Source organism: Cricetulus griseus, chromosome 3 (genome assembly GCF_003668045.3).
Source record: "Cricetulus griseus strain 17A/GY chromosome 3, alternate assembly CriGri-PICRH-1.0, whole genome shotgun sequence".
Taxonomy (NCBI): Eukaryota; Metazoa; Chordata; class Mammalia; order Rodentia; family Cricetidae; genus Cricetulus; species Cricetulus griseus.
This window is the reverse complement of record NC_048596.1, coordinates 266,700,169-266,844,347: the sequence shown is the minus strand read 5'-3', so window position 1 is coordinate 266,844,347 and position 144,179 is coordinate 266,700,169. Positions and strand designations below refer to the sequence as shown.

The window sequence follows — 144,179 nt, the reverse complement described above, 5'->3', positions numbered from 1 at the left end:
GCTCCACCAAACCTCAGACTGAAGTCTCTCCTCAGTATGACTGGAGAATCCTGAAACTTCAATGTCTCCTATCCTCAATGTGGCTAAAGAATGAATCCCTGATACTAACTACTGAAGACCCTGTTCCTATGTTTTATACCCCTCTAGTGCTGGGATTAAAGGTGTGTATCACCACTGCCTGATCCCTATAGCTTGAGGCTGACTTTGCTTTGTGAATCCTCAAGAAAACTAGTAAATCATAAATAATATATCATCACACCAGCACTTGGGAGGTGGAGTCATGAGGATCAGATGTTTAAGGTCACCCTTAACTATATAGCAAGTTTGAGGCCAGTCTGGGCTGGGGTGGGCTATATGAGCCCCTTGTGCCAAAAAAGAAAGAAAGAGGGAAAATGTATTCTTTTCCCTGCTGTCATCTTCTTCCTGTCTCTTTCCTCTGTGGTGGTTAAGCCAATCACAACTATTTTCCATGTGTCTTTCTCCTTAGGCATAGAGTTAGTCAACAATATGGGATAGATCACATAGTAACGCCTAACTCTAGACTGACAGGGATGATTTCTTTAAAGCAGAGTAAATAGATTAGGGATCTCGGGTGTACTCAGACAGCATTATTCAAGCAGATTCAATGACAAAACCCAAAGCAGAAGATTAAAATGCATTAATTCACAAAATTAAAGAGATTACTGGTATATTTTTCTCAGACTCAATAAATATTTTTACAAAGCAATGACTCTCAACCCTATCACAGTAATGTTCATTTTTATGACAAACATTTTGTAAGATACTTCTTTACTATCCTGAAATGGAATTAATAGAAAATATAGCCACATGTGTGTGTGTGTGTGTGTGCGCGCGCGCGCGTACTCTCAAAGTACAAATAAAGCATTTTAACCATAATATAGAGGAATATAAAAGAAAGCAAATTGTAATACAATGATTATTAGTTTCTTGTGTTGTTGCTGTGACAAAGCACCTGCCAAAAACAATTTAAGGAAGAGTACATTTTTAGTCAAGGTTGACAGTGCAGTTCATCATAGCTGGAATGGCATGGTGCATGAGGCATATTGTCACATTGTCACATTGCTTCTGCAATCAGGAAGCAGCAGGGGATGAATGCTGGTGCCCAGTTGATTTCTCCTTTCTTCTCTTTTTCTTTAATCCAAGACTCTAGTGTGAGGGATGGTGCCACTTTACAACACAAATACCTGCACACACACACATGCCTGAGTGCTTCCAAACCCAGTCACCTTAACAATGAAGATGAACCATTGCATTGTGTATGTTTTAATTTATAACTGTTCTCAAAGAGCAATATTAAAAGAGAAGAAATCTTCTTATCCATGAAGGAGACATTACTCAGTAGATCAGTGGTTCTCAACAACCCATGACCCTTTGGGGGGGTCAAACGACCCTTTTACAGGGGTCACCTAAGACCATCAGAAAACACAGATATTTATTATGATTCATGACAGTATCAAAATTAGTTGAAAAGTAGCAATGAAAATAGTTTTCTGGTTGGGAGTCACCACAATATGGAGAACTGGTTTAAAGGGTCCCAGCATTAGGAAGGCTGAGAACCACCGTGCTAGAGATTTGTGTTTACAGAGCAGTGAAGAGTATGGGAGTTAGTCACCAATAGGTGTCTAGTGAATCCTCAAATTTCTGAAAATTATAAGGAAAATTTGTAAAAAAAAAAAAAAAAAAAACCATCTTGATTATTGGGGCCCACTTTATCTTGGAAACACATGAAATGTTGTGGCTGTTTCTAAGTATTCAATCAATGCCACATGGCTGAGTTCCATGCATTGAATGGATCTAAGATGAAACATTCAAACATGTGAAGACCTTACAGGAGCCCCACATGTGCAAAGCACCATCATCTGTAGACCACGCAGCATCTTGCGCTCTTGGGGAAGTAGTGTGACGTGTTAAACGTGGTATGGATCCTGATGAAGGTGCTGACTCTGGATGGCAGCTCTATTTCTACTTAAAGAGGGTAATGGCTGCCACTTTAGAGAAATGTAGCTCTTTTTTGTTTTTCCTTTTACTTTGTGAATAAGTGTTTTGCCTGAATGTACATCTGTGTGCCATACGCATGCCTGGTGCCCACAGAGGCCAGGAGAGGGCATCGGATCCCCTGGAACCAGAATTACAGATGATTAGGGTGCTGGGAATCAAACCCACGTCCTCTGGAGGAGCAGCCAGTGCTCTTAACTGCTATTTCTCCAGCACCTGAAGATACTTCTTAATCCATATAAAGTACCTCAATAAATGGTAAATAATTGTGCTGTGGCAAGAGTATTTAAGTTTTATATGACCTCTCAAGGTTGAATTCAATCCTTCTGATGCCACATATCAAAATAAAACATTTTATAACTACTAAGAGAAATATTAATCACCAGGGCCTCAGGTCCATTACTACCTATTGAAGTATAGAAATTCATTTCAAGTGGACAAAATCTTGAAGATAAAGATTTTGAAGGCGCCGGGCATTGGTGGCACACGCCTTTAATCCCAGCACTCGGGAGGCAGAGGCGGGTGGATCTCTGTGAGTTTGAGGCCAGCCTGGTCTACAAGAGTTAGTTCCAGGACAGCCTCCAAAGCCACAGAGAAACCTTGTCTCGAAAAACAAAAAAACAACACAAAAAAAAAACAAAAAAACAAAAAAAATATTTTGAAGGCTAGAAACATTAAGGAATGGATTTCTAAAGGCCAGGCCCTAATGAATTAGAGGTTCAAAGGCAAGAAACAAGAATTATCTCAATGATTTCAGACTGAAAACTGTGTCCTAACAGGCAATCATTACCCTCTTTATAGAGAGCTGTGATTCAGAGAAGTCAGCACACTCATTAAGGATGCACGGCATTTCCTAATGAGTGAGTACGGGTGCTGAATGACCTACAAGTGATTCACACATCTGATGCTGCACATATTTGGCTATCTGAGCTACAGCACAACTTTGAAAAGTCATTACAAAGTATATGTTTTTATACTGCAGCTCACAAGCATTTAATGTGTGGAACTCAACTGTCTAACACTGATGTAATGATAAAAGACAACTACGGTCTTTAAAGGGCCTTAAAGAGGCTGAAGGCTGTCCACTCTTGAGTGCCTTGCAGATTCATTAAGCATGTCTTTCTACATCCAACCTTGCTCTTTCACCCATTTATATCCATCTGTCTTGAGGTACCGTCTGTCAGCCAGTTCAAGCACCCAATATAATGAAAAGTCCTGGGGTGTTAGTTTCAAGTAGCTTGGTGCCTTTGAAATGGTCCGCATTGTCTTTAATGCTGCGTTGAGTTTCACTGGAAATCTAGCTGAGATTTGCAACCTTCTTGGCAGCCATTGCCACCCTATTGAATTCATATATAAATTCGTCTCGGGTATACAAAATCCTCATTACTTTGAGAACTGAAAAGATGTAAAACTTAATGCCTATTCTCCAAGATTGGATTATAGCAATGAGCACTTCGGTATTCGTCTGTAGATGAGAATGATTAAAATCAAGATGAATTCTGAAGTGCCCTTCCAACTCTAATACCCTGTGACTCTATTATCCTAACACCCCTGAATCACTGAAAAATTCACATGGCACAGTGAAACAAGGCAAGTGATGCAGCCTGCATAGAGCTATGCTCTTCGTGACCAAAGGTATCTCTTGGAAAACTGAGCTAAAATTGCAACTGCACTCTGCAACCTATACAAGTGTATTCTAATTGATGGGAGGGGAAAAAATTCTTCAATCCAAAGTGCCAGCCATTCCTCCATGAGCTAGCGCGGCAGAAAGAGAATGTGTGGAGTCAGTGAAGCATCAAGTTACAAACTAAATTAGAAGTCTGCAGAAGACTGGAAGGGTCTAATCATCCAGTCCCAGGCCGTCAGCGCTGGATCCTCCACCGTTACTCTCAAGACTTGCAGGAAGGCTTTGCACACAGCAGGCCAGAGGCTCCAAGCCCCTTTTTCTCTATTTTTTTTTTTTTAAGGACCTCTAGTTCCAAATCTTTATGGCATTATTTTCTTAAACCCCTTAGTTCTGTCAAATTAAAATTTCCATGAAAAGTGATCAAAACCTAATGCTTAAATGTCCCACCACAGAGGAAAATATTGTGGGTTTGGGTTCATATTAAAAACATGTGTTACACATATAATTATGGAAGTCTCAGATCTAATGCATATTCCATGCACAAAACCTTTGGGAAATAGCTTTAGCCTCACCAGTAGAACCCGTAGCATACTACTGTGCTCTCTGTCTGTAGGCGGGCCTACAAAGGAGCACTTTGCAAAGGCCCACTAGCCGTGGGCATTTCTGCGCGCGCTGTGATGAGACCTCAAGCAAGGATCTACAGGAATAAAGTGAGGTCAGTTTCACAACTCACAGTATTTTTCGGGACTTGGTTGGGCTGAATCATGCGCATCTGTACTATTTTTCCTTAGGGAAAGTTAATTTTAGAAAGGAGAAAAATTTTGCCAGGAAAACAATCACACTGGCTCAATGGCTAGACATCGTCTTTTCTCAAGTGTTCAAACGGCTTTGTGGCCTCACAGCTCTAGTTTGTCCTTAATATTCTTGAAAGCAGGTTCCAAGTATCACCCTTATTTCACCACATCTCATTCCATAAGAAGGTGCTTTAGGAGTGTAGCTATGTGACAACACGTTAATTAGCCCTTCCCTCAGCTTTTCAGAGGATACGGATAATCTCTGTTTGCCCTGACAGTGAGCCTCTGATGGCTTCACAGGGACTTAAAACAGCGCAGATACATAGACAGATACATGAAAATTGGCAGATGTACAACTGTGACTACATGTGAAGTCTACAGGACAGTCACAGGGGAAGGCCTGGGCTCGCATAATTGGGAGCATTAGCAGGACTTGGATTAATTTACATGATCTCTCCTTCTTTTGTTGCCTGGAGATTGGTCGGCCTGAGTCTTTGCCTTTAAGCAAGCAACAAGTGAACCAGCCAAAGGCCTGCATTCCATCATTGACAAAAAATCAAGGGGCAATCAGAGGAAGATTCCTGGCAGGACAGGCCTCCGCCCTTTCCAGTCACGCAGTATTTGTGAGGAAATGCTTACATTTTAAAAACGTGACATTTAAAATCTGGTCTCTTAGAAGTATGGCATAGAAGTATGGCATTTTCCCCTAGTCCTATATCTGAATTTCAAAATAGCACTAACCCTCCCTTCCCCAAACTGCCAGCCCAGAAGCGATGGCACTGCAACAGACCATCAGCTCGGGAGAACCGGCTTTCTCCCACGTGGATCTTAGACTTTCAAGAGGGAAACTGAAGGAGACGCGCTCTACTGGCAGGATTTTTAGATATAAATCCCATATACATACACAACTCCCCAACTCCCCATCTCCCTCTCCCCATCTGAATCAAGATTGTAGGGTGGGGCCTGAGGGTTTTTTTTTTTTTTTCCCCAGCTCCAGGATAAGAGGTATTGCTTCAAGGTCGAATAAACTTGTAGCAGTTACTGTAGCCTTGAAAACATTGTAAACTTATCAGTGTTTAAACTGGGAAAGGAGGTAGGGTAGAGGCTGGGGAATCCCAACTCGCTGTTCAGTGTCGACACAAAGATAAGGCGGTACAGTGCAATGATTCATTTGAGAGTCAATATTCTTTGCAAAGTTAGGATGCAAAGGCAAGGCAAGGGTAGGTTCTGGAAGATGGGGGGGGGGAGGGTTGCAGTATTTCAGTCGCCAACTTATTTCCAGACCTTAGGGGCAATTAGTGCATCAGTGTACCACACACCTGGAGAGGGTGGAAGATCTCATGCCACCCACTCGCCCTCAGCACCCAGCGTCTAGGGCACCGGGTTCCTGGAGCGGTCCTGGGAAAGAAGTGAAAGTGAGCGGTGGATGGTGGAAAGGACGCAAAGATCCCGCGGGCCGCGGAGCAGAAACCCAGAACGCGCAGGATGGGAGCCCTTGCCAGCACAGGCGTCAGCTTGGCGCCGAAGACCCTGGGGAAGGGCAAAGGAAGAAAGTGAAGAGGTGGCAGCCCCGGGGAGGTAGGAACGCACCCGGCACGGCTAGTCTCGCAGCTCCTGGGCTACACCGAGCCACTCCTTACCTTAAGGTCTGAGGCACAGCTAGAGACTCCCTCGGAGGGGCAGGGCTCGGCTGTCACTGTCTCCAACCAGCGGCTTCTGGCATCAAAGGCTTTCCGATCTCCTCGCTACCATCCCGGGGCTCGCTTCTGTGGCCTTCGGCCCTTGCACCTCGCTCCCCTGGCTGCGGGCGTCCGCCCAGCCGCTCCCCCGCTGTTTATTCCGGGAGCCAGGCCCCTCTCCACCGCCTCCCCGCCTCCAGCGCGCGCGCACACACCTCCCCCGGAGGCGCACTCCTTAGCAAGCAGGCGACGCGACCGGTACAAAAAGATCCGGACGCGGGGCAACTTCAGAAAATCCGTTTAAAACCTTTCATCTGCGCGACGAGGTTCAAGGAACTATTCGCCTCCATCTCCCGCCTCCACTGAGTGTCTTCACATTTCCCAACGCTCGGTATTCTCGTAAGCAGTAAGCACCGTTCTGAGACTCTCCTTGCCAGGCATCTACATTTTTCCAAAATAAACCTATCGTTTTTAAAAGGTAGACATCCCCCCTCTCTTTAAACTTGGGGTGCTGGGAGTTGGACTGGGTCTCAGGGGAATTATATTCAGCTGCACAAGTCAGGGCAAGTCTCCTTAGCCAGTACTACAGATGCATGCCACCTGTCAGGGCCAGGAGCGCAGGATGGAGCCCTTAATTACTCTCTGGTTTTGGTTACTGAGTCTGTCCCATCCTCCTCTGACCCAGGGAAGACCCAGTTCTAAGGTTCCAATTCCAAGGAGAAGCAGATGGCTATGTTCAAGGAAGAGAGTTCTAACCGGGGACGAATTCGCAATGAGTACAGCCTACTTAATAATACAGCAGATGAGAAAGAACGGGAAGCAGTCCAGGAAGCATCACCTCTCCCTAACCTGAGAGAGCCGAGAGTGACGTAATCCCCGTGGGAAAGTGGTATTCTAGTCATTCATATTCATTCACCTATGAGTATAATGCATATTTATGGAATAAGTTATCCATAGTCATGTTGTCTCTCAAAGGCTGACCAGAAAGAATTAACTTGGTAACCAGTTTACAACAACGCCCTGGAAAATACAGATATCCATCGAAGAGACTTCAATTCCTTACCATTTCTAAATTTATCAAATAGCTTTCTAATCTTAGGGCTTTAAAAGGAAGCAGTTACTAGAACTGTCAGATCTCTATATTGAGCAGGACGTAGATGCTGGGAGATGAAATCATCAAGCATGTCATTGCAATTAGTTCTGGAGACTGAAGAGCTTATAAAGCATCTTTGCGGACATGACAGGAAGGTGACTGACTAGAGGGTGAGTCAACCGGCTCTTTAATGCAGGTGCTATGACAGAGGATGCCCACAGGGGGCAGTATGAACGACACAGACGGGTCAGTACAGTTGGACCGCAACAGGGGATAGAATAAATTCTTCCAGAAGGGAGAGTAACATGAAGAAAAAGCCAAAAGGAAAAAAATAACTTGGCACTTAAAAGAACTTAAAATTCGTCACTTGGGGGTGAGAATACAAATGGTTGGGAGCGGACTCAAGGCTAGAAGCGGTCAGCAGAGAACAGATCATGCAGCGTTTCCAGGCCATGTTTTCAAAAGCTGCACCTTATTTCACCGGTAAGGAGGAGACACCGACGTATTAGCACAGTAATGTGATGTAATTTTTATTTGAGAAAAATTACTGGCTGTGGGCAAAGAATGCACGAGAATGAGAGGAGTGGTGGTGTGGTGGTATTTTGTTTATGATCTAATAAAGTTTGCCTGAAGATCAGAGCGCAGAGCCAAACCACTAGTTAGCCACACACCTAGTTAAGATCTAAGCCACTAGTTAGACACACACACACACTAAGCCACTAGTTAGCCATAGAGGACAGGCAGTGGTGGCCGTACCTTTAATCCCAGCACTTGGGAGACAGAGGCAGACAGATCTCTGTTAGTTCAAGGCCAGTCTGGGCTATACGAGATTGACTGTATCTGAAAGAGAGACAGGGTTCACACCTGTGATTCCAGCACTTAGGATGACACACCTTTAATCCCAGCATTAGAGAGGAATATAAGGTGGGAGGAGATAGGAGCAATGTAAGCGGTCTGAGGTTCAGTGGAGACACAGAAATGTAGACAGAAAGCAGTCTGAGGTTTGGTAGAGCACCCCTTCAGTCTGAGTATTGGTAGAGGCAAGTGGAAGTCTGTCAGTTAGAGGCCAGTCTGGTCTACAAAGCAAGTTCCAGGACAGGTTCCAAAGCTACACAGAGAAACCCTATCTCCAAAAAAAAAAAAAAAAAAAAAAAAAAGAAGTAGACGTTGTCATGGTATCTCTTCACAGCAATAGAAACCCTGACTAGAACATGAACTGTATATGTATGGAATATCTTAATATATATGGAATATGAATATCTCATTAACTTATGGGTGTTAGGATCCCCAAAAGAACTAAATATGTGAATTCAGTCCCCTTTATAAAATGGTATAGTAATTGCATATAACCCATTCACCTCCAACCTTATACTTTGTTGCTGTTGTTTGCTTGTTTGTTTGGGGCATAGGGTAGAACAATATAGGAATTGCTGATCCTTCTGCCTCCATATCCAAAGTGCCAAGATTAAACATGTGCACAACCATGTCTGGTTCCAACCCACACTTTAAATCATCTCTCTAAACGATTTATAATACCTGACTTGACATAAACAGCAGTTACCCTCCATTATTTAGGGAACAGTAAGACAAAGGTATGCACAGATACCATAAGACAACACAGATGCCACCATCACAGGTGAAGCACATGGTTAACTTTTCTATTTGTGTGTGCATGTATGCGAGCATGCCATGGCAAGAGGGTGGAGATCAGGGGACAAGCTGTGGAAGTTACCTCTCTTATTTCACCATGTGGGTTCGGGGAACCAAACTCAGGTCATCAGGCATAGGAGCAAGCAAGTGCTTTCACCTGCCAAGATATCTCACTAGCCCTTAACCACACTTTTTTAGTTCATGCTTGGTTGAATCCCTGAATTCAATCCCTAGCCTGTGGGTATAGAACCCACGCACATGTAGAGACAACTGTGTGTGCATGTACGTACATGAACACAGACACACACATGCACATGTGTTTGGTGCATATGTGAAGAGACAGTGAAAAGGGTGTAGTATATTCACCGAAAGAGATGAACTCATCTGATACTAGATGCCAAGAAGTCCTACAGTCCACTATCTCCAAGTTGAAGATCCTAGAAAACTTGATAGAATTCAAAAACCTGAGAGCCGGAAAGGATGGCAAAACCTCTAGGAATCAGGACTACTAAGGACAGAAGATCAGTGTGTTAGTTTACAGCGTGAACTCAACCTTACTTCACCTTCTACTCAGTTCAGGCCCTCAGTGGATTGGTATCTGTGTATGCACTGAAGAGAACCATCTGCTTTCCAATTAAAATACTCTTTGTTCGAAGCACCCTCAACAGCACACCTAGGAGCAATGTTTAACTTCATAGTTGAGACCTCATGAAATTAACCACCATTGCCTTGTCTTCATCATCTTTCATTTCTCCTCCTTGTAGTCTAGGATTTCTCTACTTCGTGACAGAAAGCATGACCTACACCCCCTAACTTTGTGTTATACATGTAACAATCAAGTAGACTCACTTTGTCTCTCAATTTCAAATTCCCAAGGAAATTAAGTAACCTAACTGAAGTCATATAAAACTGCCTACAGACTTCTTCCTCTAGCCATGCCAGAGAGTAGTTGTGTGGATTGGAATAAAGATGGAGGGTGTTGGCCTCGGGAGGGGAACCGGCAGCCGAGGCTGCTCAGGCTGGCGGGGTCAGTCGTCGTTATTGAATACCTCTGGGATGAGATGACCTTGACCTTCTTCCTCACCGCCATGTTCCCCTTTCTTGACATCGCCCACCACCTGGTGTCGGTGATGGCGCTGAAGCAGCGGCATCAGCAGTAGCATGGAATAATCCCCTGTCCAGCTGCTTGAGTGCAATGCTCCATTGCTTTGGTGGAGGAATTTTATCCTGTATAATGCTTGCAGAGCCTCTGTTGAGGTTTCTTACAAACCACACTAACATTTTACTGGCTTCTTCAATCTGGTATATTGTATTTTTTTTCCCCTCATGACCTAGTTTCTCAGGGCTATTCATATCTATCTATTCAACTCCTGGCTGCAGGAATGAAGGAAGTGACCAGAACTTGGAAAATAGTAGGTGGAGTCACTCATGCTAATAGCTATTACAGAAATGGCTGGATAGTCATGATAGCTGTTGGATGGGTCCAAGGGGCAGATGGTGTTATTGTCACATCTTGTGTAGAGTTCCTCAATGGAGATTGGAAACCAGAAGGTGATGAGTGGCTGAAGTTGTCCTTCCCTTCCAAGGTAACACTGCTGGGGTCAATCATCTTCACTTTACAGCACACCAATCATCTGGCAATGACAAAGCATGATCTCATGTTCCTTTATACCGTGTTTCTCGTAACCATAAAGATAACCATGATGATAACAAAGGACACCACTGTGACTTTTGCTCCCTTTGAGGACACCTTGAACCGGATGCTGTTTGGCTGGCAGCAGCAGTTTTCATTGAGTGAAAAGAAACCGAAATCAAAACCGTCTTCCAATGGCACTGCCTCGTCAGTGTCCAAGCCCACCCCAAAGGATTTGGGCTCTTCTGAGAGGCATGCCAAGAAAGTAGACCAACAATTTTACCTGTGCTTGGGAGGCAAAAAGGGAGAGTTACTTATTTATACAGTGTGGTGGTATTTCTATGTAAATGATGTGAAATAAACCTATCTGTAAAGATAGAGGAGACAAAAAGGAAGAAACGCCTTATTTCAGGGACACCACTCTGTTAATTGTTAACTCTTGGAGTTGAAAGACCCCAGAAGAGGTACTTTCATAGAAGGAGACCCGTACCCAGGAATCAGCGAGACCACGAACTTGGATGCAAACAGCAAGAGGCTTTATTGGATACACGGGTACCCGGGGCGACTTAGCTTCTGTGAGGCCAAGCGCGCCGAGCCAAGGGAGAAAGGTCCTTATATAGCAAAAAGCACAGTACAGAAGCGAAAAGCATAGTTACAGGGATTCTATTGGACAATTTAAATGAGGTACAGAGTTATTTCAAGTCAGCATTTTCTCAAGGTCTGGTAATCAGGCAAAGCTGCCTTGGCTCTATCTTATCTTGGGTACACAGTGGCTACAACAGACCCAGTTCCCCCCTCCGCGTCCAGATGGCTGACCTTGGGACAGAGCGTTCCCCATGGGGGGGGGCGGGGCGGGGGCAGGGCCCCCAGGCCGGCCTGCCTGGTGCTCGCCCTCTGGCCGCCTCGCGGGCTCCTCGCTTGGCCCCAGCCCTGGGGCACGGTGCCAGGCGGGCGGGCCGGGGGCGCGGGCCCGCTGGGGTGTACCAGCTTGGGAGGGCGCTGGCGGACGGGCGTGTGGGTGCGTGTCACCGAGTGTGGGAGAGCTAAGGGGCAGGGGTCTTTCAATAGAGCCCTCATCCAGTAATTGATGGAACCAGACACAGAGATCCACAACTAAGAACCAGGCAGAGCTCCGGGAATCCAGTCAAAGAGAGGGAGGAGGGAACATATGAGCAAGGGAGTCAAGATCATGATGGAGGAATCTACAGCTGAACCAAGCTTAACTGACTAGTGGATCTTTGACAGGTGCCAAAATACACATTGGAGGAATGATCACATCTTAAACAAGTAGTACTGAGAAACCTGTATTTCCACATTCAAAAAAAAATGAACTAGATTATTTATTTTTTCTTTTTGGTTTTTTTGAGAAAGGGTTTCTCTGTGTCTCTGTGGCTTTGGAGGCTGGAACTATCTCTTGTAGAACAGGTTGGTCTCAAGCTCACAGAGATCCACCTTCCTCTGCCTCCATCACCACCACCACCACTGCCGCCGCCGCCGCCCGGCTTGAACTAGATTCTTATCTCTAATCTTCACAAAGCACAACTTCAAATGGATAAAGGATCTTAATATAAAAACTGGTACCCTAAAATTGCTAGTTGACTAAGTAGGGAGTACACTTCAACTTGTAGGCACAGGTAAGGACTTTCTAAATAGGACTCTGGTAGCTTAGGAATCAGATCAACAATTGACAAATGAGATCTCATGAAATTAAAAGAAAAATTCTTTATAGCAAAGGAAATGGTTCATGAAGAAAATAGTCAGACTATAGAATGGAGAAAATCTTTGCCAGCCATACAGATGACAAGGGATTAATATCTAGAATATACAGATAACTAAACAACAACAACATGAATAAAACTAATCACCAAGAAAACAAACAATCCAGTTTTTAAAATGGGCTGTGGGCCAGGTGGTGGTGGTACATGCCTTTAATCCTAGCACTGAGGAGGCAGAGGTAGGCAGATCTCTGTGAGTTCAAGGCCAGCCTGGTCTACAGAGTAAGTTCAAGGACAGGCTTTGAAGCTACTCAGAGAAACCGTGTCTCAAAAAAACCAAAAAAAAAAAAAAAAGAAAAGAAAAGAAAAAAAGAAAATGGGCCTAATATTAAAAAAGACATACAAGTAGCTACTAAGCACTTTAAAAAATGTTCAACATCCTTAGCCATTGGTGAAATATAGATTAAAACTGTTAAGTTTTCACTACCATGCATGGCTTCCCTCTTGTTGAGCAGGCCTTAATTAAGTCCAAGTAGAGAGCTATTGGTTACTGCTGACATATATGTACCACTGTTGCCATAATGGTTATTGTGGCTCATATCAGTCATAGCTTGGTAGGACTATAGGTTGCGTCTCTTGGAGACTTTCCCAGAGCCTTCTGGTACCATGAAGCTAGTCCTCAGGAAGGAGGCTTTCAGGTCAAACCTAGCTCAGGTCCTCTGGGTCATGTGTCCAAAGTACATGGTGTCTTTAGCAGTGGGGACTTGCTTTTCATTTCTAGGAGGCAACCAAGGGCAAGAGCAGCGGACTATAATGTTTTGGGAGTCTCTTGGACAACTCTGGCCAATACCTCAAAAGGAGACTTATATATCAGAGAGGCTGTACCTAAAAAGTTTTATCAACATGACTGCCTACACAAGACCTGAATAAGGATGACAACAGTTGACATGCTAACATGGAAGGGGAAAAGTCTGCAGGGCCACAGTCCTAGACAAAGAACTATGGAAACTGGGGAATGCCGAGAGGGAGAAATGGTTTTCCCCAGGATGAGCCTCCCAATTGGTTATTCTATACCAAGTGGTCAGTCCTGAGGTCATATACATATATGTAACATTATACATACTGAGAAGTTTGTATTTATGTACTTAGGAATAGATATTTAATAACAAAGAAAAATGACCATAAATTTGAGAGAGAGTAAAGGGGTACAATGGAGGAGTTGGAAGAAGGAAAGGAAAGGGAGGGAAATGAAGTATTTATATTATAATTTAAAACATAAAATTAGTTTTAAAAAAACTACTTTAAGATTCCATTTTAGCCAGGTGTTGGTGGCGCACGCCTTTAATCCCAGCACTCAGGAGGCAGAGGCAGGCAGATCTCTGTGAGTTTGAGGCCAGCCTGGTCTACAGAGTGAGTGCCTGGATAGGCTCCAAAGCTACACAGAGAAACCCTGTCTCGAAAAACAAAACAAAAAAAAAGATTCCATTTTATTCCAGCCAGAATGACTAAGATTAAAAGAAGAAGAAAAGAAAACCAATGATAAAAAATGCTGGTGTGGATGTGGCAAAAGGGGGAACTCTTTTACATTGTTATATAGTGCTAGACCTTGCTTGCTACAACATTGGCCTTCCAGATACATGCGTTCACTGGTGCAATAGAGCAAAACTGTGTCTTTGTCAGTGTTCTATTGCTGTGAAGAGTCACCTTGGCAACTCTTGTTTTTCTTTCTTTCTTTTTTTTTCTTTTCTGTTTAAGAGCCCTAGCTGTCCTGGAACTCACTTTGTAGACCAGGCTACCCTCCAGCTCACAGAGATAATGCCCACTTCTGTCTCTGCCTCAGAGTACTGGGATTAAAGGCGTGCATGCATTATCACCACCACCCAGCCTTGGCAGCTCTTATAAAGGAAAGCATTTAATTGGGGCTTGCTTTAGAGGTTTTAGAGGTTTAGTTCATCATCATCGTGGTGGGAAGCATTGTGTCACAAAGGCAGACATGGTGCTGAGAGTTCTACATCTGCATCTGCAGGTAGCAAGAAGGGAGAGAGCCTCTGGGCCTGGGTTGGGCTTCTGAAACTTCAAATCCCACCTCCAGTGACTCACTTCCTTTGATAAGGCCACACCTACTCCATCAAGGCCACACCTCCTGATCCTTCCAAATGGTGCAGCTCCCTGGCAACTAATCTTTCAAATCTGTGAGCTTATAGTAGGGGCCATTCTTAGTCAAACCAGCATACTATGTATGGAGGTAACCAACCACCCTCCTGATTGGGTTTGAGGTCTGCTCCACAGGAGGCAATTCATGCCTGATACTGTAGACATGGTCAAAACCCATAGCTAGGGAAGTCATAGGTTCTTTTAGAGAACCCATTGTTATTGGAGGAAGGTGAGGAGTGTTGTTTAATGCTTTCTCTGGACATGACATTGGCTCTTTGTTGTATGGCATTTCCCTCAGAATTGAAACATTCCAGGAAGGAAGGGGAGCAACAGAACATCGACTAACACACATGAAGTTGGAAGAGAGACATGATATTATTTTTCAAAATCATATTGGGAGGTACTAACAATTGTTTATATTTCTTTTCATCATTTGAAGATATTTGCTTATTTTTTTAAAAATGTCTTTGGGGGCTGGAGAGATGGCTCAGAGGTTAAGAGCACTGGCTGCTCTTCCAGCGGTCCTGAGTTCAATTCCCAGCAACCACATGGTGGCTCACAACCATCTGTAATAAGATCTGGTTCCCTCTTCTGGCCTGCAGGTGTACATGCAGACAGAACACTATACATAATAAATAATTCTTTAAAAAAATAAAATAAAATGTCTTTGGGATAGGTATTCACTGAAACCTAAAAGAATAAAATAAAACTAAAAATGCTTTATTTGTAGAAGTAGAGATTCAAAATAATATTTATAGGACTGTCTTAGCGTTGGACATATTGGTCTAGTAAAATAACATTACTTTGACAGTCCTGTGGTAAGGATATCTAAACAGCTTATATTGACACACATTTTTTTACTTTGACGTTATGGCTTGGCCTGTAGTAGTGACATCCATATTACTGGTTGGCAGTACACACAGAGAGAAAAGACTCTCCTATAAAGATGATCTTATTTATGCCAAACAAAACATATCCAAGGTCTGTTGCTTCTTTTTCTAACTGCTTGTTTTCTCACAGAGACAAAATACCTGACAAAAGGAAGGCTTTATCCTGGCTCATGTTTCAAAGTTATAGTCCATCCCAGGTGCCAGGCTGCCATGTGGAATGACTTGGTGGCAGCGTTTTAAGGAAGCTGGTCACATTGTGTCCACAGTCAACAAGAATGATGAATACTAGTGTTCAACTCAACTTTCTCCTTCTTTTCATTCTCAGAACTCAGGCAAGGAAGGTGCCACCCATGTTAAGGTGAATCTTTCTACTTCGATTGACCTAATCTTAAAAAACAAAAACAAAACAAAACAAAACAAAACAAAAACGCTCACAGACTAACTAATAATCCAGATAATTCCTCACAGGCATGCCCAGAGGTGACCTGAATTTCTGTCAAGTTGACAATCAGTATTAACCATCACAACTCCACCCCTCGTCAACTTGACACCCAAACATCTCTCTCTCTCTCTCTCTCTCTCTCTCTCTCTCTCTTTTAGTTTTTTGAGACAGGGTTTCTCTGTGGCTTTGGAGGCTGTCTTGGAACTAGCTCTTGTAGACCAGGCTGGTCTTGAACTCTCAGAGATCCGCCTGCCTCTGCCTCCCGAGTGCTGGGATTAAAGGCGTGAGCCACCACCGCCAGGCACTCTCTTTAACTGGGAATGCCTATTAAAAAAAAGTTGCATACTTCCAATATACAACATTACAGAGTAAACATTCTCATTCCAAAAAGAGGGATGGTAGAAGAGCAAGGAAAGAGTGAACCAAAGCAAGACCAGAGAACAAACATCAAATCCTGAAACTCCATAGCATTTTGGGTTCGTGATAGAAGCTGGGTTCTGAAGAGCTTGGGTATCTCAGCCCTTCCAGCTCTGCTGACTGTAGGCTATTCTCTTGGGCCAAAACCCCTCTACACCTGCAACAGTCCGAAGTGGCTATCCCAAAGTCCTGGTGTCTCCAAAACCCTGTATCTCCACTGCAACTTAGGCTTCATCTTCAAGTAGTAGCCTGTCGTGGCCTTCTTGAAGGACTCCAACCCTGCCACATATTGCCTGGCCTCCTTAGCTCTCTGAAACCATCATGCAAGACTCTACAACCTTTCAGTCTTTTTTTTTTTTTTTCCGTTTTTCGAGACAGGGTTTCTCTGTGGCTTTGGAAGCTGTCCTGGAACTGGCTCTGTAGACCAGGCTGGCCTGGAACTCACAGAGATCTGCCTGCCTCTGTCTCCCGAGTGCTGGGATTAAAGGTGTGTGCCACCAACGCCCCACAAGCTTTCAGTCTTGCATCTTTCCATGCCTGCAAAACCAGGACCATGTGGACAACACTGCCGAGTTTTGCTGCCAGCTAAGGATAGAACCTGGGCTCATTGAACCAGTTATAGGAGCCACTTGGGTGTGCCTACCCAAGATAAATACTTCCCCAACAGTAGCTTTCCTAGATCAGTGAACACCTGCATTCAAGTTGGAACCTTTGATGGGTGGAGTCTAGTCATCAGGACTCCTTTCCTATTGACCCATTGTGAAGCGGATGGTTTCTCTTTAACAATTATAATTACAGCCTATTTTTAGTACGGGTCTTGGCTGCAACTTTAAACTTATTTAGCTCCTTTTCTTGACAAACTACACATTTTCAAGATGTCTGTCTGTCTGCTTGTTGCTCTGTTTCACTGTAGACCATTACTTTTATTTGTTTGTTTTTGTATTTCGAGAGATAGGGTTTCTCTGAGTAGCCCTAGCTGTCCTGGAACTTGCTCTGGAGACCAGGCTGGCCTCGAACTCAAAGATCTGCCTGCCTCTGCCTCCCAAGTGCTGGGATTAAAGACGTTCGCCACCACAGCCCGGCTCACATTTCCCCCTTACTTTTAAATTCAGTTTCACACAAGTTATTAAGACATGGGCAGAATGCAGTCATATACATACATACATACATACATACATACATACATACATACATACATACATTATAACTGGAATAGCTTCCAGCCCAGTTCCTCATAGGAATCCGTTTCCCTCTGAAACCTCATGAGCCAGGCCTCCACAGGCTTCATTTCTCTCAGTTTTCTGCTCTCTCTCAGAATGATTCATTAAGCTGTGCTTATAGCATTTGAGGGCTTTTCTTGCCCAACGTTCCAAACTTTTTGACATTCCTCCTGTAACCAGTGCTAAGTGACTATGAAACACACGGTCAGGTTTATCACAGCAACAGCCACACTTCCCAGTACCGATTGCCTGTATTAATTATGTTTCCCAGGGCTGGAACAAAACACCTCAGGAAATAAAACAAGCTTTATTTTCGTTCATAGTTCAGGGTACAGCCCACCAGGGTAGGGAACTCTTGGCAATAGCAATCTGAGGCACCTGGTTACACTGTATCCACAACTAAGAAGCAGAGATGAATGAACTCTAGAGCTCAACTCCTTCAGTCACAGACCCCAGGCCATGGGAAGGTGCTACCCACACTTAAGGTGAGTCTTACCCCCTCAGTCAACCTAATCTAGGTACCTCATTAAGTGGTTATGTAGATAGCCTAAAGTTCAGATAGCCCACCCTCTGACATGCTCAAACCATGACTGGGTCCCTGCCACATGGTTTCTCCTTCCCCACAGACCACACAGGAGTTGCTTTGTTCAGATTAAACCTAGTTTTACTAACTTGGCCTGATCTGATTTATTGCATCAGCAAAGACACTTAATATTGGAGGGTATAGAAACTTCAATAGGCATGCCCAGGGGCTAACAATCTAGATAATAGCCCACAGACATGATGCTTGCCGTCTAGGTAATTCTAGAAGAAAATATCATCATTCACACATGGGAAAACAGCCAGTATGTTAGTTGAACAAAACCCAGCAGGGTGGCAGGTTCCTGTAATTCCAGCACTTGAGAGGCTGAGGCTGGATAATTTCAAGTTCAAGGCAAGACTGGGATACATAGTGAGACCCTGTCTCAAAACAAATCAAGATATGTTAATGGCACGTGTTATAAATGATAAACTTGATTCCTAGAGGCAAAAGCTTAGCAGCACTTACCACTGTTTGATGTAGGAATTTAACAAAATCACTGTTGGGGTAGATATTAGCTTGAACAACCATTTTGTTGTTGTTGTTTTGTTTAGAATTACTTTGAACTTGAAGAATCCTTGTGGAACACAGTGATTGTTTTTCATGATCTGAACAATGGTTTTGCTGAAGGGCCATTGCAGCCATCCCAGGACTTTGGTCACAAGATGCCCCAGAACACCTGAGGCTCTTGTATTATTATGTATTGCAAATTATATGTAATAAAGGACTGAAGTCATGAGGGCATGATGCTTCCTTTAGTAGGACATGCAAATTAGACTAGGGACCTTGGGAGGAGGAAATACTTTGTGTAACAATCAATAAATATGCCTTTGTATGGCTGTTGGGGGTTCAGTCCGTCAAAGAGACTGGAACTTCATACTGCCACAAAGGCCTTAAAATTTCAGCCTGTCTATTGCTGGTCATGTGCCTTTAATCTTAGCACTTGAGAGGCAAAGGCAGGCAGATTTGTGAGTTTGAGGCCAGCCTGCTCTACAAAAGTAAGTTCCAGGACTGCCAGGACTAACACAGAGAAATCTTGCCTGTATAAAAACAAAACAAACGGGCTGGAGAGAAGGCTCAGAGGTTAAGAGCACCAGCTGTTCTTCCTGAGGTCCTGAGTTCAATTCCTGGCAACCACATGGTGGCTCACAACCATCCGTTATGAGATCTGGTGCCCTCTTCTGGTGTGCAGATATAAATGGAAGCAGAATGTTGTACACATAATAAATGAAATCTTTAAAAACAAACAAACAAACAAAAAACCCAAAAATAAAGGCTTAAAATCTCATCCTGGAGGGCCTTTTTTCTTCAACAGACCCGAACTACATGGTGCACCCCAACAATTGTTCTCCAAGAGGTTTTGGTCTCACTGTCATTTCTCTTATATAATTTAACTGCTTCCCTTGAGTAGTCTTCTCTGGCCACTGGCAAGCTAGAACAGCCAGTTATCATCAGCCAGTGGGCTACTACTGCATTCACAGTTTAAACCCTCATCTTGAATTATGAAGATGTGTATTTTGGCTAACTCTTTCTACCAAAATAGAGTAGGATATCTTGTTTTTAGAAGAAACAAATGTGTCACTATATTTACATTTCTGACCAGGTTTAAAAAAGAACTAGTCATCAGCTTGTTCAAAGCATGCTAACCCACTGAGTTAATTTTGTTGAACAATCTTTAAATAGCATCCAGACAACAGACTTGTACCACTGTCTAAGTACTAAAATGGGGTACAATGTAGTAATTATGTATTCACAAACTATCAGGTCCCTATGCCAACACTGGGAGAATAAAGGCACGGGCATGGTCTCTGCCTAGAAAGCTTATGTTTTCTAGGATAGATATGTGTGTGTGTGCAACTTTGATAAATGTCTGAGAAGCACTGATATGGAGAAGTGATGGATGCTTAAACTTATCAAAGGCAAAATGAAAACACAACAATACTTTAACAACTGCCCAAATAAAGCTAACAGATGTATTCAAGTACATCTTCTGTTCGTCTCGATTGTACCACATAAGGTTGCAATTACTGTCCCTTTCCATGGCAGAAGCAGCAATATTCGCTATTTCCTACATGCTTCCATACTGGCTAGATCTGGAGCTGGGTATAATCCTATGACTGGCCACTAACTACAAAAGCGCAGCAGCCGTGACCCCTCTTGCTCTTCCCCTACTATCTGGAATATAAAGGTCTCGTGCTGAGATGGCAGATCTTTAAGATCAAAGCAGCCTGAGCAATGAATACATTTCATGAATGGTAGCCCTAGAGAGCTGCCTGAACAGACCAGAGTTTTATAGAGCAAAAATAAACCTTCACAGTCAGACAACTGAAATAGCTTGTTGTATCTTGAATAGCACAGCTTTCAGTCACATATATATATATATGACATTCTAGATCCTATAGTAAAAGTTTATTTTGGCTTGCATTCATTCATTAGGCAAATGCTACCTACTAAGGCAAGGCTTTTTGAGCTGAGGATAGAGTGATGAATAAGGCAAAAAAACCCTGCAGGATCTGGGAGCTACATTTTATTTACTTTTTATTTATTTATTATTAATACTATTTTTGGTTTTTCAAGACAGGGTTCTTCTGTGTAGCCTTGGCTATCCTGAACTGTAGACCAGGCTAGCTTCGAACTCACAGAGAACCTGTCTCTGCCTCCTAGATATTAGGATTAATGGTGTGCGCCATCACTACCACCCAACTGGGAGCTACATTTTAAAGAGGAAGACAGACATTAAAGAGGAAGACAGGCATAAAAACAGACTTTGTAGGTGCTGTTACAAATGTCATTGAAGAAAAAGAAAGATCTCACTAATCCTGCCCCCTTCTAAGTTTACTCTCTTGTCTTTACTTCTCTTACTGAGTCTGTTGTCCACTGCCTTCACTATCTGTACATATCCTCAACTCAACCTTTGCCTTTCTATTTACTTAGAAAAATCCCAACCTTGTTAAATATTTTCTGTCCCCCTCCCTCCCTCCCTCCCTGCCTCCCTCCTTTCCTTCCTTCTTTCCTTCCTGCCATCTTTATACCTACTACTAGGGATCCAGACATAGGAAGAACAGTAAAGCTGAAGTCATTGATTTCATAACCACTAATCTCAATGGCTCCTTGCCGCTGTTATCTGCTTAGTCCTGTCCCCCACCATTAGCCTACAAAACTAGTTCAATTTCCAATCTTCTCATATCTCCAGCTGCCTTCTCTGGAACTCACTCATTATCATTGACTTTATACTTAAATATATCAAGAAACTTACAGGAAGCAGAACTTGTAAAAGTTTCACTGTATCTGCCACCCTGAATCTGAATGCCTACACAGCTTCTGAATTGTCTTGTTGCTCTGTTGCTATGGTTTGAATGTGTTGCCCAAAGTTCATGTGTTAAAAACATTAGGATTGGAAAAGGCTTTAAGAGATATCTGACCTAGCATACCTGCTCTCTCCCCATATGATGTACTCTAATATACTGAGCAATGAGGTCTTTCATAGTTGCTAGCACCATGCTTTTGAACTTTTCTTTACCAAGTCAATCCTATCATTCTACAGTCACATCTTCCTCCTTGAAAAGCAGAGTCCCTTTGAACTACCTACTGCTCTCTTAGATCCACTGTAAAGCCAAATTCCTTTGAAGTGTCTGAATTTCCTTTTTGTCCACTTGGCTCTTTATCCCCACTCCTGCTACCTTTATCCTCACTCCTGCTACCTTTATCCCCACTCCTGGTGTCTTTATTCCCATCCCAGTACCTTTATCCCCACTACCTAACAGAGATAGTTCTGCAGGTCATTGAGAATGTTGTTATATTCAAGTCAATTCTCTTCACATCTCACCCAATTGGTCACTCTCTCCTTGGAAGACCCTATTTGTTAAGAAGTCACATGGCTTCTGGGACACAGCTTTGATTATCCTTTAGAGACTGCTGTTGCTATACAGCTTCTTTGAAGACTTGCCTTCCTCTCTTGAACCCTAGAACACTCAGAGGTTCAGTCTTGAAGCTCTCTTCTTGCTCCGTATATTAATTTCTCATCAATACCTTTATTAATCCTGTTTGTGACCTCATCTAGTGTCAGGGCTTTAAACACCAACTACATGCTGACAATCGCTAAATTACTATCTTGAGTGACAGCTTCTTTCTTTGAATGCTAGACATTCATAGCCAACTGTTTAGAGTGAATTTCCATTTTGATGACCATCAGTCTCTATTCTAACATATCTAAAACAAAGATCTCCCACAAGCTCCTCCCTAAAATAAGTCTGCCCACCCCATTTCCTTAAGTCTTCCTCATCCCAAAAGATCCTCTGTTCTTACAGTTGTCAGAACCAAAACCCAGTAATCATTGATCTCTTATTCTCATTTCCCACATCTCGTAATTTAGATAATTCTTCAAAACATACTTCCTCTGTCTGCTCTCATTTGAGTTCTTTTTCTCAAATGCCAATTTATTAACAAACCTCCCTTAATCTTTGAGCTTTTAGAAGAAAAGTTCATCTCCCCGGCTGGTACTCCATATCTCCATTTAGTTGTTATGCCATTCCCATACAATGTGTGTGCTCACTGTCTCAACTGTAGTCTACTTCAGGATAGCAAGCCTCTAGTGATGGGCAGAGGATTTAATACTTATAAATGAACTAATGAGAATGGTGTCAAAACAGTGATGGTCTTGAAGAAAACTACTTGACCAGAAATAAGTGATGGGAAGGAACAATTAATTAATGAAGATTAATAGGAAAGACCAGCCCTGGCAGTAGAAGTGTAAAGTTTTATTGTATAAAGTCCAGATGACATGGATGACAGTCTTGTGAAGGAACATTATTAAGTCTTGTGTGAACAAATGGTCAGAGAGCTATCAGATGTAGGGCCAGCAGCTGGATTATGTAGCATCTTACACATTGTGATAAGAAATTTGGAGGTTATTCCAAGTATGATGGGGCCATCAGAGGTTTTAAGTAAGAGTGTTAACTTGAGTAAAATTGCTTTGGCTGGTGTGTGACTCGTGGAGGAGACAGGTTAGTGTTTGGAAGGGCAGGCCAATGGCTGCAATCCAAACTAAAGAGGAGAGAGCATGGGATGTGAGCAGAACCAGTAGAACGGTAGCTGACCTAAGATCAGAAAGCAGAAACAACGGGACATAGCTTATGTTTCCAAAAGGCACACAAAAAAAGTCTATTTTTTGTTTTGTATCTGCAACTTGAGGTCCATTTCCAAAACTAATCATACTTCCACCAAATCTACTGGGGAAAAAAAAAAAAGAAAGGATCAATTGGGCAGCTAGTGTTCTTGGGGTAGGGAGAAAATGGCCATTACACATAGGAGAGCATGTGATTTAGTACTGAGTTTTTGAAGTGTGGTATCTAATAGGTAGGTGGAGCTTACCTAGAATTCTTGACCTTGGGTGTGGACTGGACAAATATCGTATTTGCATAATAGGAGAGACCAAAAGGGTGAGAATGAATTTCCTTTACATTCACGGGTATACAACCTATTTATGTCACTGGTGGTATGTCCGGTCCATGTCACCGTGCAGCGTACAGGCGACACCGATCCTCCCAAACAGGTGACATTTGGGAGCCTTCCTCTAGAAAGATGTCTAGGAGGCAAACCAGATGGCTCCAGGTCGACCCCCTCCACGTCTGGGAAAGAGACTTCCGTGGATCCCGTCAACTTTGCCACCTCCAGCCGCCACCGGTCTCCGCGGCCCAGGGCGGCCGGCCGGTCATCGTCTCCCAGTACGGCGGGGCGAGACCAGGAGCTCGCAGGCCCTCTAGCGTCCGTGCTCGAGCCCGCTGCCCCTGGGAGCGCCCTCGGGCCGGCGAAGGGACCGCGTCCTCCCGCCGCACGAAGCCCCTCGCGGGCCCCGCCGCGCCCGCGGAGCCGCCGCCGCCGCCGCCGCCTCCTCCGTCTCCCTCCTCCCTCCCTCCCTCCGCGCGCGCCAACCCCAGCGCAGCGCGCTGATTGGCCGGCGCATTCCCGCTCTGCTTCCCGAACCGCCATTTTGAAAATCTTGTTGATTCTGAGGAGCGGAGCGAGGAGCGCGCGGCGGCGCGAGGTTTCTTCTCAGCGGCGGCCTCCTCGTGCGCACCCGCGGTGAGGACGGCCTCGGGGAGGCGCAGCTGCCGCCCCCGCGGCGGGGAGGGAGGGGACGCGGCCGTTCGCTCGGCGGCCCCGGCGCGGGGAGGGGACCCGCGGCACCGCTCGGCTCGGCTCGGCTCGGCCCGGCCGGACTGGCCTGGCCCGGCCCGGGGCGGCGCGGCGCGCAGCGCAGGCCGGCGGGAGCGCGCGCGCGCGGGCGGCGGCGGGAGGGAGGCGGGAGGGCGGCGCGGTTTCCCGCCTCGGGCGGGCATCCCCGGGGAGGCGACTTGGGAGGGAGCTTGCCCACTGGGCAGTGGCCGCGGTCCTGCAGGTGCGAGCCGAGGGACCGAAGCGTGCGGCTTCCTCCCCGCCCGCAGGCACCCAGCATGTCGGCGGCGGCCCCCGCTGCGGAGGGAGAGGACGCCCCAGCGCAGCCCGCGTCCGAGAAGGAGCCCGAGATGCCGGGCCCCAGGGACGAGAGTGAGGAGGAAGAGGACGACGACGAGGATGAGGACGAGGAGGAAGAGAAAGGTGGGCAGGGACGCGCGTCCCTCACGGCTGGGTTTGTCACATCAAAAGTGTCCCCTCCCCACCCCCTCCCCTGGGAAGCAGTGATCTTGCTTTTTCGCGCTTGGAGGCATCGAGTCGGAGTGGTCGATTTCACGCGAATGATGTCGTGTGCATTTGCTAACAATTAGTGACAGAGAATCTGTGGAATTTTGTTTTGTTTTGTTTTGTTTATATGAGTATTTGCCAGGGTTTCGATGGCGAGTGTAGCCGAGTTTTCCCGGTGTGCCTTCAGAACACTTCGTCACCCCACAGGAAGTTTGTAAGTCTGAGATCTGCCTTTTACACCAGTGCTCTGTTGCTACGCGAGTGTTTTAATTGTGCTAGTTCCATTCTGCAGCGTTTGCCTTTTGAAGTTACTCCAAGGTCCCTTAATGTAACCTAACACTACAGGTATTCTTGCTAATCCTGGAAATGTTTTCACATCTTCAACTCTATGTATCTGCTGGCTTTTGAGTAAGGGTTCTTGTGGAAGCGTTTTGCTTTGCCTAGAAATCACCTGTGAAAGCTGCTGCTGCTGGAGAAAGTAGTTTAAAAAATGAGAAAACTGAACTGAAAGTTAAAATTGAACCCACAGCTATCTCGGTTTTGGAACTAATTCTGTTCAAAGGAAGGTGGTATTAACCACCATTATTTGACTAGAGGTTGTGCTGCGAATTTAGAGCACAGTTTAGAGACGTGCGGGAGTATTTGTCGGTTATCCAGGATGCTTGTTGCTGACCCTCTACAGGTACATCAGTTTTCTGAGACATTTTCAGCTATTGGAAAATCCAAGGCACAGCTCTTCACATCTTGCTGCACTAGTCCAGTCCAGCTTGTCTGTGCAAATGGCCACAGCTCAGCCAAACTTGGGAGCAGGCCTCAAGGTTAAAATGCTCTCGAACTGTCATTTCTTTGTATAAATGTAATACGGACAAGATACAATTTATTTGAAGTGGTGTGTGCCCTAAGACCTTATGGGAGTGTGTCATTTAAGTGAGCACTGGCCTTTAAATCACTTTTTGGTTATTTATAATATAATTGAAAGTTGGCTGCATTATCAGTATTTTTTTAATTGTTTTTTTAAAGATTTTATTTATTTATTTATTATGTGTACACCAGAAGAGGGCACCAGGTCTCATAACAGATGGTTGTAAGACACCATGTGGTTGCTGGGAATTGAACTCAGGACCTCTGGAAAGAGCAATCAGTGCTCTTAACCTCTGAGCCATCTCTCCAGCCCCCAGTATCAGTATTGTTAAGACTTTCTTAACACTTGTACCTCTGATATTTTACTTTTGTCTTTCTGTGGGGCAAAGCTGAGATACTAGAGGGTGTGAGTTTCCTTGGGCAGAAAAAAATTGAGAAGTTATGTAAATATACCATAAAAGGCCCAAACAGTAATGTTTTGGAGGCTAACAATGATTCATAGCATCCTGGATTTTGTTTTTTAAAACTGATTTTGTAGGTTCCTTAACAGTTTCAGAACTGATTCATCATTAGTCATTTTTCTCTTTTGAGGTGCTTGGGACGCTGGACTTGTTTTTAATTCTATTTAGCCAGAATATTTACCTACAGTATAATGTTAGAGAGGTGCATTACAGTGAAATTACTGAAGTCTATAGCAGGACTTGGAAATGATTTGGGGAAGATGAGAAACTGAACTGTAATTCTCAGCTTTATTCTATAGGGTTGGGTGATGCTGTTATTCTCTAGAAAACAAATATAGAAGTGGACAAGCTTGGATATGATTATGAGGTCTTCTGGATGTGTTGTTTGGGTTTCTGTAGGACTTGGAGGAGCTGTCCAGGTTACAGCTAGGCATGCATTAATATGAAAGCTCTGTGCCAGGGTTGGACTAAGAACTTACAGTATGTAGATCCTGATCCAGAGCCAGTGAATTACTGAAGTTACAAAGGAAGAGGAAATTGAGTGATAATAGGAGCTGTTGTATAACATACTTAGTGTTGTCTTTCTCCATTCATTGTTTGCAACTCCTTAAATCCCCAAATCTCTAAAGCCTACACTGTTTTGATCCATTTTCCTCCCTGGCCCCAACATAATCCCTCTTCAACTCACAAAACTTTTTTTTTTTTTTTTTTTTGGTTTTTCGGCACAGGGTTTCTCTGTGGCTTTGGAGGCTGTCCTGGAACTAGCTCTTGTAGACCAGGCCGGTCTCGAACTCACAGAGATCCACCTGCCTCTGCCTCCCGAGTGCTGTGATTCTTAAAGGCATGCACCACCGACGCCCAGCTCACAAAACTTTTTTTAAGGTTTATTTTTGTTTCTGTATATGAGTGTTTTGCTTGCATGTATGTATGTGTGTACAACAAGTACATGGCCTGGTTTCCTCAGGCCAGAAGGTCCTGATCATCCATCCCCTGGGCTGGGAGTGGAGTAGGAGATAGTTGTAAGCTGCCATGTGGTGCTGAGTATCAAACACTGGTCCTGAAAGAGCAGTGAGTGCTGCTAACCACTAAGCTCTGTCTCCAGTCCCTCACAAAGTATTTTGTAGCTTTTATTTGTGGTAGGGGTGGTGCATGTGGAGGTCAAAAAACTTAAGGGAATCAGTTATCTCCCACCATATTCATTCTGGGGCTTAGGCCTTGGGTCACCAGACTTGGCAGCAAGCACCTTTACATGCCCAGCAATCTGGACAGCCAGGCTCACAAATTTTATATTTATCTTTTTCCCTTCCCAGAGTTGAGTAATGTATCCAGGGACTTGAGCATTTTAGACATTCTATCATTGAAACCTTGAAAGACCCCCCAGAGGCTCAGATCCCCAGGGTCTTAGCCCAGAACTGCAGCAACTCCAATCACCAGGTGGAGTCAAAAAGCTTGATGCAAACAGCACGAGGCTTTATTGCAGTTTTTTTTTTTTTTTTCCTCCTCCCGAGACAGGGTTTCTCTGTGTAGCTTTGGAGCCTGTCCTGGCACTCGTTCTGGAGACCAGGCTAGCCTTGAACTCATGGAGATCCGCCTGCCTCTGCCTCCCGAGTGCTGGGATTAAAGGCATGTGCTACCAATGCTCGGCTTATTGCAGTTGTTTAACGAGCATTACCTCGGGTCTTTCACCCATCCACGGCATAGAGATCTTATAGGGCAGCATAAGGGGAGTGTCTAGGGGTACATACAGGCTCAGGATTGGTGTGCCTCTAGGCTTGGAGGATTTGCCCTGTGTTGATTGGTTAACTGTTTGTTATGGCCCATAGGCCCTCCCAGGGCGGTTGCTATGCTCTGCATGTCATTGCTGTGCACTTCTCTGTAAGCACACCCAGAGCCATAAAGCATAGCACCACTAGCTAACTTCTGATTGGTTCCTTGCCACGAGGCAGGCATCTGACCTCCTAGTGACCAAGGCAAGGTCAGGCAAGCACATGTTACTGTCATGGCTGCTGAAATGGGGAGCTGGTCCCTTCACCCTTATCCCTTACTTGTATTTTTCTTTTACATTAAGTATAGTTTTCATTTTGCTAGTAGAAATTTCAAAAAATGTGTAATATCATTTTGAGTGTCAGGTACAATTTTGGATCTAATTCATTTGAATGAATGAGAGGACCTAAAACAAAATATAGCTTGACTAGACTTCAATCAATAAGTAAGTAGTTTTTGATAAATAGAACAATGTTTTAAGCTTTATATATTAATGGTATTTCCTGGGTATTTCTTAGAAGTCTGGACTAGCTGGGCAGTGGTGATGCATGTCTTTAGTCCCAGCACTCAGGAGGCAGAGGCAGGTGGATCTCTGCGAGTTCGAGACCATCCTGGTCTACAAGAGCTAGTTCCAGGACAGCCTCCAAAGCCACAGAGAGACCCTGTCTCTAAAAAAAAGTCTGCATTAAACAGTATTAAACTTTGTCAGATCGACTTATGGCTATCCTGAACATAATTATCAAACTACAAAGTAATGTCCAGCCAGCTATCTTACAACAGGTACAAAGTACAGTCAGATAAGAGAAATAAGCTCTAGTGTTTATAGCACAGTAGAATAACTGCTTAGTTTAAAATAATTTATTACATATTTGTGTGAAAAACTAAAGGAGTTCAGAGGCACACAAACAGAATGATGAGATTGAAATAGTAATCATCTTGACTAGTATGTGTTAAACACATGTAAATATACTTCTCTTAGGATCAAAAAGAAGTAAGTTTAGTGAGAAGCTAAGTGTTTTTTTTTCACAAGTCAGATACTAGATTTTAGTAGTGATAAATGTAATTGGATAAGAGTTTTTGTTATTTTAGACTGGGTGCTTGACAAATTAAGTAACTGTTACTCTTAAAAAATAAAAGCTTCCAGTGTTTCATGTCATTTGCTTCTTAAACATGCTCAGGAGGAAAGTGTGGTTTTGGGTTTGCAAGATCTTTTTCCCTACCTGTTTATAAAGTGGACATATTGCTTTAGCTTTTGTTATTTAAGAATTTAAAAACTATTCAATTAATTCCTAGAAAAGAGTCTCATTGTGGAAGGCAAGAGAGAAAAGAAGAAAGTAGAAAGATTGACAATGCAAGTGTCTTCCTTACAAAGAGAGCCATTTACAATTGCACAAGGTAAGGCTAGACTATATTTCTTTTACAGTGAAAACGCTCAATTAGGCAAAAAAGTGTTTAGCAATCCTTGATAGTAGCAGCATACTTAAGAGTTTAGGAAGTAGTGATTTGTTTTGACATAATTTTCATTTTCTCTATTAGCACAAAATTACACAAACTATGCTGTGGGAATAATTTTTAAAACTAAATACTAATAAAGCCTGGGTATTTAATTATGTTTTTTTTTTTCCAGGGAAGGGCCAGAAACTTTGTGAAATTGAAAGGATACATTTCTTTCTGAGTAAGAAAAAAACAGATGAACTTAGAAATCTACACAAACTGCTTTACAACAGACCAGGCACAGTAAGACGTTTGAAAACATCTTTACTATGTTTTTTGATACTTAGTATATATCTTAATATACTAAAGTATAGAGCCGTACTTTTAATCCTGTAACACTTTAATGATCAACTAGTTCAGTTTCTGTATGATACCAATGAGTAAATTCAGACACTTACTTGTTAAATGACATCTTGTAGTACAGGTAGCTGGTTATTAGCAAGACCTAGGGCTTTTCCTTCCTTTTATCTCCCAACTAGGCATAGAGGAGTAGTTCAGAGATAGATTGCTTATCTGCCATGCCCAAGGCCCTAAGGTGGATCTCCAACAGCACTACCCCCAAAACAAAACAAAAAGGAAATGACATTTGTTGTGATTTTAGTGATTTTTTTTTTTTTTAAAACTGTATTATAACAAATTTGTTTTTCAATGTTGTGGCCATTCATGACAAATATTTCCTTGTAATTGTAATACCTGGAAAAGTGGTTGACAATTGTTTGTCGTATGATTTGTAATTATATTATATGAAACTACTTGAAAAGGGGTTGTTTTATTTGCATGGATGTTTTGCCTACATGTCTGTCTGTCTTCTGTATGTTAACATGTTGCTTGAAGTATTTGGATCCCCTGGACTGTAGTTGCAGATGGTTGTGAGCCAGCCACCACATAGGTGCTGGGGTAGAACCTGGATCCTCGGAAGAACAGCCAGCCAGTGGTCTTACTGCTGAGCCATCATTCCAGCCCAAGTAACTGTATTTGAAATATGAAACTTTGCTTTGGGTTGTGTAAAACAAGTTAGATGTTATTAAGGCTGTCTGAAGCATGGTTTAGTTTATTTTCACATGTCCTAACCTCAGTTTGCACAACAATCTAATTTACACACATAAATTAGGGAATGGCATTAACTATTTGGAATACTTAAAAATTATTTGCTTTTTAAAAAATAAGTCATTCACTTTTACACCTACCTAAGGAACAATTATGGTAACTTGGTAGGTGGAAATACATTTAGATTCAAACTTTCCAAAGAACCAACTAAAGTTTGCAGAATTTTTAAAATGTTAATGGCAAATACTTTTCAGTTTAGTTTAATAAATCATTATTTTAACTTGGAAGATGGATTTGAAAATAAAGGCTCTATCTTCAAATTTTTTTATTTGTATATTATTGGATAGTAGCATTAACAATAACAAAAACATTTTCAGGTGTCCTCATTAAAGAAGAATGTGGGTCAGTTCAGTGGCTTTCCATTTGAAAAAGGCAGTACCCAGTACAAAAAGAAGGAAGAAATGCTGAAAAAGTAAGTTATGTTTGTCAATATTGTGATAGGTTGATAATGCTATAAACTTACCGTTAATATTTAAAAATAACTACCTGTTCATTTTTAGTACATTGCTAACTTTAATTTAGGTGCCAGGATTTGACAAGCCTTTCATAGCATCATTTTGGGTTATCTTTTATGTTCTAGTAAATAGTGACAGTTAAAATTATTGAAAACTCTTAAAATTTCATTTTCCAGAAGATATAAATAATCTTTCAGAGTTCATACAGTGTGAAGGAAATGTATTCCTGTTGCCTGCTGTTAGTTACTCTTTCTTCTTAATGTTTTAAATTTGCTTTGAAAATAATTTCTTTGAAAAATTGTCATTTTACATAATGAAAGCAAAGTGACAAACTTTTAGAACTTTTATTTATTAGATGCCTATAGATGAAGAATTTAAATAAAAATGATTAGGTCTTCATTGAGACATTGTAATGCTGAATCATTAACCTAAACAATTTTCAAGTCCATGAGTTTTGTAGTATTAGAAAGTTACATAATTTTCCAGTGACTTTACTTAAACTGTTGGTAAATACACATTTTCTCATGGTTGTACACTAGTCAGGTGATTAAGAGTAAACTACAGGGAAATACTTGTAACTGTTAAGGAGACAAAGCAGACCAATTTTGCTGGCTGTTGACTTTCTGTCATGAAGAATATTTACGAATCTTGTGTAGTTACCCTTTTTCCCCCTGCTTTCTGTTTCAGGTTTAGAAATGCCATGCTAAAGAGCATCTGTGAGGTTCTTGATTTAGAGAGATCAGGTGTGAACAGTGAACTAGTGAAGAGGATCTTGAATTTCTTAATGCATCCAAAGCCTTCTGGCAAAGTAAGGATCTGTTTTTTACTATTTCAGTAAGTTGGTTATTAACAGCCTTTCCTTTCTTTCTCTTACTGAAATGGTAATCTAACAAGATAATTGTTTTGTGAGTCAGTGATGTCATCTGCATTTTAAATATGCCTTTCATTGACAACTGCAATATTTTCATAATATAAATTAAATAGTATATTGTTCTTCAAATGTGAGTTGTACAAGATTAAGAAAAGTAATTGGGTGGTGGTTGCCCATGCCTTTAATTCCAGTACTTAGGAGGCAGAAGCAGGCGGATCTCAGAGTTCCAGGATAGCGAGGGCTATTATACAGAGAACCTTGTCTCAAAGAAGAAGAAGAAGAAGAAGAAAAGTAGCTGGTGGTGATACACATCTTTGATCTCACTTTAATTCTAGCACTCTGAGGGCCGAGACAGGCAGGTCTCTGAGTTCAGGCCAGCCTGGCCTACAGAGCGAGTTCCAGGACAGTCAAGGCTACCCAGAGAAACCCGTTCTCAAAAAAAAAAAAAAAAAAAATAACAAGAGCACCTAAATGTCACATAAGATAAACCAGGGCTCCAGGCTTTTCTGTCTGGAAGGCACTGGAATAAGGGAAATAGGTTGAGGAAATAGTTATGTAGGACTGTTACATAGTTTTTAAATATTTGGAATTTAGCAAACTTCTTTTTTTTTTTTTTAAGACTTTATTTATTATGTATACAAATTCTGCTTCCATGTATATCTGCACACCAGAAGAGGGCACCAGATCTCATAATAGATGGTTGTGAGCCACCATGTGGTTGCTGGGAATTGAACTCAGGACCTCTGGAAGAGCAGTCAGTGCTCTTAACTTCTGAGCCATCTCTCCAGCCCTGCAGATACTCTTAAGAAAGCATTTAAAAATAAATTCATTGGTTGATCAAATCTTTTTCCTCGTGTGATAAGAAATGCAGTTTAACTGAAAGCATAGAGCAAGATACCTATTTCTTGCCTCATTTCATAATTAACATCTATTGCATACTGAAGGTTGTTGTCACTGAGAACTTGGCATTACTGAAAGAGGTGGTACAGTTCTTTTTTTAAATTTAGGGTATATAATTGCTGGTTAAGCTTTATTTTCTCTTCGTAGTTCCTTCCACTCCTTTGATTAAAGCAAGAATCTCCTAGTTATGGAATCTTTAGTGCTTATAAAAATGGAATATATTAAGTCTAATTTCAAATATTGTCTTGATCAAATGTAAACACTACCTGAACTCATTACAATTCATACTTGTAGTCTTGTCTTCAGAACCAACAGTACCTTTTGCAATGATCTTGCCAGGGGTTTACAAGACAGTTAAGAATACTGCTAATGCAGTTTTAGGTAGCCTGACAGATTTAAAGATGACTTCTCTGCTGAGCCTGTAATTACTTTCTGACAGAATTTGAGTTGATAAGTAATTATCAAATGGAGTTGATTAACTTAGAAATACCCTTATTGATGGTACTGTTAATACATTTTTTGGTTTGTTTTTTTTTTTTTTTTTATACATACAGCCATTGCCAAAATCCAAAAAATCTTCAAGCAAAGGTAGTAAAAAGGAACGGAACAGTTCTGGAACAACAAGGAAGTCAAAGCAAACCAAATGTCCTGAAATTTTGTCAGATGAATCTAGTAGTGATGAAGATGAGAAGAAAAATAAGGAAGAGTCTTCAGAAGATGAAGAGAAAGAAAGTGAAGAGGAGGTAAAACATATTTTTAACTATTATTTTCTATCAGATAAATATTCTTTCTATATAAATAAGCAAATAGTTGGCTGTTGGTTCATTTTATTTTATTTTGAGACAGGGTTTTACTTTGTAGCCCTGGCTATCCTGGAACTCACTGTGCAGACCAGGTTAGCCTCAAACTCACAGAGATCCACCCGTTTATGCCTTCCTAGTGCTGTGATCAAAGGCATGCCCCACCAGCAATGTCAGTTCAATTTCATTGTGAAGCTACATAAATGATTGAGCAGGCTTATATCCCACCAAACATTAAAGTTTAAAAATAGTTGAGTTTGTGACCTAGATTTGAAGTGCACCTTGAGCTGGCTTTCCTCATCTAGAGGAGGGAAATGGGAAAGGAAGCAGCAAAATTGTACACTTTTCTGAACAGAAACACTGAGGAGCATAGTCTTTCTTTTCTTAGTATTTTATGTATGGGTCTTTTGTCTCCAAGTATGTCTTTGCACTGCATGCATTCCTAGTACCCACGGCAGCCAGAAGGGCACATCAGAATTGCCTGAAACTGGAGTTATATATGACTGTATGCTGCCACCTTATGGGTGCTAGGAATTAAATTTGGATCCTTTGTTAAAGCACCCAGTGCTCTTAACCACTGAGCCATCTCTCCAGCCCATGGGAGCACATTCTTGAGGTTTTTTCATAGTATATTAATATTTTATAATTGACCTGAACTGAATTAATTTGATGCAAAAAGTAAAGTGTTAAAGGTTGTCATTTCCTTCAACCCTTTGGGAAGTATATAATGAGTATAAGAGTATTTGAAGTTTATGCCACTTAGGAATGGAACATTTTCTGTTTGCAATTATTTGTAAAATGATTCCAAAGTGAATGCTAGAGAGGAGGAAAACTTGCTAAGACAGTTGTTGCTGTATCCTCAGTCAAGGTCAGGGAAAGTAGTTACAGGGGTGAGTTCCTGTTCCTAATGTTGTATGCTATGTTTTATTTTTTAGTTTTCTTTAGGGGTTAGACCTTATTCTATAAATATGTATAGAAGTTATAGGTTTGATTAATCCTGTATTTACATTATAGTCTAGATAATTTCTTGTGGGAAGCACTGCACAGATGTAATAGTCAGAAATGTCTCTAAACACTAACAGTTGTTTCTTATGTGGTCAGGAAGGGTGTTTTTTATCTACTGAACACCACAAAATTAGAAGACAAAGGTAAATTATGGGGCTGGAATGTAGCTGAGTTGTTTAAGAGCTTGGAAAAGAACAAGAGTTCCTGGTATCCAGGTTGAACTGCCTGTCTTTCCAGCTCTAGAGATTACAATGCCCTCTTCTGGTTTCTGCAGGAACCTACACTCATCTATACATTCTCACACAGGAACACATGCATACCTATAATTAAGAATAAAATAAATCTTTTTTAAAGATATGTAGTAAACTTGTTTTATGCACACATATGACCTGAGAGTTAAAATTCATGCTTGTTTTAATGTCTGTTGCCCACAGAAGCCAGAAGGCACTAGATCCCCTTGAATTAGAGTTATACAGGGTTGTGAGCTGCCATATGGGTGTGGGAATTAAATCTAGATACCTTGGAAGAACAGCTCAGCCATCTCACCAGCTCCTAATGTCAGGTTGTTAAAGGTGCCTATGAAACTAAGTTTGAACTACTTTTATAATGTGAGGATGTTTTTTACAAATCTTTCAGGTGCTTGATACATTAAAACAATTTTTTTTTTTAGTTATGTGCATGTGTGTATGTGTATAATACAGTGCCTTCTGAGTTCAAAAGAGGGCTTCAGATTCCCTTAAGGTAGAGTTACGTGACTATAAGCCATCTGGCATGGGTGCTGGGAACTAAACATAGCTCTTAACCACTATGCCATCCCTTCAACCTCTACTTCAGAAAATTTTAAGAGTATTTTGGTGTGGAGGGAAGATGAATAATCTGAACACTCAGATTTTTATGATTTGATACCTGAGAGGGAAACATTTGTTTATATGTACATATATACCCAATGTAAATCAGAGTTTTCTCCTGTCACATAAACTAGAAAACCCAAGTCAAATGGTGGAAACCCATGGAGGGAAAGAAGGAAATAACTGTAGACATTAAGTACATCAAATCACACCATACAAAAATGTAGGGGGACTTTTTTTTTCTGCATGGATTTGTCCTGACAGGCTTTATAAGATACAATTTCAATAAAGTCTATAGACACTTTCTTTCTTTCTTTTTTTGTTTTTTAAAGTAAATTTCCCTCCAGTAAGACTAATTTTTATTTTTTAAAGATTTATTGATAATGTCTAAAGTGTTCTGCCTGCATGTATGTCTGCAGGCCAGAGGAGGGCACCAGATCTTATTACAGATGGTTGTGAGCCAGCATGTGGTTGCTGGGAATTGAACTCAGGACCTTTGGAAGAGCAGGCAGCTCTTAACTGCTGAGCCATCTCTCCAGGCCCAGTAAGACTAATTTTATATTGCCCTAAAAGCCCTTAAATTTAGAACTACCGCACTACTTTATGGCTGTTTTAGTTTCTGAGAAAGTTTTAACTGACTTAGAAAGGTAAGCTCTGAGCCAGGAGGTGGCAGTTTAAGCCTTTAATTCCAGCACTTAGGAGGCAGAGGCAGGCAGATCTCTGTGTGTGAGTTCAGGCCAGGTTGGTCGACAGAGTGAGTTCCAGGATAGCCAAGGCCACACCCTGTCTCGAAACACACACACACACACATGAACCGTAAGCTCTGATAAAATGAATAGTATTTTGTAACATCTTGTTGATTAGGGGATGTCCCTATGTATATATGTTTCTCTTATTGGTTGATGAATAAAGCACTGATTAGCTAGTAGCCATGCAGGAGGTATAGGTGGGGCTACCAGATGAGAATTCTGGGTAGAGGAGTTAGAGAGAATAGCTGCCGAGAAAGCAAGAGGCTCCAGCTTTCTCAGGTAAGCCAAAACCACATGGAGATATACAGATTAATAGATATGAGCTAATAATTAAGAGAGACCTGGTCAGAAAGAAGCCTGAGCCTTTGGCCAAGCTGTTTATAATATAAGCCTCTGTGCTTATTTGGGGACTAATGGCTGTGGGACTAGGCAGGCCAGAAACTGTCTACATTTTTTTCTCCCTTTAATTTTTAATAAACATATGCAGTGTGTTATGCTTATTAACACCTCCCGTTACCCTGTGGTGTTCCTTTTTCCTTCTGAATCCTTGCCATCTAGTTTTCCAATGCTTAGATTAGAAAAAAATGATTCTTCCTCCAGCAGTCATTAATAATCATTCTAAGGAAGGGATGGATGGGCTTTGTGGTCACTTCTATCCATGATAGAAAGTTGGAGGGCCAGTCTTGTAAGGTATTCATAGCTGCTGTATGTTTATGATTGCAGTGGTAGTTTCTTGTCTGGATGGCTGTCTCGTGACAATCATCCCATCCTCTAGCTCTTGAATTCGTTCTGTTCTCTTCGTAATATTCTCTGAGCCTTGGGTGGGAGTTGATACAGATGTCCTATTTAAGGGTTGGGTACTTATAACTTCTGTGCTTTGATCAGAAAACTTTTTATGCCCTGGGCTGAGAGCTGCACTAATCTGCGTATAAACACAAATATTTAGAATGCAGTTTGACTACATATTCATGTTGGTAAACATTAGTAATATGTTCCTTCTGTGGGCCCAGGCCCTTCTCAGCCATAGGCTCTTGACCAGGTTTTTATAGTGTCAGGTGTATATTCCTTCCTGTGTTGTGGGCCTCAGATCAGACTGGTCTTGGAAAATAGTTTTGCCATCATTACATTAGTGGGCATATCTTGCATGACAAATTGGTATTGTAGTGCACATGTGCCCTGTAGCAGGGTAATAGCCTTGATGCATTTTCTCCCCAATAGCTTTCATAGCTTCTGAAAGTAAACATTAGCTGGCAGGGAGGGGTGGTGTTTCCAGTTTAGTTCCATCTTGATTTCTCTGTGTCCCAATCACAAGGTAATGGTTTTATGTCTAGATATTGCATCCATGTTACAGACAAGGAAGAACAAGGCAAACAGGCTGCCTTATGGTGTTTGCCTTTTCCCCTTGGAAGGAATATCTTTAACCAAAGGCTATGTCTTTGTGGCACTGACCAGAATATTCCCTTGCTGTTTAGCTGTGAGGAACAATTAAAGAGAGCCAGGTGTTAGTACTTCTGTACTGCAAATGTAATGTGGATTGACTTTTTTGGGGGGAAGCCGTTGTTACATTTCCTGACTTCATAGTAAAAAGAATCAAAAGTGGGGTTGTTCATTTACTTATCTGAGAATTCAAAGAAACCTGCAGTTACAATTTTTGCCAAATTGTCTTTTAGTTGTTGAAAACATTTGATAGTGGTAGGATGTGGACATACATGTTTTGCTATTCCTTAATAATGCTTTTAGAAAGGAAGAAACTTCATAATTTGAACAGAGAAAATTATAAAACTGAATAATTTATTTAAATCTTTTGTTGGAAATCAAAGTTGAAAGGTCACCTTTATAAAAATCCATTTACACTTTATAATTTTTCTAACTAGAATTGCACATTTCTTTTTTCTTGTAATTCTGGGTTTTCTCAACCAAGTGAGAAGAATCCTATATTTTAAGCTAATTTTTTTGTTTTGTTCATCTGTTCACCCAGTACAACCTTTCTGCTGTGAGGACAGAATTCTGGCTCTGTGACAGGCATCTTTTTTGGTGACCCTCCTTCAAGAGCCCTGCTGCCTATAACAGATAGGTAAGCCTTGTTCTCACAACATTTTTGGGTTTTTGGCAAAAAGTACTTGTGCCATTTCTTGGGTCTACATAGAAAATCCTCTTTAAATTTTTGAAAATTTATGTCTTAATACCTTGGGTTGGAGACATGGTTCAGCTGCTAAGAGCATTTGCTGCTTTTTCAGAGGACTCAAGTTCAGATCCCAATAAATATGTCAGGTGACTGACAATACCTGTAACTCTAGCTTCAAGGGATTAGACCAGTACACAGACACATGCACATCGATTAGGAAAAAATTAGTTTGGAAACTAGGTTTTTCTTCCCTTTGAAACTTGTTACTTAAGTTTTTCCATTCATTTTGTAAAAAGACCCAGTCCGTTTGATTAAATAACAAAGGTGTCTATTAAGAATCTTTTGATGGCTTGGGGTGAACATCTTTAATCCCAGCATTCCGGAGGCAGAGGCTTGTGGATCAGTGAATTTGAGGCCAGCCTGGTCTACAAAGTGAGTTCTAGGACTGTTACGTAAAGAAATCCTGTCTTGAAAAAACCAGATGAAGAAAAAAAGAGAAGAATAATCTTTCAAAGCTAGGTGTGGTGGAGCACGCCTTTAATTATTCTAGCACCTGGGAGACAGAGGCAGGTAATCTGAGTTTGAGACCAGCCTGGGAGGGAGAGAGACCAACTACAGAGGGAGTTACAGGACAGCCGAGACTACGCAGAGAAAACCTGTCTTGAAACAAATAACAGAAAAAGAATCACATCTTAAATTTCACTAGTTCTTTACTCTTGTTTGTCTTTTGAGGAGTAAGAGGTACACTTTCATTTGTATAGTTTAGGCATTGTGATCCTTTTTTATTTTTTCTTAAAGTGTTTTATTTCTTATTGGCCTTGAATTTATAATCCTATTGCCTCAGCCTACCTAGTTTCAAGGATTTCCAGAGTACTCTTGATCGTTTGATACAAGGGTCTTTTCCCTTTCCTCTTTCTCAAATATACAGTTTATACATGTAAATTACACCGGAAGACAGTGGTGTTACAAATCAAGAGGCTTGGCTAAGAGACTGTGGTTTAACAAGATAACTAACAAAATGTAACTTTTTAAAATTTACTTAGTTCTCAAGGATGTCCTCCCGCTTAAATAATTATGTAGCAATTACTAAGCACTAGTTTTTAGCTCTGTAATAGAGATCAAGACATTATTAACAGTCTTTAGCCATATGTATCCTTACATATTTTAGTGAGTGAGAAGGCTGGCCACATATATATTAAATGTATCTCAAAGAATGAATGAGTAGGTACACATCTCTTATGGGACTGCTTTCTACAATAGAAAAATCTATGTTCAGCATATAACAAATAGGTCATGGTATACCACTTAGTTTGCTACTGTAACTTAGTTTTATAGCTTCATTCCTAGCCTAAAGGAACACATAGGCAGGTGGTTTTTATTCTTCCAGAACTAATATAGGATACATTTGCTTCTTAGTAGCTGTAAGGTGTCGGCTCACTTTACTACTGCATTTCCTCATTTATAATGAATTAAAGTATTTGGTTTGACCTTTGTTTTGTTTTGAGCATGAGAATGTGTGGGTGCAGCATTATGAAAATGCATTTTTCTTTCCTCTTGAACTTTTCTGTTATCTTGTAGTAGCTTACTTACAAGGACCAGGTCATACAAACAGTACAGAGATGAACATAAGGAAAGTGGCTGCTATAAGCTATAACCCTAATAGCTTCCTTGCTTGGGTACCAATAGAGCTAAATAAGGGCAGTTTAGTGTGGAAACAGACGTGTAAATGACTTTAATCAACATTATATTTTGTTGCATTTTATATAGTTTATCCTCAATCACTGTAAAACAGCTAATCAGACCTGCAGTGTCTTTAAGGCATTGTTTTTATGTAATTATAAAGTGTTATCCTTGCCAGGCAGTGGTGGTGCACACCTTTAGTCCCAGCACTTGGGAGGCAGAGGCAGGCAGATAGATCTCTGTGAGTTTGAGATCAGCCTGGTCTACAAGAGCTAGTTCCAGGACAGCCTCCAAAAGCCACAGAGAAACCCTGTCTCGACCCCCCCCCCCCAAAAAAAATGTTATCCTAGCACAGAGATGGAAATGATTGGGAAAAGTATTAAGAATGGGGCCATTCTTAACTCCATTTATTCCTGTAACCAGGGAAGAGGACTGGAAAGGGTAAGTGATCTGCTTGAGAAGGCAAAATTAGCAGTGAATTTTCAGGATTTTAAACTAAGCTTGACTTCAGGATTTAAACTAAGCTATATGTAGTCACTTCTGTACTGTACAGTTGGGATTAATGATTTATAGGTCAAGTATTGTGGGAATGTGGAGTAATCAAATAGGTAGCATTGTGAGGTGTTTAAAGGGTTGATTCTTCAGCTGGCTTTAGATTTTTAAGATTTTCATAAGGTTTTAAAATTTAAATGGTTGTGGTTTACTTGTCTTCTCAGTAGTCCCTTTGTTTATCCTTATCTCCAAATAACAGTGACCTTTATTTGCCTTAACTGCTAAAACTGCCCATTGTTTCCCAAATCTGAGATGTTTGAAATGCTCATCTTTTCATCTTTTTCATCTTTAGGCTAGGTGAAGTGTAGAGCTAAAGGCAAGATGTGAGTTCAAGATCTTGGGTACCACTAAAGTCTGGGTTTGTTGGTTTACTGTTCAGTTTTGAGTATTTCCTAAGTCACCAAGTCTAAATCAGTTTCTACTTTAAGTGTGTCACGGAAAACTTACGACCGATTAATGAAAATAAGTGAAACCCAGTATAAACTTAAGGGAATGAAGGTATTTATGAGTCAAGCCATATCTACCATAATGTGATATGTCATGGGTAGTGAGGTGTCACTTACAATTTCCATTCTGTAATAACGACCTTGCATTTAAAGACTATTTACAACATCAAATTTTAGGGGAAATTGATTTGCCTATTGGAAGAATTTCTCAATCACAAAAGGAAGCACTTGGTAGCAATGGTGGGTGATATTGTTTCCTGTATACCAGGAGGCGTCATTAAAAGTATTTTCATAAGTTGAACACTAACCCCACATAAAGGCTTAGAAATCAGTTCCTTTATTTGATAAGTGGAGAAAGTAGGGCCTGGAGATGAAATTCTAGCCTGGGGGCTAGAATTTGAAAGTAAGCAGCTTGCCTCATGACTATACTCTGAACTATAATCTATCTTGTTCTGTATTACTTGTGTGGTATGGTTGTACTCTTTTAGAACTAAATTTTGTTAGTCAACAGTAGGCTAGCTGTTTTTTTTTAAACCTTGGATAGAATGTTATCCTTTCTAAAAGATGATGTTAAATATTGAAAGATATGTGTTTGTGCAGAAGCAACATTTTATAACGGCTTCATTTCCTCCCCTACCCACTTACCACCTCAGATGTTATACTTTACCAAAATAAGTTTAAAATTAATCATATTGTATATGCCTTCTAAAAGTTTAATCAGAAACCTTAGATGGCCCTGGAAATGGTGTAATTACTTAATTCTAATTACCTAATGTGATAGGATTGAGTAGCAGTGCAGTGTGTTGTATTCTCCCTCTCTCTGTGTCTGTCTGTCTGTCTGTCTCTCTCTCTCTCTCCTCGTTTTTTTCAAGACAGGGTTTCTCCGTGTAACAACAGCTCTGGCTGTCCTGGAACTAGCTCTGTAGACCAGGCTGGCTTCGAACTCATGGAGATCCACCTGCTTCTGCCTCCCAAGTGCAGGGACTAAAGGTGTGCACCATCACCGCCTGGCCAGTGTGTTGTTTCTATTGCTTCCTTTTCGGAAACCCTTTGGCTAGTATAACTTAGTTTCTTATACTCAAAAGTCTGGATTTTATTAGCCTTTGAAGAGTGATAGTGAATATATTATTCTGTGTAATAAGAGTATTGATACAACAGTTGAACCTTTATTATTCCCTTTAAGAGTCTACTTCAGCTTATATGAACCCTATGGGCATCTAATTAAAAAATACTAGCTTAAGTCAATCGTGGAAAACTAATTCTAGTCATTGATGTTTGGTAAAGCTCCCATATTTTATCAGCCTCCTAATACCACTTAAATACTGTTAGTAGCAACCAAACTAGAAAGGTCTGCTAGTAACCAGCCAAAAGAATATTATTGAGTTAGGGCTGGAGAGATGGCTCAGAGGTTAAGAGCACTGACTGCTCACTCTTCTAAAGGTCCTGAGTTCAATTCTCAGCAACTGCATGGTGGCTCACAACCATAAATAATGAGATCTGGTGTCCTCGTCTGGCCTACAGGCATACATGCAGGCAGAACGTTTCATACATAATAAATAATCTTTTAATATAATAAATAATCTTTTAAAAATATTACCGAGTTAATACAGGGTGAGTCTAGGTTTATGTAGATATGTGCAATGGTAATATAACAGAAAGAAAAAGACACTAAAAATTGAATTAATTCCACTTAGATATAATAAGTCCACCTAGATTTTGAAACAAATTTGTCTGGACAGATGGAACACAATATTTGTTTTTAAAGGGATTCAGAGTGCTGATTGGTGGTGGTGCATGTCTTTAATCCCAGAACTTGGGAGGCAGAGGCAGGCAGGTCTCTGTGAGTTCGAGACCAGCATGGTCTACAAGAGCTAGTTCCAGGATACAGGCTCCATAGCCTCATAGGGAAAGAAACAAAAAGGGGTGGGGGTGGGGGTTCAGTGACCTGTAACATAGACATGTAATGTAAGGCTGTAGTGGCCAAGGCAGAAACATCATTCAAGGCCAGTCTTGGTATGTATTGCAGCAGTATCTCATGAACAACAAAAAGCTGATTTGATGATGTAACTCCAAAATCAAGAGTGTAAAACATTCTGTGTTTAGCTGTTTGTGTTGGTTTTGATGTATAAAGATGAGAATTTATCTTAGGTTCTTTTGTTATATGTAATACTTTGCTTTGGGCATGTTAATTAAATGAAGAATTAATTAGGACAATTCAGAGACTGGTTGAAACAAAGTACTTCTAAGCTATAATTTGGGTTGCAAATGTCCAGCATTTAGCTTTTGTTGAATTTGAGTTGGTGTTAAGGGCACGTGTTCTGAGGTCACATGCATGTTTGAGTCTTTGCTTATATTAATGTGATTGTGAACAACATGACTTCACTGAGTCTGTTTCCTCATGTATTCACAAAAAACAATTGCTGTACACCAGGAACTGTTTTAGAAGGTAAGGGTTTATCATTGAACACCTGGGATAAAAGTTTGTCTTCCTGTAGCTTGGATTCTAATTGTGAAAGAGAGTAGGAGACAGTAAATTGAGTTATATTTCAGCCCCAATTAAATGGAATAATGTAGATGACTTGTTTACATAGAAATAAACACTGTTCGGGTATAATTCCTTTAAACCATTGATAGTAATGTTTAAGCTGCAATAGCTACTGTTTACTGTGAGAAAGGAGGAGGAGGAATAGTGGTGACTCATCCATATTTGCTTTCCTTTCTAGCAACCACCAAAAAAGACATCTAAAAAAGAAAAAGCAAAACAGAAAGCTGCTGCTAAAAGTAAAAAGTCTGTAAAAAGTGCTAATGTGAAGAAGGCGGATAGCAGCACCACCAAGAAGAATCAAAACAGTTCCAAAAAAGGTATATTAGAAATGATGACAGCAACTGTCAGGGTACACCATATGCATGTACATATTTAAGTGTGTATGGAAAACAGGAAACTGCAAAGTACATTGGGGAGAAGTAGCATGCCTGTTTTCAAAGCTAAAGTTTTCAGTGCATTCTTTGTATGTAATTTTAAGGTAAATTTTTTTATTTTAAAATTAAAACTTAAGTGATTTATAACCAGGAAGGACGTGTTCTCTTGAAAACTTAAAAACTCTTCCCCTTCTTGTCTTACACCTTAGTATGCAAAAAAATTATTCACACTTAGTATCTTAACTTTTAGAGTCTGAATCTGAAGATAGTTCTGATGATGAACCATTAATTAAAAAATTGAAAAAACCACCTACAGATGAAGAGTTAAAGGAAACAGTGAAGAAATTACTGGCTAATGCTAACTTGGAAGAAGTCACAATGAAGCAGATTTGCAAAGAGGTAATCAGGGGCATGGGTTCTAGTTAGTCCCCACTGACTTGGGAATTTTTACCTATTTAACTTGAAACTGTTAGGATATCTTTTTGTATATTCATTCAGAGAGTATTGATTGAACTATTTTAGGCCCTTTTTGTGGGTACTGGATACTGTAGTTATTCTAAAACAAACATCACTGACTTGAATATTTCTATTAATAGAGAGTCAATAAAATAATATGCTTCACAACAGACTTTTCCTGGTGTGGAAACTTAGTGATGCATTGTTAGCTTGTATTAGTTTAAAGAGAATCTTAGGAGTCACCTTACTCTTAGTGTGCAGACAGCTGTTATAGATTATGTTTTTAACTTAAACTTCTCTGGAATTCTTTCAGTACATCTCAGGAAATAGTCTTGAATGAGTCATTATCCATATTGTAGATAATAGTTGAAGAATTAAAAATCTAGCTCTTTTTTTTTTGTTTTTTGGTTTTTCAAGACAGGGTTTCTCTGTATTGCTTTGGAGCCTGTCCTGGAACTTGTCCTGTAGACCAAGCTGGCCTCGAACTCAGAGATTTGGCTGCGTCTGCCTCCCAAGTGCTAGGATTAAAGGCATGCGCCACCAACACCGACTAAAAATCTAGTTTCTTATGACTAAGTGAAGTTTAATTTTAAATACCCAATGGTAAAATAGTCTATGCTTTTTTAAAAAAATTTTTTAAAGGATTTTTTTTATTTATTATGTATACAACATTCTGCTTCCATATATATCTGCATACCAGAAGAGGGCACCAGATCTCATAACAGATGGTTGTGAGCCACCATGTGGTTGCTGGGCATTGAACTCAGGACCTCTAGAAGAGCAGTCGGCGCTCTTAACCTCTGAGCCATCTTTCCAGACCCCCTAGTCTAAGCTTTTATTGAATTATTTTTTAATTTACTAAACCTTCCATGGAACCTATACTAAATGCCAAGCTAGGACTGGGTGTTAAGAGAAGCCATCGCTTGTCCTTAAATATATGTCTGCAGTTCAGTAAGGTAGAGGAAGATAGATTGCAACAGAGGGCTGGGTGCAAACTGTTAGAACACTTTGGGAGGAACACAGCACCACAAAACAAACATTCCTACCTGGGAGTGGGGGCTAGGGCTTGAAAGAGTATAGAAAAATATCTAGAATTATTCACTGAGTCCCAAAATAGAACATCACCTTTTTCTCTACAGCAGTGGTTAACCTTTCTAATGCTTCGACCCTTTATTTAATATACTTCCTCATGTTGTGACCCCAGCCATAAAATTATTTTTGTTGCTACTTCATAACTATAATTTTGTTACTGCTATGAATCGTAATGTAAATGCCTGTTTTCTGATGTTCTTAGGTGACTCCTCTGAAAGGGTCATTCCACTCCTAGGTTAAGAGCCACTGCTTTGCCAGGCGTTGGTGGCACACGCCTTTAATCCCAGCACTCGGGAGGCAGAAACAGGCGGATCTCTGTGAGTTCGAGGCCAGCCTGGTCTCCAGAGCGAGTGCCAGGATAGGCTCCAAAGCTACACAGAGAAACCCTTTCTCGAAAAACCAAAAAAAAAAAAAACTGCTTTATAGTAAAAAAACAATGACATAGTCGCTGAAATAAACAGCAATTTGTCTCAAAACTAGAATTGCAAGTTAGTCTTTATTGACATAAGGAGAGAACTACTAGAGTTTTCAAAATCTGTAGATGCCTTGGAACTAACTTCAGTGTTCTTGAAACCAAGGGAATTGAGACTCTGGGTAGAAGATTGAGATAAGTTAAAGGGATATAGCATAATAGTTGCTTTTGTTTGTTGGTTTTGAGACAGGTTCTCTCTATATAAACCAGGCTGGCCTCAAATTCAGAAATCTACCTGCCTTCTAAGTGCTGGGATTTAAAGTGTATACTACTCCAGGTTCAGTAGTTCCTTTTTTTTTTTTTTTTTTTTTTTGGGAGACAGGGTTTCTATGTGTAGCTTTGGAGCCTGTCCCAGTGCTTGCTCTGTAGACCAGCTGGCCAAGATCTCACAGAGATTCACTACCGAGTGCTGGGATTAAAGGCTAAGTTATTCCTACAAACAGCAAAATTTGTGATCTGACAAAAAGATGGTAGAGGCACAAAATCCAGGTTATGTAGTAAAGCAACAGGTCTGAGACTGGAGATTGCCTTCACCTGTCAGAAACCAGAGCCTCATCAAAGCTTCTTCAATGTGGATGCTACCAATCACAGGCAGCAGTAATCATACTTGAGACTAGAACAGAATTTAAAAGATGTTTTATTTAGATACTTTGAGGTGGAGTTCTTGGAACACGCAAATAAACACTGGTTCTCCACTTTAGGAGATACTTAAAAGACTTGTAAACATTGGAGGGCTTTTCATCAGACACAGAATTAGAATCAAAGAATAGTTTTGCTTATTAGAATGAAGGGAGCACTCTAGAGATTGACAGTTTTCATTGGTTCTAAAGAATGCAGAAAAACAAGTACTACTTGTGTTTTAAGTTGTAACAGCTTCTTTAAAGGACTTCTTTAGAGTGTATTGAAATTTAGATTGCATATACCCTTTAACCTAGCAATGCCATTTCAAGGTCTCTTCTTTAAGGCATAGTTGTATGATGCCGATAATGTTCATTCAATTTGTGTATAAATAGTGAAAAATCAGAAGCTGTGTAAATGACCATTAGTAAGGAAATAGATATATTACTAAATATATTAAGGGTTGTAGTTTTACAGCAGAACAAGGGATAGTTACAATGGCATAAATAGGAAAATATAAAGACATGGGCTAACTCATCCCTATCACATTTTGTCAATAAACTTACAATGCAGCTACACCTATTCGTATTAGTAGTATCCCTACTTATATGAATCCATCTATTTCATATATCTGCATAGTTGTGAAGATGGAACAGACTAGCAAAGCTCCAAACATTTTGTTGCTTGTCCATTTATAGCAAAAGTTACAGGCCCTACTAAATGAGGGTAAGAGTTCAGACTGGAAATTAATCAATAGATTTGAGACTAAGAAAGTTGGGGGCAGGTTCCTTTAAATTCTAGGAGCGAAGCACTCATGAGACCATTTGGATTTTCATGAATTAAGAGGATTGAGTATAGGGTAGAGGTTGAAGTTCAAACTGCAGAATCCCAAGGAGAATATTGGGTGTTTTGGAGACTAGGCCCTCTAAAAGCCACTCCGCAGATAGCCTGCCAATATTCCCTACCTGTATTTTTTATAAAATACTACTTTGAGGTGGTAAAGCACTGAGGATGTCAGATGACTTAATGCTGTGAATACAGTATTATTAAATTTCATTTGCAGGCACAAGTCTAGTGAACCAGAGAACACTTACGGATTGTGGTGATATCTTGCTTACACAAACAAAGCCTGTCTGAGGGTCAGAGAATGGAGCTTGCCACTAGCTAACCAACCATAGAGGTCTGGAGGTCTTTTCAGACAGGAAATGAGGTAGCTGGGCAGAAACAGGAAATTGCTCTCCTGTCTGCTGAGATGCTAAGGGGGTAAAATGCGCTGTGGTTTGCTCCTTCTCTTTGATCTCTCAGCATTTCCCTCTATAGCTGACTCCGACTTTTTATTATCTAGACCAATTAAGAACTCCATTTATAATGGACTTTTAAATCTGCTTTTAATTTTTTTAGGTATATGAAAATTATCCTGCTTATGATTTAACTGAGCGGAAAGATTTCATTAAAACAACTGTAAAAGAGGTAAATATTTCCTTTTTCCTACTTGATCACTTGGCATAGAAACCAAAAGTTTATCAAATATTGCAATATTTTTGACTATTCATGTAAGTGAAGAATCACACCTGATACCCCAGAGTTGTTAGTAAACATAGATGAGGAAATACATTTACTAAGTTTGAACAGTTTTGATAAAACCTTAGGCTAGATTAAGGTAGGTTCATAGTACATAGGGTAGCTTTATATTCCTGAGGTACTCACTAGCTTGAAGGCACAAGGTCAGCAGTAGCCACTGTTTCATATTTAGCCCACATGATTTCCTAAGGTCAAATTAATATGATACGAGTAAGATTGTATGATGTATACATACTTGATTTTGTGTTGGGTGTGGTAAAGTGCTTTTCTTTTTCATTGCAGCTAATCTCTTAAACTAGAGGACAGATGGCTTGTTCTCAGATTTGAAGATCTGATTTATACCAGCAAAGAGAATGTATTTTCTTTTTTAAGTCTATTGTTGGTAGAACTCGCTGCTGACCCTTTTGAGTGTTACATATATTTGAGCTTGCTGTTTTAAATTGCATTTCCTTGCAGTTTTCAGTCTTGCATGGCAGTAATTGTTCTTTGCTTTCTATAGTTGTACATTTTGGATTTCTTTATTGTAAGGTCAGATTTCTGAACTATTGTTAATTTTAGTGCACTTAATGTTAGCTTAAGATACTTTTAATCAAAGCAAAAACTATAACCAGCATTTATACATGCAGAGACTATTGCAGTATTTAGTATATGAAATATTTTGAATACATCTTCTGTCAGTGTGAAAACTTAGTGGCAGTTCATCATTTTAGAGCACAGCTGTTCAGATAACCGAGTTGGAACTTTTTCTGCATGTGTATATATGTCAAGTTGTCAGCATGACAGAAGTGACAGATGTTATTTTTGTATTTTTAAAAACCAATTTGTTGTATATAATTTTTTTTTATTTCTTTTGTGCAGATCAATTTTTAAACTCATGTAGGTAGGTGTCTTTTACACTTGTAACTAAAGAATGTCAGTGTTCAGCTAGGTGGTATGACAGAGCAGTCAGGTCAGTGGTGGCAACGCTAAAGCACTGTCCAGTTCTGCTTCGCCCTGAAAGTGTCATCAATTTTGTGGTATGTTAACTATGTTAAGTGTCACAGAAATTTTATATTGAGTATAAACCAAAATCAATAAATCAGAGTTCCAAAAAGCTGGGAAAGGGTGAGCACACTTGGCTTATATAATGGTAACTAAACTTGATATAGGAAACTGACTACCTTCATAATTATGATTAAAAGTAATCATGCCAGAAGGTAGTATGTTGACAATATAGGTATCTCTGATTAAAGGTATCAGATTGTAATGCTGGCAATGTATAAGTATTATAGAATCAAGGCTGTTTGATTTTAAATTTTGGTCAATCAAGATTCTAGGTGATAAACATGGACTGCCCCTGAATTTAAATTGTCTTTTGACTATCCTGATAACCTATTTCTGAGTTATAAAAATAAGCTGCTGCTTGACAAAGTGACAATTGATGTACCAACTGAGTGTTTAATTTTTCACATCATAGATCAGATATATTAAATAATGTTGAGCATTAACAGATATTTTCACATATTTGACTTTAGTATATATAGAGTGAAATAGAACAAGTAACTAAATGAGGACTAAAAATTGGCTTTACTTTTAAATAATTTGTTATAAATCTTGACAATAAAGAATAAATTGATGTTTTAAATGTCTTGAATTTAGTCTTTCAATTTATTTGCTTTCGTGTCATTTTCTGGGGTGTGGGAAGATTAGTCCCCTAATCCTATTACTGAAGAACTCCAAGTAATAACTGACCCCTTTTGAAAAGATAGTTTTAGTTTGACTATTGAGGAAATAGGTAGTAAATGCTTATAACGGAAAGTTTAAAAGGATTGGAAACAAAGTTGACAGAGTGATGCTATAACCATTTATTAAAGGTATTTGCAAAAGTTCTTAAGTTAAACAGTTTTACATAACCAGTTATTCATGATATGTAGTTAAATCACTAATTCTGCTCATTAACTTTTTTCTTTTCTTTCTTTCTTTTTTTTTTTTTTTTTTTTTTGAGACAGGGTTTCTCTGTGAAACAGTCCTAGCTGTCCTGGAACTCACTCTGTAGACCAGGCTTGCCTCGAATTCACAGAGGTCTGTCTGCCTCTGAGTGCTGGGATTAAAGGTGTGTACCACCATTACCCGGCTCTCATTAACAAAAATCTTAAGAGGTTGAAAAACATAGCAACTCAAAAGTACCATAGTTCCCGTAGAACAAAATATGAAATTAAGTTGTCACTTGAAAAAGTGAGAAAAATTAAATACACATTTATACGAGATGGCATAATACAAGCTCAAGTGCCTAGAAACTAAATAACTTAAGACTGAAATTTTAACATTTTGCATTTATCACTTCACACACACTAAACATTTTAATTACTTACACTTTAAAGCAGAATACTTCTCTTATCAGTACCAATGAGTCTCAACAAATAACCTCTAAGCACAGTGAATAATTAACTTTAAATACGTAGTTACTGGCTTGTATCAGACTTTGACAGGGAAGGTGTCTACACTGTCTAGAGCTCACTTCACTGTACATTCTTTATATAAGCTCTTTTGTTAACAAGCTAATTTTGAATTTCAGAAATACCTGATATTTCAAAAAGTGGCTTTAAAGTCCTTTGTAGCTCCCTTTTAAAAGCAGATACGTAATTCAAAGACTTTTTAAAACAAAAGCATATTTCTAATTTGTCAACTGAAGTTTCTTGGCAGAATAGTTGTCCAAAAGACCCTGAAACCCATGTTTACTAAACAATCTTGAAGTGGAAAAGTTTTGCCATGTTCAGACTTTAATATATGGCTTATAAAGTATATGCTATGTACCAAGATAACTAAGCTTTTCTGTAGTTTTCCAGTGGACCTGCCTATGGGAAACTTAATGTAAACTATATAAAATATTAGACATTGAAAATCACTTTAAAAATAGGTGAAGTGGGGTTTTTAGTTATTTTGACAAGATATTTGCCAAATTTCAAGTGTGCTACCCACCGCAAAATGATTTTAGTCTGTTTTATAGTGTGAATACATTCACTCATGGTTAAGGAATTTTCAATCTTGTGCTGCTGATGAGAGCACAGATCTAAAATATCAAAATATACCTGAATCTAAGTTTTGAATACCCAATGAAAAGAAATATATGTAGTATAAAATAGCTTAGAAGCTTCATGTCACACCCTCAAGTTGCTGTATCAAAAAAGAATTGAAAATTTTAAGGAAAGCCCGAAGATCGGAGCTGTTTAAAAATATTAAGGCTCATTGGTAAAGGTACTGATAAATTGTCACAGAAAAACACATGGCTTTCTCTAAGTTTGCTAGTGACTACCGCTGGATTACTTGGTTTCACAATATATGAAAAGTAATCTGCCAACTAGAATGTCCAGTCCAAAGGGAACTCCCAACACAAACCAGGGCCTCAGTGTTAGGGTATACTGTGCCACCTTCTGAAAACCACAGGACTTAGCATTAATTGGGTCTATGGAAAAATAAAGCATAAGTGCCTAGAAGGATTTTGAGGGTCAGTGATTTCAGAAGAATGAAATGTGTTTACATTTTCCTATCACCACAGAAACATTTCAATTTTACTATACAGAGTCCCCTCTCTCTTATAGAACTTAACTTTGTGTTTCAAACTTTTCCATTTGGGACACAGAAGAAAGCTAGGTCCAGACGTTCTTTTTAAAAGGCTGCAATCTTGCTTGCTTCTCGAACACCACTCAAATATGCCCCTGTAACAGTTTGTGGGAAATGCCTGTTTGTTGCCTGTGGGGAGAAAAAAGAAACTGTTTCAGACTGTGCATAAAGAACTGATAACATCAACAGGTGGTACAACCTTATACTTTTACTGGTCTACCTAAAAAAGACAGAGCCTTGAATCTTTGCTTCTTTTGCTAATACTTTACCAGACTTCTCTGGTATCTGATGTCTCTTCCAAGTACTGTGGCATCCATGGAAATACCATCTAGAGACTCAAACCTCATAAGTGGGTATTGAGAAGAACGTGAGAATAACTATCCAGGGAAAGCAAGAAGAGTCTAAAGAAATCTGTCTTAGTCTAAAACTGCAATCTCCAGAAGCAGATGCTGCCTGGAATATGACCATTACCTAACAATTTTTGATCAAACCAGATTTGTGATCTGCAAGTAAACTTGTAATAGAGCTGCCTTTATGATGGGATGAAGGACAGGAAATAACAAAAGGCAAAAACAATTCTACAAAGAATCTTTGGGCAATTTCAGTCTTTGAGGCCTGAGGAAGCTTAGCAGTGCAGGCAGCAGCTGGTTTCCATAGCACTTATGCCACTGTCCTTCCTGTGATTGGTAAAGTACTTCAGACACAAGGATCTACATGTTAAAAAGGTTGATGAAGTGGCACACCCTTGTATCCAACTCTAGGAAGGTGAGTCTCTAGATTACGTTTTCTGCCCACCAAGCATAATCCACTTAGTGAACTCCAGGCCTATGAAACCCCTGTCTCCAAAACAAGGTGTACAGCATCAAAGGAATGGCACATCTCAAGTTGACCTCTGGCACATATTCACCCCTCAAACATGCCCCTCTTCTCACAAAAATATAGGCATTATGTTAAATAAAAGTATCTATCATAATTACCAATGAGCCTTCTAGCATCCAAAATGCCAGAAGCAAAGCTGCTACAAAAAGGAAATGTTCCCAGGTAGTGCTGTGAAGGCTTTTCACATGTGCCTCACAACCAGCAAGGAAAACAGGTAACATTTTTCAAAAGCCTAAATAACCAATGAGACAATTCTCAAGTCAGAATGGGATGACAAAACTGACAAGGAAAACATTCATTTCAAAGTGGAAAGATTTCCAAACACGTCTCCCAAAGTCAAATAAATAAGGTTGGCAATCCAAGAGTTTGAAGGAGGACAGAGGATCTAAGGATAAAGAAAATGGGAGAAAATGATCAGAAGTAAATCGATGAATTGAAAGAATCGTTCTTTAATTACAGGAACTAGAGAGGGTTAAGAGTCCACTCAGCAGAAGACTGTACTATAATCTTGTCAGTCAACAGTGCAGACTCCAGGGTTTCAGATAAGCCAGCTAGGAGGAAGATCTGAGTGAACTGTGAACTGCAGATAACTGAAGGGGAAGGGAGACAGGCACCAAAACAGCTACCAAGAAAGCAGAAACCTGTTTAATAATGAAACCCATGAACACCTTGGCTCAGCAGTAAACATATTGCAAATGACAGTTAAAAACACGTTATCAACCAAGTGTGTTGGCTCACACTTGGACTCTCAGCAGGGTGTGGAGCAGGAGGATTGTTGCATGGACTACAGAGTTGAGACTGGAGGATGAATACCAACTAAGTAAAATAGCTGCATTCAAAGAATGGTGCCTAGAGACTAAATAATCTGTATTTTTAATATAACAAAGCAAACTAGAGTCTAATACTCAAACCATACAATGTCAATATAGATACTTTAAGATAGATAAGTCTCAAGAATAATCAGGCTTGCAGAAATATAAGGCAAGCTTTCAGAATAGAGAGGGTTTCTACCATGAGCAGTCACTAAGACTTTCAAACATACTTGACTTGGGTTTTAAGACTGAGCCATTTTAAATGAAAATAAGGATTGAGTTTGATGTCAAGATATGTACCTCACCAGCAAAAAAGATAGTTCTTTGTATTTCTTCAGCAATGATGTCATAGGCCTCACCACTTCCAAATGTTTTGACGAAACTATATGCCATCTGGATCCATGGCTCTGTGCTCCACCGTGTGACAAAATACTTGGTGGGATCTGGGATTTCCTTATATGCAAACAAAAAAATTTTTTTTTTTAAAGGATAAAAAAGGAAGTTGGATACACCACAACCCAATTGGAAATAAACTGTTCCCCCTTTAGGCCTGAGTGTACTGAGGTCGCCTCCTAAGCAGTATGTCCCACCTTCCCATGACCTCTCCCTTCCCCAGCCAAACCCAATCCCTTTACTTCTATGCTTCACCTGCCAAAGATACTCCTGTACAAGAAATCGCTACAGTGACTGTACACTAAACTTAATTTTGTCCACTGGCCTCTGACATGAGAAACACTTCCCTATAAACTACAGTTCCGGATAATTGAAAACCCAAGCTGAGAATGACTGTGTGTCAGAATTATATGACTAGTTAAATCTTTTTTTTTTGGGGGGGGGGTTTCGAGACAGGATTTCTCAGTGGCTTTGGAGGCTGTCCTGGAGCTAGCTCTTGTAGACCAGGCTGGTCTCAAACTCACAGAGATCCACCTGCCTCTGCCTCCTGAGTGCTGGGATTAAAGGCGTGCACCACCAACGCCCGGCGACTAGTTAAATCTTTCACAAAGGATTGGCAATAGCTGAATGCACCTCAAATTTAAATTTTGAGTCATTTCACTACTATTTCTACTCTTAATCAGAAGACAGGTCATGGCTACTTCCAGATCTTCAAAGAATAGAAGAAGGTACCCTAAGCTCCTTGTAGAAGAGACTTTAGGTGGTGCAATAGAACATTTTAGAAAACATCCCTTTTTAAAAGGAATGTTGTATACTGCCCAGTGAGATAGCTCAGTGGGTACAGGCACTTCTGCTAAAGCCTGATAACCTAAATGATCTCCAGAACTTATACAGTAGAAGGAAGTTATCCTCTGATCTATACATATGTGTAATGGCATGTACATTTATATACATAGATTTGCTTTTTAATGAATGTAGTCAAAGCTCTTACAGCTTGGGTAACACATGAACTATAAAAAACATGGCCCTTTACATCTTAGGAAGATAAGTGTAAATGATGCGACTAGAAAAAGACATATTGTAGACTGCTGCTCTGTAGCCCTTGCAGACCCAAGTCCATCAGAAGGAACTTGGAAGCAGGACTCTTTAATGGGTAACTGGATAATAGCAGGGGTGTTAGAGGATGCCTAATTTAGCATGACCAGCTTCTGTCTTTAGAATACAGAAGGAAAAGTATTAGAGGATACCAAGGAAAACATCTATAAATCATCAAGAGTCCTACAGACCAACCCACCTAGATATTTTAATCCTAGGCCTGAGGCCTGCAGAACTCTAAGACTAAGTCTCGGCACCTGTGCTGGGGCATTTTGCCACAGCAGTTCTGATACTCAGCTGGGTACTCAGGTGGAGAGGGAAAATGCCTGTCTTGATCCCTTCATATTCAGTAATGCAGATTGGTTTCCAGTCCCACCTGCTTAGATCACATCCACAATAAGCACTTTCATCCTTTCAAGGAGTTTTCTCACCTGCTCCTTGAATAGCTCCCGAAGAACGCTCATGCACTGCTGCAACACCTGCTTGTCATCCATGGTCCTGAGGGATGCAACTGCCTCCCCTGTGATCACGGACATCAGCACACTCTGCTGCTTTTGCAGGCACACAGGGAAAAGCACAGGACAGTTGCTGTAAAGGCTCAGTTCCACACACAAGGGCCTCATTCTCCTAAACTGAATTTCACTGTGTCCCATTGTCCTTATCTTCACTTCAATCCCTATCCATTCGCATGCAATTACTACCCCCCCACCCCCCCCCACTCTACAACCCCCTGCTAGAAACACTCATGACATAATGAAAATGTCAAATTCAAGGTTCCCTTAGCTGGTTATGAAGTTTTGTTTGAGAAGCAGCAGAAAGATTGAGAAAGAAATCTGCAGGAATAATTAAAACTTTCCATGGCTCCCACATGAAAACCCCCTTAAAACATTTCTTCAAAGTGAGGAAAAGTAGGCAACAGTGGCTGGGTCCTTTGGTTTCGGCAGCACAGCTGCAGGGGATGTTCCCAGAGCTTTCTACTCCCAGGGCTGTCTGGTTTCTACCTTTCACATCTACTCCCATCCCCAACCTAGCTCAGAGCCAACAGTTAGGAAATGTGGTCCACTTATTTACTGTGTTGTCGATGACCTTACCTGAGGAATTCACTTTCAACCTGCAAGAAGCTCTCATGTCACACCCCAGAGAGCAGAACTGATACTTTTAAGAAAACAGCAAGGACTGGAATTCTTTCCAAAGGAAATGCCCCACTCAGTGCATCCTCCCAGAAATATAAACATACCACGATCTACACAATCATCATTAATCCTGCTCACAGCACATAATTCACAAACCCTAGGCTTCAAGAAAGGAATTCAAGCCACACCACAAAATTTTACCTGAGGGTCCATGTCATAGTATATACCAAAGAGCCCTCGCTGGCTGGCACTGGGAGGAACATGACCAAAAAAGTCAGCCCCTTGAACTTTACCATCCCAAAATCTATATGGAAACTGCAAGGCAATCTGGAAAGCAAGCAGACAGGTTAAGAGCACCTTGTGTCAGTTACAAGCCATCCTCTAAACACAACCTAGAAATTACTTGTTTCTATACTAGGTTCAAAACCCCACCCATTTAGCCCCGAGCTTCCGTAAGCTATACACCATTCAAAAGGCCTTCTAGTATCTGCAGACTGCTAAAGGAGACCATAACAGCTGCAAAAAACCCCTAAAACCACTGAGCTCACTCAGAACAAGGGAGAGAGGATGGACACAGGAAACAAAACAAATTAAGAACTCCCTATAGGGGCTGGAGAGATGGCTCAGACGTTCAATTCCCAGCAACCACATGGTGGTTCACAACCATCTGTAATGAGATATGGCTCCCTCTTCTGGCCTGCATGCATATATGCAGACAGGACATTATATACATAATAAACAAATAAAACTTAAAAAAAAAAGCCTATATCAAAGCCTAACTCTGATAACAAGATTTATTTCCCTGCTGGGCATTGTAGGCAGGTAGATAATCTCAGTACTTGATAGGTGGAGGCAGGAAAATCAAGACTTCAAATCTACCCCTAGCTACATATTTGAAGGCAGTCTAGACTACATGAGATCCTATCTACGGGTTCAAGAGAACCGATTCTCCTAAAAGTCAAAATGGAATTCAGCTCGCCTTTATTTTAAAATTACAAATTATATCAGAAATTTTTAAATAAGGCTAAACTGTTTCTGACCCCCCCCATTTTTAACTGAGTAAATTGGTTCTTTGACAACTCATACACATATATAATATATTCTGTTTACTCCTACTCCCTTTTATTTGCCTAACTGTACAAAAGATTATTATTCAAACAAAACTATCAGCCAGTACTGATCTATGAGTTCTGAAGCTAAGGTAATTTAGGTCACCTTTTCAATGATGCCTGCACCCAAACTATTGATGGCCTTCATCTTCTTCTCTGACAATGGTGGATTAAACTGGATGGCACCTTTCTGTAGTATGGCCAATGGTACAGTGACTAATACCTGTGGGGAACAATGAACACAACACAGCATCTGACACTACCCACACTTCTCAGTGGCTCATACCAAAACTTGAACATTTCTCTCTGCTCTACTTTCAATTGTAAAACTGCCAAATTCCTACTTTATGTTCTAAGAATAAGGGGTGCTATGTGAGATCACACAGGTTGTTCATTGCTCAAGAGTGCCTAGCTGGGGCAGAAGTAGCATCCACAAAGGGAAGGTACACATAGAACCTTCTTGATGCTTAATGATAACACTGGGTCAGGAGGGTAACATACTTCATTTCTGAAAAGCATGGAAATGGCCCAGCCAAGCATGGTGCTAAACTCTTGTAATCCCATCACTCCAGAGGTAGAGACAAGATATAGTGAGAGCTTGATCACAAAAAATGAAGAAAAAGAGGGGGAAGGGAGGGCCCAAAATAATCAGAGCTTGTTCTGTCATTTTCAATACCATTCTTGTCAATAGTCTATACAATAAAGGAAACACCTGCCCCTACTGATCTCAGAATCAGAGTACTACTTAAAACTAGGAAGCAACAATATGCTCCATAATCGAGAAGCATATCACAAGTATTAGGTTATATACTAGGTAACTACATGAGAACTTTTTAAGCAGTAAGCACTTTACTACAAGGTCTCAAGCAATTTTAAAGGTCAAATTGAACTCTCGGCTGGGTATGGTGGTAGAGACCTATAATCCTAGCACTTAGAAGGCTAAGGCCAATCAAGGCTACACACCAAGGACCTACTGGGAAAAAAGTAAAACGATCCTTGAGGCTACATAATAAAAAACAAGCCATTAAGGAGAACTGCTGTCTGACCTTACCATTCAGAAAGTTCCAGAATCAGCCAAGAAGTCATTACTACTGAGACCTACATATAGAAAGACCTATACCAGCAAAACAGATGTCTCCTGCCCTGCCTTTTGGCTTCATGGGACCTCTGCTATCCCTGCTACAGCAGGACCAAGCACCTTAACCACTGTGCTGTCAGCAAAGGCAGTGATTGTAAAGCAAAGCCAGGCAGGCTACACCTCCCAGATGTGTATATGACTGGTTAATCTCCCAGGGAAAACCTTAGCGGCAAGGGAGCCTGTAGGAAGAGGGGGAGAATGAAATAAAATTGCCTTTCAATATCCATAGGCTTAGATGAAACAAGAATGCAGGAGGAACACAGCTGAACTCTCAACATTTATCCCATCCTCAAATATTGTATTTAGGTTACCACCAAGTCCAGAATCAAAGCAAGCCCAGAGTTGTTCTGTGAGTTTGCCATACTTACTGCTACCTCAAAGTCTTAAAGTAAAAAATATGTTGGCTCTCCTAAAGCTTACAATCTATTCACACATTCATTAGCATCCACATGAACAAAATAGTCATTGCCAAACAACAACTGACATAACTGCAAAAAATTAAGTAAAACCCAGAAATCTTACTAACAAAACTTTCAGAAGCACAAGCTGGTATACACCAGTGGTATAAACTCACCCTGGTGGGACAATGAGGCTCATTCTCAGGGAAAGCAACCTAGATTGAGTTACAGTGTCACAAGTTTTTAGTATCCTCAGCTGGATTGCAAAGCTTTAACTCACATGTTCAAGAAGACATCCAGAACAAACTGATGTGATGAGTACTAGTCATATAATAAAAATATTTGCTCTAAACATTTCAAAGTGCAGTTTGCAGCTATGCTGATTCATCTGGAATGCCTAAATACAAAGGCTCAGGAGTGTGCGTGTCTAGCCAACATCAACAGAGGTGAGGGTGATGTTATCCTAGACACTAACATGTACACACACAGAATTCCCTCCCAGCCAGCTGGTGACAGTAGTTTTAACACGCCCCAACCCATTGCATCTCTAGGTTCTGTCCTGCCTGTGTGACATACAATCCTTTGTTGTTGTGTGAATATTCAGGACTGTGAACAGGTGTCAGATAACACAGAGGAGAAAAGCAAAGCTAGCCTGCCAACAGGTGACAGGGTCCAACTCCAGAAATAACCAAGCTTTCAGGGTTTATAAATCTCTACTCTGAGTAACTGCCTTTATTTTCCAGTACTAGGCTTCACACTGTGATGTCAAGAACTAGACTCAGCACCTCGCACTCTCACCCTTGAAGCTGTTTACCAGAAGTTCAAGGTACATCAAAGCACTTACATGGTCCATGAGCACAGTTGCAAGACAAAAACTGGAATTTGGAAAGGGTTCCATAGTAAAAGTACAGAATTGAAGTAACAGTCTCTTCAATGCACAACTTCTCCAAGCCTTTTCAGCATCCCTTTCAATCCTAAGGGGGTTGTGTTATATAACACTTCCCAAACTCATGTGACTAAGGCATTTTCCAGAGGAAGAATGGAGATGGCATCCAGCTCCTCATTCGCCAGCCCTGGGAATTTTCTTATTTAGTTATTAAGACCAGTGTACCACAGAACCCACTTTAAGGAATACAGAGTTCCATCTGCCACCTGTTTAGATGATGCTTGACTATTTCAGATTTGTAAGCTACCCACAACTTGTGGGTAGACCTACTTCATTAGAAACCATCAAGTCTCTAGGCAGACTGCCAAGGACAATTGGCTTGATGGAAAAGACTGTTTTTTTTTTCTCCACAGGCCCTTGGCAGTATGGTGCTCTATCCTAGTAGGATCCCAGCACCTACCTTTTGAGCCGAATGCCCCATACCATCTGTCGTGGTAACTTGTACTTCATCTCCAGTATAATCTATACTTTGCACCTGTTCAAGACAAACATTTAGAAACAACGTGAGGGTCAGGACCTTTCCCACTCCCATGGCTCATGAGTGTGTGTGCACGTGCGTGTGCATGTACTACTGAGGATATGTGGACCAGTGAGTGCTGGCATACAGTAATCTTGAGTGGGTACAGCTGAACTCAAGGTTAAAGTTTATAAAATGTCAGGATAATGGAAAACCCTGTATTATAGTACAAGTAAGACAGATCATGATGTAAGCCCACTGGGATGAAGAACTCAAGTGTTGGGTTAGGGCTAGTGAGGTCATAAGCTATTCAAACACTGTATTATTATTATTAGTGAACTGTGCCCAGGCCATTCTGGTTTCCAAACCTTAGGCACTGCTTAACTGACTGGATGCTGTGATTCTCAGGCTACATTTGCACCCCCAAAGTTTTGGGAGATACTGGCCAACTGTCCAAACAAACACCTACTTCCTGAGAATCACAGTCCCAAAACTACAGCCTCCGAAAACTTCACATACTCCCCAAGCAAGCAAAAACCAGAGCCTCCCACCATCCAAACTCACTGGAGACTTGAGGCGAATGTCCAGTCCTTCAGCCAGTTTTTCAATGATAGTGGAGTATCCAGGAGTTAGAAGAGTATGGTCACCAGCAAACTGGGCAAAGAATTCATTGTGGTCCCAGGAGCGAGCAGACACCTGGGAAACAATACAACATGTTTGAAAGCCATAATCTAAACCTACAAGCTGTCCCCGAGGACATCAAAAAGCAGCTCCAGGTGGGAAAAACCATCCAAGGCAGGAGGACAGAGTACCAATCACAGAGGAGGTGAGGACAACCAACAGCCCCAGTGTACACCACCATCTGGGGAAGGCAAACTCCTGACACACAGAAAAGCTTCCTTTAGAATGAAAGGTCTAAACAAACATGTTGGCTCATGCCTCTAATTCTAGCACTTGGAAAACTGAGGCACTGCCCTAAATCCCAGGCAAGATTAGACTACAGAGTGAGACTTTGTCTCAAAATAAATACAGTGGCCAGCACCTGAAGAACAGTAGCAGACGCTATTCTATGGCCCACGCACGCACATGTGCATCCACACATGACAAATGGGGGAAGAAGGGTTAAATAATGTGAGAATGGGTACCATTCATTGGTTTAAAAAAAATAAAGAAAAAAAACAACTTATACATCAGCTGAAGGGGACTCCTGCACAGCAGGGGCTCCTTCCCAGACCCTGGACACAAACCACACCCAAGCACCTATTTTCCCAGAGAGATCCTTTATTAAGAGGGAAAGAAAAGTAAAAGTGGCTGCTTTCTGACTCAGAAAACAGCAGCAAATGACCTTGCAGGTGTCATTTTTAAGAGAAGAGAGAGGGAGGTCTGTGTTAGAATGGGCTAGGATGCTGTGGTATAAAGGAGATGGGGGATGAAGGGGATGGGTATTAGTCCCAGAGGGACAAAGGACTGCCTCTGGATAGAGAGGAGACAGATGTGGCACACAGGCAACTGGTGGTTTATAAAGGTAAACCTCATGTTAGGATGAGGTGTTTAATTTTTAATTGGACATGTTAATCAGGTGGACCAAAGGGGGCTTCTGATTGCTGGACCCTGGGAGTCAGCCTAGGAGGAGGAAGTGGCCAAATAAGGGAATAGACCTTGGTGGCTAGCTTTAGGAATGTGATCTAATGGTTTTTAGCAAGGCAGAGGGAGAAGGCAAACCAAGAAGGGCAAGGCCTGCCAGAGCCACATGTCTGAATGAACTATGTCCCTTCATCACCAACTCTGGCAAGGCAAATTGTACGCAGGTCAAACTGCATTTGTTCAACCCCACAGGAAAACACACCAAACTTCTCTCCTCGACACGGGTAGGAGTTCCGCAGAGGCCAAGACCCAGCATACGTGGGGAAAATGGTTCAATTCAAATTGTAATGCAGAGCAGCATGGAGGTGGAGGCGTCCTCACCACCACGCTTCTAAGCGGGTGGTGGAGCGCTAGATCACAGCTGGCTAAATGAGTTAGGCAAGCTTGAAATTTACTTCAAATTTACAAACAAAACTGCAATGCTACATTATTTTGGTTTCTTGGTGTAGTGTTTTTAAACAACATGTCTCTGCCTCCTCAGCACTGAGATCACAAGCACATGCCACCACGTCTAGCTTTCTCATGGGTTCTGGGGTCCACATGCTTCTGCAGCAGCACTTCCACGGATGAGCCAGCACCCCAGTTGCATGCCAGGGTAGTTCAGGACACACTGGCTCACCTGCTGCAGGCTGCTGCCACAGGCATACTCCAGGTTACTCAGGTGGAACTGCAGCACTTTTCCCTCTAGCTCGCTGAACTGGAGGCCAGACTCCTTCACAAAAACTTGGTAGATCTCCTCTATCTTCTCTGTGGTAGATCCGAGAAAAACAAAAACAAAAAACAAAAACAAACAACAACAAAAAAAAAAAAAAAAGAAAGAAAAAAAAAATCAGTTGAGAAGCAATTCCCTGTCCAATTCTGGATCTTGCTTTTCCCAACAGAGCCCAAAACTTCCAGTCTTCCCAAGCAAACCCAGGAATAAGTAATAAGCAATAAACTCTTGATGGTGCCGAGTCCTCAACAAGCAAACGCTTAATTTTAATGGAAAGAAAACTACAGAGGAAGCTGTACATGAAACATGTCAAATTCCTGATTAGTTGAGAAACTGTTTCCTCTCTGTTCAAGATGTGGACAACAGAATCCTACACATGCACAGACAGGATTACCGTGCCCTTTCTGCTCGGACTGCCATGATGTTGGCGTTCTCACACCTCCCTTACAAATGGAGATATAGAAGACTGCAGTCTCTCCTGTGGCCTTTTGCTGTATCAGCCATCTTCCTTAAAACCATTAATGAATTCCTGTTGCAACAGACAATTAAGTTCCAAAAGCTGACTGAGCAGGATGGGCACCTGCTGGCTTCACCCATGTAGCAACTACAACCTACCCACTTTGAGGCTTGGCCCACACAGTTCTTAAATCCTTTTGGGGTAAATTCTAGCCCCGCTGGGCTTGCTTCTCCTGCTGTCTAGTTTAAGTACACCCGCCAGCACCTGGATCCCCCGTGCTTTACAGTCTGGTGTTATCTCTCAGCTGTCTCAGCCTCCCCAATGCTGGGTTACAGGTGTGTGCTTCAATTCCAGCACTTATCTATCCCATTCACCTGGACTTTTAACTATAGGCATTCCTGTAGAATTGTTCTGACTGGCTTAGACAATAACGAGGGAGAGGGGGTGCATACATGGTGTCTGAGGGCTCTGGCCTCATGTCTAATTCCAAGCATCTTACTACAGGTTGCTCCTAACTATTTAGTAACAACAATCACTCACAGGTTTCTGGGAAGTACTGTGTACCTATCTGTACAACCACCACTGAGCATCTGTTTTGTTTTCAGTGCTGAAAAATGGTCTCAGCACCTTGGGTGGGGTAGACAAATGGTCTCCTACTAAGCACCAGTCTGAGGCCTCAGCTTTCTGAGACAAGATATGCATGTATTAACTGTTCATATCTCTCTCTCTCTCTCTCTCTCTCTCTCTCTCTCTCTCTCTCTCTGTGTGTGTGTGTGTGTGTGTGTGTGTGTGTGTGTGTAACTCTAGATCTCAACTCAGCCTCAACTCCAAATTCTCACTAAAATGTTGTAATTCTTAACTAATTTGTCAAATCGAGATACCCAGGGCTCCTCGGTTTGTGCCAGGTTTTCTGCCCTGGTGTCTTGAGCTCTTTGTCACTTTCAGGGGCCTTTGTAGCAGCCCCATTTTTGCCTGCTGACAGTCTCTACGTTCCTGTCACTTTGTGAAAAGGAGAGAAACATTGTTACAGCCCAGCATGAAATTAAGCATAAGCAGACTAAGAGGGACTTTAACCAAATTTTTACATAATAAGTACATAGTCTTTGTGAAATGACCTATAGCCCCAAAGCATACATGCATACACACACACACACACACACACACACACACACACACACACACACACACACATTCTCCCTCCCCCCCACTGCCCCACTATACTGAGACTGCAAACAACTGAGCTGGAATAGGCAGAATATAAGCTTAAGCAATTACTTACAAATTATTCTTGGGCCTTCTTTAACTTTTTAAAGCAAGGCCAAGAGAAAAAGCTGTAACAAGATGGGCACCTAAGAAAGAATTGTAAAGAGAACCCAGCCAGTGTCTATCATACAGGTGTAAAAATTTGAGAAGAGAGTTGGGTATGATGATACCACCCAAAATCCCAGCATTCTGGAGGCTGAGGCAGGAGGATCCCAAGTTCAAGGCCAGCTGGGCTGCATGGTCACACTATCTCAAAAAGAAAAGAAAAAAGTAAAATTTGGAGACTCCTCAAGTCAGGAGAGCAATTTTAGTTCCAACAGGTTAACAGCTGATCAACTGGCCTGGGTGCTGCACATCTGATTCAGTGGCCCTGCTGTCTGGGGAGCATTTCTGGGAATTCTGTCACCTTTTGTCTTCTTTCCAACAATGATCTGACTGTGGGTCGGTCTCTCAAAGTTGGCAGAGGAGGAGGATTGAGAGACATGCCCCGGGAAGGGAAGCAATTCAGTGAGGGATTACACATAGGCTGTCTGTGGGGGATTGTCTCAGCTGCCTAATGGGTGTGGGAAAACAAAGCCTGAAAGTGGGCGGCACCATTCCTGAGTTTGGGGACCAGGACGGTGTTATTAGAGTAAGCCAAGCTGAGCAGAAAGCATTCTGTGGGTTTTTCTTTGCTCTTGAGTGTGCATGTGATGTGACTTTCCTGCTACGATGGACTATAACCTAAGCTAAATAAACCTCTTCTCTCCTAAGCTGCTTTTTGTCAGAATATATCAGAAAAGAAATGAAACCTAAAGCACCTAGCTACATGATCAGCTGAAGAACTGAGAACACACTTGTCAAAATACATAGCCGAAGTTAACATAGTACAGACTTCAAACATTCGCACTTCTAAAAATACCATGCCTCCAAGAACTACAAATGAAAAATGCAGATCACAAAATCGGGGTTACATAAACAGAAATGTAAGGGGCAGGTCACAACATCCCAGCTGGTACCTTCATGGAAATGGGTCGCCACAGGCAGTCAAGGGCTTGAGAGATGTGATTACTATTGCCCACTTAAGTACCACAGTCAGAGTTCTGATTTTATATGCTTACTTTAAAACATGCATTAAGCAAAACATACTTAAAAACAAAAACAAAAACAACAACTTAATCTATTACAACTGAAGTCAAACAAAGGAAAGAAATCCTGATATTCAGAGACCTTCAAAAAGCATATACGGGCTAACGACCGTAACCATAGACATTGAGGCTTATCACAGGGTTCTATGAAAGTAAGTTCTCTGGGAGACTGAAATAAATGTTTAGATAATTTTGTTAAACAATATACCAACTCAAAGTAAAATTCGTGTGTGTGTATGTGTGTGTGTGTGTGTGTGTGTGTGTGTGTGTGTGTGTGTGTGTGTGTTTATGTGCGCGTGTGCCCATGCACATCAACGACAAAGGTCCCCAGGGAAGTTCTGCCCACCTCTGAGAAAGTCTGCAGTGTTCCGTGAGAGTAATGTATGTGAAGACTGGCCCTCCTGCAGACACTATGAGGGAACCATCACACCACCGTTCTCCCCATACCTCCTAAAGGGACATCTTGGAGCAGAGTCTTATCCTTCCTCCACTCAGAGACAACATCCAAGAGAGCATTAAAATGAAAATCCATGCGCTTGTCAATAGTGGGGTCAGTTATCCGTCCACCTTCCTGAATTAAGTCACATCTCTCTCCCAACTTATGCATGCTGATGCCAAGCTTCAAAATAACAAGAAGAACAGCGTGAAAGTCTTTCCTGGAAAAAAACACCTACAAGTTCTAAGCTGAAGTTAGGCAGTGCTCTCATGAGAAGAGCCTGAGAACTCAAAACCAGAGGCTGTATGCTCACTCGGGGACAGCCGATCGAGGAAACAGAAAATAGGATGAAGTCAGAAACACCCCACTTTATGGGATACGAAGGTGACAACAGCAGCTTCCTGGCAATGCACTCTAACTTCTCGGCTCATGTTTCAGATGCTGTGGGTTACCTGTCCTTATTAAACATTGTCTCTACTTCAGATCTTCACACAAATGATCATATACACTCAGAAAAGCCAAAACCTTTCAGGGGAAAACAACCACTCTACCTACCAGACTGGCAAGATAATAGACAGGGTGCTACCAGACTGACTTTCAGATAAATACCATACTTTTTAAGTATTAATTATGCCCCAAATGTTACATGTAAACTATCTCATGTAATATTTGGGACATACTTAAACTAAAAAAAAAAATTACTTGTTTGAAAGACAAACTTACCTAAGAGCCCTACATTTTCCGCTGCTGCATCTAGCAACCCTGGGCTCGATTATGAACCAACTAAGTGGCCTGAAAATGACCCACAAATAAAAATTAAAGACCTTGGGGAAAGTCTTTTAAGTGCTTAATGGGAAAGGCATATGTGTAACCATTCTTATATACTGTAGAGGGTATGAAGGAGGTTATGTATGCTGTCTACTCTGGAAGCATATTAATATACCCCAGCCCACCCCCAGCACTGAGGACGGAACTCAGGGCCTCACGCATGCTAGACAGGTGCTTTACCACAGGGCCGTACCCCCAACTCATATTAATACCCTATGCAAACAGAGACAACTTTTCTCTTTGCCTATAAGTTTTCAAGACACTCACTTGCTCACACATTAGTGCTACTGGGTTATTAATACAGCCATTGACAATCTGGGCTCCTCTTCCCACTACAACGCCTTTAAAAGACTTGTCATCCCATACTCGGCCTCCAATCCGATCTTTGGCTTCCAGAACAGTTACCTAAAAAGATAATTGGGGAATCTAAACAGAACAGTCATACCAGATGCAGAATTACAACAATGTGGAGTGACAGTGTTAAACAACTCCATGCTTAGAGACTGTCATATTTCTACAGAAACAACTATAAGTATGAAGAGAACTCAGGTACACATTTAAACCATCTTAGCTTCAGCAGTGGGTGGGTAGTCTTCCACCACTTCTCTCAAATCAGGTAAGATTCAACCTGAATGAGCCAGGTTGACAGCTCACACCTGTAATATCCCAGCACTCTGGGGGTTGAAGCAGAAGGACTGCCATGAATTTGAGGCTACTCTGGTCTACTCAGTGAGTTCTAGGCCAGGCTTGGCTACAGAGTGAGAACTTATCTCAGATTAAAAAAATAAGAGATTTGATTAATGAGTAAATTCATCACTGAAACTATAAACAGCATCCTGCAGTTTTTATTTTTTTTTTTAATTTTATGTCTTTTGTTGACTATACCCATCTGAACCACATGCAATGCAGTACCATTAAAGGTCAGAAGAGGCTAACAGATCCCCTTGTAACTGGAGTTACAGTCAGCTGTGAGCCACAATTTGAGCACTGGGAATTAAATCCAGGTCCTTTATAAGAGTTATAAGAGTTAGTGCTCTTAACCACTGACCCAACTCTCCAGTCCCTATGTCCCTATGTGAGTTTTCTTTTTCAATTTTAATTGGTGTGGCAGTGGGTATATTTATGTGTGTACATATACGGTTCAGGTATGCTTGTCCATAATTTTTGAGTCAGGCTATCTCTCAATGAACCTGCCCCCCCCACACACACACACCTCAACTGCCTGGCTAGTACTCTCCTAGATCCACCTGTCTCCACTCTCCCAGTATGCTGGGATTACAGACACATTCTGCCACATCTAGCATTTCTATGAATGTAGGGACTCTGAACTCAATTCTTCATGCTTGCACAGTAAACATTTATCTGCAGAGCCAAGTCCCTGGAAATCACATTAAAATATAGCCTAAGTCATGAATGGTAGCAAGTGCCTGTAAACCCAGCATTTAGAAGGTTGAGGTAGGAAGCTCAATTGTGAGGCCATTTTGGATTACATGGGAATTCCTTGTCTCAACCAAAGCAAACAAGAACTATGTTCAAGAGCTGAATTTTCCATGAAATACCTATTCCTCAATGTTGCTAGGGCCTTTTCAACTATGTAAGTATGCCCTTAACTGTAGCATGAATTCTAGTTGCTATTAATAATAAAAACCCAGAGACAGATATTGGGGTTAATGCTGAAGATCAGAGAAGCAAAGTGGCTAGCCACTGGAGAGTTCTCATCTCTACCAATGCTCAGACCAAAGGGGCAATCCTGTCCTCAGACTGCATCTCTAGACTACATCTGTCTCCACCAAGCCTCAGATTGCACTGAGCTCTTGTCTCCTCCCACCTTATATTCTTCTCTGTCCGAAATGCTGAGGTCACCTTTGTGTGAGCTTTGTTTCTCTTTAGACTGGATCAATTTCGTGTAACTCAGGGTGGCCTTGAACTCAAAGAGATCCATCTGCCTCTGCCTCTCAAGTGCTGGGATTAAAAGTGTGCACTACCACTGCCTGGCCTCTATGGCTAACTAGTGTGGCTGCTGAGATTAATGGTGTGTACCACCACTGCCTGGTCTCTATGGCTGTGTCTAGCTTTGCACTCTGATCTTCAGGCAAGCTTTGTGTGTTAGATCATAAAAGTATCACCACACCACACTTAACAGTCAGCCAATTCCAGCGAGTCCCACACCCATCTCCATGTTTCTAATGTTAGTGAGATGCAGAACTGCTCTCTGGGAGCAGGCAAGGTCCATGTGTGACCCCAGGATTCCAAGTGTTCTTGCCCTGGGGGTTGCAGTAGGTGTAATTTTGAGTGTTCCTTGCTGCAGTATCAGCCATTCACCCCTGGACCCTCAGAAGTACTATTCTGAATTGCTGGCTCCCAGTTCCCCACTGCTCAGGTTACCCAGAGCACTCTACTGTCTAACGTTAAGGGGGATGGATGGTCTCTTAGGCTATCTCAATCACTTGAAAGAGTAAGGAGTCCTCTGGGCATTCTTCCCTCCCCCCCCCACCAACATAACTAGGAGGGCTACAGCTTGTGGTTCCACCTCCCCACCCTCTTTCTCTGATTTTAATTTAATAGTGAGCCACACGTTTCTATCTCTTTTTAGAATACAAAGGCTGAACATTAAAGGCACCATCCCCAGACTTTGTATATAAATATAGCCTTACTTGTAATATAATCTTTAGGTTTCCCAAGTAAAAAGCAAACAAGAGACACTGAGCCTAACATATAATACTGAAATAACACAACTTTCTATAGCTCACAGAAGGGATTTCCTACCACAAACCCAACTTCTAACCCAATTGACTTTCCTGTCTTGCCAGCTATGTGACATGATCCACAATGTGAGTCCTCTATCTACCTGGGACAAAAAACCTTTTAGGTGCCACTATTGAACACGTCTCTCTGACAACCTGAAACATGACTTTGAAGAAAGTACTGTCTAAATTGTTTGAACCAGACAAGGAGAAGTGAAAGGTCTAAATCTTAAATTATATTTAAGTGGTGGTGTATGCCTTTAATCCCAGCACTTGGGAAGCAGAGGCAGGTAGATCTCTGTGAGTTCAAGACCAGCCTGTGAGTTATAGTAGTCAAGGCAACACAAAGAAACCTTGTCACTAAAAAGAACAAACAGAAACTGTATTTAGTTTTGCCTTCATTGAAAACCAAAGTCCTTGTAAAGTTTTAAACAGAAGAATGTGTCCAACTTAGCAAATCAGAGAAAGCTAGGGGGAAGGTTATTGATTTGATAAAATGATACCAAATTCTGAGACAGAGTCTCACTATATAGTCCTGACTGTCCTAGAACCAGGATGTCCTCCAATTCAGATCCGCTTGCCTCTGTGCCCAGGTAAACCATACCATCCCACCCCCTAGCAGTCTCTATCTTGGCTATCTGTGAGCTGGAGTAAGGCATTTACCAGCAATTGGCACATTGTTCTGCTTTCTCTAGGTGCTAAGAAATCAGAATTCTAGCTAAGCCACGTGATCATTCCATCCCGCTTTCAAAAGTCATGGCTTTTGTTTTCCTGAGTAAGATTCCGAGGATGACTGGTTTGCATAAAGAAATCTAAGGGCTAGAGCGGAGTGTCTGCCTAGTATAAGAGAAGCCCTGGGTTCCTTGCTTAATGTTGGGGGGGGGGGGAGAAAAGGAGAAAAGCTACCTGAGTGTTTCAAAACCTCCCCAACAGACAGTGAATTTCTGTGCTTTCATTTGTTGCCCCAAACTATCCCATCACCTCCACTGGCTCATAAGCTGCCAAGAACTTCTATGGATTCCAGGTTAGAATATCTGAGTTCCTTCCTGCAGTCTAGTACTCTCCAAGCTCTACCTGCTCTGACTGTAAAAAAAAAAAGATGAGGTCTTTAATGTCAGCACCCAAGAGGCAGGCATGTGACTCCAGTTCTAGGCTAGCTCGGGCTACATAGTGAGACCTTGTCTCGAAGCAGTGTGCTTCACTAAATTTAGGAACTGGTCTCTAAGTCTTACAAAATTTGGAGCAAAGGAGCAGTGAACCACCTGTCCCCACCCCCAACTCCCGAGAGTCTCACCTTCATCCCAAAGTTATGTAGTTGCCTAGCAGCTGCTAAGCCTGCTGGACCAGCCCCAACAACCAGAACCGATTTCTTCAAAAGGGAAAAACAAAACAAAACAGAACTCTAGTTAGAATAGTGGTGACAAAGTGCTGTTACAGTTGCTCTGGAAGGTGCTAGTCTGCATTTCTTTGGTGCCACTAGGATCTGTTTTCCTCCAGTACATGATGGTACCGGTCTTAAGTAATCTCTTTTTGTCTTACAGCCTGGAGAAGCTGTGCTTCTTGTCTCCTCCAGGAACAAAGTCTTCACTTCACAAGTCTTCCTTCTGGTGTCTGTGGTTTCTAGCACTACCAGCAACATACTGGTCTCTTACCACAATCAAAGGTAGAGCTACTATGCAGCCAGTTGCTTACATTGTGGTACTGTTTAGGAAGAAGATGCTGGCCGGCTCCCACAGTGAGAACTCCTGTGTTGATGAGGCCTTTCCTCGTCATAAAGTAAAGAATCCTTTCTACTTCCTGGATGCAGCGAATGCGCACAAGGCCCCGGACGATGATTTGGGGAATGCACTTCTGAAGGGTAAGAGCTTCCTGTATTTACAAAAAAACCAAAACAGCAGCAGGAAAGTCACCAATTGAAAAACAAACAAAATCTAAAGCAACAAAAACTAGAGCTATTTTTACATTTAGTTGTTGAGAGAGGTTCTCACTCTGTAGCTCTAGATGGCCTGGAACTCATTACGCAGACCAAGCTGGCCTTGAACTCAGAGATCTGCTGGCCTCTACCTCCCAAGTGCTGGAATTAAAGATGAGTGTCACCATGGCTGCCTAGTTTGCTTTCTTTAAATGTAGCATTCCTGCTCTGCCTGCTTCCAGTTTACCTTCAGTCTTTCAAGCAGATGCTATGTTGATGACCCAAATATTTATGCAGTCCTACACAGAGTTAAAAGCACTGCCTTGCTTGGCTAGGGATAGAGCTGAACAAAAACCTTTGCTGAAGGGCTTAGAATCCCCTTTTTGACTGCTTTCTGCCTTTGGGGCAATACCCCATACATCTCTTTGAACCAAGCCTTGCACCTTCTCATGCACTGTAGCATTCTGACTCCATATGGTCCAAAGCTGTTCTTATCAGGGGCTGACCCTGTCTCTACTTGAAAACGCCTAGACTCATCCAGATGAAGCATCTCTAATTAGAGAACATGAAATCTGAACTGTTCCAAGTTCTGAGTGCCAACAGAACATGTAAGTTTCAGATTTCAGAGCATCTGAAGGCTTTCTGGACTGGGATGCACAGCTGGGAAGCCTATTTAGATACCTCAGCCTTTTTTTTTTTTTTTTCTTTTTTCACACTTCTGAAACCTGAAGACACTTCCAGTCCCAAGTGTTTCAGATAAGAAGTTGTCAACATGTATTTAGTTGTCTCAACATGCAAGTGGTACTGGAGTCTCCAGAGTGAGGCCAGGATCTGGCAAATATACTACTTTGTATGTAGAACAGCATCTCCACACCCTTGAGTCATGTGCCCCAAATGGCAACAGTATCACTCTGGAAAGCCCTTGGTCTACAGGTTCTACCCCTAAGTCAAACACTCCTCTCCTTCATCTCTGCCCTCTACTCCCATGCTGCTGTGTGGCATGTCCTCACTTACTTTGCAGTTTGTGTACCACAGAGCGAGGATGAGGTTTCTCAAAGCCAAGTACATGGTGGGGTCTCGAGAATACTCTGGAAACTCATAAAGCTCATCCAGCTCCATCACATCAGGCCTCACACACAGAGCTTTACCACACTCATTGGGCTGGTAAAATGGCTGGAAGTACCGGTTCATGCCTAGAACTGACAGGTGACAAACAAGCAGTTTCTGTAAGATGTAACTTTCAAATCTGCAAGAAGTGGACACACACACGGACACACGCACGCACGCACGCACGCACGCACGCACGCACGCACGCACGCACGCACGCACGCACGCACACACACACAGGCTGGTAATATGGCTCAGTGAGTAAAGATTCTTACAACCAAGCCTGATGACCTTGGTTCATTCTCCAAATGGAAGGAGAGAGCCTCCCGTATGGGCTGTGGCACAACATAAATGTAATTCTTAGAATTAAAAACAACAACAAAAAAATTCACCCTTTGGCAGTTTCTGATTATAAAGTAAAATCCCTAAGCCCTGATTATGTCCCATACTAGGCTATGTTCCAGGATCTAGAGTGTCTTATTATTAATATACTAGATGCTAGTTAGTTTGTTTTTAAGATTTATTTATTAGGTATACAGTGTTCTGCCTGCAGGCCAGAAGAGGAAACCAGATCTCATAACAGATGGTTGTGAGCCATCATGTGGTTGCCGGGAATTGAACTCAGGACCTTGGAAGACCAGCCAGTGTTCTTAACCACTGAGCCATCTCTCCAGCCCTAGATGCTAGTTTTTATAAAGCTGGGCAAACGCTAACAAAGGTGTTTTCTAAATGTTTTCCCATGTTACTAGATGTAACTTCAGTGGTTTTGTCTCTTACTCAACCATTCCCCTCTCCTGGCATTTACACATATTACATTCATAATTATAAGCAACACCAAAGAAAATTTCTTTGCACATGCAGTTTTGAACTGATTGTTATGGACCATCCACTGTTGGGTCTCGAATGCAAAAAATCTAGTTTCACAATAAAAAATATGGGGCTGTTAGAATTCCTTTGAATCCAATTAACATTCTGTCCTGACATGAAATTCTGAGTCATTTAGAGTAGATCTCTACTTGGGGGGAGGGGGAGGGAGAGAAGGGAGGAGGAAGGAGGAGGAGCGGGAGGGAAGAGGGAAAAAGGAGGAAGGGAGGAGGGAGGAGGAGGAGGAGGAGGAGGAGGAGGAGGAGGAGGAGGAGGAAAAACTAAAAACAGTGCTTACACAGCTCAAAACTTCCTTCTGATAAGTCAGAGTCTGTGAAATTAGTAAATGGCACAGTTTTCCAATTCTGAAAGAAACACTCATCAAATCCTATAAATAACAGTTAGGAGCTATAGGTTTTCCAAGGTAAGTTTGCATTGTATACAATGTTACAATAGATCTACAGTGCCATCCCTCCATCAGCATCCTTAGGGAATTAGTTCTAGAACCTCCTACCCCTACCCACACAAGTCTATCAAAGCCACATGTGCTCGCTCAAGTCCCTCATTTCAATGGTGCAGTATTTGTATAGGCCCATCTCTAGATGACTTTAATACCTAATATAATGCAAATGCTATGGAAATGCTGTTAGCGATCAGAAACCCTCTCTTCTGACCTCCACGGTCTCTGTGTCTGTCTGTCTGTCTGTCTGTCTGTCTGTCTGTCTGTCTGTCTGTCTCTCTCTCTCTCTCTCTCTCTCACACACACACACACACACAATAAAATCTGTAATATAGAATCTGTATAAAATGAATACAGATAGAACTTTTTCCTGAGTAGCTTTCCACCCAGGTTGGCTGAACCCATGATGCAGAGCAGGTATATATGAAGGCCAACTGCATAACCAAATGCTTGCAACAGTGAGTGTTTTATATCATGTCACATACATTGAAAGTCTTCTGCAGTTTGCTTACTCTTAAATTTCCAAGGAGGGGGGGCAAGGGATGGAAGGATGGGGATACCAGAACATCTCTCACCAAGTGGAGAGGAAGCCACCTTGGAGGGCTCCATCTTCCCTGGGCTGGCACTGCTGGTGGTGGTGCCTGTGGCACGGTTTGTGCTGGTACAGGAGGGGCTCATTCCAACACAGTCGGGGTAGTAGGCAGAGAGCAGTGGTGCAGCCACACTGTCTTTCAGCAAAGGAGGCTGGATAAGCATGGAGTTCCACCATTGGTTGGAAACTTCCAGCACTCTCTGTGATGTATCAGTGAGCAGGAAGGGAGAAAGGTACATGTTGAGGGTAGATACTCATCTTTATCATAGCCCTCCTTTCCACCCCCCCCCCACCATCCAGACCCAACAATTCCCAGAGTTTCATACAAAGTATCAAATAAAAACAGCTAAGGATACCCAGAGACAGTCTTTCTTAGGTAAAATTCTCCCCAAATACAGAAAGTCTCCCTGAACCAAAAAACGCCCACTAACACTACATAAGCATGCTGCTTTCCCTGCCTCCACCAACTCTCCTCATGGCTGTAATGGTTATATTTTAAATGGCAACCTTCTGCAAACCTTAAGACATAAGGAAAGAGATTCAACTGAGGAACTGAGAGGTCAGGTAAGCCTGTTGGGGACTGTTTTGACTGCTAGTTGACCCAGCCCACCATGAGTGGCACCATTCCCTAAGCTGAACATTGAACTGTGTTAAGTGTGAAGAAAATTATCTAGGGAAAAAAAGAACCAAGCAAGGATGTGTTTATTCTCTTTGCTCTTCACTACAGTTATGATGTAACTAGCTGCTTGAGTTCCTGCTTTGATTTTCCCTCATTAGCGGACTCCAAACCTGGGATTGTACAACGAATAAACCGTACATCTCTTACACTACTTTTTGTCTGAATATTTTATCACAGCAGCAGAAAAGAAAATAGAACATTTGCTCAGCTCCAAGCAAAGAATTCAGCTACTGACATCCAGAATCTGGCATCTTAAAAATCATGAATCTAGACTGGTCCTAGTCTATTTGCTGGATCATGTAGCTTGAAAGGCAAACTGAGCAGACCCTGCCATCTTGAAATAACCCTCTACTTCTCTCTTTGCTGGAATCCCACCTGAAGGATAGTACTCTAAACTGGTCCCCACATTCTGCAAGTGGAACAAACAGCAACCAGGAAGCTCTTGCTAGCTGTCAGTCCTGAATGTCAGTGTAGGACTGTGTCAATGGTCTGTGTGGCTGGAAATACACAGCATGCCCAAGACCAGGGTGTCTCCCCCAGCAGCATGAAAGCAAAGCAATATGACTCTTGTACCTCATGAGTACAGCACAGCCTCTGTTCTAAAGTCAAGGCTCAAATTTTTAGTATAAAATGGCCTTAATATTAGAGCCGATGGCAAAGGTATTCTAATTGCACTTTCTCCCCTCTTTCTATATAAACTACCTGGTCCACTCTTTACTATGGGAATGAAACTTAAAAACTAAAACAGAACAACTCCTTCAAAGAAGAGAGTGGATTCAAGTACATCTAATACATGTCCCTTCTCCCTTTGTCTGAAGATCTGCTGCAGTCCTAGAACTTGAAACACTGAGAACAAGCTCAAACTACCAGTCTTGAGTCATGGAAAATCAGGACTTGAGAGTTTAGCAATTTAGAATATTCAAAATCATTTTAAACCAGATCTGGTGGAGTTTGCCAACTCAAGTAGAAAATTTTGCCAGAAACATCTGGGTTGCACCAGGGCATTGCCAGTTGGGCATGCTAGACCCACTTCTTTATCTGAGCAAGGACAGGGCAGAGGGATTACTCTGTGGTCAAAAAGCACAGGCGCCCTCTCCGCTGCCAAGGCCAGGTCACAGCAGTCAAACCGTGGCCATCCTACTCTTTGTCTTGGAAGGACTCCATGGAGGAAAGGTCACAGACATCCTTAGCGAACAAGATTATGAAGTCTTATCCCTGCACCAAGGTGGAAGCATCTTCCTTGTTCCCTTTAGTATAAAACAATATTAACTTTGGATTCTTTTAACTGTGAGGGGATAATAAATCTATAGTACTACTACCTCTATCACCACCTATTACTATGAGCATTTTCACAATGCAGTCACATGTTAGTCATTTACTTAGTGAACTTATCATTAAAGGCCCAGTTAACACCAATTCAGAACATGAAGAAATACTCACTAGATCCTCGGGGAGAGAACAATGATCAGGGATGTCAGTCTGCAAAAGAAAACCAAGTGTGAATTAAATGTTTCCATAAATACAGTTTTAGGTATTCATTTCCTTTCAATATCTTTCAATACGACAGTTTTGTTTTTTTTTTTTTAACCTATATGACTGGCAAAGAAAAATGTTTGACATGTCACTAGAATGAGAGTGTGGGAAGATGTGTACTTTCATCAAGACATTCCCCCCATGAAAACAAAGGGCTGTACCAGTGGTAGAGAGGGCTATGACAAGACACATATCTAGATACACAGGCCTGGCATCATTATCACGTGGAACTAAAGCTGTGTATCAGATAGACATAGTCAGCAATTTTCACCTTGGTGTATTTCCTAGAGACCCTTGTAACATATGTGCCAAGAAATGTACTATAAGAAAGACCAAAGGCTGGGGATATAGCTCCTAAGAGTTTTCTTGTCTAGTATGCAGAAGCCCTGGGTTTAATCCCTACCACTCTACCAAAGAAAGCTCAAAAGAAGGGAAAAAAACATTCAAGCCAGACATGATGGCACACAACTGTAATCTCAGCACTTGGATGAGTTCAAGCCTGCAGTACACAATGAGTTTAAAGCTAGCCTGGGTGATTCACAGACTCCAAAGCCAGCCTGAGCTACATAGCAAAACCCAGTCTCAAAGGACAGAAAAAAGATAAAACAAAATTCAGTGTATATATTTCTGAAGTTCAAAGAAGCATTGTTTGTGACAGAAGAAAGCTAAATACAAACCAAAGTCCATCAGTAACAGAGGAGGTAAGTTGAAATATATTCAAGTGATGTCATGTAACACAACAGGGAAAGAGCAAACGGCAACTACATGCCCCAGCACAGATGGATCTCACCTGCAGTTCTGACACAGCACACTGCATGATTCCATTTACGTAAGGTTCAAAAACAAGCAAAGCCAAATCCATAATACGGTAAGCTAGGAAAGTACGCAGGCAATTTACTCTGGGGGAGCAAGGTTGGACACTGTTACTGACAGGGGTCACCAGGGCACCTGCTGAGTATTCCATTTCTGTTTTAGGAGCCAGATAAGCAGGTACTTGTGAAAATTCATTGGGCTGGGCATTTTGATTTGTGCAACTTCCGTTTCAACACACAATGCTGCCTAGCTGAAAGTTTGGAGAACACATCACCTAGCAGCTCTAATCTCCAGAATACATGCCAAAAAACTCTTAATAGAGACCTGATCAAACTAGGGCAACAACACTCCAGGAGACACAGCAGAAACAGACAAGATTTAGAAACAAACTTCATCTCTTCTTGAACAGGGAAGCGGGTGCTGTGCAGAAGATCCACACCATTCAGACACTTCTTAGCAAGAATAAACCAGAACCTTAAGACATCAGACACCTTGGTATTGAGTGAAAAGGGGAGAGGATGAAGAGCAAGATGGTGTGCCTCACACACTGTTCTCACTGGCTGAAACACACCCTATGGACCTCCCTAGGCCCTGGTTCCCACTAGTTCCGCCTCTCAATTAGAAGGGGACTTGCCTACCCACTTTCCTAGGCCCTTTTACCTCTTCTACCATTTAGAGGCCTTCTAGCTGGAAGGTGAAGCTAAGGATCAATTGTGGTCTTTGATATCACTAAGTCAATTATAAGTGGGCTCATAAAATGTGTTTGTGTGTGTGTACAGTAATGCACATTAACCCAAATTAACCATATATACCCATGTTAATATATTTAATTTGTCAATTAAAACTAATCAACATGGACTACACAGAACAATAATAAACAGCTGTAAATTTGGGCAGGTGTTAAGGTGCATTCCCATAATCCCAGTATTCAGAAGGGAAAAGCAGCAGGACCACCCGAAGTTCAAAGCTATCTCAAAGTTGCCATTATTCTGCCTTGTGTAAGACTAAGAAAATGGAAAGGGTAACTATAGATGGGAAATATTAAATATGTATGAATACCTAGATTATGTAAAGAATACCTACAAATCAGAAGACTGACTCAATATCCAAAACTATTGAACTAACACAAGCACAGCAAAGAAACAACAGGAGAGACCACCACCACATGTCAGAGCACAGCCAGCCATGATCAGACAGTTCCTTCAGAATCAAGCCTCATTCTGCCATGTGACACAAGTCTACTACCAACTCACCCACACAAATGAAACACAAGGCACTCGCACAGAATCATCACTAGTTTCACTCACACAGCAAACATTTCAACACAAATGTCCTTCCACATGGCAGTGTGGAAACAAACTGGCATGCACACAGGCAATGCAACACTGAGAAGTATAAATAAAATACTGAACAAGCTAGGCGTGCTGTCTAGTGCCGGTATCATAGCCTTGCAGATGCTGAGGCAGGGGGATAACAATCTGATGGTTTGCCTGGAATGTACACAGTGAGCTTAAGGTCAGTCTGGGCAACTTAAGGAGACTGTACCTCAAAAAGAAAAAAGAAAAAAAAAAAAAGAAAGAGGCTAATTATACAATTTGGTGCCTGCCTAGCACTGTGAGGCCCTAAGTTCAGTGTCTAGTATTGCAAACAAAAAGCCCTACTGATCCATACAATGTGGATGACAGTTTTTGTTTTGTTGTTGTTTTTATTATTTATGTGCATTGGTGTTTTGGCATGGATGTTGGGTCCCCTGAAACTGGGAATGGAACCCAGGTCCTCTGGAAGAGCAGCCAGTGCTCTTAACTGTTGAGCCATCTCTCCAGTCCCCTTTGTTTTATTTTAAAGTATTTTATACAGTGAAAGACCTCACACACTGGAAGGGCATATATTGGAAGATTCCAGTTTTATCAAGTTTGAGTCAGAAAAACTAATCTATGGGGATAGAGTTAGAATAGGGAGGAAGTAACTAAAGTCTCCAGGATGAAGGAAATACTGCCTTCTAGATTGGTATTCCGGTTGCACACTGTAGACATTTTCTAAAACTCAACAAGACCCCATGTTCCATGAATAAAATTATAGTATATAGTCATCTCTCAGAAATGAAAACAAGATGCAAGTTCTCATACATTAAAAATAGTACCAATATGCTTAGGGGTTAGGTTTGAGCTCCACAGGAGAGCATGTAAAAAGCTATAGGTTCAATTCCTAGCACCTCAAAACCCAAAAGAACTACCACTCAACTTGGGCACAGTTTTCATAGCATCACTCTGAGCCTCAGATTTTTTTTTTTTTTAAATTAGACACGGCCTAATGTATTCATATAGCTCAGACTGGCCTTGAAGTCCTGATCCTTCTGCCTCCACCTCCCAAGTGCTAGAATTATAGCCATTTAGCCACCATGCCCAGCTGAGCCACATTTTTTTTCTCCAAAATCTTAAAATAAGCAGTTTCAACACTCTTATTAAAGCCTTAAAAAGGAGCCTATATCAAGTCTATGTTTACAGTTGTATTGGAGAAATGAATGAATCATTAAGACTACCCTCCCCCAGCCCCAGCTAAAGTTCATACCCAGGGCCCTATGTGTGCTGGGCAAGCACTAACCACTGAGCAATATTCTTCAGCCCAAGAGTTTACTTCTGAAGACAGGAAAAGGATGGTTCAGAAGGAATTTATTTAAATGTACTCATATTTATAAACACATACAAACTGCTCTTCTTAAATCCTAAGGGTATAGTCATGTAACATTTATATACAATATACCATGTGAAAACTTAAAATCTGACTTGTAAATATTTAGATTTTGTCATTTCACCTTGCAAAAGGATGGTAGGGAAGTGCTCATCAACAAACTCTACCCATAGGCCTCAACATTGTTTTAACACAGTTAAGTATGGCCACTTTAACACACATGGGAGGGAGGGGTATTTTTCCCTTTGCAAAAGATCAAACCCAGGGCCACTTGAATGCTAAGCAAATGCTGTGTCCCTGAGCTACATCCCCAACCCAATAATATTTGCACTTTGAACCCTAAGTTAAAAAAAAAAAACAAAAAAAACAGCAGGGCGTTGGTGGCACACGCCTTTAATCCCAGCACTCGGGAGGCAGAGGCAGGTGGATCTCTGTCAGTTCGAGGCCAGCGTGGTCTCCAGAGCGAGTGCCAGGATAGGCTCCAAAGCTACACAGAGAAACCCTGTCTCAAAAAAAAAAAAAAAAAAAAAAAAACTCTCCCCCCCAAAAAAAACCCAAAACAAAACAACAACAAAAAAGACAAAAAACAAAAACAACTTTGATCATAAATCTCACAAAACTTTACACTTACTGTTTAGAATGGAAGGCCGAAAGCACAGAGCCCTCTGCTGACAATGGTTGTGTGACTACACCACAAACCTCTGAAAGCACTGAAAATGGTATCGTTCACAATCTGCCATGATCCTTATTAGAAAAAACCAACAAGGGGCTGGAGAGATGTCTCAGGGGTAAAGAGCACTGACTGTTTTTCCAGAGGTCCTGAGTTCAATTTCCCAGCAACCACATGGTGGCTCACAACCATCTGTAATGAGATCTGGTGGCCTCTTCTGGCATGCACTGTATACATGATAAATAAATAAATCTTAAAAAAAAAAAAAAAAGAAAAAATCCAACAAAACTATTATTTTGAATCTGGGATTTGCTATCTAATATTCTTTAATATTCAAAGTATGAGACATTTGGGTGGATCAGTACATTTAACACATTTTAAAATACTAACTGCCAAATACCAACTATGGCTAATTCTTAATGGTCAATCATATTCACTCATCCTGTCCTCCTTACTGACAAAGTCCTGCTTTATCTGGTGCTGTAACATACAGGGTAACACAGAGTGACGACACTTTCTTTTCTTCCTTTGCCCTCATGCAGGCTAGCATAGCTGTACAATTCTATTCTAGCAGACGACATGAGTATAACTCTAATAGGTAAGCTGTTACCCAATAAGAGAGATACAGACTCAGCTAGTACACGGCTCTTGTCCTTTGCACTTTCCCTCTTTTCTGAATTCAGAGACAGTGGCTGGTGATACAGCAACCACCTTGTCACTTGAGGACTGAAGACAAACTAAAGGTGGACTGGACAAGAGACAGTATTCTTGGAAAACAAAACCAACCATGAACAGCCCATTACCAAACTGCCTATAGTAAAAGAAAACAAAATTAACTCAATTGTTAAACTTCTGTTTACATACAGACCTGCACAACCCTATACAGGGGTTAACACACAAAATGAGAAAGACGGCTACAATTACAAATAGATCAATGAATAAAAACTAATTCAAAAAGCCACCACAGAAATCATACCTTGGTAATAGTATTTAGTTTTATGCCACAACGGTAAGTTCTTGCCATGTGTGGAGTAAGCTGGATTTCCTTGGTAAGCTGTCTCCACTTTCCACATTCTGGTTTTGTGCACTGAACCTACATGAGAAATCAAGGCAAGATCAATAAGCTGCCTACCCTTGAACTATTGCATCTACTCTCCACTCACTGCACTGCTGTCTCTGTATGAATGGACCTGTAAGAATTGAACGTGGGACTTTGTGCCTGGTAGGAACCTACGTTAGCATTCAGGTACATCCCCAAACCCCTTATCTCGCATTTTTTTTTTCCTTTCCCTGGCTTCACCATACCCATTCTGACGTGATCAATTTCTGATTCAATGCTAGCTCAGGCAACAGGGTAATGAAAAAGTTTTGAAAACTTAATCTGGAAAATTTTCTGGCTCAAGCCCAAGGAAATAATGAATTAAATTTAGATACTATTACTCAAAAAGTATGGACATGCAATGTAAATTGTGATATCCTGGCCCAGGTTCTAGGTCACTGAAAGGATGAGAAATTGATTAAATTCAAATCAAGCCAGGCAATGCAGTTCTTCATACTGTACCCATGTTAACTTCTCAGTCTGACAACAGTAAAAAAAATCTATGAAAGCATGACCTCAGATTTGACAATGAGTTCCAAGCAGGGACCAAGATACAATGGAAACATAGATAAACTGAAATTTATCAGAACTATGTGATCCCTGCAAAGGAAAAACCACCTGAAGAAAAAATATCTGCAATCACAGAGATGATGAGGGTTTTATATCCAGAATGTTTAAGTCATTCTTACAAGAAAAAGCCCAACTTGAAAATGAGCAGAGTTGCATATTTGCAAATGGTCAAACAGCACCAGCATTGAGGAACTAAAATACAAAACCACAGTGAATCACCTCTTCACCACCCAGACAGCAAGCATTATAAAATACAAACAAAAGTTGATAAGGATGAAGACAGGAGGGTCAGGAGTTCAAAATCACCCTTAACCACTTAGCAAGTTCGAAACCAGTTTGCTCTACATGAGACCAATTTCAAAAAAGGCAAAAATAGTGGGATGTGGTGGCACATGCCTTTAATCCCAGCACTAGAGAGGCAGAAGCAGACGGTCTCTAAGTTTGAAGAAAGCCTTGCTCTATACAATGAGTTCCAGGCCAGCCAAGGCTACATAGTGAGACTCCTCTCTCAAACAACAAAAATCCCAAACCAAAAAGAGTTGGTAATAGTTTGGAGAAATCTGACCCCATGCACTGTAAACTACAATGAAAAGTAAAGAATGAAATGAGAAGAGTTTAGAGACTCAGGGCGTTAAAGCCCAGCTTTTCAGAAGCATGGCAAGTGCAAGGCCTCTTGGGCAACTTAGCAAGCCCTGGCTCAAAATAAAAAGGAGGAGTGTTGGGAATGTACATTTGTAGTATAGCACATGGCCTAGCAAGCTCAAGATCCTGGGTTCATATGCCAGGACCACCAAAAACTATACAACCACAGAATGACCATATGGCCCCCTCCTAAGGTATACATGCCCGAGGAACTGTAGAAACCCTGTTCATACTAGCTGAAATATGAAACAACCCAAGTGTCCATCAAAAGATGGGTGGATAACTTAAGGCCAGATGGCAGTGTGTGGCACTACTTTCTTCCTTAGACTACACTGACTTAACAAAGATTTCTGCAAAATTTCAAAGTATTTGCTTTAATAAGTCTATAAATAACACAAGAAAGACTTCCTGCAAGGCAATATTGTTACCATAGCTGATGCTTTCAGCTCTGTGGTGCACTAGGGCAGCAGTGTCCCTTCTTACCCAGTAGGGCAGCTGCTGGTCTGCCATGAATGCCTTGACGCTTGGCTCTGTTTTGCCATTGCTGGTCCACACTCTTTTCCATGCAGAGTATTTGTCATATCCATCTTTGTGGCTGGAAACCATTCAAAAAAAAAAAAAAAAAAAAAAGTCAACCTACAGGTTAAGTTGTAGTTTTCAGACTCAACTTTGATCAGATTTACATAAAAGACTTCACTATTCTTAGACAAGACAGAGGCATGTTACAATGGCATGCCTACAACAGGCTAGCAGGAGGAACATGCTCTGGACAGTGTAGATCTATAACAAAATAAGGGCAGTGTCCTAGATGGTGGAAAACTTATTAACGTTCAGGGTAAATCCTATAGCAACCACTAAAATTTTATCAAGAAATGAAACAACATCATAAAACATTCAATTAAAACCAGAAGAAAAAAAGAATACAGAAAACCACTAGTAAAAGCCAAAGCAAGGCTGAGTGGCATGAGCCTATATAATCCCAGCCACTCAGGATGGAGGCGCAAGCTCAAGTCCCACGTGGGCTATGAAAAAAATAAAAGAAGATGGCTGCCCAGTGCTCTGCTGGCCCCTCCCAGATTTCTGCACCCTATCATCTATGCACTGTGAAAGCACAGCAGTGTGGTTGAGCTCCCTAGAACTTACATACACCTAACCTGTGTCATGGCAGACACATACACCTGCACACATACCAACTTAGGCCCCATTTCTCACTCTTGTTTCATACATGCACACACTGTATATTGATCACACCGCTGTTGTTGCCCTTCTTGCCATCATTAACCCCTAAGCTCTGGACAATTTTGCTTCTGCGTTTATCTGACGCACACCTATGTGATTTTGTTATCTATATAAAATCTAGGAACCACAAATGAGAAAGTATGTGTATTTGATAATTATCTTTCAGAATTTGTCTTAATTTGACCAATATCAGTATCTCCAGTTACATCCATTTTCCCATAAATAACCTGACTTCATTCTGAATGTGTCTATTTCCCCATGCATTCCTGTTTCTGGATACCCAGGTTCAGCCACTGTACATAGTGCCTACAGCACTGAATTTCTGGTCACATTTCCCGTCATCACAGGCATTGGATGACTCAGTAACTCACTAAGCCCATTAAGGTTTAGGTTTGTGACCGTCCTCCCCAGGCCCCATCACATCCCTCCACCACAGAGATGTCGGTGAACAAACCTTCTGTAGTAGTGGTCAAAGCATTCATTACAGAAATGTTCCCCACAGGAAAGGTGATACCATCGAGAGGTGTAGCCATTTTTGGCACATCTGAAAAGAGCAGAATCGTGCAGCTTTAGTAACAAAGACTCTTCTTCTCACTCATTCTCATTTAACCAGCCCATTTTGCAGTATCTCCACTCTAATAGCTAGGGGCTAACAAGGGAAGCTAGAATGCGTTGAAAGGTCATAGGGGCTGAGAGTCCCTGAACTGCAATGCTTGGGATCAAAACCGTTTTAGATTTCAGTTGTTCTGTGGGTTTTAGAATGCTTGCACCATACACAGTGAGATGGGAGAGGGATGGGACCCAACATGCACAAACATAAAGGTTATTGACACTCAATAGCTTTAAAGTTAAGCATTTTAGATTTCAGATTGCAGGCATGCTTACTACCTCAGGTACAGTGACAATACAGGCCAGCCACATGTAACCTCAATGGCTGCCTGAGGCACTGGAGTCCAACCAAGGCTCAAGCGTGAATGGTGTTTCCTGAGGCTGCATGTGTGTGAGAAGGCTGTGATAACATCTGAGCAGCTGCAAGCTTGACAGCAGACAAACAGTACAGCAGCTGATGGCACAGCACAATGACAAGTCACGGCACCATCCACATGTCCAACTTTATGTGCAGAGCCAAATGGATTTCATTTGCTCAAATTTTATTGACTCTTCAGCCATTACTGAAGATTTTTTTTTAATAGAATTAAAAAGAAGCCCTAACTATGTTGCAACAATCAAAAATAGTGAGACTATAGCTGGGGCTGTATGTTTTAGGGTTTCGTTTTTGTTTTGAGGCAGGGTCTCTCTGGCACTCGAGGCAGGCATACAGTTTGCTGTGTAATTGAGGAAGACCTTGAATTAACTACAGTGCTCCTGCCTCCATTTCCCAAGTGTTAGGATGACTAAGCGTGTGCTGGCATGTCCACTTTTCAGAGTACTGGGATGGAATCTAGTTCCTGGTACATGCTAGCATGTACATGTACTGCAACTCAGCTACCTCACCCCCAGCTCTGCAGTTTCTGAGACCTGCACAAGAATATGGAAGAGGCTGGCATGCTACACGAAGTAAATAAAAACATACACGGAAGCTTGAGTCTGTGACATCCTATGCCCCGAACCTCAAGCCCCAGGACCAACACAGCGATGGCTGGGTGCATTTGAGGACACTGTTATGGTGCAGCTGATCTGGATATGATCTCTCCCACTAGGCTAGATACAACCACAGAGTGTTGAGGAAGCTGTGGTGTGTAGTGACTGTCTAAGCAGTCAGAATTAGCAGGTTACAATTCCTGCAGTTGTCTTTAGGAAGAGTAGCATGAAGAATGCCATTCCCACAAAGCACATTCTCATGGGCAGATGCACAAGGCCAAGGTAGCCCTTCAAACAAACCTTTCAGAAGCACTTGCAAAGCACACCGGATACATTGCTGTACAGCCTGCCTTTTCACATTTCCTGTACTTCTTTTCCAATGAACCGTCTTCATCCTCATCTGTGATCTCTACTGCTTTCTTCTTTGCCTACAGAGAATCAGCTGAGGTCAAGATTTCACTAGTAGACAAAGGTTGATGGCGACAGAAGGTTTGCTGCCAAGGTCATGTGAGTTGGAAGTTCTAAATGCCATTATGTTTGTAGCATTAGGGATAAAAACATGCGTGCCAGGCAAACATTACCAACTGAGCTACATCCACAGCTCCACAAGTTCTAAATGTGAAGGTCACCAGCATCCTGGCAATAGGCTGTGGTTGGCCAGTGCAACAGCTTGTATAAATAACGCACTGTCTCACTAGAGGACCTGGAACCTTAATGATAGGTAGGCTCAGAACTAACATCCACATGAACTTTTCTTAAGGGAAAAACTGATGGTCAAGATAATCAAGTCATTCTTGGGGACTGAAGAGATGGCTCAGCAGTTAAGAGCACTTGCTGCTCTTTAGAGGACTCAGGTTTGGTTCCCAGCACCCACACAGCTGCTTACAACTACAGAATACCCTCTTTTTGCGGATACTAGGCAAGCATAAGGTATATACACATGCAGGTAGGCAAAATGTTCATACACATAAGATAAAAAATCTTTTTAAAAACTCATTTACAAATTAAGAATTCTTTTCCTTCACTTAAAACAGTTAAATCTTTCAATGTGGAAGATTTAAAAAGCTAAAGGAAAAAAATCTGAAGAATTAGAGCACTGGACTTTTATTAAATACTTTACAAGAAACAAACCTACCAACATCACTCAAGCAATAACAAGCTCAAGTCCAAATTCCCTTGAATGGCATCCAAGCCAGGCATGACCTGGCCTCAGAGTCCCATTCTGGAAGCAGCTACCCCCAGCTGTGATTCTCCCATCATCTCCTGGTGATCCACAGTCTCTTTATCCTCCAGTTCCTGCTGCACACACTATGAGCTCCTCCACAGACAGAACACAAGGACTGGGGCTGTGTCGGTGCAGCTCTAACTCTGCACGCCCCATCAAACCCGTGTCCTTGCGTGTACTCCTTGCGTGCACAGGTACAGTACCTGCCTCCCGGAGCTCCTCAAGGGCAGGCTATCTGCAGAAAGCTCCAAAGAACCTCTCTTCCTTGCTCTCCCTCGAGGTGTTGCCATTGTTTTGGAAAATCTGAGGTGGGGGGGGTGGGGGGGAAGATAAACCATTAAATTATTAGCATCTTTAGTATCTGCTGATATTTCAAGCCACTGTCGTGAAGGGATTAGCTGAGTATAAAACCCCCACTTCTAGTTAATAAACCTCCTGATGCCTGTGTTGTCATGTATAAAATGAGAACAAGTCAAGCATGCTAGTATGCGCCTGTAAGCCTTGAACTTGGGAGGTAGAGGCAGGAGAAGCAGAAGTTCCGAATCATCCTCTGCCTTGTTGGTTTCTGTTACAGCACCTCCCCCTAACTATGTCTTGTTAGGGTTTCCTCAATCTAGATGTCTTACTATAAAACGTACTCATTTCTTCTTAGTACAAGTTAACAAATACCAGGCACTATACAGGAATACTCCTTCATAGAATACAAGAATCTGGATTAGATAAAAGCACTATTATCTTCTACTAGACAAATCTTAAGAACTTTCAAACTAGTCTGTTAGCAGCATGGCTAGACAAGCATTAAGAACAAACATCTAGCTGGGTGTGGCCACTCATGCCTGCAATTCCACTGGAGAAGGATACGGTGGTATGAGGACTGGAAATTCATAGCTAGCTTCAGCTGCATAGTGAGTTCAAGGCCAGTAGAGACACTGTCTCAAAACCAAGGAAAAAAAAAACAAAACCCTACATCTATAAATTAGTCATCGAAACGATGGAAGATTATGAGCTATTAGAAAATATTCAGTAAGAAAAATGCTTAGGGTAAATAATGACATCAGGATCTTTAATTGTTCACCTTTCCTATCATGCTACCTTACACACACCAAATGGAGGAGTGAAAAATAGGTAGGACATCTGTACGGATCAGTGACGTGGAAGCAGAAAGTGGCACCACAGAAGTCAGTAACCTTAAGTCACACCATGGTAACTTTGGAGAAAGTTTGAAGATCTTGTAATACTCAGTTTCCATTTGTAAGTTATAATCATGTCCACAAGACCAATTCTCATTAATTATTAACATTACATGGAAACTCTTACATCCACACTGAGAAATTACAACATCAATACTGTGGGCAGTTTAACTTCATTACTTTCTTAAAGCCAGCATAATGCTACCTACAAACACATTAACCCCTATGTATTCTAAGATGCAGAATACTATTTTTTTAAAGAGGCGGGTTTTTTGTTGTTGTTGTTGTTTTTTCTTTATGTTTATATGCTGGGAGGGGGGCACATACCACAGCACAAATGTGGAGGTCAGAGGTCAGCCAGTAGTCTCCTTTTCCCATGTGGGTTCCAGGGATCAAACTCAGGGAATTAGGCTTGGCAGCAAAAGCCGTTTACCTGCCGCTCCATCTCCTTGCCTTACTGGCCCAAGTGGTGAGTGGAGGATGCTAACAGTTTAGTTCAATGATAAAAGACAAACTTGGTATTCATGAGACCCTGAATTAAATTCCCCAACACAAAAATAAAATCAGTCCTATGAACTCCACTATACTGATAAAGTATTAATACAATCTACTTTCAATTATTGTTACCTAATGGCTTTCTGAGCCTGGTGGTGGTGGTGCATGCCTTTAATTCCAGCCCTCAGGAGACAGAGGTAGGTGGGTTTCTGAGTTCGAGGCCAGCCTGGTCCACAGAGCAAGATCCAAGACGGGATACACAGAAAAATCCTGTCTCAAAAACAACAACAACAACAAAGGGCTTTCCAGATTCCATCTGCACTTCTTAAAATTAACTTATTTTATGCAGCACTGTAGGGGCAAGCTACACCTACCACCGAGCTATACATCCCATGTCTCATTTGTACTTCTAAAAAGGATGTCCAACTTAACCATTCACATAAATAAAATTTTCACATACATAAAAATACATAACTTTCTTTACATGTAAAACATGTATTCTGAATTCACAAAATGGCCACAAATAGAATATGTAAATATTCTATCTTCATGAAGCCTAGTTAGTATATGCAAGTATTGCAGCAAAAACACCTGAAGCTCAATGTGAGGTTCAGAAACATAAGAAATTAGCCTTAATTCATGCAACACTGAACATAAGCCAGAAATGCATGGCTCCTAATAATGTCAAGCATGGTTTCCAGAAATTTCAAGGTTTTCCACCTATACAGTGGAAAACGGGCATCAAGAAACGTCTGAAGCGACGAGCACCCTGCGGAGCTAGTAAATGTGACTGGAAGTTTCTAAGGCAGTACATCTTCCCCTTAATTGTACAATTAGAGCAGCATGCTCCCAGTCTCCTAATCTGCATTCCCACTGTTGCTTAGGCCTCAGGTCTTCCTAACAAAAAAGGGAAAATAATCCGAGATGGAAGTCTGCAAACTGTGCTTTAAGATATACTCTTAGGAATAAAGTGTTATTAAAACAGACAAGTATAATGAATGCTTTCCCACCAGGTTTGATGGTTAGTTAGGATGGGGTTTTACATGGAGGCCTGGCTACTCTTAACTCTTGACAATCCTCCTGCCTCTGTCTCCAGAATGCGGGGGTTACAAGTGGGAAGCACCACACACAGCTGCTCCCTCCCACCTGGTTCTTCAGGAAAGATACCCAATGAAACAGGATTTGCTCCGTTGCTCCCTCCCACCTGGTTCTTCAGGAAAGAAATCCAATGAAACAGGATCTGTTTTGTGGTCAATAGTTTACAAGCCCATTTCTTCCTAATTTTCAAAGCAGAGTCTTAGTTTTCTTTTGATTAAGAAAAAGACAAAAATATACAAGCGAAATAAGTCAATATTTAGAATTGTTTAAGTAACTCCTAGGTGTTCTGAATGTAGCTTATTCAAGAGTTTAAACACCAAAATATAATTCATAAAAACATGAATTCAAAAGAATCCAAAATGGAGTAAAAATTCACGGCAGAGGCAGCGTTATTTCTAAGAACAAAGCAAACCACTAGAAACTTCGTTAAAAAACTGAAATCCCCTTGGGTCACTTAAAATAAGGCAACTAGGCACTTCATATTCCCATGTCATCTGAGTTTCAGAAATACGGACTCAGTGCTATAATTTAATATTGAATACCCAATCCAACAATTCAATTCTGAATTCCCTATTGTCCCGTGTCTTTTCTTGACTCTTCCCTGTCTGGAAGACAATTATTAATGGGAATTCTCTCATGTACCTTCAAGAAGAAAACCTCAGAAAGGCTTTCACCACAATATATTTTGTAAACATTCAAAGCAGATGTGGCCGGCTCTGTCTGTATTCCAGCAGGGAGGCTGAGGCAGGAGGTTGGGGAGGATGACTAGCCAACACCTTGAGTTGTGCCTGTGTTAACTGATGGATTCCCCACACCAGGCGTGGTCTGTGGCGTGCTCAAGGACTTGGGCCTCCGTCGTTGGGTTCCAGATCACTTAACCCCAACTTTCTGCAGCTGGGCCTGCTTCTGCCTTCCTCGCTCACGTGCCAGCTGAGAGGACTAACAGTCACCCAGACCGGACTTAACAGTGTGCATCCCAGGGGAGGCTCCCCGGGAGCTCTCAGGGCAGCTGCGCAAGGTACCCGCTACACCTGCAAACGGGAGCGGCGCCTCGCTGCCCCAGGTGGGGAGCCTGGCGTGGGGTCCCTCCCCCTGGCCGCGGGGCTGCCCACTGCCCCGGATGCGAGCCCAGCGTGGGGTTTCTCCTCCAGGCTCGGGGCTCCCCACCGCCCCGAGTGGGAAGGGAAGCCTGGGGCCCCTCCTCCTGCCGTGGGGATACCCCGCCGCCCTGAGTGGGGAGGGCGGTCTGGAGTTCCTCCTCCCGGCTGCGGGGTTCCCACGGCCCAGGCTAGGAGCACAGCCTAGGGACCCTCCTCCCGGCTACGGGGCTCCCACGGCCGTGAGAGGGAACGCGGTCTAGAGCCTCTCTTCACGCCTGGGGGTGGGGTCCCACCGCCCCGAAGCCCCCCTGGAACAGCGGGGTCCCTGTTCCAGGCTAAGGGGTTCCTACGGCCCGGGTGGGAGCACAGAATGGAGTCCCGCCTCCGTGCTGAGGGGGCTCCTAGGGCCCTGGGTGGAATCCCAGGGAGAGGCCCCTCCTCCCGGTTGCGGGGTTCCCATAGCCCCGGGTGGGAACCCAGCCTGCGGTCCCCTCCCCCGGTTTGGGTCTGGAGACGGCGCCAGCCTGCCAGGTGCAGCCGCCGCCGCCCCAACTCACCTCCGGCCGGCCGAGGCGCAAGCGCTCCCGCAGGGAAAGCCCGCAGCCCAGCGCGGGAAGCCCCGGCTCGCTCTCACAGGGTCGCCCGCGCCACCCCTTCCAGACGCGGGACGCCGGGGAGCCCTGGGGAACGCGCGCGCCTCCCGCCCGGGCTCGCCCCACCACCGGCCGCTTTGTGCGGCGCTGTCACCCGAAACCCGCCGCCACCCCCAGGCGCGCCCGCGGAGTCGCTAGTCCCTACCTCAGAGCGCTGGCCAGGCGGCACAGGCTGCCCCGGGCTGCACCGGACCGAGGGATCCGCACCAGCAGCTGCAACAGCTCGGCCCCCGCCGCCGCTGCCGCCGCCGCCGCCGCTGCCGCGCCGCCGCCGCCGCCGCTTCCGCCCCTATCACGGCGTGACCCGGAGTGGGAGGAGCTCGCAGGCCCAGGGAGTGGGCGGGGCCAGGCGCTCGCCCCGCCCCGGCCATTTCCGCCACTGCGCAAACTCCGCACCTGTGGGGGCGAAGCCTACGCGCTCTGGGTGGAGCCCTTGCGCCGGGGGGGTGGAGGGGAATCGAGGCTTTGGTTTGGGGGCGGGGCCTGAGTGGCCGGGGCGGGGTCTTTGTGTCAGAGGCGGGGTCAATATGACCTAGGAAGGGCCTGAGTGTCTTAGGCGTGGTCTGGCGTGCGGAGGCGTCTGCGGGTTCTGGACTCGGTTCTCACCCCCGGGCGGGGCCTACAGGAGTGGAGCTCGGACGTCGTCTCCGGGGCGTGGCCTGTCCATATTGGGCGGGGTCTTCGCCCCCGAGGCGGGGCCTACGCGTCCTTGCACTGCCCCGGGTTTTTGCAGGCAGAAGGGCCGGCTAGGGTCTGAGGAAAGCGGCTGGGCAGAGCCGAGGTAAGATCCCAGCGGGCGAGAAAGGCGGTGGTTTAGCTAAGACTGTGTGAGCCTGTTACAGTGTGTGAAAAGCGTGGGCGACGGCTACCCGCGTCCTGAAAAGGGGCTTCGGGAAGCGCCGCAAAACCTGGGAAGAGATCAGGATGCAAATGCTGCGAGTCCATTGTATTAAGTATCCCCCCGTGCTTAGGTGCTTAGAGGTGTGTTTCAGATAACACATGTCCAAGTGTAAAATACTTCCCAGAGCCACACTGGAGCTCTGTGGACTTCAGTGAAGTTACTTTGTAGTTTTAACAAAATTTAAAAGTAACACTAAAGCAGAAGCCAGGCGTTATGTTGTAACTCAGCAGGGGAGAACTGAGGCAGGAGGAACTAACTCAGCGAGTTAGAGATCAGCCCGGACTACATAGTGAATTCCAGACAGACCTCTGTTTAAAATAAAATAAAATAAAAATCCTAAAGCAGAAACAAGTGTTTTTTAGGTGTGGAGGACTTGGACCAATGGGCATACCGGGAAGTGAATGTTTACGAGAGGAAACTATTGTGAATTCCTCTTTACTCATACTCGTACTTTGCACTTTGTGTTCAGAATTTTATTTCTCCAGAAATGAACAGTGAACACCACATTGAGGCGCTGTTACTACAGCTAAGTGATTGTATTCATGACACTTTCAGTCCCAGATTCACCGGTGAGAGGGAAAGAGCTGGGAAGGATAAAGATTACGCTTTATTCTGTGTTCAGAAGAGCCCTTCTTTCTGAGGGCAACTTTGGGTACCATAGTTTCTGATGGTAGAAAAAAGAGATGGGAAAAGAGAGCAATTCTCTTGCTTTTTCTGTATCTACAATAATCCCACACTTCCTGCTGACCTTTCACAATTCTGGGCTTTGCCCCGGGACATCAGGGCCTGGTAAAGGCCTGTTGTTAGTAATATTTGCTGTGAAGTGCATTTCTCTGCCCAGAGTTAATGGGTGTCCTTTAATCCTAAACACAGAATCTAAATCATGCAACAAAAGGACATTTCCTTAAATTGCTGTTTTTGTGACATGTCTGCTGTTTCACAAATAAAAGCATTGCATTCATGTTATATGATCACCAGTGATTTAAAGGACAGGTCAGAATTCTGGAAAGTTTTTTTTTACATCGTTTTATTTATTTTACTTTATGTGAATGAACGAATGTTTTACCTGTGTGCCGTTAGACACATGCATACACGCCTGCTAGATGGATTGGAACTGGGGTTACAGACCATCATGAGACACCATGCAGTTTCTGGGAATTGTACCTTTGAAAGAACAACAAGTGCTCTTAACCACTGAACCATCTCTCTAGCCCCAGAATTGTGGTATTTTATTGCTCCTAATATTGGAAAGGCAGGCATCTTCTCACATAGTCAATGTGCAACTGCAGGTACACAAAGCCCCTATCCCTTTGGTTCCCTTCTTGTGCATGCTCTCATGCAAATGGGAGCAGGGATATAACTCAGTGGCATAGTACTTGTCTGGAATGTATGAACCCATAGGTTCAATCTTCTGTGCCCTTCCAAAAGCTATGAGAAAGTTACTTGAAAATACACACTTACAATGCAGAGATAATACATTGAATCCATGTATATATATTTTTCTCCCTCCTGAAGTCCTATCATATGTTAGCATTTTTTAAATGAAGCAACCGTAATAAAGGAAGGACAGGTAAGGACCCAGAAAGCAGAGGACTTCTGGTAAAGGACTTCACAGGTCCAACAAGCTGAATTCTGATCTAGCCATGGAGCCAACCAATGGATGACTATTGGCAGTTCAGAATCCCTGAACCCTCCTACTTTAACAATATACTCCCAGAAGTGGGAGAAGGAGTAAAATTAGGGCATTGGTTGGTTGAGTTTCTGGTTCAGAAGAGGGTAAAATCGCAGGCTCTTTTTGTTACCTTATTACAGCCAGGTTTCTACTCCTCATTACATCTGCAAGCTTGTAGGGTGGGGTGTAGGTTGTTCTCTAAAGACATCTTGCCTGATATATAACAATGAAGTGTTCTTAGTCCTAGACTCACTGAAATCTAATTTTTGGTATGGTTTATTGGATGTTGAAAATTGGGGTTTTTTTTGGCTGGTTTTGGTTTTTTGTTTGTTTTGATACAAGGTCTCACTGTAGCCCTGACTAGCCTAGAACTCACTATGTAAACCAGACTGGCCTTGAACTCAGAGAGCCTCTTGCTTCTGCCTCCCTAGTGCTAGGATTAAAGATATATGCCACTATGCCTATCTTGTTTGCTTTTGAAACAGGGTCCTGCTATGTAGCTTGGCTGGCCTGGAATCCACTATGTAGACCAAGCTGGCCTGGAATTTGCAACAATCCTCTTGCCTCTGTCTCCCAAGTATTGGGGGCATATGACACCACTCCTGGCTTTGATGTGCTATATTTTTAAAAAGCAAAGGTAAAAGGGTTTTATATAGTTCATCAATAGAATCACAGTTCCTGAATGACATCATGGCAATTTTTTTTTTTTTTTTTTTTTTTTTTTTTTTTGCATTTAGGCACTGGAGACAGCAGCCTCTGAGACAAAATAGTTGCCTACAAACTATGGATGCTACAACTCCACTTGATGTGAAAGAGCACTTTGACGCTGAAGTGCAGAAGAACCGGGTACTAAGCCTGGAAGAATGGGAAAGTAAATGGGTGACCCGAAACATTGGATTTCACCAGGAACAAGGACATCAGTAAGACATGTTTGGTCTCTGACAAAGAAATGGTTTATCAGAAATTGACTGAGGTAGGGTGGTGCCACGGTGTGTGCCTCAGTGTAGAGAACTTTGTTAGCATGCAGGACCCTCTTGGTTTGATCTGCAGCACTGAACAAAATTGGGCATGGTGGTGTATGCCTGTAATAGCATTTGAGAAATGGGAGCAGGAGGATCAGAAGTTGAAGCTACATATGTGAGTTTGAGGCCAGTGCTTGTTTCCATGAGACTTTGTCTCAGGAAGAAAAGAAAATGAAAGGGAAAAAGAAAGAAACTGACTTTAAAAGTTAAATATACAAATATACATTTTGGATTTATTTTCACTGTAATCACCTCATGTTATGCAGCCTCTCAAGAAATCAGAAAGCATCCATAGCATGTCATACTGTAATTAGCAGTGCACTTTTTCCTTTCATTGTATATGCTATGACTAACGGATGATGACATCTTCGATTAATGAAATGCATCTTTTTAAAAACCACCCGTGCTTTGGTTATGTTGCTTATCCATGCAGCAAATGCTAAAGCAGCATTTAAGCTTCTGTTTCCAAATGTTCAAAAGCAAGGGTGAGGGCCAGCAAACTGGCTCAGCAGAGGAAGCCACTTGCCACCAACCCCAACAACCAGTATCTGTTCCTAAGTGCCACAGGATCGAAAGTGATAACTGACTCTTGGAAGTTGTTCTCTGACCTTCAGACATGTGCCATGACACAGATGTACACACACACACACACACACACTAAATTAATTTAATTAAAATTTAAAGAGTTAAACATCGACCCCAGATGCTGTCTGGGAGGCCAGTACAGGACTGATCCAGACCCCTGAACATGGATGACAATGAGGAGGCCTCTGCACTCTAGGGGACCCCTGGTGGTGGATTAGTATTTTTCCCTGGTGTAAGAAGGGACTTTGAGAGCCCAGCCCACGTGAAGGGATGCACTCTTGGCCTGAACACATGGGAAAGGGCCTAGGCCTAACCCAGGATGATTTGGTGGACTTTGCAGAGCCCCTGTGGAGGGCCCTACCCTCCCTGGGGAGTGGAGGGTGGATGGGGTGGGGGGTAGGTCAGGGTGGGGTAGGAGGGGTGTGGGTAAGGGAAGGGAGAGGGAGAGGGAGAAGGGATTGACATGTGAAACAAGCTTGTTCCTGATTTGAACTAATTAAAAAAATGTAAAGAGTTAAGCTCACTGAAGAGGCTGTTCTGTGAAGTATTGAAAACGTGTATGTCCAGAGAGCACCTTCTTAGCGTCACTTTCGACACAACAAAAATAAGAGTATAAATGTGATGAAGAGGACAGACTTTTCCAAATGTATCACTCAAGGAAGCACAAGAAGTTACTTCCCGTTCATGAAAACTCAGGTTGTTAGTCATATTTAATACTAAGTAGCTATGTAATGAAACAAGTTCCTTAGCTGCCCTGTTTCTTTAAGTGTAAACTGGAGGTTGTAATAAGTAACATCACATTCTCGTTACATTTTTCAGTGCATTGAGATACTGCATGAGAAGTTCTTAGTCTCATCAATTCTACTCCCCGCTCCTTTGCATTGGGCTGGTTAAAACAAGCATTGTGGAAACTTTATTTTTCTCCCCAGGCTATTAAAGAAGCATTTGGACACATTTCTTAAAGGCCAGAGTGGACTGAGAGTGTTATTCCCCCTCTGTGGAAAAGCGGTTGAGATGAAATGGTAAGGATTAACTAGTTGTAGCAGAGTAGTAATTGGGGTGAATATTTAACAGGTTAAACATGTATAGGTTAAAAACAAGCAACACATTCTCAGAATGAAGTGTGGCAGGACACACCCATAAAAGTAGTTGGGAGGTGGCAGCAAGAGGACCAGGAATCCAAAGCCAGCCTTGGCTACATGGAAGTTCAAGGGCTGCTGGGCTAGGTGAGACCCTGTCTCAAGAAGCCAGTTCAACAAACATACAAAGATCAACAACAAAATCCCATCCCCAAATACAAGAGTGTCTTTATTTTTAAGCAGACTCCGTGATAGTTATAGAATTAGAGATACTATTTCCAAGCAACAGGAGTGCAAACTGAGTCAGGCATGACCTTGTCTTTCTGAATTTTGTTTCCTAGGCCAAAAAAAGAAAGAAAAAAAAGTTTGGGGGGCCTGAGGGTTTAGTACAGTTGGTAGAGCACTTGCCTAGCAGGCATGAGACCTTGGGTATTCCATCCCCGACATTGCTTAAAACAAGGGTGGTGGTATATACCTATGATGTTGGCAATTAGGGGTAAATTAATTTGGAACCAACAATAAGGGGACACTAGCCTCCTTTTTCATATCTCCTGGATCTTTGTATGTGATTTAATGTCTATAGTAGCTTAGAAATTTCAATAGCTATGGATGTTTGAAATGGAAGGCAACAGAAAAACACAAACTGTAATAAAGCTTTCAGCAAGGCAGTGTTTATAGTCCAGAGTTCAGCTCAACTCTCCCTTTCTCTCACAAACAAATAGGACTTTTCATTTTTGTGAGTCACTGTTATAAAAACCAGTGGTAGGGAGAGTAACTCTTGTAAGCAGTCCTCTACAGAAATATTTCACTCTAGTTAGCAAGTCACCATTACTACAGGGTTACCTTGAGTCACAACCCCAGAAATTGTTTTTTTGCACAAAACACTGCAGTCATGGTAATGCATAGCCACAAACACATCCTCCAAGATGTGTATTTGCTTAAAAACATAAATGTTGAGAACTTCTTTCTATCATTAGGCTGGAAAGAACAAAAGATTGGTGGAAAAGGTTAGTAAATAGACTTACTTTAAAATCATCTTGCCCCCCCCCACCATGTAAATACCAGTGATCTACCCACAAAACATGCATTCAGATTTTATTCTCCAGTAGAGGGAGTAAAATTTTTGCAGCCCACACTGTCTCAACTTGTAGCTAAGAGCATATATTAAATGGCTGTCATATTAAATGGGGCGAGACAAATGGCTTTGTAGTTAAGAGTACTTGCTGTTCTTTCAGAGGACTCATGTCCAATTTCCAGCACCCATATCAGGTGGCTCACAACCACCAGTAACACCTTCTGGCCTCTGTGGGCACACACTCACACACACATACACACATATACACACCATACATACAGAAACATACATATAAATAAAATGAACTCACAGAGATCCACCTGCCTCTGTCTCCTGAGTGCTGGGACTAAAGGCATGTGCCACCAACGCCTGGCTCAAATAAAATTTTTAAATGGCTGTTATAACCTGAGATTCAAGTGTGGCCATGAAATTAAGAATTACATTTCTTATTAGACCATGCTTTAATGGGCTCTCACCAAAGGAGACAGTGACTTTGCAAACTGCCTATGAGAAAACAGTTCTATAAACAGAAATGATAATTCTGTGGCTGGAGCAGAGATTTTAGGCAACATTATTGAAACTGTATAGCTAGCTAGCTTGGGGTTATTAGATATTTTGGGGGTCTCAATCCATTTGCAACAAAGAAAAATTGAGGTTTGGGGATGTAATTCAGTGGGAGAATCCTTGCCTAGAATCCAAAGGCTCAGGCTTCATTCCCCAAATCTGCAAAACAATAAAAATTGAAATAATAGCTACTGTAATTGCATGTAAGTTATCATATTAGAGAAATTTTCACTTGTATAACTGACCTATGTATGTATAGGTATTGGGCATGAGCAGATGAACTAACTAGGAATGGGGCCAAAAAGTGTTAAAATGAAATAGGAAAGTTATTTTAGGGAATCACTTTTGCCTTATTTGTATTCTAGGCAATGCTGTATGTGTGGACTGGGAAATAAAATACATGGATAACTCCTTTGCATATATTTTGGAACTTCAAAGACATGTATGAAAAATGAAAGAAATAGTCTCTATATGCTAGAGTACAAATTCTCTGGGCAGTATGAAAGACAAGTTATTGGTGCATTTCCTTTTAGAACTATAAATAGCCAGTGCTCTGCCCAAGTTGGGAACATGCACTCTTGTGTAGATAATAGGCACAGACCATCTTGTTCTTGTCTGGAAATGTGCCTTCCATTCACAGTTAATATATGAGAGGATGGTTGGAACATCGTGTGACATTCTCCTTTGGTCACCTGTGGTTTGTCTGCACAAGATGTCAGCTAAAAGCCAACCTCTGCCATAGTGAGTTAAGCTGCATCTGAACAGACTAAATCCACGTGTGTTGCTCAAACAGTGCCCTGCTACAACAGTTTAGTCCTGGGCCCAGTCTTCCCTCTGTACACTTAGTGTTAGAAGCTGCCCGTTCAGTTTCCCTCATCCCATCACCTCACAGCAATTCAAACAGAACATTTTCAGACACCCACCTTCTGAAACTGACTCCAGGACTCCATCAGAAGGCAGTGCCCCATTTTACTATTTATCCAGTTGTAACACTGACAGGTCTCTGTGTGTGTGTGTGTGTGTGTGTGTGTGTGTGTGTGTGTGTGTGTTTACTTATATGTGCAGATACACCTGTGTACAATCCAAAGTCCACACGAGGCATTTTCTGTTACGATAAATCTTTCTGCCAAAAGCCGCCTGAGCCCCACTGCCACAGGTGAGCTTTATACCAGCCGCCCGCCTGAGTTAGGCCCAAGTGAATACACAGAAACTTGTATTAGGTTCAAAGCTACTTAGCCAATGACTAGGATTCTCATCTGTTAGCTCAGTCTTAACTATCATAAACCTATATATTTTATAAGACTTATCTTATCGGACACCTTATTGGCGTCCCTCCTTGCCGGTGGATCACATTGTGCTGCTGGAGGAGGAGCAAGGGGAAAAAGGGACCCTTCCTGTTTCTCCTTCGCTTAAATCTGAGTCTCCTTGCTATGTCACTTCCTGCCTGGATCACCACTTCTCTATTACATTTCCCAGAATCCTCTTTGACTCCTAGTCCCGTCTAACTTGCTGTCTCATTGGCCAGACAGTATTTTATTTAACAATCAATAAGATAAACATACACAGTACATTCCCCATCAATCTTCCTTTATTGATCTCCACCTTATTTTTAAAGACAGGATCTCTCACTGAACCTGGAGTCTGCTGACAGGCCAGCCCCAGAGATCCTCTTGTCTCTGCCTGTCAGCACTGGCATTGCAGGTACAGGCTGCCATGCCTGGCTCTCTCCATGGATCCTAGGGATCTGAACTCAGGTCCTCATGCTTCTGTAGCAAGCACTTTACCCATTGAACCCTTGCCTCATTCCTAGTTTTTGGCTTTGTTGTGTTTTTTAAAGATTTAAATATCTGTTGGCTGGTGTGTACACATGAGTGCTATTGGCCTTGAAGGTCAGGAAAGGGCATCAGATCCCCGGGAGCTGGAGTTACAGGCCATTGTGAGTCACCTGATACAGGTGCTGGGAACTGACCTTGGGTCTTCTTGCAAGAGCAGCAAGTGCTCTTAGCCACTGTGTTATTTCCCCAGCCCCCTTGTGGGTCTTTGAGACAGGGTCTCCTGTAGCTGAAACTAGTCTCAAACTCGTTATATAGCTGTGGCTGACCTTGAACTCCTGATCCTCTTGCCTCCATTTCTCAAGTGCTGGGATTACAAGCCTGTGCCCCCATGCCCAGCTCACAAAGGTTTTCACATTGTTTATTAACCCTCACTTTGCCATCAGCCTTGTGATTTCTGTGCATAACTCTGCTTAGCACGGTAACATTTAGCTAAGCTTGTATTGCATTATAGCAGAAATGACTAGTTTTTATGTAGTTTGATATAAATTCATTTCTTTGTCTAAATATTTGTGTACCTGCTATTGTTTTCTTTCTGAGTAAGATTTCTGCTACTGTTTAAGATCCTCAAAAATCTGTATCTATACAGCCTATTAAGAAAAGTTACCTATTTGGATATGGTAATAAGATTCATTTTCCCAATCATGCTTATTGTTAATAATGGAAATTATAGGATTGTCACCAAAAATGCACAAATTACCTCAAGTTGGCATTCTAATATGGCAACTACTAGTCACATGTGGCAAGTTTTAAAAATTCATTTAAATGATATTTTTTCCAATTTTGAAACAAAGTCTTGCTGTATAGTCCAGTGTGGGCTCAGATTCAAGATCTTCAGCCTTCTCAGTACTGGAGTTGGTGGTATAACATCATGCCAGACTTGCCTATTTAAATATAAGCCAAATAAAAATTTTAAATTATTTCTATGGGACTGGCCACATCCTAGATGCATAATAGCCACTGTGGCCAGGGGCTCTGTTTGCTACAGAACAGAGATGGGCATATCCATCATCACAGAGAATGGATCAGTAGCCCGTGCTGATTTGGAGGACTGACAAGCATTTCCTCTAGCCAGACACATTTATAGGAATGCCTGGGAAGCTATGAATCCCTTCAAATTAAGGAAAAGATACAGAGTTGTTTTCTTTTGTTATTTCCTTTCTTCTGGTGATACATTTTCAGCACAGGACCTCAGGCACAGCAGGGACACTGGTTACTGTTCCCAACCAGAGGGGCTGCGTGTTCACTGTGGTTTTTATCCGGTGCTGTATGTGAAGCAGAGCTGAAATGGAACTGTGTTTTTCTGCAGGTTTGCAGAGCGGGGCCACACTGTAGTTGGTGTAGAGATCAGTGAAATTGGGATTCGGGAATTTTTCGCAGAGCAGAATCTTCCATATACAGAGGAACCATTCAATGAAATCCCTGGCGCCAAAGTGTTTAAGGTTTGTATCCATTGTGGTAACTAATTATTCCCATGCCTTGACAGAAAATGACTTTTTCCCCCCATGAGTACTTAAGATGTTAAACAAATGTCAATTGGCTGTTCTTTTCCACTGATCACATACATGTTATCTACTGTGGTGAGCTGCAGCTTTGGTTTCATCGTACGGATGGCAGCTCAGCACTCAGAGGGTGGAGCCAGGAGGATCATGACTTCAAGGCTAGGCTAGGCTACAGAGTGAGACTTTTGTCTCAAAGCAAATGATGATAGATAAATAGTAAAGATAAATGATAGAATAGGGCTAAACATATAGATGATAGTTCGATACATAGATGATAATAATAGCTAAATTGATATTAGGAATAGATATATAGATGTTAGAATATATATATTCATATCTCTCACGGTGCACAGGGAGAGGTTAAAGTATAGTTTGTGGGAGTCAGTTCTCTCCTTCCATCATGTAGGGCCAGGGATTAAACCCATGTTGTCAGGCTTGGCTTCAGCCGTACTCTCTGAGCCATCTGGCTGGCTCCCATCCAGGTTTTAAAAGAAAACATGGTACAGTTAAACTCCAATAAAGTTATTATGTTTAGTGTGCATTCCTTCTATCTCCTTGGCTTTGTCTGAGCCCTGTTTTCCTTTCTTTGACCATTTGAAAATTTCCTAGCTAAGAATGAAAAATGTTTTATATTGTTTCATTACAGAGTTCTTCAGGGAATATTTCACTGTACTGCTGCAGCATTTTTGATCTTCCCAGGTAGGACTGAGTGCTCTGTCTGCACTGTCACATGAGTGTATGAGTGAGTGTGGGTGTGACTGTGTAATCCCTTTGCACCATTGTGTGAATATGTGTGTTCCAGAGAGTGAATGAGTGTGTGTATGTAAATGTGAGTGTGTGAGTATGAAAGAGTGAATGTGTGTGAAAGTGTGAGTGGGATGTGTAAGTATGTGTGTAAATGTGTGTGAGCACACGTGTGTGTGTGAACGTTAGCGTGTTTATCTGTGTGACTGAGTGCTCTATCTGTGCCATTTTGTATGTGAGTGTGAGTATATGTTTGGGTGTGTGCATGCTGTGGCATGAGTGGATGAAAGGGGACAACCTTAGATGCCAGTCCTTGTCTACCACCTGTTTGAGACAGGATTTCATGGCCACTGTGTACTCCAGATTAGCCGGCCTTCACACTTGTGGGGATTCTCCTGACTCCACCTCCCATCTCCCCATAGGAGCACTGGTATTACAGCCATGTCTTGCTTTTACATGGGTTCTGGCTGTCCGAACTCATGTCCTTGTGCTTCTGTGGTAAGTGCTTTACCCACTGAGCCATCCATTTGTTCCTTTAAAAAGGGATGGTGGCACACGTCTAACACAGTGCTTAAACAGGCAGATCTCTGTGAGTTGGAGGCCAACCTGGTCTAGATAGCAAGTTCCAGGCCAGCCAGGGCTGTATGGTGACATGCTGCCTTAAAAATAAGTGTGGGGGCAGGTGGCCATGGTCCAGCAGGATGGCTCAGAGGGTAAAGATGCTTGTCATACAAGCCTGATGACCTAAGTTCAGTTCCCAAAACCCATGGTAGAAGGAGAGAAGTAACTCCTGAACATTGTCCTCTGACCTTCGAATGCACACCTTAGTATGTGTGTGCTTGCGTGTGTGTGAACACACAAACACACACACACACACACACACACACACACATACACACACACACACACCACAAAATAATATTAATAGTAACAATGAGGGTAGGCCTTGTTAGGCAATGCTGGGGTGGGGTGTGGGATCTGTTCACCACTCCTGTTCACTTATGCAGCAATGAGAATTATTGTCCTGCAGTTGTTCTTACTAAAGCTCCATCTTTCCACTTCATGGGGATAGCTCCCAAACTTTCAAAATCATTATGACAATCTGGAGCAGGTAAAGGTGGGGAGAGGAAGACGGAGTCTTCTCCCTGACACCTGAGCCTGTAACCAAACGAATTACAAGGTTCAGGAGGCAATATAGTAACTGACAGAGCCTGATGCATGAGCTGGGGGCAGGAAGCAGAGTTGTCACTCACTGCCTGTTGTGGGATATTTGTACACTGTGTGAAGATGTATTGCTCTGGTCGGTGTAATAAAAAGCTAAATGGCCATTAGCTAAGCAGGAGGTATAGGTGGGACTTCAAGGCAGAGAGAGAACTCTGGGAAGAAGAAAGGCAGAGTCACCAGCGAGACCTAGAAAGGAAACAGGAGGTGCCAGATGGAAGAGCGCTAATACCACATGGCAGAATGTAAATTAATACAAATGAGTTAATTTAAGTTATAGGAGCTGGTTGAGACAAGCCTAAGCTTTCATAATAAATAATAAGTTTCCATGTCTTTATTTGTGAGCTGATGGCTGACGAAAAAAGCTTGCTACAACTGCCCTCTGCCCTCCCTCCTTTCCCCAGTCACAGAAAAACGAGGAGGTCTCTGCAGGAGTTAGAAGGGACAGTCCCCATACTGGGTCAGTACACCCCTCTAAAGTCTATAAAGAAAAGCCAACATGAGACCCTGATACCTTGATGATAGGTGAGGTCCCAACACGTCCTCTGGGGAACACTAGATCTCTTGTTTGAGATTTGACCTTTCTTCAGACAAAATGTAATAGCCTTTTCCCTCTCTTTTGAGCAGAGCAAATATTGGCAAGTTTGACAGGATTTGGGATAGAGGGTCATTAGTGGCCATCAATCCAGGTGACCGTGAGCGGTGAGTTGGTTTTTTCAGTTGCTTTGATTTTCTTGTTGTTTATCTGGGTTTGAGGAAAGCTGGAGTATGTATGACCAGTGGTTTGGCCACTTTGCAAACTCTGTCGCCTTGACCAAAGTGCTGTAGTTCTCTAAGTCCCAGTTTACTGCTCTGCAACCTGAGACTATTTCTGCTAGCACCATCACTGTTGCTGACAGCTGTTGGGACTCTTGTCCTGTGCCAGGCATTGTTTGGAATATTCAGTGTGTGCTAACACATTCAACTAGCCTGACAGCCCTATGACATAGATGCTATTTTGATTCCAATTCTCATTTGCACATGAGAAATTTAAGGTCGAAGAGCTATGTCCCAAGTCAGACAGCTAGCACATGGCAGTTGAGAGTCTAACCTGCCGAGTTTGGTCAGAGCTCCACATCACATGACCTCAGGAGTTGTGGGAATTGAAAGAAAAGAAATCTGTCAGCCAGGTGTGGCAGCACTCAACTGTAATCCCTGCACTTGGGAGTCTGAGATGAACCTGGGCCATAATGAGACCCTGAGACTATGTCTCCTAAATAAAAGAGTAATGAAATCTGAGAAATGTGTCATTAACTTCAAAGAACTATAAAATACTGACTGTTGTTACAAAAGCACTTGTTGATACTTTGGGTGATCATGTTTATACCTGGCCTTACTAGAAAGTAAAATTAAGAACCCATGTATAAATAATGCCACACATGTGTCTCCTTGAATTTGGCAGGTTATATACTGAATTACTCATTACACAGAGGCAGTCTCTTCACACATGGCCACAAAGTTCAAACTCCATGTCAGTAATACATTAAATCAGCCAGGCAGTGGTGGCGCACACCTTTAGTCCCATCACTCGGAAGGCAGAGGCAGGCAGATCTCTGTGAGTTCGAGACCAGCCTGGTCCACAAGAGCTAGTTCCAGGACAGCCTCCAAAGCCACAGAGAGACCCTGTCTCAAAATCCTCCTCCCCCCAGAAAAAATCAGTTGTTTTATTTGTAAGACTATTACCAGACCTAATCATTGAAAATTGTAACATTCCACACCAGAAATATACATAATTTCTTTTCTTCACTGATAATTCTGTCTCTCTCTCTTCACTCTCCTCCTCTCATTTTTCCTACCTACATCCCGCCCCACCCTGCATCCTCATCCGTGTTTTTCTCTGCAATGCTTGCTCCTGAATGACCAGGTGAATTCTGTTCCTTACATTCAGATTCCCAGTAGCCATTCATTGTGTTCCCATTGGATTCTTAGATGTAAGCTTTGCGAGGTGCTGGGAAGGTGGGCGTGGTGGCTTTTGCTGTGACAGCTCTTCTGTCACCCAGCTCTTCCAGACACCCACCTCACACTCGAGTGCATGCTCCGCATCCCACACATGGTGTTTGCCCTTCATCCTCTCCAAGCATCACCGCAAACTCCTGCATCTTCATAACACCCTGTGTTTGTGGGGCACACTCAGTTCTGCAGAAGGCATGTTTGTAGCAATTCCCTGCGCCCTCTCCAGGATGTTCCCTGTTTCTTTGGGGTTAGTCCCTCCATGGGTTTGGGTTTGCTCTATAAAAATCCACAGGCTGTCAGGGGGAGAGCAGGATGTTGAGTTCAGACCCAAGGGAAAGCAGTCCACTGGGCTCCGCTGTTCCATCAATATTGGACTTGATTCACATTTAGTGCAGGTAAGGTCTCTGTAATCACTGTGACTAAAGGCAGAAAGACAGGTTGTGTGTCAGGCAAGACAAACGCACTGTTTCTTGCCTTTGCTCCTCTGTCCTTGCAGCATCACGTCCTCTGTCCTTAGCTGCAAAGGTCACCCTAGTGAACTCTGACCCTCTTTGTTCATGGCTAACAAGGCAAGTGACACTCAAGGGGAAGCTTCCTTAGGGAATCAAGTTTTAGCTTGGCCAGAGAGTCATCCTGTTCTCCTGCTCTATCTCTTCCTGCCCCACCCTCTCTCTGCATGTGTGTGTCTATGGTCACAGGTAAACACACTCAAGAGCATGTTGGATATTGTTATCAGAATTAATTTCTTTTTTTTATGCTTTTTATTTATTTATTATGTATACAACATTCTGCTTCCATGTATATCTGCACACCAGAAGAAGGCACCAGATCTCATTACAGATGGTTGCGAGCCACCATGTGGTTGCTGGGATTGAACTCAGGACCTCTGGAAGAGCAGTCAGTGCTCTTAACCTCTGAGCCATCTCTCCAGCCCAGAATTAATTTCTTTGAGATTTTAAATTCTTTTGCATTTGTGTGGATGTGCACGTACACGTGTATATGTGTATGCACACATGGTAGATGGCCATGGAGGTCAGAAGAAGGCATTAGATACCCTGGAGCTGAAGATGCAGGCGGTTGTGACCAACCAATGTGAGCAGTTTGTGCTCTCACTGAGCATCTCTCCAGCCTTGCTTTCTGATTTTTTTTTTTTTTTTTTTTTTTTATTGATTGAAAGTTCACATTCCAAGGGAATTGATGGCTGTGAGTTCCAGGAGACATGGCTGAGTCACTCTGATGGATCACTATCCTAGGGACAAGTTTCATCTCACCACTTCTTAAAAACAAGAGTCACACTAGCTGTGGCGGCTCACACCTGTAATCCTAGCACTTAAGAGGCTCAGGTAGGAGGATTGCTATCAATCTGATGCCAGCCTAAACTACATGGTGAGTTCCTGGCCAGTCTGGATTATAGACTACATTGTGGGTGGGGGTGTCAGAAAGTTAAAAAGTGAAGGATTCTGATCAAAAGATTACTTTATTCTTTCTTTTTGTATTTTTACTTTTTTAATTTTGAAGCTAGTCTCAGGTATCCTCAAACTCATATGTACCCCAGGCTGACCTGGAATTTCAGGTGCTCCTGCCTCAGCCTCCCAGCTGCTACGATTGTGGGTATGGATCGCCCATAGCATGCTTCTGCCATTCTCTTCCACCACATCTGCCTCACTGACAAGACTCGGCATCACTCAGCACGAATGCTGAATGCCGCAGCTTTGACCATAACAACCATGGCTGACCTTCAGTCCCTCTCTCTAATTACTTGGCGTGTAAGTGGAGCCATCAGCCTAGTGCTTTATCATAGTCACAACCACTTCTGAGCCAACACATGGCTGGAAAGCTGTGTCACTCAGTCTTTGGGGCACCCACTAACAGGCCATCCACAGAACTGGTCGTTAATGCCGTATTTATAGAACTTTGATTGTCTGTCACCTCAAACTTACCTGCAAGCTAGTCTCACCTCTCTGTCAAACCAGATGAAAGGGATTCTGCTCTGTCCCTCCTCATATGTATGCCTCTAGGGATGTCCTAGTCACGTGGGATACTTGTTAACCATCCCAGCCCAACAGCAAACCTACTGAGTCAGTCTGTGGGCGGAACTCAAGCTTTATCTTTCCTTCTAACATGCGCCTTGATGTTTCTGATACCCATCCTGCCCTGGGAGCCCCTACCCCTGAGCACACAGTAGACCAGTGATCCTTCAAGAAGCATTCCGACAAGGTCAACCAGGCCCCTTAGGACCCTATCAGCTTCTGTGTGTCCTGTGGTGTCTTCATGTCTGACCTACCCTGGGAGAAGGGTGCAACTTCATTCTTCTCTTTACCATTTCCCAGCTTTGGAAATGACATAATTTGTCCAGCACCCATGTCAGCAGGCTGACCATTGCCCATAACTCCAGCTCCAGGGGGCTCAGAGCCTCCTGCCTCCCTGGACACCAGCGCTCATGTGAACATACACCCTTCCCCAAACAGACACAAAATTATACATAATTAAAATAACAAATCTTTAAAAGAAGAACCCCTGCATAGCTGCATGTATGTGGTGGTACACAGACATCCTCCATGCAGATAAAACATCCACACATGTCTAAAACAATAGTGCAAAAGCCCATGTTCCCACCCTCAGCGTGCCATAAACGTATGTGGTGTTGCATGGCTATAATCCCAGCACTTAGGAAGTGGAGGCAGGAGGATCAGAAGTTCAAGGTCAACCTTGGCTACATAGTGAATGTAGTGGGGACGCAAAGACCAGACCATCTGATCCACTGTTCTGTTGCTGTGACAAGACACCATGAGTGAGGCAGCTTATAAAAGAAAGCGTTTAATTGGGGGCTGCCTTACAGCTTCAGAGGCTTAGTCTGTGACCATCATGGTGAGGAGCATAGCAGCAGGTAGACAGGCATAGCACTGGAGCAGTAGCTGAGAGCTCACATCCTGATCTGCAGAAAGAGAGAGGGAGAGAGAGAGAGAGAGAGGACCTACCTGTGCCTGGAATGGAACCTCAAAGCCCATCCCCCATGACACACCTCCTCCAACAAGGCCACACCTCCTAATGCTTCCCAAATAATTCCACCAACTGGGGACAAGTATTCAAATCCGTGAGTCCATGGTGGGGAGACATTCTCATTCAAACCACCACACAGGTTTATATGGTTACTAGAAGAATTTCACTGCAGATAGTAATATATAGTAAATGCTGGCTTCCTTCATTGCCTCTGTCTGTATAGAGAAAAGAAACATACTTTTTTGTGTTCTTTCTAGCTATGCAGATATAATACTGTCTCTACTGAGAAAAGGGTTTCAATACCTTGTGGCTATCCTTTCTTATGATCCAACAAAACATGCAGGTAACGTGTGTTTTTGTTTGTTTGTTTGCCTACTTTCCTGGTTTAATTCTATGTACATGTGAGGATCACTTTTTCCCATCTTATCTCATAGGCTGTGCACTGCTTATATGCATGAAGATAATTCTGGGCCAGTGAGAACAGTATACCTTTGTGCTCTTCCATACTGCCTATGTTCTCTTAGTCCTTTCCTGTTTTGCTCGTCAGTCATAGTTCAAACTGTAGAAGGGGGAAATGGATGATCCTAATGTAAAGAGGTATCTCAAGAGCCCTAGAGTAGAAGGAAGAAATGTGGTTGCCCTGCTATGGGCATTGTGTGGCTAGAAAGAGAAGGACACCCCAGAGGGACCTGTCAATGGGCTCCACTCTGATCTTTGATATGGAATATTCAGAAGTCAGGTGGGGGTGTGGCAGGGATGTTGCTCAGTTGGTCCAGTGCTTGCCTAGCATGCAGGAAGACTCTGATCCCTAGCACTTTGTAAACCATATATGGCAATGCATGTCTGTAATCTCAGTACTTAGGAGATAGAGGCAGGGAGTCCCAAGTTCAAAGTCATCCTTAGCTACATAGTTAGTTTGAGGCCAGCCTGAACTACTTAAGACCCTGTCTTTCACACACACACACACACTAGAAAGGCATGCTATATCCTTACCTCTCTGGATTCCTGAGTAGTTTATAAAATAAGTATCCATAGCATCACTGAGAGGTGAACCCCAAGAATTTGTTTGTTTTCTGAATTAGAGTTGGAATGATAAACTATTGTTCACCATCCTTCTTTTTCCTTAGGTCCACCATTTTATGTTCCAGATGCTGAACTTAAAAGGTTATTTGGTAAGTTAAAATTCCTTTTTTATATGTATACGTGTGTGTGTGTGTGTGTGTGTGTGTGTGTGTGAGAGAGAGAGAGAGAGAGAGAGAGAGAGAGAGAGAGAGAGAGAGAGAGAGAGGTGGTGGTGGTCACAGGACAAACTTGCAGAAAGTCAGTTCTCTCCTTCCATTGTGTGGGTTTGGAGGATTGACTCAAGTTATCAGGCAGGTGGCGGTGGCAGGCACCCTACCGTGTGTGTGTGTGTGTGTGTGTGTGTGTGTGTGTGTGTGTGTGTGTTTGAGATAGCATTTCTTTGTGTAGCTCTGGCTGTCCTAGAACTCACACTATAGACCAGGCTGGCCTTGAACTCACAGAGATCCACCTGCCTCTACCTCCTGAGTGCTAGGATTAAAGGAATGGTGTGCTTTTTTAAAAAGATGTATTTTTATTATTTTAATTATATATATGCATGTATATGTGTCTGTATGGGTATATGCACATGTATTTAGAGGCCAGAGACATCAGAGCCCAGGAATTGGAGGAATAGGCAGTTGTGATAACTTGGGTCTTCTGCCAGAGAGGTAATTGCTTTAACTGCTAAGCTGTCTCCCAGCCCCAATTATGTTCTTTTAAAATAAAGTCAGTAATTCAAGCATGGTGGACACAACTGTAATCCCAGATCTCAGGTAACTGAATCAAGAGAAAAGAAAGTTCCAGGCCAGTCTGAATCTGGACCAAAGAGAAAAGCCTGTCTGAAAAATAGAATTAAATAAAAATAAACCAAGAAAGAAAACAGTTAACTGTGCAGTTGCTAGTGATCTATTAGTACATGCAATTAAAGTATATACAAGTTATAGAAGACTGTTTTATCCTAGAAAAGGGACAAGTTTCCATAAGGTGCCTTTTTAATCCATGTGCTTTATAAAAAAAAAAAAAAAGACACCACCTGTAGTGCTAGTATTTGGGAGACAGGTGTTGGAGGACCAAGGCCATCCTTAGCTACATAATGAATTCAAGGCCAGCTTAGTTTACAAGAGGCCCAAGTCTCAGAAAACAGGAGGGGGAGGACTGGGAAGATAACATAGTCTGTGAAGTGCCTGGCATGCAAGATGAAGAATTTCTATTGGATCCCAGCACCCACATGAAAGCCAGGGCTGGTCGCTCATGACTGTGACCCTAGCAGCTGCAGTGAAGGGGGCACAGGAAGATTCCAGAGCTGGCCCGTTATGAGCTCTGGGATTAGTGAGAGATCCTGTCTAAAAGATAGAGAGTTGTAACATGAAAAATAATGTATCACCACAGAGAGTGATACATAAGATGCCAACCATTAGCCTCTGTACACACACACACACACACACACACACACACACACACACACACACACACACACACACACACACACACACACACACACACACACACACACACGGTGAAGATTTTTAGCCACAGACTCCTCGAGAGCATTTCTAGAGCATCCCAGATGTCCTTCACAATGTTCTAACTTGTTACTTTCTTACTTCAGGTTCAAAATGCAGCATCCGCTGCCTTGAGGAGGTTGATGCTTTTGAAGAAAGACATAAAGCCTGGGGAATTGGCTCCCTTTTTGAGAAATTGTATCTCCTTACAGAAAAGTAAAAAAGTCTGGTGGTGATGGAGCACCCTTTACTCCCAGCACTTGGGAGGCAGGGCCAGGAGGATCTCTGTGAGTTCGAGACCAGCCTGATGTACACAGAAAGTTCCAGGGCTACACAGAGAAAATCTGTCTTAGAAAAACGGAACAAAATAAAAACAGTCAATCCCTGTATGAGTTTCTAAAACAATTAAAAATTATGTTCAGGCTTGAAAATATAATCACTTAAATTTTTCTTATGCAACATACATATCTTTGCTCATAACTTTTTAAATGAAATTACATATTAAAATGTTACAAGTCAGTCCTTTGAAGAATGTGTGATTGGTAGCCAAACATTAAATACCATGTGTCTTTTTCATAGTCAGCATGCATTTCTTCTATGACTAAAAAAACAAAAATACAATGGTTGTTACTTTAAACAATAAATAACAAAAAATAGTATGTATGAGAATTAGAATCACTGAGAAGATGTGTGATTTTAATGGGACTTGGGGTAGTCTACATTGTATTTTAAGCTATACTTTACTATAAATCTTAATCTACTTAGGTACTGGGACCCCTCTTCTCTTGCTTTTCCCCTTGTATAATTTTATATTTAGCAGAATTAAGAAACAAAAAAATTTAAACCAATCTATATGAAGAAAGGTTTTTTTTTTTCCTGCAAACTGTAAGAATAAAACCTGTAAGAAATATTTTTTCCGAGTCTGGCAAATTTGTTTCTTTTAATTTAGTGTTACTTAGATGAGTGATTCAAGGCTGTTTTTGTTTTGTTTTGTTTTGTTTTGTTTTTTGTTTTTTTGTGAAAGTTTAGGCTCAGAATTTGTCAGTTTTTATTAACAATCACATTTTGTTTAATCAGATGTCAATCTGTAACTCCACACCTCCTAACATCTAAGTGGTTTATATTGTTAACTCATGTTAATACAGTAACGTGTATTTTTAAAACAGGTTATTTTGTATATATGGAAATATTTGTGCATATACTAAAGTAATGGTTGTTATTGGGAACACCATTAATACTGATGAAAGCTGAGTGTATTCTCCCTAGAGATTATCTTTTACAAATTAAACTTGGGACTAGAGAGAAGGCTTAGTGGTTGAGAGCACTTGCTGCTCTTCCAGAGGACAGGGGTTTGGTTCCCGGCATCCACATGGTGGTTCACTGCTGTCTATAATTACCTCCAGGGGACACAACACCTGGCCATAGTTAGGCACCAGCCGTGCATGTAGTACAAACTATACATGCAGGCAAAATACTCAGCACATAGAAAATATATTTTAAATACTAAAGTTGGTGTAAAGTCCTTTAATGTTCAATGTTGACTTCATGTCCTCTCCAACATCATTAAAGATGCTTCCTTGGATATCTTCTGGTACTGACCTATTCAAGTATCCTGATCAGAGTTGCTTCTCTGAAACCTGCCTCAGTCTACAGAGTGAACTTCTAGAGGCCATGACCATCTGACCTCACCGTTGTAGCCTGTTGAACAGTGTTGGACCACTACCTGGGCCAATCCAATTCTCTTTAGAGATTTTTTTAAGCTCAACTCTGGAAAGACATGTTAGTTGCTCAGAGGGCAAAAATGAATGGGTACAGCAGGATCTCTCAAGTTGTTATGGCTATCACAGAGATGAGAAGTGGAGACACAAACAGTAGAGGGGCCACCAGTGTTCTGGTCCTCCATTTTACCCTTCCAGAAGCCCTGATGCCCAGCCTAAGGAAAAAGTCTCATGTTGTATGATAGACTCCTCTGCTCATGCAGTAGCTAGAATTGTTTCCATATCTCAAACCTAGAGAGTCTTACACGATACAAGTGAGGTAACTTTATGTCATCAATTAGTGTAAAATATGTCCTCACTGGGGGTGTCCTGAATTTAAAAGCCTTGAGATTTAAAACACACTCCATATACATACATTGTTGCAGGGGTTGAATTATTCTTGGGATTTTCCAAAAATGCCTTTTATATAAGTTTGTAGTTTAAATAATAGACTGGGCTGAGTCTTTGTCCCCTGCATGGTGATTGGCTAATGCTCTCTCTGCACACATGAATACACAGACATGGACTTAGCAGGTACAGATGGGAGGAGACAAAAAAAAAAAAAGTGTGCCCTAGTTTGTATGGTTGAATGAGGAAATGTAGGCAGAGTTTCTCTGTGTCCCAGCAGTCAGCTCTGTCCTGCAAGCCAACTCCCAGATAGCCACACTGAGACTTATTATTAATTATAAGTGCTCAGCCGATAGCTTAGGCTTGATACTAACTCTTATAATTTAAATTAACCCACATATCTATGCTCTACCATGCAGTGGTACTTTTATCTCAGCACAACATCTCTTCTTCTGCATCTGGCTGGCTACTCCCTGACTCCACCCTTCTTCCCAGAATTTACTTTGCCCTGAAAATCCTGCCCAGCTATTGCCTGGTTAGGTTTTGTTTTGTTTTTCTATTAACAAAGAGAGCAGCACATCTTCACAGTGTAGAGAAGGCTTATTCCACATCCAGGAAAGAACACACAAAGGAATACAGCCACATATTACACTGACTGGCTGGTGATTAGTCCTGGAAGGGACTCATGGTCAGGACCACAGAAGGTGGCCTGGAAATACTTCAAGAGAGCTCTCCAATGCTGGGGAACTAACTTATGGTTGAATGGAAACTAGCCTGCAGAGACAGTTTGTACATTCACTGCCATGATACATTGATGGTTGTTGTTTTATTTCATAAAGGAAGCAATTGCCGATGTGTGTTTATGCATGTATGTTAGGCTTTGGATGTGAACCGTCCATCACAGTATGAACACTTGGTCTCCACCTGATGGCACTGTTTTGGAAGGTTTAAACCTTTAAGAGGTGGGGCTAGCTGAAAGAAGTAGATCACTAGGGGCAGGTTTTAATGGTTTATAGCCAGGCCTGGTTCTGGCCCTGGTTCTCTGTGTTTCCTTTTTGTGCCAGTGAAGAGTCAAACGCAGAATATTCCAGCGGCCTCTGTCCAAGTCCTCCACCATGTCTTCCCCACCATAATGGACTGTAGTCTTTCAAACTGTGGCCAAAACAGACTTCCCCCTTTTCTTCCTTAAGTTATTTGTGTCTAGTATTTGGTCACAACAATAAGAAAAGTAACTAGGGCTTGTACGTGTGTTTATGTGTGTGTACTTATGTGCACCAGACTAGAAACTGGTGGATTCCACGGGGTGAAGGCAAACTATGAAGTTGATGATTACCAAGAACTGTAAACTGTGAAAGACTCAAATCTTGGTGTTTTTTTCCCCATGTCTGAAGCTTAAAGCCTTGAATAATTGAGAAAACCAAATGCCATATTAAATCAAATGCCATACTTTTAATTTACTATTTTGGACCTGGCATACAAACACCTGTGATCCCTGCACTGGGGGGGTAGAGGCAGGAGGACCATGAGCTCAAGGTCAGTCTCAGCCCCATAACCAGAATGAACGCAACTTGAGCTACATGAGACCCTGTCTCAAACAAACCAAAACAAAATTCTAACTCATTGTTAGGTGCTTGATAATAAACCCCTGGAGTAGATTGTGTGTCCCATGATGCAAAGCTGCCCAGCTTGGGGCTAATATGCTAATGGTGTAATACTCCTGGTGGCCTCACAGAGGCAGCAAAGGTCTGAGAAGGCAGAAAAGGTAGGCTTAGCAGGGAGCAGGCAGTTGGATATTTCTGGGGGACACAAGCTTGGTTATAGTCAGCAGAACTGGGGTAGAGCTAGACACAAGTAAGTGATTCAGTGAGGTTTGCCTGGGAAGTGCTTTCAAAAGGTAACATCTCATAGCAAGACCAGGTCTGCATTTGTCAGGGCTGCATGTGGGAGCCACCAGTCACATGCTAGCTTGTGAACTCGGTGGACTGTGAGTATAAAACACAGCAGATATTACTTAGCACATAAAATGAGTACAAAATATCTCTTTCATGCTTTTGAGTAATTACAAGTCCAAATGATGGATTAAAGTATACAACTAAATTAATTTCATTTTCTTTTAACTTTAAAAATTGGAGTTACAAGGAAATTATTTTAAAATGTGGGTTTCATTATATTTCTGTTGGACAAGACTGGTTCTAAAAACAGCTCAGTTTTTGTATCCTGAATGCATTTCCCGATTTAAAAATTATTTCTGGGGAGCTGGAGAGGGCTCAACAGTGAGAAGCAATTGTGGCCCTAGCAGAAGACCTGGGTTCGATTGCCGGTTCCCACATAGTGACTCACAGCCATCCATAACTTCAGTCCTAGGGCACCAGGCATGCATGTGGTACATATACATAATGTGGAGAAAACACTTATACATATAAAATAAACATTTTCATTACTTCCAAGGGGCTGGAGAGATTGCTCAATAGTTGAACACACTCGTTGCTCAGTCCTGAGGCCCTGCATTTAGATCCCACCACCCCCACATCAAGTGGCTTACAACTGCCTACAATTTCAGCTTCCAGATAGCTAACACCCTCTTCTGGACTCCAAGGACTCACACACAGATACGTGCGCGCGCATGCGCGCGCGCGCACGCGCGCACACACACACACACACACACACACGCGCGCGCGCGCACACACACACACACACACACACACACACACACAAATAAAAATATTTTTAAAAGTAGTATTTCTACCAGATATGGTTTAGTTGGTTTCTTACTTAGACTGGACATGCACTCTGAAACCATAGCGTCAGCTTGTTTATTCTGGTCTAATTTCAATCTCTGAGATATGTAACTCTTGATAAAACATTTTTCTTTGCCAGTGTCAGCAAAGGACTGAGTTCTCTATTTTCTTGGAAGTCTATGGAACAAGAGCGTGAGCAATCATGATCCCGACCTGTAAAGGAGCAGGGATAATAAACTAAATACAGAGATCTGAACATCATAATGGATCCTGAAGATTATAGTGACCATAACTTTAAGGTTGTTCCAAGATATGTCGATCGTCTTTACTTTCAAGTTTTCCATTTTTAAATATTTCTTATAATCATTTATATGCATGTATGTTTGTGCAAGCACATGGAGACCAGAAGGGGACACTGGAATTCCTGGAGCTGGAGTTACAGGTGGCTGTGAACCACCCAATGTGGGTGCTGGGAACTGAACTCATGTCCTCTAGAAGAGCAGCAAGTTTTCTTTACCACAGAGCCATCTCTTCAGTCCCTTTACTTTCCATCTTACCTGAGTCTGGAAGACACTGAAGGAATCACTGGCCTAAACTTACCTATACACTCACAATCCCCTTCACAGCTCTCTGCAACCCAGCCCTCACCCGGGACCATTAGGCCTTTGGCAAGGAGACTCAACCATTTGTCATATAGAACCATATATTTGATGATCAGTGCCAGATAGTGAGAGGTCCTGTAGTCAAACTGCCTGGCTTCCAATCATTGCCAAGCCTGTTCTTCATCCAAGCCACTCCCATTGCCCACGAGGCTTGAATAAAACAATGCATGAAACCACTTCAAAGAATACAGCTATTAACTAACAGTTTTGTTGTTGTTGTTGCTTGTTTGTTTGCTTGAGACAGGTTCTCACTACAAAGCTCTGTCTGGCCTGGAACTCACTATATAGACCACCATCCGAGGCAACTAACAGCTTTTAAATATTCCTTCCAAACAAACCCATTTCACTTGTATTCTTTTGTTTGTTTTGGGTTTTTGTTTGTTTGTTTGTTTGTTTTGGGTTTTTTGGCGGGGTTATGGGAGGATTGAGACACTGTATGTAGCCTAGGCTGGCCTCTAACCACTAGTTTCTGCCTCCACAGTGCTGAGATTTCAGCTACCATACCCAGAGGCGCTGCGAGTGTTAGTTGTCTACCTTCTCACAAGTGTGATAAAACACACCAAAGAAGTTTGCACACCTGACTCACCCACTTGAAGTTATCTTCCTTCATGCATCACTCTCCTTAGTCGACCCATACTAGGGGCCTGTCTTATTCCTGCCCAGCCCTGGCAACCAGCACCCAGCGTAGCTGATTGGCAGCTCTGCTGGGTATCAGCATTGGGAGCGTAGGTTCTGGTGCTCGCCCTGCCACTTACAGGCTCACAGGGAGTGACGTGTCGTGATGATTCCAGGTCTGCGCACGGCGCATGCGAACGACTGCGGCGTGTGCCCGCCAGGGAGCAGCAGCGCTACGCGGGCCAGGCGCTGAGCCCCGCGTCAGAGCGGATGCCCCGCCCCGTGACCGTGACCGTGCCCGAGGGCTGCGCGAGGGCTGCGGCGCGGCGCTGCAGGAGCGATGGGGGAGGAAGCGGCGGGGGTGCGGCCCGAGCTGGTGCGCGAGGCGGAGGTCAGCCTGCTGGAGTGCAAGGTGTGCTTCGAGAGGTTCGGCCACCGGCAGCAGCGGCGCCCGCGCAACCTGCCCTGTGGCCACGTGGTCTGCTTGGCCTGCGTGGCCGCCCTCGCGCACCCGCGATCGCTGGCCCTCGAATGTCCCTTCTGCCGGCGGGCCTGCCGAGCCTGTGACACCAGCGACTGCCTGCCGGTGTTGCACCTTCTGGAGCTCCTGGGCTCCACTCTTCACGCGTCCCAGGCTGCCCTCAGCGCTGCCGCCTGCGCGCCCGGGGTGCTCACCTGTCAGCACGCCTTCGGCGGGTGGGGGACCCTGGTGAACCCCACGGGGCTTGCACTGTGCCCCAAGACCGGACGGGTGGTGGTCGTGCACGACGGTAAGAGGCGGGTCAAGATCTTTGACTCCGGAGGAGGAGGTGCACACCAGTTTGGAGAGAAGGGAGACGCAGCGCATGACGTGAAGTACCCACTGGATGTCGCCGTCACCAACGACTGCCACGTGGTTGTCACCGACGCTGGCGACCGCTCCCTCAAAGTGTTTGATTTCTTCGGCCAAATCAAGCTGGTTGTGGGAAAACAGTTTTCCCTGCCTTGGGGTGTGGAGATCACCCCTCAGAATCTGGCCCTGGTGACCGACGCAGAGGCAGGGACCTTGCACCTGCTGGAAGTAGATTTCCCCGAAGGGGTCCTTCGGAGGATCGAGAGGTTGCAAGCTCAGCTTTGCAATCCCCGTGGGGTGGCTGTGTCTTGGCTCACCGGGGCCATCGCGATCCTAGAACACCCCTGGCCCTTGGGGACAGCAGGTGACAACACAAGGGTGAAGGTGTTCAACTCCACCATGCAGCTGATTGGCCAGGTGGATAGCTTCGGGCTGAACCTCCTCTTTCCTTCTAAAATAACTATCTCAGCTGTAGCCTTCGATCACCAGGGAAATGTGATTGTAGCAGACACCTCTGGGCCAGCCATCATTTGCTTGGGGAAACCCGAGGAGTTTCCAGCCCTGAAGCCCATGGTCACTCATGGTCTTTCTCGTCCTGTGGCCCTGGTCTTCACCAAGGAGAATTCTCTTCTTGTGCTGGACACTGCATCCCACACTATAAAAATCTTTAAAGTGATGGAGGGTAACGGAGGGTGATGGGATCTGAGGCCTGGTGTCATCAGGAGTGAATTGCACCCTGGATGAGTCACCATCACTCATTCGCCCAGGCAGGAATAATGGTAACTGCTTGACAGAAGTGTTGGGTGTGAGGCAGTTATAAAGGACTACTCATTAGACTTGTCATTTAGTGGATGCCTAGTCCCAATGTTAAGGAATTTGCAGATCTTAGTTCATTTGCCCCTTAACACACAGCGATGTGATTTCTATTATTAGTCCCATTTTAGAGACGAGAAAGCAGATCCAGAGAATTTAATATGATATTTTTTCGAGGCATATTTACTGGGACAGTCACAATTAAACTCAATTCTGACTCCAAATCCCTTGCTCTTAAATATGATGCCAGATGTTTTTTTTTTTTAAAAAAAAGTGAGCATGTCTTAGATATGCTCTCCCTACAAGTAACTCAATAACTGGTTGTGTGCACGAAGAAAGGGGTCTCCATGGAGTTCTCAGGAGAAAAAGGATTCTGTGTGGGTGTCATCTGGGAGCCCTCCCCAATGGCAGAGTAGATGGATCGTTACCAATACCAAGAAACACAGTTGAGCTCTTTCCTTATAAGGCAAAGGTTGCTTGGTTGGTAGTGTATGCCAATAATCTCAGCACTCTGGAAGGTCTGGAGTTCGATCCTATCTACAGCTACCTAGTTTGAAGCTTGTGCTACATGACAATGTTTTTTGTTTGCTTGTTTTGTTTTGTAAATTGGTGTCAGCGTTTCCTCCTCCACAGGCACAGGGGGACATCCCTGAGTGATGGTCTGAGCAAAACCTGTAGAGCCACTGTCTGCTAGTGGCATGGACAGATGAGACTTCTGTTAGGAGATGTCGCCCCGACATATTCGTGGCAGGAATGAATTTGTTTACTGTGTGGTAATCTGTGCCGCCTAATGTGCTTTGTGATGAAAGTTTTCTCTGTGCACTTTGAAATGGGAGTCAAACACTGTCTAGTCAATAAACAGTTAGTTCCCTTGTCATTTTAGAGCTCTGTAAACATGTCTTGCACTGAAGCATAACCTTGGCCCACATAAGGGCTCCTTAATGCTGCAATTAAGGAAAGGAATAGGAGGAAATTTGGGGTGAAGTGTGGATCCTCTGTATGTTTTATTTATTTATTTCTAAGCAAGTGTAAAAGTCTTCGTTGTTCGGGGCTGTTGAAATTATAGCAAAATAACGTAAACCTCTACAGCAGCAGGGAAATGTTTTCTGGGGGATGCTCTCGGAAAGTGACAGTTTGCTGCAGATAACAACGGATGCTTTGTCAGCAAAATGGTATTCTTTTATACAAAGAGGCTGTTTGTTTTTGAGACAAGGTCTTGTATATCTTAGGTCGGCCTTGGACTTGTTCTGTAGCCAAGGATGACCTTCAACTTCTGATCCTCCTGTATCCATCTCCCAAGTGCCAGCTTACAGGCACTGAAACGCCCAGGGTTCTGTGGTGCTGGAGGTAGAGGGAACCCAGGGCTTCCTACATGCTAAGCAAGCCCTCTGCCAACTGAGTTACATCATAGCCCTCCAAAGAGTTTTAAGAGAGCTGTATCCACTGAAGACCACCTCAAAAAGTATGAGTGAGATATCCAAAGTGAAAGCCTAGCTCCCATGCCAGTTCATAGAAGTCCATCTTGCTTTTTAAAAACGTTTTGATATTTATTTATTTGTGTGTGTGCATTAATGTGTATGTGTGGGGGTGCATGTGCCATCACGTGCGTGGAGGTCAGAGGACAACCTGAGTGAGTCTGCTCTCTTCTGCTTCCTGAGTCCCCGGGGATTGATCTCAGGTCATCAGGCTTGGTGGCAAGCACCCTTACTCACAAATCATCTTCCTCCTCTCCCCTCCCCCGCTGCTTTCATTGCTTCCATCACATAGCATCAATAGTAACATCTTGGGCACCCCAAACATCGTTGGTCCTTAGAAAGCTGAGGCCAGCCTGGGCTGCATAGTAAGACCCTGCCTCTAACAAACCAACAAACAAATGAAACAAATTATCACTGGTGGATCAGTGACTTCACAGCCATTTTGAATGTGTACCAGGGAAACTTCCACAGTGAAAGATGAGTTCAATGGCAAGGAGGGTAACTATGGATTGATCTTATGTTTTCCTTCAGAACCACGGCATTTTAATAATGGTAGTGTTCATTGACCCAATTCAAAAGATTTTTAAAAAACTTATCAATCACATCTTTTAGTCTACACTCTGTGTCTTTTTAAGAGGGCTTATACAGAAAACAGGGTGGTCTGTGAGGAATTGCTCGGCACCAGGTGGAGAATCAGGTGTGGGTTTGTGACATGGTGCCGGAATACCCTGGAGATGTGATGACTATAGCTGGTACTCTTTCTTGGGAGTAGGGTGGATCAGAGAGCACAGCAAGAATTATCTAGGGCAGATCTTTCTGTGGGTCGGTGTGATACGGAGCTGTTTGATTCTTCATCTCCAAGCATCCTTGGCTGAGGGACTCATGTCACCAACTTGTGATGTAGATATAAATGTTGTCTTCTATGCTGTGTCTTTAAAGCAAGCTGGAGTCCAGGTGGTTAAAGATGTTGGTTGAAGAGTTCTCTGGTATTCAAGAAGAAATGGCCCAGGCAGATCATATAGGGTGCCAATGTGGTGGAGGAGAGAGGAAACGAGACCAGAGACTATGCCCAGGAGTAAAGAGTGAAAGAACAAATTCTTCCAGGACACCAGCCATGTGCCATCTTGTGAGACCACAGAAGCAAACACAGCGCCCTCCACCTCCCCCCCCCCCGGCCCTGTAAGCTGACTTTGACCTCTGCTCTCTAGACCTGGTTTTCCCCATCTTTTGCCTTTGGCATCTTCTAAGGATGGTTCAGAATCTTAACTCTCTCTTCTAGCAACCCTAGCTTTGGTGCCGAGGGCTCAAACCTCAAACTTGGTAGGTCCTTGTTTAGCCCTGTCGGGGATCCACTTGGAAAGAATTCAGACCCCTCTGGAGATTAACTATATGAACCTTTTGAGGAAGAAGTGTAATCCCATACACATCAGAAAAATGAGCAAGAACCGTCGATGCTCACAGATGTAATGTTCCTTATGCTTGGTACAGACAAAAGAAATACATCCTGGGGACAAGCCAGATCACAGTGAGAAGTCTCTAGGCAGAGAAAGGGAAACTAGTGGAAGTGGAGGACTTGGGTGAGGATGCATTTGTTGTGAGATAATCTTTTTGTACACTGTGAAGATGTGTCTACCTAAGGTGTCTTCTGGTTGGTTTAATAAAGAGGTGAATGGCCAATAGCTAGGCAGGAGAGAATAGGTGGGACTTCCCGGGGCAGAGAAGGGAAGAATCTGAGCCATGCAGAATTAAGCAAGAGAGATGTAGATTGAGTCAGGCCTATGGTATGGAGGAGAGGTAACGAGCCACATGGCAGAATGTAGATTAATATAAATGGGTTAATCTAGGTTATAAGACCTAGTTGGGAACACGCCTAAGCTAAGACCAAACATTCACAATTAATAAGAGGTGTCTGTGTCATTATTTGGGGACTGGTGGTCCAAAGAAAGTCCAACAAGAAAGACTTGTTACATGCATTGGCAGGCCCAAAAGGTGGCTCAGCCAGTGAAGGCACTTGTCACCAAGCTTAACTGTCTGGGTCAGATTCCCAGGTCCCACATGATGGAAGGAAAACATTTAATTAGGTGGTTTACATTTTCAGAGGTCTAGTCCATTATCATGGCAGGACATGGCAACGCGAAGGCAAATATGGTGCTGGAGAAGGAGCTCCATCTTTATCCACAGGCAACAGGAAGTGAACTAAGACACTGGGTGTGGCTTGAGCATATATGAGACCTCAAAGTCCACCTCCACAGTGACACACTTCCTCCAACAAGGCCATATGTACGCTACCAAAGCCACACCTCCTAATAGTGCCACTCCCCATGAGCTCATGGGGACCAATTATATTCAAACCACCACACCTGGCCCAAGGGTCAGGCTTCCCATACCCAGCTCAAAAGTTAGACTAGTTTGCTGATCTGTTTGTAGACAATTGGACTTAAACCTACAAGTTTGGGTGCCAAAAATAAGAAACTAAATCTGAACTCTTCCATGAACACAATCTTAGTGTCCCTGAGACCAGAGCACAACTGGGAACTCCTATGCTATGGGTCTAAGTAGTTGTTATAAAATAAGACACACTGATCCTCCTACTTTGGCAAAGGTAAATATAAAATTTAATGATACACTCTCATTGTGATATGAAAGCCAAATTACAGTTTTGTATACCTGGAGGCTTTCTACAACTTGAATATGCTGCATTTTAAGAAAATTGTGGTGATGCACACCTTTAATCCTAGCATTTGGGAGACTGAGGCAGGAAAATCTCAAGTTCCAAGCCAGCTTGAACTCCATAGTAAGACCCAGTCTCAAACAAACTAAAACATACAAAACTTAAGCCAAGCTGAAATGTATTTAAAGCTAGGAAGAATCGACAGGCTTCATTTTCTATCAATTTTTAACTAGAATGTAATGCCTCATGAATGACATTTGTGCTATTCAAAGCTGTATCTCTTATTATGACACATTGTAGGCATTCATTTTTGAATTAGTGTATTTTTCCCAAAGAAATTTTCTAGACTCTGTTTTCCACTCACTGATAAAAAGTGAAGACAAGTAGGCAGCTAGCGACCTTGGAGAAATGGATTAAAAGTAAGGTAGTCTATGGTAGGTTTGCTGGATGACTCAGAGGTGCAAAGGCACTGTGGTGACTTTGTGGTAGCTGGGCTTGGCTTGGTATGAAGAACTTTGCATTTATAGTCACCATGTTTTCTTTCTTCACCCAAGTACTAGGATGCTGAAGTCTTGGAGTTACCTGAGACTCACATCCTTGGTCAAACCTCAGGCAACTAGAGGCAGTACCCCTGGTTAGCTTTTCCATGTCAGAAAGTGATTTCAAACAACTCTAGAGGCCAAAGGAACTCAGTGCTCATAGGTCATGTGCCTGGCCATGCTTGAAGCATTGCTGAAGTCACCTCCAAGTTAATTTTGGCAAATACCGGATGCATAAAGTGGCTTCTGCCTTTCTCAGGGATGATCCACTGAGGAAGCCTGGCATTTGCTGACTGCAGGCTGCAAACATAACACACAGTGTGTCCATTACTATAGCTGACCAGCAGTGCCCATTTTACTGAAAAGTGATGACATCCCAGGGGTAATCTGGCTAGAGATTAATGGCTTGACAAATAATGACATAAAAACAGCAATAGGGAAAATCTAAAGCCATTTACAAACTGTGCTTCAAGCCACTTAGTTTCAGGAATGGAAAGAAATTACAGTGTTTTCTATTACAGCAGAGGCCTATAGAAACAAACTGGCTGAGGGCACAGTTAAGGGAAGAATTAACCAGAAATATGCTCCAGTTTGCCCAATCCAGTGGGAGAGGATTTGAAAGTCAATAGCTGAGAACACACACACACACACACACACACACACACACACACACACACACACAAACACACACACACACCTTGATCTTTGCAATTCCCCTATGGACTTTCATTGCTCCATAGCATCTACTAGGATGTCTTACTGTGTGTTTCTCAATTAACAACCAAGTTTGTACACAAAGTGGCCCAAGAGAACACTGCTATTTTCCACAGTTTGACCATAACCGTGAGGCCATTCTCTGTAGTTGTTTCATATGTAAGCCTTTATGGGCCCAGAAGCATAGGACTGAGTCCCTACTGTGCCAGTTCTACTCCATGGTCATCAGATATAGTCTGTGCTCATATAGTCACAGAAAAGAGGCTGTGTCTGCAAGAAGCCCATTAAAGAACTTAATGTGACTAGCATGTTACAATGCTTGCATGACTTTACAAAACAATCATTTGTTTGATCTTTACAACATGTGTTGAAGTAACCAAGTTTTCTCAAGTTGACTTTTTAGGTGGAGAAACTGGGGCTCACAAAAATTGAGTGACTGCCAAAGATAACATAGCTGAACCCTGTTGATTTGGAAGAATAGGTAGGTTTTTTTTTTATTTAAAATTATTTTATGTGTGTGGATGTATTCCTATGTCTGCATGTGCTTTGTATCTTGTGTGTGCAGTGTCCATGGAGGCCAGAAGAGGGCACTGGATTCCCTAGGACTGAAGGTACAGATGGTTGTGAGCTGCTATGTAGGTACTGAAAATTGAACCCAGGTCCTCTGGAAGAACAGCCAGTGCTCATCACCACTGAGCCATCTCTCTAACCCAGAGAATTGGTATTTTTGTAACATTCCTTGACCACCAAGGTGATTTCTTTGTTCACCCAAAGTTGGATATCACTTCTCTACCCAACTAACATAGAACATTCATGGTGTCATCACCACTATGCCCACTATTTACACCTGCAGTACCCAGTGATGTTTGGGGGGAGAAAGAGTGCCACCCTTTGCAGGATTCAGAGCCTAGGCTCACAGTGAAGATGGACTGTCCACTTCTGAGTGTTGCATGATCTACACGGTGGTCCCTTTGGCAAGCTAGAGAGAGACCACCAAATGTGAAGGGACTTGTTTATGAGCTGGAAGATCTTCAATAGGGTTTTGGGAGAAAGGTCTCTTGGTGGGAATCAAGTTCAGTGAATTCCTTTATGTCAACTACTTTCATTAAAAAAAAAGAAACAAAAACAAAACCAAAATGAGCTTGCTTTTAGAATTGCCATTGTTCTGTAGCTTTCTGACTAGACTATTGTGTAGGACCAACTCGATGTTGGGAGCAACTTCAACAGAAAAGTGCCAAGAAAACACCACTCTTTCCAAACTTGGAGTCCTCAAGATGCTCTCCTAGTTCATCCTCTTGTCACCAAAGGAACACAAACAATAGAATGTGTGTGTATTATAAGAGGAGATAGGTAGAATGACTTTCACCATAGGATTTGAGTAGGCCAACAGTGGCCATCTGCAGTCTTTAGAAGCAGAGAAATGGCAACTATTTCTTCAGTCCATGAAGCCTCGACAGTCCCAATCTGTTCCCGAAGGCCTAGAGGATTCCTGGAGAGCTGCTGGTATTCAGTCTTCCTCAGAAGGAGAGAGAAGTTGCAGTCTGATGGCAGCAGAGGATGGCAGCCCCAGCAGCAGCAGAGGGGCAGATGCCCTTAGGGAGGAGTGTAAGCAGGCAGGCAACACTGCCTTTCCTTGGACCTCTTCATATCTGGGCCACCTGTTGGAAAGTGCTGCCCACACTGAGAGTTAGTCATTCCCCTCAGTTAATCCTCTTTGGAGAGACCCTCACAGGCATATGTATCTTCTAGGTGATTCCATTCATAATCAAGATTAGCCATTACAGAGTCCTTTTCCTTCATGGTTATTCCTTTCCCCGCTGAACTACAGAAGTCACATATGTTTATTGTAGTTTTAGAAAATGCAGCTAAATATAAAGATACTTCAGCACTTTCAATTAAAAAGAAAAAAAAACAAAGAAAACTACTGTTACTATTTTTGCAGAGTTGACTGTTGCCAACCCAGGATTAATGTTCTTAGAAATCACGTCATATATCCAAATTCCATAAAACAGTCAAGACGTTACATAAGCCACAAATTCCCCTGCCGAAAAGGAAATCTTAGGGACATGCAACTAGACATAGGAAGCAAAGCTCCATGGGGATGGGAGAGAGCACAGAGAGCAGACATCTGCCCTCCTCATGGCCCAGCCCTCTGCTGTTCAGCAGGATCACGTGACCAGTTCTTCCTGTGATGGGAGCACAGGAAGAAAGAAGACAAAAGAGATGCAGATACAGATAAATGTTGAGGTTAAGCTGAGCTCTCATGTTTCATACATGCCAGCACTGTAATGTGCACGGATAAAATGCTATGCTTCGGTTTTACAGGGAACTTAAATGGCTAACTCAGCACTAGGCTTCCAATTTGATGAAAGCAAAGCTGCGTCAAGAAGAAAGTTCTGTTTAGCTTCTGTGCTCAGGACTTCCCTCCCCCGCCCCCAACACACACACTAATGAGGACAATTTATCCTGCTGTGGGCCAAAGGGGGGTGATCTCTTCAAATATGTGAAATCAGGTGTTGAGGCTGTGTGGCACCCTGAACACTTCAGGATGACGGGTGTGATAAAACAGAATTGCTCTAATGTCTTCACACTGGCCACTTAGACCCTCTACCAGCCATGCTTTGATAAACAAGGTGTCCCAAGAACTCTTCCCTGTGACGACCTTTCTTCCCAGAAAGTCATCTCTGTGCAGTCAAACCACTAGTGATGTACCCAGACTGTGATACTGGTGCCATCGGAAGCTAATTCCATTACATTTTGGAATTAATTTCCACATGGCCATAACTAGTCTTACACCATGGACACCAAAATACGAATCTCTTCTGCCAAATAAAAATTCTGACAATATTTTACTTGTTATATGTGCTATAAGTAATCTAAAAGTAAGGAAGATGAGGGTATCCAAATGTAACCCTTTATCATCTATGGAGCTCACCAGCTTACTCTCTGCCCTGCAGAAACTGGGGTTATATTAGTCTGATAAAAATGAGTTGGGAAATGTCTCCCCCTTTAATTTGCAAAATAATTAATGCAGCATTATTATTACTGTTTCCTCGGTATTTGATAGAAGTCACTATCAAACTACCAAACTCTTGTGGTCAAGAATCTTCTTGTTTCCAATATTTTGTTTAATTATGAATTTAATTTCTTTTTCTACATAGGAAATAGAGATAGTTTGGGCTTAATGTTATTTTTTGTTTTATAAAGAGTATTTTTCAAGAAAAATTTCCAGTTAAACCAAGTTGTTTGGTTTGTTGATAAAAAAGTTCTTCACAATATGCCCCCTTTATCATTTAAAATCTGTAGGATTTACAGTTGTGACTCTTCTCTCATTCCCAATATTGCTGGTATATATTTCTTTTATTTTTCCTGATCTGTCCAATAAGGACTTTATTGGTTTTGATTCTTTCAAAGGGTGGATTTTTGGCTTTGTTAATTTCCTTCTTTGTCATCTGCTTTTTAATTTCATTGGTTCTTGTCATCTTGTCATCCCCTGAGCCTGGTGTGGGGACCTCTGTGTTACCAGGTGGGAACTCTATCACTGAGCTCATTCTCTGTTCCTTATTCTGCTTCTTAAGTTTCTTTTACTTGGGGTTTTCTGTGATAGTTTCACAAGTTTCTTTTTTATTTAATAAATTTATTTAATTATTTTAATCCTGGCTGAAGTTTCCCCTCCCTCAACTCCTCCCAGTCCTCCTCTGTTCCCACACCCCAATCCATTCCTCTTTGGTTTCTGCTTAGGAAAGGGCAGGTCTCCCATGGATATCAACAAAACATGACATACCAAGTTGCAGTGAGACCAAGCACCTCCCCTGTAGGCAGAGTTTTCCTGTCCAGACCACCTGTTCCCAAATAACTGACCTTGATGACTTAATATAAATTATAAATGCTCAGCCAATAGCTCAGGCTTGTTACTAACTAGCTCTTACAACTTAACCCATTTCTATTAATCTCTGTGTTGTCCCGAGGCTTTTACCTCCACCCCATTTTGTGGGTCTGACTCATTCTCCATCTGGCTGGCAACTCCTCTCACTCTGCCCTGCTTCATCCCATCATTCTCAGTTTGGCTTTCCTGCCTAACTTTATCCTGTTCAGCTATTGGCCAATCAGCTTGTTTATTAAACCAACCATAGCGACATATATTCACACAGTGTAAAGACTGATTATTCCACAGCAATCCCCATGTATTTAGGCTGGACAAGGTGACACAGTATGGGGAGTAGGGTCCCAAAAGCCTGCAAAAGAGTCAGAGACAGCCCCTGTTCCCACTGTTAGGAGTCCCTCAAGAGGACCAAGCTACACAATTGTCACATATATGCAGAGTGCCTAGGTCATTCCCATGCAGACTCCCTGACTGTCTGTGAGCCCCATTAGGCCCAGGTTAGTTGATTCTGTGGGTTTTCTTGTATCTTGAGGTTATAAAGTTGGGTGGCTAGGGAAGGTACATAGATCTGGGAGGGTGTGTGTCCATTATATGAAGTGTTCAAAGAATAGAAAATAAGGAAAAAACAGGAGTGTATACCACTCTTGCACACGAGTTGGATTTGGTTCACAGCACCCACATCAGGTAGCTAAAACTGCCTATAGCTCCAGAGATCTTATGACCTATTCTGTGCTCCAGGCATCTGCACTCACAGAACACAAACACGCCAACACACACACACACACACACACACACACACACACACACCTGAAACTGATAGACATAAATATGTTTAAAGGAGTGATATGATGCCAGGGGGCCTGAGAACAGTTTTGATTCCAGACACACATCTCTTGGTCAGGAAATTCAGAATAAATCCTGCAGATCAAGCATCTGACGACACACTGATTCCACAGGCTACTTCACAGTCTGGTTTAGAGGTATTTGTTGCCAGTACGTATATTAAATTTTCTATGAGGCACTATCTTTGTGGTGAAGCTTGCCAATAATTTATGAATAGTATTTAGCACCATCCTTTCATGAAGTCACCATCAATGGAAGACTTCCCATGAAGATGTGATCTTCACTTGGGTTCCATACTCTCTCTTCCAGCCAAGCTAAACTCATTACCGTCTCCCTCCTGGGGAGACTGGGCTAACCCCCAGCACTCTCCTGCTGGCACATTCTGAAGCTGGCCTCTCTGGAGCTTTCAGGTTTCAGGTCCCCCATCTAGGAAGGGGCTTTGGTTAAAGGTTTTTATCTGGGATGCACCATCCAGTACACAGGCTTGTCACTGGCCCCCAACTAGGAGGACAGCCCTGACCCTGTCCTACTCTCAGACTGAAACTGACATAACAAATACTTTCCTAATTCACAGATGGCCCTCACTGGAGGTGTCATCCTGCCGGCCGCCTGGGCTCTTGCCCTGTTGTGATGCTCTGCATCCACCAACAGGCTCTGCTGGGTCAAGCTATAATAGACACTGTGACCCTGAGGTGTCACTTCTGTATCTATTTGCCGACTTCAGTGACTCACGTGGCAGAGTTCTTCCTCTCTTACCTGGGAATGATCCAGTCCAGATCAGTCATGCGCTGTGACATGTTCTTTGTTACCTAATGCTACTACAGGGTGAGCACCTGCGCTGCCTAGTTTTATGTTATCTTGACACGGGCTAGAGTCACTGGGAAGAGGGAACATCAGTTGAAAAAAAAAAAATGTGCCCACCAGATTGGCCTGTGGGGCATTTTCTTGATGAATGATCAACGTGGGTGGGATCATCCAGCCATGGGTGGTGCTGTTTCTAGGTAGATGGTCTTGGTGTATATTAAAGCATGCTGAGTGAGCACAGGAAACAACCATGGTCTCTGCTTCAGTTCCTGCTTCCAGGTTCCTGCCTTGACTTCCTGCCCTGACTTCCTCTGATGATGGACTGTGATGTGTCAGTGTAAGCCAAATTAATAGTTTCCTCCCCAGGTTACTTTTGGTTATGATTTTTTAAATTTATTTAACTTCATTGTATGTGCATTGACGTGAGACCTCCTGGGACTGGAGTTATAGACAGTTGTGAGCTGCCATGTGGGTGCTGGGAATTGAACTCAGGACCTCTGGAAGGACAGTCAGTGCTTTTAACCACAGAGCCACCTGGCCAGCCCTAAATATTTTTAAAGTTTTTTTTTAAGTTTTTTATTTATTATGTATACAGTGTTCTAGCATGTAGATAGATGGTTGTGAGCCACCATGTGGGAACTGGAATTGAATTCAGGACCTCTGGAAGCACAACCAGTGCTCTTAACCCCTGAGCCATCTCCCCAGCCCTGGTTATGATGTTTTATCACAGATTTAGAAATCCTAATTAAGACAGTGCACATGAGTCCCAATTGTGAAACTTACAATGCTCCAAAATCTAAAATGTTAGAATTCTAACAAGTAGAAAGTTCCTTATCAGACCTTGTGACACAAACCATAGCCAAAAAGCATAATTTATTTTCAAATATTGTGCAAAGTGGGCTGAAGGCACAGTGTTTGCTGTGTGTATGAAACATGACAAACTTGTTTAGACATGGGTTCCATGCCCAGATGTCTCATTATGTGATATGAAAATATCCCGAACTCTGATGTGGCCAAGAAATATCCCATCCCAAGCACTGATGAGATACCAGCCAGGTTCCTGTAGAGAACACAAAAGCTGTGAAGTTTGGAGTACAAAGTCAAATAAGCTCTTTCACTGTTTTTGTTTTGTTTTTCGAGACAGTTTCTCTGTAGCTTTGGAGCCTGTCCTGAAACTGACTCTGCAGACCAGGCTGGCCTTGAACTCACAGAGATCCATCTGCCTCTGACTCCCGAGTGCTGGGACTAAAGTGTGTGCTACCACCGCCTGTCAGCCTGTCCTTTTTTTCTTTTTCTTTTTTCTTTTTCTGTTTTTTAAGAAGCAGGAGGAGAGTGGCTGGGCACTAACTGAGATGATTTTGTTAATGTTCCTTAGATTCATAAAACTTAAAAATTACCAGCTGTGAGCCAGGCGTTGGTGGCATGCCTTTAATCTCAGCACTCGGGAGGCAGAGGCAGGCGGATCTCTGTGAGTTCGAGGCCATCCTGATCTCCAGAGCAAGTGCCAGGATAGGCTCCAAAGCTACACAGAGAAACCCTGTCCTGAAAAACCAAAAAAAAAAAAAAAAAAAAGCCTTAAAAATTCACCACAATCCCAGAGATGCTGATGTCAACAAACCCTGGGATCTACACATGAGTGACCTGAGCCTGAGGGGGGCTTGGGCAAAATAAACTAGAGAAGAGAAAAGCTGGGATGCTAAACTGTGCTGAGCTTTTCACTCAGCAGTGGAGTGTACATAGGGTGTCTTTTCTGCTTGGCTACAAAGAGTGAAGGATAAAGGATGACGTCAGCTCACGTGACTCCTGAGACCTACTTTGCTGCTTTTCTCCATTGTGTCTTACTTCCTTGTACTAGAAACACCATCCCTGGGGCCACCATATTTCCTTAGAATCAATCACCACAGCAAACACAGCCAATGTGTAGTGTAGACCCTTAGCCATACAGAAAATAATAGAATGTAATCACTTAAGAAGTCATGAATTTACATGTATTTATGAGTTAAATGTTTTTTTGTTTTATTTTGTTTTGTTTTTTGTTTGTTTTTGTTTTTTGTTGTTCTGGAGTACTTCAGTACTCTGTGCTATCAACAAGTGATTCTGTATCATAAGCAGGGTGGGTAGGTTTACGAGCTGCAGTGCCTTACCAGCCATGATGTCACAGCACGGTAGCCCACTGGGAAATGCCTTAATGGAGGCAAGAATTTGCACATTTCTCCACAAAGCTGAACAGCCACCTCTCTCAATGATTCAACCTGTCTTTCTCTGACTCCTTTATTTTTCTTTCTTCCTTCCTTCTTTTCTTTGAGACAAGGTCTCATTCTGTAACCCAGGTTGACCTTGAACTCTTGGCAATCCTATACCAGCTTCCCAAATGCTAGGATTATATAGGAGTGAGCCACAACAACTTTTCCTTTGGCATTCTTTCCAGATATCCACATTCATCTCTCCATTTTGCACTGACATCTGTATTCTTCCAAATTCATCTACTCAATTGTCTTAGCTTTGGTTTCTATTGTTATGAAAAGACACGATGAGCATGGAAACTCTTACAAAGGAAAACATTTAGTTGGGGCTGGCTGACAGTTTCAGAGGTTTAGTTCATTGTTGTCATGGCAGGAAACATGCTGTTGGAGAAAGAGCTGAGGGTTCTATATCTGGCCAGGCAGGCAGCAGGAGAAGACAGTCACACTAGTGCTGGCTTGATCATTTTGACCTCAAAGCTGACCTCAGTGACACACTTATTTCAACAAGGCCACACCTCCTAATAGTGCCACTCCCTGTAGACCAAACATTCAAACACATGAGTCTATGGGACCATTCCTATTCAAACCACCACACTGGATAGCTCTCTGGTTATGATTCTTGTATGGGATGGTTTTATTCTGTGGATAAAGAGGTGCACTGAGCCAAGTCTCTAGCAGATTTTTATTTAGGGAAGAATGACTGACGTGGCCCACTGTGAAGGTCAGATGCGACCCTGACTTAATTATTTATCAACAGGCCCCTGCATCCTGTGAGCTTGTGGGAAAGGGTATGTATATGCCTTCAGGAGAATACAAAAGCCATGAAAGACACGGTCCTCCATTCAGTCATACTCATCCTCCCAGCCATGAGGCTGGCAATAAGGCCTCTCTGAGAATGCTTGAGCTCCAGAAGTTATGTTCCTGACTGCCAGCATGTCACAGGCAAGTCAGACTGCACATCTTTCTTCAGGTAAGCTGGCTCTATGGCCACGGTGGCCTTAGTGTTCTGACTAGAAGACTCACTCTCCTTTGTAAGTTCTGTGGCAATAATTACTATGTATGGTGCTGTCTTTCCTTTCGCAAGTATTCAGTTTAGTTTGCGTTTTGCTTTGAGGTAAAGTCTTATGAAGCCCAGGATAGCCTCAAATTCATCTATGTAGCCAAAACTAGTTGTTTTGTTTGTTTTGTTTTGTTTTCTGCCTCTACCTCTTGAATTCTGGGGTTACAGGTGTACACCACCACACCAGCTCCTCCCAAAGCAGTCTGCATTGTCTGAATTTGCTTCCATGTATCCTCAGAATCCTATTGGTCATTGTGACTATGCTCTGTTCGGTGGATGGAGTGTGTTCATATTTAAAAACCTTCAGGGGGCTGCAGAGGGGGTTCAGAGGTTAGGATCACTTACTGTTCTTTCAGAGGACCTGAGTTCAGATCCCAGCACCCCCATGGAGACTCCCAACCCCTTGTCCAGGGATCCAATTCCTTCTAATGGCCTTTGCAGACACTGCATGAACATGTTGCAGCCATACATGAAGACAAACACTTATATGCACAAAATAAAAACAAATAAATCTTGAAAAAATGTAAAATCTGCAAGGCCTAGAGTCCTAGCTTCGGGAGTCACTCTGACGACTCCAAACAATAGGACACTGGAAATAATAGCAGTGCTGAAACAGTTGAATTAAATCATGTTCTTACATTTTAAGTTTTGTCACAGGCCTTCTTTTCCTCTTGGCACCTTGCTTATGCTTTTTTTTTCACCAGTCCTAAGACTAAGATGCACTTTGTGCAAATCTGTTGCATAAATGTGAGATGAAGGACATTGGTGTCCAAGCCAGGCAGGCGATGTAAAGGCCACGTAAGATCAGCTGGCATGGGGAGATCTGGAAAACCTTGATAAGGGCCCATCAGCATCATTTCCATTTTCAATATTGCATGAGAAGAGACCCCACTCATATTTCAAAAGACTGATGTTAGCATTGCTTTTAGCCACTTCCTCAGCTCTCCTGACACATGTACACTCCTTCAAAAGTTTATATTGGACCAAGGCCAACCGATGGACATTGTTGTCACACAGCCCTGTTAAGCAAGCATCTGGTCATTTGTCATTGCATAGTTTAAAATATATTTATTTTATTTTTAAGGGTGTGTGTGTGTGTATGAGAGAGAGACAGAGAGACAGAGACAGAGAGAGAGAGACAGAGAGAGAGACAGAGAGAGAGAGACAGAGACAGAGAGAGACAGAGAGACAGAGACAGAGAGAGAGAGAGAGAGAGAGAGAGAGAGAGAGAGAGAGAGAGAGAACAGGTACTTACAGGGTGCAGAAGAGGTCATTGGATCCCATGTAGCTGGAGTTATAGGCAGCTCTGAGGCACCTGATGTGGGTGCTGGAAATCCACCTCAGGCCCTCTGCAAGAGCAGTATGTGTGCTTTTAACTGCTCAGCCACTGCTCCAGTCCATGTCATTGTGCATTTGTAAACATTTTGATTTATACTGAGATGCCTCAGTCCCCCTCCTTTGCCTCCCTCCATATCTGAGCAGTGTAAGGATCTGACTCAAAACGTGAAGCAGGGAGCCATTGACTACTTTAGCAAAGAAGTCCCACGCTGGGGCCCAGTCCTCTGAAATCTCTCTTCATCTTATCATCTTAACATCAGTGGGTGGACACCAGAGTTGAAAAGCTTGCCTTCCCATAGTTCATCTCAGTGGTGACAACTCTGCTGTGCTATCGGCTCACGGCTGGTGTGAAATGATGGAGCAAAAGGCTTCCTCGGTTCTCGATTAGTAACAGTCTGGAGTGGGGACGCTTGCTGAAGTAGTTTGTGCTGGTGGCAGTAGAGAATGAAAGCCCGGTTCAAGGCTGTAAGGTGCAGTCACTTGAATTACTTAAATCTAAATGCCTACACAGGAACCACCTAACCAACCATTTTGTCATTCAAAGACAACACTTGTCCTGATGCCTTGTGGTCTAGATATGATACATTTATTTCATTTCCATCATTACTCTCTCTCTCTCTCTCTCTCTCTCTCTCTCTCTCTCTCTCTCTCTCTCTCTCTCTCGTGTGTGTGTGTGTGTGTGTGTGTGTGTGTGTGTGTGTAGCTATGTGTGTGTAGCTATGTGTGTGTTCATGCTTGTTCACATGTATGAGTGTGCATGTGGGGGGTCAGAGGTCAACTTCTGGTGTCCTTGTTTTTTTGAGGCAGGTTCTCTCTTTTTTGCCTGGAGTTTCTGAATTAGCTTGGCCGGTTGGCTAGTGAGCCCCAGGGATCTGACCATCTCTGCCTCTGTAGCACTGAGATTACAAGCATATACCACCATTCCTGGCCTTTCTTCAAGGGTTCTTGGCATCAAACTCAGGTCTTCATGCTAGCAGGGCAAGAATTTTACTGGCTATCTTCCCAGTCCCTAGAGTCATTATTAGTATTCTATTGCCCCATCATAGATTATCATAAATTTAATGGCTTAAAATGACATGGTTATTGTCTCTCAGCTCAAAGTCCAGTCATAGCATACAGCACTCTCTCCTTAGGTCCCCATGAAGCTGAAATTAAGAGGTGGCTAGGCTGAAACCTAAGGTGGCTAGGCTCAAACCTAAGCTTAACTAAGGAAGATTCACTTCTAATCTCATTTATATTGTCGGCTGGAAAGATAAAGGAGCTGGATTTCTAGTTGCTATAGGACCAAGGTGTCTGTGTTCTTGGTGGCTGTTGGCTGAGGACTGCCTGGAAGGTTGCTTCCAGGTCCTTGGCTTGTGGCCACCTCCAACTTCAAAGCCAGCAGTGAAGAAACTTCCTGGCATTTAATCTTTCTCATGCTTCCAATCTCTTTTTATAAGCCTGGAGCTTTGATATGGTCCACATGATTGCATTCAGGCTCATTCAGATAATCTCCTTTCTTAAAGGCACAGACCTCATCACCTGATCACCGGAGTGCACAGAGCACTGAATTCAAAGCAGTGGGTTATGCTGTGTACATATGCCAAGGGCCAGGAATCTTAGGCAACACCCACACACTCCAAATCCCTTGAGGGCTGGAAGTAGATAAGAGAATGTTCTAGAACCTAGCACAGTGCCTTGCCATTGATACAGCTCAACTAAGACTATTGATCTAGAAAATGCATCTCCACCATTCAATTAAAATAGCCTCTCACTCCTGCCACTCGATGTCCCCTCGCTGTCTTTGTTCTTAGCACTTATCACAGCCTGACATGTTACACGTATGGATGGATGGTCCCTCATCCAGATGCATATGATCAGAAGTGCTACAGGTTCAAGTCTGCAATTTTCATATGTGCAGAATTGGGTATCTTGTCAGTGACCCACGACTAAGTGTGGAATCCATATGCGGCATATGTTTTATAGGCAGAACTGAAAGGTCAATAACTGTAAATATTATAAGATAATTCTGTGCATGAAACAAAATTTCATGTTGTGAAATCATCACGTGTGGTGTCACGTTGATACTTGAAGAGCCGGATAAGCTACAACGTTTTGGGTTTGCAATTATTATATTATATATGTGTGTATCTATTGCCATCTAGGAAATACCCTTCAGGGATTTTGATGAAGAGGGAAGATATATTAGAATGGATATTTCTACCACATGAACAGAATAAAAAATTAAAAACATATATAGAAAAGATTTCTGATTTGATTTTAAAAGGAAAATTAAGACTTTGTCAACTGACAGCACCAAGCTATTCCCAAGAGTATGTTGGGCACTGATGACACTGTATCTGGAGTTCATTCTCTCCTCGGCTACTGGCCTCTTGGACAAAGAACTGCCCCCATCTTGACCACTGACCTTGGACATGCTGTCCTAACTGGGCTTGCAAGAGATAAACTTAAAGAAGACTGCTGAACCTTGCTGAGTCTGGGTAAGACAGTTTTTCAGTTTCCCTGCTTCTGAGATGGACTGTCTGATACTTTAGGCCTTAGCCAATGCTAATAATTCCCAAAAAGTTACTGGAAGCTCTTTGCTAATATTCATTATCTTTCCATAAGGAGGAAATTTCCTCATTAGTTAAAGGTACTATAATTTCTGCTGGGTCCATTCCTGTCAGTTGATGAATTCTTAATTTTCCTTTGAAAACACAGAAAGCCCCAGCAACACCCACATAAAGCCCAGAACTTGTGAAAAAGCCTGGAACAGTAGTACATGTTTATAATCCCATGCATACTGCCCACAGAGGCCAGAGAAGAGTATCAGAACCCCTTGGATGGAAGGAGTTAGGCTGAGCTTGCAGCCTTCAAACTGTAAATTAAATAAACATTTGTTCTTTATCAGGCAGCTAGCCTCAGGTATTTTGCTATAGCAACCAAAAGCAAACTTCCACATTTAATACAAGATTTCAAAGCCCCCTTGTTATTCTAATTAGCTAATCACACAGGGTGACTAAGTCTACTAAAGCTCCCATTCTCTGCCTGGATGCTATTTTCATTCATTTACCTTGCACCATGGTTTGAATATGGTTTCATTGTATTTCCCCCCTAAAGGATTAAGTGCTCAAAATGTAGCAGTGTTGATGTAGCAAATCTCCAGGCAGGAGAATAAGGTTCTGTGAGTGTGTGTGTGTGTGTGTGTGTGTGTGTGTGTGTGTGTGTGTGTGTGTGTGGTGTGTAACTCAGTGGTTAAGAGCTCTCATTTCTCCTACAGATGGCCTCAGTTTGATTCCCAGCACCTACATCGTCAGCTCACAGCCACCTAACTCCATCCATCTCTTGGGGTAGATACTATCTTCTGCCCTCATCTACACACACGGTACACACAAACATATCCATAACAAGAACAAAAAGAATGTCAGGCCTATCCAAATCTACAGGGTCTGTATAATCTCCATCAAAATACCCATCACCTTTTTTTATTCTCCAGAAATTGAAAGTCTTATCTTCAGATTCACATGGAAGCACAGAGACTTCAAGGACCATAACAATATTTGGAAAAGAAAAACAAAATTGGATGATGTACTCTTCGATGTCAAACTCACTATAAAGTGTGGTACTCGGCAGTTAGGTGTTGGTGCCAGGAAAAGCATACAGTGGATAAACTGAGAAACAAATTCACACACCTATGGCCAATCGAATTTAGCAAGGATGCCTTGATAGTGTGGATGTAATTGACCCCCATAAACTCATAGGGAGTGGCACTATTAGGAGGCGTGGCCTTGTTGGAGGAAGTGTGTCACTGTGTGGGCGGGCTTTGAGGTCTCCTACGCTCAATCCATAGCAGGTGTGGACACAGTTGCTTCTGCTGCCTGGGGATCAAGATGTAGAACTCTCAGCACTTTCTCCAGCACCATGTCTGCTGCACACCACCAGGTCCTGCCATGATGATAATAAACTAAACCCATGAAAGTGTAAGCCAGCACTAGGAAATGTTTTCCTTTATAAGAGTTCTTGTGTGTGGTCATGGTCTCTTCATGGCAATAGGAAAGTAACTGAGACAGGGGCCATTGTGACAGATCATTTGGTAAAGGTGCTTGTTGCTAAGCCTGACAACCTGAATTCTTTCCAGGGGTCCCACACAGTGGCAGGAGAATGCTGACTCCAGTTCTTTGACCTCCACACGTGTGCTGTGGTATGCGTGCATGTGCAACCACACACACATAGTGAAAAAGGCAACAAATTTTTTTTTAATACGCAAAGAACACGAATAGATGCATTTCCCAAAGAAGATCTATTATTCGCTAACAAGAGCATTGAGCTAAGGGACTAGGGAGATCACTCCGTGGATAAAATGCTCACTATGCAAGCTTGAAGACTCGAGTACCCAGCACCCACATAAAAAGCTCAGTGCAGTAGTGTGGGATTCTGGACCTGGTAACACAGAGATGGGACTATTACTGGAGGTTGGTGGCCAGGAAGCCTTGTCACTTCAGAGAGAGACACTGATTCAAATACAGTAAGATTGAAAGCCATGGAGGAAAACACCCCACGTCAGGCCTCCACATGCACACACACCTTTATATTTACACCCACACCCACACATGCACACACACAAACATGTATACATGTTAAACAGATCCATGCCACTGTCATTAGGAAAATGCAAATCAAGGGGCTGGGCTGTAGCTCAGCTGGTAGAACGCTTGCCTAGTAGTCACAAAGCTCTGGGTTCAGTTCCCTGCACTGTGTAGAACTGAGCATGATGGTGCAACTTCTAATCCTAGCACCCTAGATATGAGGCAGAAGGAGCAAAAAACAAGTCATTTTCAGCTACAGTGAGAGTTTGATGCCAGCCTGGGTTACATCAGACCTTGCCTCAAACATAAATAAGTCAATAAACAGATATTCTTAGGAAAGGCAAGAAAACAGAAATCAAAACAATGAGATACAATTCACACCCATTATAATATATATAAAAGTAAACAAAACAGAAATTACTGAGGAAATAACTCAGAATGGAGACCTTTTACATTACTTATAGGAATGTAAAAGGGTGCCGCTATTATATAAAACAGATGGCGAGCCCTCAAAAGATTAAATGTAGGATTTCCTAAGTACTTAACAATTACCCTTCTAGGCATATACTCAGAATTGAAAACAGCATCTCAGATACTTGTTTACAACAACCAAAAAACTGTAAAACACCCAGGTGTCAATCTGTAGATGACTGGATGTATAAAATGTGATAAATATAGGCAAAGGGATATTATTCAACCAATAAAAGAAAAGGAGCTAGTAGACAGAAGTTTCTGTCCCACCAGCCAGTTCCCAAATAACCACACAGGGACTTATTATTAATTATAAATGTTTGGCCAATAGTTCAGGCTTGTTACTAACTAGCTCTTACAACTTAAATTAACCCATCTCTCTACTCCTTTATTTGCTGCCAATAGGCTCATGGCTTGTTACCTCATTTTGTACGTATCCTGCTTCCTCTGTGTCTGGCTGGTGAGTCTGCCCTTCTTCCCCCCAGTAAGCTCTTTCCCTGGCCAAAAGTCCCACCTAACCTCTTTCTGCCTAGCTATTGGCCATTGAACTCTTTATTAAACCAATGAGAGCAATTATCTTCACATTGTACAAAAGGTTTTTCTCAACAGAAGCTTGGAGTATAGCATGGTGCCACTATTCTTTTTTTTTTTTTTTTTTTTTTTTTTTTTTTTTTTTTTTTTGCTAGGAGAAAGAGTTTATTTTGGCTCACAGTTCAAGGTACCCACAATCATAGTGGGGAAATGGAGGCAGCAACAGCTTGAAGTAGCTGATCACTTTGCACCTCTAATAAAAGTAGGGAGCAAAGGATGAAGGTGTGCTTCCTGCTTAGTTAACTGTTCTCCACTTAAAACAATCTAGAATGCACCAGCATAGGAATGGTGTCAACCACAGTGGGCAATTCTTCCCACCCCAATTAACATAATTAAGACAATCTCCAACAGACATGCCCAGAGCCTTGACCTAGATAATTCTAACTTCTGTCAAGCTGACAGCTAACACTAAGAATCATAGTGAAGCAAGGGCTCACTCTGAAGAAGGATAAGCAAATACATTCACCTAATGAATGATATTGGTTATATGATGCGACCGAGTCTTTGGTTGTAATGGAGAAATGATGTGGGAGGAAGAAAAAGACATGAGCCTCTAAAAGCAGCAAGTTATTTCAGTAGCTCAGAGAGACGCTACTAATATTTGACAAGGCGCCACTATTCTTACTTAGTGTATATGAGTCCTTGGGTTCCATCCTATTGCTCAAATCCCTTCTCCCTCCTGAAGGTCCCAACAACAAACCAAGGTAGAATGCCAGCAAACTTCCCTTGGGACACCAATGAGGACAACTTCTGGGAGTCAGTTCTCTCATTTTGTTGTGGGTTCTGGAGAACTCAGGTCACCAAGGCTGTAGCACAAGTGTCTTTACCAGAACTGTCTGCTAGCCCGATGAAAATATTCATAAGGAGTTGACCTTTAAGTGTAAGAGTCCTATTAACACTCACCACAAAGTGCTCCTGGAAACGCTCCTCCAAATTACAAAATGTGTTTGCTGAGTGAGAGAAGACATTTTTCCCTATTGAAACAGTTGCTGGTCCTGTGTGCTGCCAATACCCCCAGAAACTATGAACATGGAAGCTGTTAGAATTTTCCATGGACATGAATGCTGAAAATTAAAAATAAGAGAACACAAGTCAAAGTACTTTTCCTAGTCATTAAAACTAACTCTGCCTCGGACATTGCCAATATTAATCAGATGCCAGACAACAAATAACAAACCCAGCAAACCCCGCTAGCATCCATTTTTCATGCATGCTCTTGCCAATATGCCCTTTGAGGGTTTTATCTGCCATCTTGCTTGCAGAGGACATGCTAGCTATAAGATCCAGTGCTGAGCTGAAGAGTCCAGGGGCTCCATCACTCCAGTCACAGTTGATGTACTGAGGGCCATCGGTTCCACATGGAGGGGTTACTAAAAGTAAGGAACAACCTTACTTTTTCTTCATGTGTACTGATTTTCACTGTTACAGTTTTAAGGTAAGTGTCATGTAGCCCAGGCTAGCTTCAAGCTTACTGTATAGCTGAGGCTGGTTTTGAACTCCTCATCCTCCTGCATCCATCTCCCGAGTACTAGCATGAGAGGTATACACCGCTATGTCCAGTTTTGCTTATGATGTCTATGCTTCAGTATCTTTTAGTAGGTTTCAGGGGAATTAATTGTGGTTGCCCAAGAAACTAGAAATTTCATTTCATATTTAAAACACATTTTTTTTTCACACTGGGGATATAGCTCCGGAGTCTAGTACTTGCTTAGCATACACAAGGCCCTGGGTTCAATACCACAAACGCAGTCTATGTTTCTGTATATTTATTATTATTATTCTAACAAGGGTTATTGAGTTGGAATAGGGACAAATGAGTTATTGGTCACACTGAGCTCTTTATTGTATGCCTGTTGGGTTAAACTACCCCCTGAAATGTGAATACTACCACAGAACTTGATGGGTGTTGGATACTAAGTTGTGTTTGCCCAAAGTGAGTAAGTCAAAGTCCTAATTCCTAACACCTCCAAACCTGTTCTCTTTGGAAATAGTCTTTAAAGTTGAAATTGACTTAAAACGAGGTTATTAGGGCAGGCCATCATCCAATAAGATGAAGTCTTTCACTGAGAAGGATTACAGACCCACAGAGAAAAGACCAACAGAACACACAGGGAGAGGGCAGCCATTTGCAATCCAAGAAAGAGGCTTCACAAGAAACTAACACATCTGACACCTTGACCTGGGATGTCCAGCTTCCAGAACCATGAGACAACAGTTTTCTGTTGAAGCTACATGCCTGTGGCAGGACAGTGGGCGGATGCAATGAGAAAAGATCTTGCTGGGGGGAGTGCGCAATCAGGAAACGGTAGAGGAAGCAGCAGGGAGAGCGTCATCGGGCCACCATGTGGACAACTGAGGAGTAAGAGAAACAGAAGGAGGGACAGGATGGCTTCAGGCTGGAGCATGAGTCTGGCAGCCACTGAGAGAATGCTGTCTGTTAGAGAGGTCCTTCCTCCTGGCTCTAACACCCTGCTCATACTCAGAACTTGGCTGAAGAGGCTCAAAGCCACATGGCTGGACATGAAAGAGCAACAGACTTACCTACTGGCTGGGCTGACAGCCACTCACACTCCCCACAGTGTGTTCTGCCAACAGGGATCCAGGCAGCTCATCTCTACCACTGTTGTGTGGGATAAAGACAGAGGTCCTGTCTCAGGCCTTGCCCTTCCCAAGGCCTCTTCTCTTCCATGCCTTCCATAGAACTAATGCTCATTGAGAATTACATGGGCTGGGGGGGGGGGTCACGGGGCACTGGAAAGTGAGGCAGGGAAACTTGACCTGGTTGGATGTGATGGAACGTGCTATAACCCAGTATTTGAGGGCATGAGGCAGAAGGTCAATCTGGGATACCTAGTTAAAAGTCAGCCTGGGATACATAGTGAACCCTGGCTCAAATACCAAGAATGCAAAACAATAAAAGAGCTACAGATAACCCCATACCAAGGGATACTAGAAACACACCATTGTGTTTGTGTCAGTCCTACTCTCATCACCCTTGTCTTGACTCATTGACAGCTGCAAAGGATTTTGATCCTACCAAAGAACCATATAAACATCGCCCACACAGGCACACATGCACACACAGAGTCAATGTACAAATAGTGCATATGAGCATGGTATGCACTTGTAATCCCAACACTCAGGGAGCCAAGGCAGGAGAATTATAAGGTTTATGTTCAACCTGAACTACATTCCAAGACTGTCTCAAAAATACCAACAAAACCAGGCAGGTGGTGCATGTCCTTAATCCTAGCACTCAAAAGAAAGAGGCAGATGCATCTCTGTGAGTTCAAGGCAACCCTGGTCTACATAGCAAGTTCCAGGCTAGCTATGACTACACAATGAGACCTTGTCAAAAAAACAAACAAACAAGCAAACAAAAAAAACAAAAGAAACAAAAACAAAAAAATAGCAAACTACAAGCAGCATAAAGTTAGAAGACAAACAGGCATAAAGCTAGAAACAAATAAAAAACACAACATAAATCAATATAGAGGGGATTTCCTAACCTCTGCCCCACTTTGGAGAACACTAGTCTCTTGGAGAAAGGCTGGGAAACAACACAGCACCCGGGTTCTAGCACTTTCTGTGGCTCTGTTTCATTCTTCGACTTCTACCTTGTTATTTCACTTCCCCTTCTTCCAACATGTCATGACCCTTCACATAGTCGTACCTACCATTCCCTTTCTACAATGCTCTTCCAGGTCCCACCTTGCAGACTGGCTCCATTCATGCCAGGTCAGTGGTGTCAGCTCAGGTCTCGACAAGGGACCATGGCTGGACTCAGGCTGACCATCTTGTTGGCTCTCAAAGTCCTATCCCCCTGGAGCTGGCTGCTCAGAGCCTTCTTCACGCTTGTACTTTCTCTTTGCATAGCTACATTCCTACTCCAGGGAAGGAATTTTTGTTTTGTTTATGACTGTCATCCTAGCAACTATCATGGGAACGAGGTCTTAGGGCTCAGTGAACATTCAGCTGAGTTTGATGGATGAATGGGACTGCCTCATGGACTCTATGTGTACTAAACATTTTCAAAGTGAGGCTGCTTTGAATGTACCAAACAGTTACAATGTGCTGAGGTTTCTGCTAGCCTGTGTATACATCTCATTCAGAGAAATGTATGCTGGATTATTTCCTGACAGAGGTTACACAATTTTTAAAAATTTATGGTTTGTAATTCATGAAAAGATGGACTACAACATAGCCAATTAGGAGACAGAGCTGAGGAAATGGTAT

At 42.5% G+C, this 144,179-nt stretch overlaps 4 protein-coding genes and 1 pseudogene across 7 annotated transcripts; 4 read left to right on the top strand and 1 right to left on the bottom strand.

The window, feature by feature from the left end:
* The first annotated feature begins 9,794 nt into the window (after positions 1–9,794).
* On the top strand, positions 9,795–10,853 carry LOC100762685 (annotated as a pseudogene).
* Positions 10,854–23,833: 12,980 nt separating this feature from the next.
* On the top strand, positions 23,834–49,471 carry Dek (DEK proto-oncogene). The gene is made up of 11 exons (XM_027409993.2): positions 23,834–23,991; positions 24,354–24,507; positions 28,971–29,072; positions 29,305–29,414; positions 30,596–30,690; positions 31,421–31,541; positions 33,059–33,247; positions 43,433–43,571; positions 43,879–44,027; positions 47,668–47,736; positions 48,130–49,471. Exons 2-11 carry the CDS (start codon positions 24,363–24,365, stop codon positions 48,139–48,141), a joined length of 1,131 nt encoding a protein of 376 aa, XP_027265794.1. The 5' UTR covers positions 23,834–23,991; positions 24,354–24,362; the 3' UTR covers positions 48,142–49,471.
* A 196-nt stretch (positions 49,472–49,667) lies between these two features.
* Positions 49,668–91,493, bottom strand: Kdm1b (lysine demethylase 1B). 4 transcript variants are annotated; one of them, XM_027409991.2, is made up of 22 exons: positions 91,374–91,485; positions 88,210–88,365; positions 86,896–86,995; positions 85,768–85,895; positions 84,341–84,430; positions 83,131–83,242; positions 81,313–81,429; positions 76,073–76,111; positions 73,937–74,153; positions 71,945–72,129; positions 70,711–70,887; positions 70,313–70,387; positions 66,542–66,679; positions 65,458–65,629; positions 62,071–62,198; positions 60,372–60,503; positions 59,751–59,825; positions 56,975–57,091; positions 55,961–56,086; positions 55,058–55,174; positions 53,439–53,591; positions 49,668–51,576 (listed from the first exon to the last, which is right to left on the bottom strand). In XM_027409991.2, exons 3-22 carry the CDS (start codon positions 86,980–86,982, stop codon positions 51,493–51,495), a joined length of 2,469 nt encoding a protein of 822 aa, XP_027265792.1. In that variant the 5' UTR covers positions 86,983–86,995; positions 88,210–88,365; positions 91,374–91,485; the 3' UTR covers positions 49,668–51,492. The 4 variants fall into 4 exon arrangements, with proteins under 4 accessions (XP_027265792.1, XP_027265791.1, XP_027265790.1 ...); XM_027409990.2 differs by lacking the exon at positions 91,374–91,485 and adding an exon at positions 88,510–88,562; XM_027409989.2 differs by lacking the exon at positions 88,210–88,365 and having other exon boundaries at positions 91,374–91,493.
* Positions 91,494–91,863: 370 nt separating this feature from the next.
* Positions 91,864–111,893, top strand: Tpmt (thiopurine S-methyltransferase). The gene is made up of 9 exons (XM_027409994.2): positions 91,864–92,009; positions 94,539–94,721; positions 96,338–96,430; positions 101,268–101,400; positions 102,107–102,159; positions 104,053–104,127; positions 108,675–108,760; positions 109,545–109,589; positions 111,089–111,893. The coding sequence occupies exons 2-9, from the start codon at positions 94,585–94,587 to the stop codon at positions 111,199–111,201; spliced, it is 735 nt and encodes a 244-aa protein (XP_027265795.1). The 5' UTR covers positions 91,864–92,009; positions 94,539–94,584; the 3' UTR covers positions 111,202–111,893.
* Positions 111,894–117,441: 5,548 nt separating this feature from the next.
* Positions 117,442–119,710, top strand: Nhlrc1 (NHL repeat containing E3 ubiquitin protein ligase 1). Its single transcript, XM_027409995.2, has one exon. It carries the CDS (start codon positions 117,442–117,444, stop codon positions 118,627–118,629), a length of 1,188 nt encoding a protein of 395 aa, XP_027265796.1. The 3' UTR covers positions 118,630–119,710.
* The last annotated feature ends 24,469 nt before the right edge of the window (positions 119,711–144,179 follow it).

Bases quoted from the DNA above. Each gene is read 5' to 3' on its own strand.
- Dek (XM_027409993.2), top strand. From the start codon at position 24,363: ATGTCGGCGGCGGCCCCCGCTGCGGAGGGAGAGGACGCCCCAGCGCAG. The intron at 30,691-31,420 runs GTAAGTTATGTT...TTTCTGTTTCAG, and splicing joins AAGGAAGAAATGCTGAAAAA to GTTTAGAAATGCCATGCTAA. The intron at 44,028-47,667 runs GTAATCAGGGGC...TAATTTTTTTAG, and splicing joins TGAAGCAGATTTGCAAAGAG to GTATATGAAAATTATCCTGC.
- Kdm1b (XM_027409989.2), bottom strand. From the start codon at position 86,982: ATGGCAACACCTCGAGGGAGAGCAAGGAAGAGAGGTTCTTTGGAGCTT. The intron at 60,504-62,070 runs GTGAGCCAGTGT...ATTGTTTCCCAG, and splicing joins GTGGCAGCAGCCTGCAGCAG to GTGTCTGCTCGCTCCTGGGA. The intron at 51,577-53,438 runs GTACATATCTTG...TTCTCCCCACAG, and splicing joins CTATCTTTTTTGCTGGTGAG to GCAACAAACAGGCATTTCCC.
- Tpmt (XM_027409994.2), top strand. From the start codon at position 94,585: ATGGATGCTACAACTCCACTTGATGTGAAAGAGCACTTTGACGCTGAA. The intron at 94,722-96,337 runs GTAAGACATGTT...TTTTCTCCCCAG, and splicing joins CACCAGGAACAAGGACATCA to GCTATTAAAGAAGCATTTGG. The intron at 108,761-109,544 runs GTAACGTGTGTT...CTTTTTCCTTAG, and splicing joins TGATCCAACAAAACATGCAG to GTCCACCATTTTATGTTCCA.
- Nhlrc1 (XM_027409995.2), top strand. From the start codon at position 117,442: ATGGGGGAGGAAGCGGCGGGGGTGCGGCCCGAGCTGGTGCGCGAGGCG.